Here is a 123797-nt window from a genome sequence, read left to right on the forward strand (position 1 = left end):
GCACACCAATTAACCTAATGTGCACCTACCACAATCGAAATGGTATGTCGATGTAGCACTTTAGGATCGAATCCACAGAGACCAACTCTTACACTTTATTTCTATTGGATCAATATTAAGCTAAACAATATGGGGGTTTTGATTGAGTAACGTGCAAAGAAAGTAAAATAATATAAATGAGAATTCAATTTAAAGAGAAGCCAGCCTAGGGTTACTTCATCGGGTGTCTAATACTTGTGAGCTAAACAATTATTCAAGTGCTAATAAGAACAGTCTAGAACTCGGATCACTCAAGTAGAACAGTCCACTGTCGTGGTACTGCTCCCTATGCTGATCGATCTCACCGTCTAACTGTCGTTGAGGTGAGAAGCGACAACAAGCAATAGAGATCAAGTCCGATAGGTTCACAGAACACCCTAATATCTACTTTCGCTGATTAGGGATGCAATGCTCATTCAAAACAGATCTAGCAACCTAAGCACTTTTGATGATCAGATTAAACCTATGATCTAACATTAAGCGGCCAGTTTAATGCAAGCAATAAGAACAGTTATGAATGAAGACAATCAGTGATTCACTTATCTATGTTTAGCTCACGAAATCAACACCCTAGAACCCTAGACAAGCTAGCCGACTACTCAGCCATGAACACAAGAAAAGACAAGCATCATACTGAATAATACTGCATAAAATAACAGAAACAAGAGATAGGGTTCAGGGGTTCTTCTCTATGGAGAGAGATAGCCTTCTCCCTTTACAAGCAAATCTCAATAATCTCAAAGTCTCCAATGGTTTCTTGTGTCTAGAATAGCGTAGAATATGTAGAAAAATAGAAAAAGAAGTTATATCAAAAGCCACAGGCGGCCAGAGAGAAAAAGAGGATAATTAGGGCAAATCCCGAGATGTTGTATTTTCCTTATTCGTCGGGAACAACCGCGGGATCACTCCGTCTGCTTGTTCCGCTTGATCGGGAACAGTCATCAGACTGTTCTGCGTGAAAATCACCAAACTGCACTGTTTTCTGCTTCTTTTGTTCCAGCAGGTCCATCTCCCATCCAGTGCAACTCCAGACCTGTAATGACTCGAAAAGGACTAGAAAGACTCGATAAAGACTTGAAAACCAATTAGAAAACATATATACAATGATGTATAAAACACCATATATCAATTCCCCCAGACTTAGATCCTTGTTTGTCCTCGAACAAGACCAAGTATCAAGAACAGGGAGAAAGGTTTGAAAGTGTGGGAACTCTCCTATTCTCAGCAACCATACCTTAACCACGAATCTCTGAACCATACAAGCAGTAAACTAGGACAACACACCCTTACCAGAACCCCACTGACTGCTGTTCGAAAATCGGCTCCATACTCTACATCTCAAACCTGAAAAAGCAACACTATCGAGACAGAACTCCCTACATTCATTTAAGAGCAGCGTGAGCTTCTCATCACAGGCACTATTCAGGGTAGACGGGCTAGGTGTGGAACAGGCTAATTTTATGGTGGAGCTAAAGAGTGTTTAGGGGCTACCAACTTTTCGTAGTGGATGCAGGATATCGCGCAAAATAGTCGTGAGAGGACGGCTCCATTGATGTCCACAGCCCCTTACTCGTTTTGCTATCTCAGGAGCGATTGTTCTTTTCGTTCGGGAACAATCATCAGACTGCTCCGCTCATCTGTCTGCTCCTCATCCCTTCATATTGATACCTACTCTTCTGCTCGACCTTCCCAATGGCTCATGTATCCTGAATTCTTCTCCTTCTCCATCACCATATGCTAAATAAAATGAAAGATAGATTTTTTTTTTTTTTTTTTTTTTTTTTTTTACAAGTACAAAAAGAGATGGTGAGGTGACGAAGAAGGAGGTAACATGTGATGTCAAGGATGCCACTGGTGGTTTTGATTCAAATCATTCTGGTTCTCCACCCATGTTCTTGAACAGCTCATTGGTTATGGAGTGGTTGCTCCCTTAATCTGCTTGTTCTCCTTCTGGCTGAATCTGCGCAGCAGTAACGAGTAAGAGGCTGCGTCGATCCTTTCCTCTCCGACCTTTTTGCACATATCTGCACATATAACACTGAAAAACAAATGCATGAAGGTGGAATAAAGGCTAAGGTTCAGGGTGGGAACTAGCTAAAGATGAGCTAGCCACTCAGGAACAACAAGATGGATAGAAAGAATAAGAAGTCCTGAGTGTAGTTCTCGTTTCCCTGATCTAGTGCCCATAACAAGAAGAATTTCAGTCCAGATTAGGTTCAAGTTATTTGGAGTTAAGTCTACCCAGTGTAACCTGATCGGCTGAGAACTTCTGGAGAATCAAGTGAGATATGTCAGGGTGTTCCGGGTCCACATGTGTGTCTTTCGCCACTGCTAAGGTCACTGAATAAGACAACTAAAGCACGAGGTGGTTAGTGATCAACACAGAATAAGGTCCTAATTCCCACAAAACTTTGACTGACTCGATCCTAAAAACTGACTCATGCTGACTCAAAAGATAAACAAAAGAAAGAAATGAGTTAGTAAACGACGAAGACCCTCCCCCGACTTACTTCACAACGTCTCGGTGTGAAAATAAATCAGAGAGAAGGTGAAAACAAGAATTTACAATTTTTTTGGTCGAGATACTTACCTGGAGCGGGTGCTCCGAAAAATTCTGGGTGTTCTGTCGCCAGATTTTCACCTGGACGGTTGTTCTTGGCTCCTGCAGAACAGGGAGCTCCGTTTCTGCAACCCAGAATTTTTCGAAGTATCTCGAATTTTTCTGCTTTTTGACCTGAAACTCAATAAACTAAAACGAAAATAAGCAAACAAAAACAAAACCAAGTTATATTTACACTTACCAGTGGGTTGCCTCCCACCAAGCGCTTGGTTAAAGTCACTAGCTTGACTTGGTGACAGGGATCAGTCGGGTTGAGCATGAGGGCTTGTTCCAAAACAAGCTCCACAATCTGACATGTTCAGCTTCAAAACTCTGCTCAACAACCCTTTCACAGCAGCTTCTCCTTTCTCTTTCAGCTCATCAGTGAGAATAACTCTGACTTTAGAGAAAGGTTTAGAGGTACCCTTGCACTTTACCTCATACTCAATGGATTTCTCATCACACCAGTGAGGTGTCAAAGTCATAGTAGGATCTCCTTTGACCCTTTTCTTATGAACTTTCTCTTTCACCTTAGCATTCCCACTGAGTGTATGGGTATCAGTGTGAGGATCTCCATCCTGGACTTCCTTGATCTCACTGTTTTTCTCAAGCTCCTTCCTTGGAACAACCTTCAGCTTTTCTCCACTGAACACTGAGATGCAAGAGGCGTGTAGTTTCTGAAATCTGGTGGGAACAGCCTGATAGAAGACATTCTTGTTGATGTGGGAGAAGGAGACTCTCTCATTAGGCATATCAACGATTGCTCCCACTGTAGCCATAAATGTCCTTCCTAAGATCAAAGGCATCTCATGATCCTTGTTCATCTCAACAACCTGAAATTCAGTATGGAGAACACAGTCCCCAACTTGGACAGGAAGGTTGCGAATGGTGCCATAAGGAACTGCTCTGGAAGAGTTTGCAAAAGTCAGAGTCACCTGAGAAGGCTCAACATCAGCAATGCCCAACTTGTCTACAATCGCCTTTGAGACAAGATTCACACAAGATCCAGAGTCACAAAGAGCTTCCTCAAATTCTTCTCCAGCAATGGAACATGGAAAAGCAAATTTTCCAGGGTCATCAACCTTAGGCAACACCTTCAGGTGTCTAGGTGGAATCGGATAGGGAACCTTAGGAACATAGACTCGCACTGGTGGAATATCAGTAGATCCGTCGGGGGCGGGAGCAGTCGCGGGAGCAGTCTCTCTAGAGCTAGCAGACTGCTCTGTTCTCTGTTCTGCGCCCAGAACAGTCTCAGCGAATAGTTGTTCCGCTTGTTTTTCCTCAGATTTCTCACGTCTCTGCTCGGTTGCATTACAGTGCTCAACCCTAGGATTCATCACACTTTTTCCACGAATGATCTCTTGCTGTTTTTTAACAGTTTCAGCAGTTTGAGCAAGCTGAACATCAATCTTCTTTATGTGGTTGCTCACAGTATCATATTTTGAATTCAGCTCGGTGAACATGCTGTCCATCCTGGTGTTGATGTCTATGGTAACCTGATTCAGTGCCTTGACCTGAAGTTGCTGGTTCTGGAGCATCTGCTGCATCATAATGTTCAGATTTTTCATATCATCTGGCGGACTGTTCCCTGCAGTTGGAGCACTCGCGGCTGGAACAGCTTGTTGATTGCTCTGCGGGATGGTGTTCTGATACCCAGATCCTTGTGCCTGGTTGTTCTGCAGTAGCTGATCGACCTTAGCTGTTAGCTCATCAATTTTCTGGGTGTGTACACTGTTCCCTTTCTTGGAGCGGTTGCTCTCCTGATTCTCATTGGCTGAGCTAGCTGCCATGTTCTCAATCAGCTTGAGCGCTCCATCAGTGGTCTGAGTCATGAAGTCTCCATTGCTCGAAGAGTTTAGAGCACCTTGGTATTTCCAGTCCACCCCATCATAGAAAATGCCAGGAGGTAATCATCATCAAATCCATGGTGAGGGCATTCTCTCTGGTAGTCATTGAAGCGCTCCCATGCGTCACAAAAAGGCTCATCATGGAGCTGTCTGAATGAAGTTGTCTTGTTCCTCAATGCAGCTGTTCTCGCCTTAGAGTAGAAATGGTTGAGGAACGCTGATCGGACTTGTTCCCATGAAGTGAGAGAGTCGGTAGGGAGGGAGTTCAACCACCGTGCAGCTTTTCCATCAAGAGAGAATGGGAATAGCATGCACTTGATGTAGTCTGGTGGCACACCATTCGCACGAGTAAAACTGCAGACTTTTTCGAAATTCTCAATATGCTCCATTGGAATTTCTGCAGAGAGACCAGAGAACACTTTTCTCTGCACCAGATCAATCAGAGCAGGCTTGATCTCGAAGTCCTGCCTGGTGCAGAGTGGAGGAACAATGGCAGAGCGCGTAGTAGGAATGTTCCGCGGAAGGTTTCTCTCCCCGATTGGAACAGTCTGCGCTGCTTGTTCGTGCCGCGCGAGAGCAGCCTGTTGAGCATATTGTTCTGCAACTGATTGCTGAGCTTGGATGGTCTGCTGCATCTGAAGCATCTGCTGTTGCATCAGTTGCATTGCTGCAGCGAGATCATCCTGATGACCGTGATCACCCATGGTGGTGTCAGTAGGCCTTGGCTGTTGTATGTTCTGATTTTCTAAACCTTGCGATCTCCTGCAACAAAGAGAAAAGAGCAAGTTAGAGGTCTTAGACTAAATAAATAACCGAAAAATAAAGGTAAAAAGATGGTCCCCGGCAACGGCGCCAAATTGATATTCGTGTTCACGCACACCAATTAACCTAATGTGCACACTACCACAATCGAATGGTATGTCGATGTAGCACTTTAGGATCGAATCCACAGTGACCAACTATTACACTTTATTTTTATGGGATCAATATCAAGCTAAAACAATATGGGGGTTTTGATTGAGGGTAATGTGCAAAGAAAGTAAAATAATATAAATGAGAATTCAATTTAAAGAGAAGCCAGCCTAGGGTTACTTCATCGGGTGCTAATACTTGTGAGCTAAACAATTATTCAAGTGCTAATAAGAACAGTCTAGAACTCGGATCACTCAAGTAGAACAGTCCACTGTCGTGGTACTGCTCCCTATGCTGATCGATCTCACCGTCTAACTGTCGTTGAGGTGAGAAGCGACAACAAGCAATAGAGATCAAGTCCGATAGGTTCACACAACACCCTAATATCTACTTTCGCTGATTAGGGATGCAATGCTCATTCAAAACAGATCTAGCAACCTAAGCACTTTTGATGATCAGATTAAACCTATGATCTAACATTAAGCGGCCAGTTTAATGCAAGCAATAAGAACAATTATGAATGAAGACAATCAATGGATTCACTTATCTATGTTTGGCTCACGAAATCAACACCCTAGAACCCTAGACAAGCTAGCCGACTACTCAGCCATGACACAAGAAAAGACAAGCATCAATACTGAATAATACTGCATAAAATAACAGAAACAAGAGATAGGGTTCAGGGGTTCTTCTCTATGGAGAGAGATAGCCTTCTCCCTTTACAAAGTAGCAAATCTCAATAATCTCAAAGTCTCCAATGGTTTCTTGTGTCTAGAATAGTGTAGAATAGTGTAGAAAAATAGAAAAAGAAGTTATATCAAAAGCCACAGGCGGCCAGAGAGAAAAAGAGGATAATTAGGGCAAATCCCGAGATGTTGTATTTTCCTTATTCGTCGGGAACAACCGCGGGATCACTCCGTCTGCTTGTTCCGCTTGATCGGGAACAGTCATCAGACTGTTCTGCGTGAAAATCACCAAACTGCACTGTTTTCTGCTTCTTTTGTTCCAGCAGGTCCATCTCCCATCCAGTGCAACTCCAGACCTGTAATGACTCGAAAAGGACTAGAAAGACTCGATAAAGACTTGAAAACCAATTAGAAAACATATATACAATGATGTATAAAACACCATATATCAATGGTCTCAAAATTATATGGAGAATGCTTGCAGGAGATTCATTATGGGGTAAGTGGGTTCGAGTTTATTTGTTGAAAAAGAGAAGCTTCTGGGAGATTAGAATTCACACTCAGATTGGTTCTTGGATTTGGAGGAAAATGCTTAAGCTGAGAGAAGTGGCTAAGCGATTTTACAAAAAGGAGGTTGGGAATGGGAGGCATATTTCTTTTTGGTATGATAACTGGTCAGATATGGGTGTGATGCATGATCTTTTGGGAGATAGAGGCCTAATAGATATGGGGATCAGGAAAGAAGCAACTCTAGCGGAAGCGGCTTGGAGTTTTAGACGAAGAAGAAGGCATCGTACGGAGGTTTTGAATGAGGTTGAGGAAAATTTAAATTCAGTAAGAGAGAAGCTGAGTGAAGGAAGTGATGATATGTGTTTGTGGAGAGGGATGTCAAGCTTTAAGTCAAGTTTCTCTACCAAGGAGACTTGGTTAAACTTGAGAACCAACACTATGCAGTTAAAGTGGCCGCGGGGAGTTTGGTACTCAATGGCGACCCCAAGGTTTGCTTTCATTGTATGGTTAGCTATGCAAAATAGACTCTCAACTATGGACAGGGTTGCAAGATGGAGTCAGGGAGTTGATGTCAAATGTGTGCTCTGTAATAATGATGTTGAGTCCCGTGATCACTTGTTTTTCAGATGCACATACTCTGCACAGCTTTGGTACTCCCTAGTTGGTGGTATTCTTGGTAGTGCATACACGGAGAATTGGGCGACAATTGTGAAGGAAGTTTCGGAAGGAAGCCTAAACAGGATACCATTGTTCTGTTTGAGGTATACGTTTCATGTCGCTACTTACTATATTTGGAGGGAGAGAAACAGTGTGAAACATGGAGAGAAGTTGATGCATATAAATATGCTAAAGAAGTTTGCAGACAAGTGTATGAGGAACAAGCTTAGTCTGGTCAGATTGAAGGGGAAGAAAGGCATGGAGGATGTTCTTTGTTATTGGTTCCAATCTAGAGTGTAGTTGAGTTTATCTTTTGTAATCTTGTTATTACAGTTTAATTCCTAAACTGGTCTGCACTCTGTTGTAAAAAGGCTTTTTTGAATAAATTTAAAATTCATTCAAAAAAAAAAAAAAAAAAGAGATCACACTCGTTAATCAGTCAAAAAATCATAGATTGAACAAACCCAGAAGAAACATATCGAATTCGAGTCTCACCATGGATAGGGATTAGAAAGAGAGAGGGAGGGGGACATGTAATACGCTGTTACAGTAAAAAGTAATGCCGAAATTCTCGAAGATGATAGCTTTCTCGAGATTGGACCCAGTAAACTAGCTTTTGTATTACCTTTATTTCTGATCCTGTCTCATCCGATCCTCTCTATCTCTCTGCGTCTGAGTACTGTATTGGTGGATTCGATAATAATTCTTCTGAGTCTCTCTTTCCGATCCTCTCTATCTCTCTGCGTCTGAGTACTGTATTGGTGGATTCGATAATAATTCTTCTGAGTCTCTCTTTCAGAGAGTAAGGGGATCGATCCCCTAGACTATATTTGAGAAGTGATTTTGCCACATGTCCTCTCTACAATCAGTTTCACAAAAATAATATGACATGGCTACTATAATTGATGACATGACTTCTGAAAAATATGACATGGATTATTTCATTTAATTTTGATTTATATGACATAGTCTAGAGGATAATATGACATGGCTACTACAATTGATGACATGACTTCTGAAAAATATGACATGGATTATTTCATTTAGTTTTGATTTATATTTTTGATAAACTTTTTATGATATGGTAATAACTCATACCTTACATTTAATATTGATATTTATATTTGGTAAACTTCTTTAAATATGGTAATATCACATACATCATCTATAAAATAAATATATTCATATATAACATTAAAATTTCGAAATTTTATTTTATTTTATTTTCTATAATTATACAATTTGTATTACTAAATCTTTAAAAAATTGCTACAATTTTTTTGAAAAATTTGATTTCTAATCGTAAAATCATTAGATACCTATATATGTACATATTTTATAATATTGTTAGTTCAATTTTTTTTAATTATACAATATATTTTTTAAATAAAAGAATCATTTTATCTTAATTTAATATTTAAATAAATAAAATCTATATTTAAATATCGGTAAAAAATAATAAAATCTATAATCTTTAATAAACCGTATTTTAAATATAAATTAAATTTTGAAAACAATTTTACTGCAGGAAAACACCTAGTATATTTATAAAAATCAATATTATCGAAAGGGGATCATTCTCATATTATACCCTTCATGAAATACTTATTTTTTCCAAAAATCGCCTTAATTTTATAAATGATTATTAAAATTCATTAATGGCATTTGATTTTTTTGATTTTGGGTCTCCAGATATATATATATTTAAATGGATCAATAAATAATTGACTTACACATACTTATAAATATGCTATTTAATATAAATATTTTAAGTTTAAATATTAGACATGTGTATTCTAAAACTAAATTAATTAGAAAACATAATGACATCATAATATTATTTTCTTAAATCTATGTATCATAAAATAAAAATTTCAATCTAAACATAAAAAATAAAAAATAAAATTATAATATGTTACTAATAAAAATAAACCAATACTGTCATATTAATAAGTTTTTTATATTATCATTTTTATTTGGATGACATAATAAAATATCATCAAAGTTTAAAGATCACAAGTTTATGTAATATTAAAAATATATGATTAATTTAATAAAGAAATTTAAAATACTATCAGATATTTTATGTTTACCGGATCATTGGTATCTATCTGATCACAGGTTAATTAAGAGTTTTCAATTTTTACCGAGTTCTATCGGATTTCTAATTAACAATTTTTTTATTAAATCTGAATCGAATTATATACAAGGTATGAGTTTACCGATTTAGCGGATCTGGGTCATTTATGAAAATACTTCTTGAAATTCAAACATTATTTTTAAAAAACTTTTAAATTATATGTTCTCTAATAAAAACTTATAAATTCATACAAACCACTCTTGACCAAATATTTGTTATATTTCTTTTTATTTTGAAGAGAAAAAAAGATAATAAAGACATAAAAACTCAGTTGTTATGATCTAAAACAAAAATACTGATAATTTTTAAATCATTTTAGGTCAATAAGTGAAATCAAATCCGTGCTTTTTAAGAGCGGATCAAAATCTAGTATGTTATTATTTATTGCATATCTAAATGTCAGTTTATGTGCAGACTTAGAAGTAAAAGTATAGTCGGATGATTTTTAGAATCATAACAGTATCTTTCATCCGTATCCTTAATTAAAATTTATTCTACGGTTATGTAGTGCAGTTTCTCTAGACAGTTACGAATGATCAATATTTTGATAGTAGAGAAATATACCTGTGTGTTGGAATCTTATCTTATGTTACCTTTTTTTTTTGTCTGTTACCTAAGAAACAAGAATCTGGTAGTAATAAATTAAGAAATGAATTCCTTCATTTCAGGTTGGCAATACGAATTGTGTGAACTAAGTCACACATCTGAACTTTTACGCTTTTGTCGGCCCTCTTGTCGCCGCAAATAAGTCTCAACCTGCAATGTTCTCTCCTCTCCTTACATAACTTCGTATTGGGTAACCAAAACAATAAACAATATATATAAAAGGTATATGTGTGTTCAGTCCAAATCCCTCTGATTCTCGTGTACATAAACATCAGTCCCAACTAAATCATCTAGAAAAAACCCTCTTTGAGAAAAATCATCCAAAACAATAAACAATATATATAAAAGGTATATGTGTGTTCAGTCCAAATCCCTCTGATTCTCGTGTACATAAACATCAGTCCCAACTAAATCATCTAGAAAAAACCCTCTTTGAGAAAAATCATCCAAAACAATGTACTCTTCATTGTCTGTGTCAAAACGCCTCCTTTTGATCCATGTCTTGGCCATACAACTTCTCCTTATAAGCAGTGAATTGTATTTAAACACGACCAATGCGTATCTCAACTACAAATGCTTGGATAGTCAAGGAAAATACAAGCGGGGAAGTAGGTACGAGGAAATTTTAATATCTAACACCAAAAGGTTCTATGTGGACAGTAGCCTTAGAAGAGCTTTCACCCTTTTCGGCTCTGATAAATTTTCCGCTATCCTCCAGTGCCGTGGAGATTCCTACGGGACCAAATGCCACGATTGCTTTGCCACTGCCCTCGCTGCGGTACTGTCACATCAATATTGTTGATTAGCTGTATAAATCGGCGCACAGCTTTTGACATTTTAGTATAAGACAAAAAGTTACTTATTATATGCTAATTAGTCTCGTATAATCTCGTTGTTGATTGTGGTGTGGATATCTAAAATGTATATTACAGCTTATTAGGAAATGTCCATGGTATAAGGGGAGGATAATATGGTATGACCAATGTCTTCTCACGTTTTCGTCCAATCATTCTACTGGAATGATCGATTACGACAATATCTTTTGTATGTCCAACGCGAAGAAGTTGGGAGATAAGCTCGGGTTTGCAAGTGTATGGAATACTCTCTTGGACAATCTTACGACTTTAGCTATCAGTCGAGTTAATTACACTGAGCCAACAGCATTGTACTCTGTGGGGGAGACACGGTTCAAGGGTGATACAATTTATGGAATGGTGCAGTGTACCAAAGACATAGGACCAGAAGCTTGTGAAGAGTGTTTGGTTTTTAATAGGTTGCATTTTCAAGATTGCCTGAATGATAAACGAGGAGCGAGATTTGTCGGTGGAAGCTGTACTTTTAGGTTTGAGTTTTATCCTTTTATTACCAAGCCGGTTCAAAATATTTAAAGACCTAAATATATATATTTTTTGTTTGATTTTTTCAATCATAAGCTTATGTAACATCAAGTGCTACTTTTTGAAAGAATAAAACAACAGGATAATGATAGGATAAGATAATTCTCTCCTATCTAATTGATTTATGCTTCAACAAATGTATTTTCTCCCATTTCTCTTATAGAGAGCATTCTATTTCTTATGATTTTTTCAAATGTCTTTTAAAAAAAATTCTCATAGCTTTTTTTAATCTATACTATTAAAAATGATGTACATTTTTGACATGCCTTGATTTCTTTTATTATTTACAAGTGTGTCATTATCATTTAATTATAATATTTTTATTTTAATATTTTCAATTGATATACCTATAATTTAGGAAACTATAGATGCTATACAAACTGACTTTGTGGAAAAAATTGATTAATAAAGTATTACAATCTACATTACCTAAATAAGTGATAAAATATGATTTTGTTGCTACTACGACATCCTGCCAAAAATAACTTAATGCATACAATACCATATGTCCAAAAATAATGGTTATATTAGATCACTATAAACATTATTCTTATCATTTTTAATCATATAAAAAACCAACCCTCGTTAATATAGCATTTCAAAAATTATAATGGACTCCATAAATTTCTTATTACCAATGTATATTATGAAGAGAAATTTCCATAAAATTATCCCAACTAAATTTCATTATTAAATACCCAAATTTTTTGTTATCCGGTTTAACAACTAAAGAATTATTTTGCTCAATTTAATACACCTACTTTTAAAACTTGTTTATTTTAATACTCATCTATGATAATTTTAATCAAAAATATTAACCAATGTTGGTCTTTTACATGTTAAAAGCGATAAAAACATTGTTAATAGTGATTTAGTATAATCAATAATTTGGATATACGATATTAAATGTATTAAGTTGATTACAAAAATAATAATTGTATTACCATAGATGCTATATACAACATGATTTTGTTGAGCGATCCTCCGGTCTTAGCCATTAATTAAGCAAGCTGGAAAATAATGGTAGGAGAATGAACAAATTATATGTTCATGTATCTTTAAGATTAAGTCGTCTTGGAAAGTTAAAATTCCGACAAAATCCAGTCAAATGCAAAACTAATCTATGACGATTTTATTTCAGTCGTCTAGGTTCTTTAGAGATTTTTTTCTAACCAAACAAAAGCGGACGACTTAAATTTCAGTTATCTCAGAAAACAGATTTTAAAGTCAATTGCAAAAATAAGCTATGTTTTGACCAGACGACTTCCAGTTAAGTCGTCTACATCCAGACAACTTACCTGTAAATCGTCTGGACGAACAGATCTGAAACAAATCTCGATTTCATAGTTTTAACCACTGAAATAACTTGTTTAGTACACATATGTCTTCTCCAAGCACCCATAATCTCAAACAAAAGTGATCCACCAAGAATCGTAAGAATCGTAAGCTTCAATGGGTCTTTGAACCATTAAAAATTTTAGAATCAAAAATTTGAGTTTTTTGGATGAATATGGAGAGAAATTGAAAAAGATGTTGTTTTAGTTCATAAGAATCGAGAAAGAAAAAGTGTAAATCGATTTTAGGTGCATTAAGAGCTTCAAATTGGTTGTTCATGGTGGTTGGTGTATTGAAGGTAATGGTAATCTTGTAAATATTTGAAGATGTTAGAGGCTGAGAGAATAAAAATGTTATTTTCAAAAAAAAAGTGATGGCATTTTCGTGAATAATATGAACTTGTGGGGTGGATAAGGCAAAAAAAATTCAATTAAATAGAAAGATTATTTTTGTGTTTGACTTTGAGTTGTGAGTCAAATTTGCAAAAAGCCCTACAATGTTACCTAAAAAGAGCAAGAAGCTGATAATAATAAAATTAATAAGGGGTTTTCACAAAATTGACTCAAAACTTAAAGTCAAACACAAAACTAACCAATGTTTTTTTAAAAAAATTTCATTTTGTTCTATTCATCTCACAAGTTCATATTATTCACGAAAATGTCATTAAATTTTATTTTTTATATTTTTTTTCAAAAATGGCATTTTTACTCTCTCAACCTCATTATCTTCAAGTATTTACAAGATTGTCATTGACTTCAATACCCCAACCACCATGAACAACCAATCTGAAAATTTAATGCACTTCAAATCGATTTACACTATTTCTTTCTCAATTCTTATGAACTAAAAACAACATCTCTTTCACTTTGTCTCCATATTCATCCAAAAAAACTCAAACTTTTGATTCTAAAATTTTATGGTTGATAGAGCCATTGAAGCTTACGAATCTTGGTGGGTTACTTTTGTTTGAGGTTCTGTGTGGTTGGAGAAGACTTCTGTGTGCTAAGGAAGTCATCTCACTGATTTAAGGTATGAAATTGAAAATCTTTTCAGATTTTTTCGCCTAGAAGAGCATAGTCCATGATTTTATTCCGAGATTCTGGTCAAACCTTGCTTATCTTGGGCGACTTTCGTGTAAGTCGTCTAAATGGACGACTTCCAAATAAGTCGTCTGGAGAAAAATAAATATTTTAGTTTTATTTCTCAATTGCAAATTAACCTGAGGCGACTTACAAATAAGTCGTCTCGGGTACTCTCGTGGTTTTTCTTTAACAAACAAAAGTGGACAACTTACGAGTAAGTCGTCTCTAAGAACACATTTAAAAGTCAATTGCAAAAATGACCTGACGGATGACTTACTTAGATGTCGTATGCGTCAATATTTAGTAAACTTTCATTTTTCTCCAAAACTATAAAGATGTTTTAACATTTTCTTATTAATTCATGTATATTTTAATCAATATTGGAGCTACTGAATGAAATTTATAACATAATTGGTGATATTTATGAGATTACCAACATTCATGTTTTCAAAGTTTCTAGCTGATCCGAGAAGACTTCTGTGAAAGTCTTCTACGCTAGTTTTTAAGTCTTCTACACTAGTTTTAAGTCTTCTATGCTAGTTTTTGAATAACTTGTATTTTTAAGAGTGTTAAGTAACTTCATGATATGTAAATTTGACTAAGTTTTTCAACACAAACTTGTAAAAAATGTGATATGCTTTGACTAGTTACTATTGTTTGTTTTCATCTCTTAAGTATTATTGTTATAGACACCAATAATGATTATTGTTATGAGTTGGAAGAAGGGTTAAAATGCTTCTTAAAATGTTGTATCAATATGAGGCTACCAACATTCTTGTTTATTAAGATGAGAAGAAGGTCATTGGAGTTTATTATTGCATATGGAAGATCCAAAGATAAGAGAAAAACTATCGAAGTCAATTATTTCATTGATTTGTAAATATGTAAACACATTGTTAGCACATATATTACATTTTGGAAAACATTATTACTGATTTAAAAAAAAAATTCACAACTAAGAGAGTACACATGCAAATCACAAAACAGACCACAAACAAAACTATTATAGATCATTCATCTACAAAGACAAGTTTAGACCCCACTTGATATGGAAAAAGATTTCGTCAGAAGACTTCCATGAAGTCCAGACAACTTCCTGGAAGTCGTCTAGCGCCTTATATTTTCGACGACTAACAGTTAAGTCGTTCCAGAAGTCTTCCAGATCTGAAAAACCTGCATATCTAGATCTGAAAAACCTGCACATCCAAATACGTTCAAATGACTTAAAAAGAAAAAAATGAAAGGAAGATTAGATATATATACTTTTATAGAACACACAACGTACATATCCAAGTGGAAGATGAGAACCATCTGATTAAAAACCTGCAAAAAAAAGATATTAGTGAGAAAGACATGAGAGAAAACTGAAAAATTCATATAAAATTTGGTGTTTTCAAGTCTAAGAGATTAGAGTGGTTTAGAGCATTTTAGTTTGGGAAAAAATGTAAGAACTTTATACAACAAGAAGTTACCAAATGAAGAAAAATCATACATAAAAATTTACCAAAACGCTCAGATCTGTTATGAAAGGGAGAGACATGGAGAAGACTCCGTCAGACGACTTTCTGGAAGTCATCTGGAAGACTTCCTAGAAGTCGTCTGGAGGATTTCCTGGAAGTCGTCTGGAAGATTCTCTGGAAGTCGTCTAGCGCATTATATTGCAGACGACTAACAGGTAAGTCATCCCAGAAGTCTTCCAGATATTAAAAAAAACTGTATATGCAAATTCAGATCTGAAAAACCTGCATACCCAAAAACGTTCAAATTGCTTAAAACAGAGAAAATGAGTGGGAGATTAGATACATCTACCTTTATAGAACACACAAAAATACATATCTAAAATTAATAGATCTACCTTTAAATGAGTGCAAGATGAGAACCATGTGATAAAAACCTGCAAAAACAAGATAAATTAGTGAGAAAGACATTAGACAAAAACAATAAATTGATATAAAGCTTGGTGTTTATAAGTTAAAAAAGATTAGAGAGAGATTGGAGAGTTTTAGAATGATGAACGTTACATTTTTGCTGCAGCTTTTTGAGAGGAGAAGAAATAACGTGTAAATTTTTTTTATATAGGGAGACAAAAAAATTCAATTAGGTTAAATATTTTCGATTCAGAAGACTATCAAGTAAGTCTTCTGAATAGAATACTTCCTAGATGACTTATTTGTAAATCATCCAGAAGACTTCAATATTTTTAGTGGGAAACTAAAATATTTTTAGGCGGAAATATTTGGATGACTTACATGTAAGTCGTCTGGTTTAAATTATTCACCAGACGACTTACAAGTTAGTCGTCTAGACCCTAAACATAACCCCTAAACTTAATTAACTAACAAAACACTTCATAAAATCAAATTAAACTTAAAAAGTGTTTACTATAGACAGAGATAAACACATATAGGTAAAAGTTTAATTTTCAAAAAAACATTCAACATTTCTAAAATCTAACCCTAAAAATATATACAATACTACAACATATATTGTCAAACCCTAAAATCAAAGATTATCATGATTAATTATTTTCACTCATCTATGTTGAAAACAATTCACTTTTATTGTATCTTAATTTATATCACTTATAACATATGTTAGTTACATGATTTCAATTATTCATTTATCAAAATATTTTTTACAAAATTTATAAATTACTTTTAAGATCAACTATACCAGACGACTTTCAAGTAAGTCGTCTAGACTTACTAGAAAGTCGTCTAACCAGAAGATTTACTGGAGTCATAAACGTAAAAACAAATTCAGTTTTTTTGTTTGTTCACAAAGAAATGATTGTAATTTCAATAGCATTTTGGATTATTTTTGCATTTGATTCAAGTTTGGATATACTTTTACATTTAAATTCAAATTGTGAGTCATATTTGGGAATCTTCCCAATTAATAAATGAATTCCTTCATTTCAGGTTGGGAACGTACGAATTGTGTGAACTAAGTCACACGTCTGAGCTTTTACATTTTTGTCGGCCCTCTAATCGCCGTAAATAAGTCTCAACCTTCAACTCTTCTATCTTCTCCTTACAAAGTGTATACATTGTTTTCCTTAAACTGAACTTTTCAAACAATTTTAGCAAAAAGGCACTCTAGAACAATAAACTATATATATAAACTGCATATATCTGTTCAAATATCCAAATCCTTCTGAGTCTCTTAGATAAACATCGATCCCAACGAATCATCTACTATAATAACCCACTTTGAGAAATATAATCCAAAATGATGTACTCTTCATCGTCTGTACTAAAACGCCTCATTTTGATCAATTTCTTGGCCATACAACTACTCCTTATAAGCGGTGAATTGCCCTTAAACACGACCAATGCGTATCTCAACCACAAATGCTTGGTTAGTCAAGGAAAATACAAGCCGGGAAGTGAATACGAGAGAGATGTAAATACTATGATCAAAATGTTCTACAGTGGCAGTTACAAAGGTTTCTACCTGTTAGGTTTTGGTGCTTTCTCCACTATCCTCCAGTGCCGCGCCGATTCCTACGGGACCAAGTGCCACGACTGCTTTGCCACCGCCCTCGCTGTGGTAATGTCTTATTGATTAGTTATAATTTTTTTTTTAAAATGTACATAAAGAGAAAAATAACAATTGATTATATCTTGATTGGTCTCTTGCAATCTCTTTATTGATTGTGGCGTCGATATTTAAAATGCATATTACAGCTTCGTAGGAAATGTCCGTGGTACAAGGGCATGATAATTTGGTTTGACCAATGTCTTCTCGCCTTTAGTTCTATAGATTCTCTTGGGAAGATCGATTACGACAATAACTTTTGTATGTCCAACGCGAAGAAGTTGGGAGGAGATAAGCTTGCTTTTTCTAGGACTTTGAATACTCTCATGGACAATCTGACGACTTTAGCCACCACCACTAAAAGTAAAGATAATTACACTATGTTCTCTGCGGGGGAGACGTGGTACAAGGGTGATAGGATGTATGGAATGGTACAGTGTACATATGACCTAACACCAAGAGCTTGTAAGGAGTGTTTGGTCATTAATGGCTTGCGTTTTAAAGATTGTTTGAGTGATAAACGAGGAGCAAGATTTGTGGGTGGGACCTGTACTTTTAGGTTTGAGTTTTACCCTTTTATTTCTGAGCCGGTCCGAAATATTTAATGAGCTAAATAAATGTTACACTTTTTGTATGAATTTTTTCAGTCAAAAATTTATGTAACATCACGTGCTACTCTTGTTTAATGTATGTTCAAAAAATAGAACAACAAAATAATGTTTGAGTAAATGAGTGCACACCTATTTTGTTGCTTTAGGCCGCTTCAACAATGTCTTCTCTTCTCTCCCGTTTCAACAATGTACTTTCACTGCTTTATCATCTTCTTTAAACATGGTGGCCAGAAGACATGAATAGAACTCAGCCACCAGCTGTTGACGTAACTAGCAAGCTCAGTCAATGTAGATCTCATCATCGCATTCTTAATGTGACTTGAGCATCTCCCCACTTATCATTCTCATCTAAAAATTCACAAGCCATTTAACAGTGACATTCCTGGTGAGGTATTGATCATACCTTTTTTTTACTGTAACAGATCCAAAGGCTGATTTACTGTAACTCAATTTTTTGGAGCGGCTAGATACAAAAGTTCTCGCTTAAGCTATTGGGACTGAGTCGCATCATCTGGCTGGAGAAAACAAGATTGTGTCGGATTATAGTCAGACTCAGTATGCTCGCTTGGAAAGAACTAATCCCAGTTTGCTGAAAACCCTCTTCTTTTGGATCTCTTTTCAATCGAGCCACATCATCACCTTTATCAGTTTTTTCTTTGTTTCTTTCAGAACCTTAATCATCCTCGTTCCCCCCGTGTCAGTAACTATCAGGTTCCACTGTTGGTGGAACGGATCATGAATATCTAAGATTTCGACTTGGTTAAATTGGTTCAGCCTCTATGACAACAAATGAGATGCCCGTTTTGGTTTAAATTGTACTAGATTTTGATCCGCGCTTCGAAAGCGCGGATATTATTTTTCATTTTTATAAAATATATTATTTGTTTGTAATTATTGAATTTATTTATTTTAATATTTATTTTTAATAAATTCAACACATAGAGTATCTCTGATAAACTATGTATTTCTCTAGTTTTGTTTTATTCGCTCTTTAATCAACATATTTATTTGGTTTATTGTTAAAATAAATGATTATAGACTTTGATCTCTGCACCTCCGCGGATGTATATTTTTAAAAATATGATGATATTTGTTTTTCATGTAATTATTAGGGTTTGGCAAAATGAATCTGATGAACAGAACTGATACCAATCTGTAAATATAGTACCAAATCTAAACATAAATTGATTAAATATTCGAATTATTCAAAATTTTGTTAGTTAGAGAACCGAATCGGATCCGAACCGAAATATTCGTGTACCTGAATTTATCTAAAAATAGATTTATATACTTATATATTAATTGTTTTTATATTTAACGTATATAAAACATCAAGAATGATAATTTTAAATTGGTTTAAAATACTTGAAAATATATATAGATAGTCAAAAACAAATATCTGAAATAGTTAAAGTATACTCAAATCACCAAAAATACTTAAAATAATTATTGATTCTGTATCCAAAATTTTAAATCAACCCAATTGATATGTTAAGCTTAGGTATTCTGACATCTGTTATTTAAATTTATAGGTAATACATTACTTTATTTATAGATTTTGAGAAATTTAAAATATATAGTGATTTAAAACTTTAAAAATAATTTAAATAGGTTATCCAAACCCAAACTAAACCCGTAAAGATCCGAATCAAACTCAAACAAAAATTTAGAAACATCTTAATAGGACTGAAATCTTTGACCTCGAAAACCCGAAACGCAAACCAATCAGAACCAAACCCGTATGGATGTCTGAAAACCCATCCTTAGTCATTATTATATATCATATAATTTCATCATATAATTAATCGTATTTTGTATGTACCATCATATAAGTAATTATATAATTAATAGTATTTAATACGTATCATCATATAAATAATTACATATATTATATTTTAAAAACTTAATATGAAATATAAAAACCATAATTTGAGTTGGTATTTCAAATTGGGCTTTGTATTGTATTTTTTTTATATATATTGACAATATTCTTTTATAATGGACTTAATGACTTAAGCCCATTAATTTTTCTGTTTAATACTACTATCTTTGTTTCCAAACAAAATTATTATTTTTAAAGACTACAATCCATATTTCCAAACACACCATTTTTTTTTAAAACTCTTATCCAAGTATCCAAACACACCGAAATTGTACTTCAGCTTTAATAAGATAGATATTCACACTCGATGCCCGCTTTAGGTTTGAATTATGTATTTATATATTAAAAAAAGTTTCTGGTTTTATATAAATGACCAGATAAATTAATTAAAATATTTTTATGCTGCCCTGAAAAAAATCGTTTCCATAAAGTCAATAATACAAATCGTCAACATCATTATTGTATGTCATCAATTTATCTAGGTCGGCACCGGACGTATCAAGAGATACATTCAGTCAAACTTTTGATTGTTCGTCGACCCACTCGTGGCCTCAATACCAAGCGTGAAGCGTCAACTCCCTTTTTCATCACCGCCACATTTTTATTTTATTCTAGAATCTGATGAGGCCAAATCAGCTAAATTGACTTTTGCTTTTTTGGTTGAAAAGAAACATCCATTCTCAAGCTTTGAATATGCCCAAATCCAAATCGTACAAAACTGAACACTTCAACACTTCTAATAATATTATTTAATAAATAACTTAAAGACCACCCAAAACCGACGATCATTCAGCAGCACTATATAATCCATCTGAACCTCAACATTTAATCCTACCCAGAAAAAAACGTATCAACATTCCTAAACAATGTCTTCATCCTTCTCGTTTAAACGCATCGTTTCACTCCTTCTATTGGCCTCAGCCATACAACTTCTATTTATACACAGCGTTTTGTCTCAAAGTCAGGACAATGCGTTCCTCTACCACAAGTGTTCTGACATTGAAGGGAATTTCACTTCGAGGAGTCCTTACGAGTCAAACCTCAACAGTCTCTTTCCTCGTCTCTCTTATAGTGTTCCATCAAACGGTTTTGGCGCTCTCTCGACTGGCAACAAACCTGACAACGTCAATGGTTTGGGCCTATGCAGAGGTGATGCCTCCCCTTCTGATTGCCGAACCTGTCTGGCAACCGCCATTCCTGAGGTAATCTTATACTTCATCCATTTCTAAATAAGTGTTAATTTGACAATTTTCAAGTATATTAAAAAATTTGTATAATTAACTAGTATATCTTTATTTAATGTATGATTAATTAAATAAAATAATTTAAACAAAAATCTATTGGTTATTCAAAATGGTAAAAGTTAAATTTAATATACAAAACTACATTAAGATTGTAAAATGACAATTATTTAAAAACAAAATAAAAAATCTAAACTGACATTTATTATGAAACAGAAAGAGTAATATTGTATTTAAATTTGGGAAATCGGCCAGAAAAACACTAAACTTTGCAGGAATTGCCAAAACAAACCTGGACATATTGGCTCACCAAAAAAACACCGAACTTTCTTTGACTTTTTCGGTTTATTAAGGACGTTACGATTGACTTTCCAGATTAGCACACCGTTAACAGGGTTAACAGATAATTACGACGTCGTTAATTTTGGGTGTTAAATCATACGACGTCGTTTTGTCTCTTTGTCTGATTAAAAAAAAATGACTGAAACGACGTAGTTTCATTTAGAAATGTTATTAAAAATATGTGCTTCCATTGGGTATCGAACCTGTGTGCTCGAGTTAAATGGAACGGGTTTTTGCCACTGAGCTAGTGGACTTTACAATAGATTGACAAACATCATTCCTTATATTGGCTTTAATCCTAGTTAAATGAATAAAAAAGAAACGTCGTTTTCTCCTCATAAACCCTAAATTCCCAAATCATAAAATCAGAAGCTCCATTGACGAACAGAGCTCGATTCTCTTCCATTTCTTCCTTAAGAAGCTCGATTCTCTTCCATTTCTTCGAGTGTCACACGATGAGTTTGTGTTGTGAGGATTCGTCTGTGAATACGATGGGTATTCGTGGTATCCCAGAGCAATGCGGATGTGGTCGAAGAACTGGGATTTACACATCAAAAACGAAGGAAAATCCAGGAAGAACTTTCTTTAGATGCCCAACGTTTCGAAATGTAAGTGGTTAATTGTTTGTGTTTCTGTAACCTTGTTGTGTTCTGAAATGTAAAGCTTCAATGTCTAGGTAGTGAGAAATTGTCTGAACATAGATTGTGTACATGATTTGTGTCCAGGATCACTTGTACAAATGGGTAGATGAAGCTGTCTACGAAGAGGTTCACGATGCATTGCCTAAAGTTGATTGCTTTGCATCGGATTTGAGGAAGCTCAAAATGGAGATCGACAACCTCAAAAATGTGGAGGAACAGCTGAAAGAAGATGTCAAGAAGGCTAGCAATCCAATCCCAGTTTGTATCATTCTCTATCCCTGTGGAGGAACAGCTGAAAGAAGATGTCAGCTGAAAGAAGATGACAACTCGTTTACCTTTTGTTTGTCAGACATTACAACAAAGCCTTTCCCAAGTTCCAATCCCAAATCCGCGGCCAAATGCTGCACAAACCAATCCCAGTTTGTATCATTCTCTATCTCCACTACAGCCCAAGCAATAGGGACAATCCTATTGTCTCCATCTCTTCCAACCGCAGCCAACAACTGTCCCTTGATGTCCCACTTCAGAAAAGCTCCGTCTAAGCCAATAACTGGCCTACAAGTCTTCTTCCATGATTCCTTTTGTGCTTGGAAACACATGTAGAGCCTGTAGAACCTCTGCTTGCTTCCAACTGTGGCTCCTGGTATGGTCTCAATGTCCATTGTGGATCCAGGATTGCTCCTGAAGATCTCTGCTTGGTAATCCCAGATTTTATCAAAATGCTCCTCATGGGTCTTCCTCCTTTCTCTCATCAATTTCGTCTTGGCCTTAATGCATGAGTTTTCTTTGACTTCCATCTTATACTCCCTCAAGATCTCCGCCTGTATCTCCTTTGTTGTGATCTTCGGATTCAGCCTTAACCGCTCAGCAAATAAACTTGCAATTGCTGACCTCTTAAGTATCTTCGAGTGCCCTGTCTTCTCACACCTATGGTCATTGACGTATGTCTTTACCATCAATTTCTGCTTCCTCCTATCATAAGAACAGTACACCATCCAAGGACATGGAGACTCGTCGTCTCTCATCTCAGCAGCACATTTTGCACCCATCTTCAAGCTACTGGATCGGTAGAATTTGATGTTGTATCTGGTTTTGAGGGTATACCTGAGACAAGTATGTTTGAAGTCCTCAGCATCTGAAAATACTTTGCCAAGCAGAAGTAGCTCCTCTGGATCAGTGTCTGCTCTGTAAGCTTCCGCAGGTATCATCTCCTCTTCATTCTCATCATCTGAAGACATCGGATCAGGGATTTTATCTTCATCCCAAGCATAATCATCCCCTTCATCTTCATCAACCTCACAGTCATCATTTCTTGCTTCCTCACCAAAATGAAGACCCAAATCTCCGCAGTTTTCTTCTTCGATGCCAGCAATACCATCATCTTCTTCTACATCAACCCTACCATCTTCTAATGCTAACCTACCATCTTCTAATGCTAGCGGTACATCATCACCTATATCTCCAAATTCCTCTTCTTCACTTCGAGGATTCAGCTCTTTTGTCTCCTTCTGTGGACATTCTTCTCTGTCATCAACATCATCAACATCATCATCTCTCGTCTTCGAGTTTCGAGTTGACCCACCAGTAACCTTCTGCTTCTTCATTTGTCTAGGAGACGGAGTAGAACCACCATATGGTGTCCCACGCCTTGTAACCTTCTCCGGAGATGCCACAGGCGACCCATATGGTGTCCCACGCCTCGTAACCTTCTCTGGAGATGCCACCATCGTCTTCGCTTCAACTCTTTTACTCTTCCTCGATCTCCCCGGCGATGACTGACTCACAGAGGCACCGTGTTTTCCACCTTCCTTCGCCGATTTCTTTGGTTCAGAGACACTCCCTTCACCCTTCTTCGACGGCTGAACCACTTCTTCACTCTCATTCTTCTTCGACTGAACCGCTTCTTCACTCCCGTACTCGAAGTTCCTCATCCCTCCAAAGATCGTTACCGTTTTTCCGTTCCTTGTGAACTTCGTCCTTGCCATCCACAAGAAATCCCCAAATCGATTTGGAATCTGAGAAATTAGGGTTACGCACTTACGCGTTTTGTTTTGTTTTAATTCAGTCATCCACATATTTTGAACAATAAAAATAAACATGTAGAGTAATCTTCCGAGAAGTCCACTAGCTTAGTGGCAAATAACCCCTTTCCAGAAATACGAGTGCCTGAGTTCGAAGCCCACAACCAACATCCTTTTAATTAAATTAAACGACATCGTTTTGAGATTTTGTCTTAACAAAGATTTTGATCAAAACGACGTCATTTCGTTAAACGGCAATAATTAACGGTGAGTTAACACTGTCTTAACTCTCTGTTAACGGTGTGTTAATCTGGAAAGTCAATCGTAATTTTTTTAATATACTGAAAAAGTCAATGATAGTTCAGTGTTTTTTTGGCCAGGCTCGAGTACAGGTTTGTTTTGGCAATTCTTGCAAAGTTCAGTGTTTTTTTGGCCGATTTCCCATTTAAATTTATATATATTAGGGGTGGGCGTTCGGGTATCCGTTCGGGTTCGGATCGGGTATTTCGGATTTTCGGGTATTTTGGTATAGGAGTGTAATACCCGTTCGGGTATTTCTTTAATTCGGGTCGGGTTCGGGTATTTTTAATTCGGGTTCGGGTATTTCGGATCGGGTTTTTGGATATTTAGATTTTGGAAAAAAATATTAAATTTTTCATTTCTCAAGTTTTTTTGTATTTAAAAAATATATATTTCACTTAACTGATTTTTTATTTTCTAATAATTGAATGATTAATAAATTTGAAGATAACATTTTACAAATAAAAAATAAAAAATTGATTATTATTTTTAAGTTTTGGATGTAACTTTTGTTAATGCATGAAATAAAAATCTTGACATGCATTTTAAGTGAGTAAAAATTCACATTTTTCTAATTATATGTAAATTATCTAATTTTGAACTATGTGCATAATAAAAATAAACATTTTGAATAAAATTTAAAAAGTAAACTAGGAATATAGACATAAGTTTACATATGTTCGGTTATCTTCGGATATCCATTCGGGTTCGGGTATTACCCGTTCGGGTTCGGATATCCAATCTCTCATAATTCAATACCCGTTCGGGTATTTTGCTACTTCGGTTCGGTTTCGGTTTGGGTTTTTTCGGTCGGGTTCGGGTACGGATTCGGGTATCGGGTAAAATGCCCACCCCTAATATATATGTTGTGGATCTCAGAAGCATATAGAAACACATATTTGGAGAGGTAATCATTTACGTACAAAAGAATCGTAGTTTAATAACAAATCTATCAATCTTAAAAATCTTTCCTTCAATTAAAACTTTTTTAACACTAAAAAGTTTTTTTAAAGAACTTTTACTACTCGATAAAGAAGGAGTAACATATACTATTAACTGAATTATAATCAATACTATTAATTCTTCAACATGTCCAATTGATATAGGGTTATGTCCAACAATTATTTTTCCACAATAAAAAAACCATATATTCTATAACTGAATCTAAATAAATATTTTGTAACCACCTTTTAACTCCATAATGGTCGGAGCTTATTAAAAAAAACCAAATATTTTATAACTGTTTTCTTTTAATTACTATATTCTAGGATCCATAACTGCAATATTTATGAAAATGTACAAATAAATTATTGATATATGTCGATTTAAATATGTATAATAATTACAGCACTTTTTTTGAAAATATATGCACATTTTGTTACGGAAAATATATGTTATTAATCAACAATAATACATTAATTAATCCAAATTAATAACCACCTTTATTCTTACTATTATGACTACTAATATTTAAAATCTAAGTTTATGCTTTATATTTACTAACCCTGACCTTTTAATAAAATAAATAATTAATATAATATTATTTACCATTGAAAAAGTTAATATAAAATAAAAATAATTAGATTTTTATTTCAATTCATGAAATACAAATTTATTTAACTAATATATCTACAAAATTAGGATTTTACCGATAAATAATAATTATCATGAAATTAAATAATTAAAAGATAATTAAATTTATCTCAATTTTTCGGGTCAACCATTACAAAATCACGGATAAATAAAAATTTGATGTATTTTTAATCGTATGGGATTTTTAAATAGAAATTTTATAATTTAATTCAAAATCTAAGCTGAATTCTATGTAGATCACTAGATTTACCACTGGTGCCGTGGATTCATATCATATATGAAAATATACTAAAACTATATCATAAATTAAATTTAGCAAAATTTGGATAAATATAATAAATTAATATTTTAATATATAGGTCCAATTTAATCAGATTCGAGGCCTATACTTATGGGATAGATTCTATATCGGTTTTTCGAGTACGAATATTTAATTGCGTGAATAATTCAAAATGCTAATAAATACCACAATATTCTGATTTTATTTAAACCTGATTATATATTTTATCATCAAAATTATTTTTATTAAAACGTTAAACCTATTATAATATTCACATATATAATGCTTTCTTTGTAACATTTAAATGTAAATAAATAGTCAGAAATATAAATTTATATTCAATAAATTTAATTTGTTTCGGTAAATAAATTTGCACTTTGAAAACGTGGATCAAAAATAATATTACTTTGTTATTTAAGAAAAATAAAAATTTATAGCTGTTAGAAATAAAGTACAATTAATATATGAAATGACTATGATAGAAGTGTTTATAGTTATGAAAAATCACAAATTCAATATAACTATCAAAATCTTTTACTGAACTTTTTAAAAAGTAATATTTACACAAATATGATCACAGAAAACACAAATATGATTTACAAAGAATACACAAACATGAAATTAAAATTTCTAAAAAAAATGTAATACAAAAATATACCCGCCCTTTGAAGGGCGGGTCAAAATCTAGTATATGTTAAATCTTATTAGCTTTGAATACGAGATAAAATACTCGCTCCGTTTCATATTATATGTCATTGTAAGAAAAAATTTTGTTGCAAAATAAGTGTCGTTTTAGTATTTCAACGCATAATTTATTAACTTTATTATCTAGTTTATTGTTTTATTGGTTGAAATATGAATAGATGTATTGGTAACGATGTTTTCATATAAAAAATATACAAATTAAATGATTTTTTAATCTGTGTGCACAAATCAAAGACACTTATTATAAAACAGTGGGAGTACGAATTTATTTTTGAAAATGTAAGACTTTCTTTTCAACAAAAAATAATAGACAAAGGTATTTTAAAGTTGGAATAGAAAGAGTAATCTACGATCGAATTTCTGTATATTTTCTGATGTTGGTGTTATTTAACAGCTACGTATGAGATGTCCGAATAACAAGGCAGGAATAATATGGTATGACAACTGTCTAGTCAAGTATTCATCGACCAATTTCTTCGGAAAGATTGATTACGAGAACAGGTTCTATCTGTACAACGTCAACAATGTGAGCAATCCAGCATCGTTCAACACACAGACCAAAGCTCTTTTAACTGAGCTGACGAAGAAAGCAACTGCTGGAGGCAACCAGAAGCTGTTTGCTACAGGGGAGAAGAGTCTCGGGGAGAAGAAGCTTTACGGATTAGTGCAGTGTACGAGGGACTTGAGGAGTGACAGTTGCAAGGCATGTTTGGATGGGATTATTGGGGAGCTTCCTAACTGCTGCGACGGTAAAGAAGGAGGGAGAGTTGTGGGCGGCAGTTGTAACTTTCGGTATGAAATTTACCCTTTTGTTAAGACAGCTTGATAGAGGTCCAAATTAAAAGTGGTCCAGAGGCAAACATGGTCCTAAATTATAATGGTGCATTGGGATAATGTATAGACATATATTGTGTGTTTGCTGTTTGAATAAAGTGATGAGTCAATAAAATTTAAGGTCCTCTTAGCGAGTTCTTTTGTAGTGGTTTGTTTGGTCCTTATCAATAATAAGCATGTGAAGTAACATATTTTTGGCTTATAGCTATTTTTATGTAATGATTGCAGCCTTCGATCCACAAAAGTCCATGGATTTTAGAAGTGGGTACATGCTGACATGTTCAATTTATTCAAACGGAAATATATTTGTTTATAGTTGGAAGTATGATTTGACATCCAACTTTATAATTATGCAGCGTAAGTCTTCATAAGAGATTCGTTGATTCTCACAGAATACCGTTGATTACAAGAATGGCCGAGAAACAAGCATGATGAACTTCAGTCGGAAAAAAACAAGCAAGATGAACTTGAAAAGCTCTGAATTATATTATAAAACGTGACTCTTTTACATCGTACTAGGTTCGTTTCCGCGCTACGCGCGGATTTTATATTTAGGTTATTTTTTTTTAAGTTGAATATGAACAATGTTATAGATTCTTGGATCATTTTGTTGCAAAAAACCTAAAAACTTTGTAGTACATGAGAAGTAGGATAAAATTTTGTTGTCCATTTGTTAGTGTTCTGTTGATGATCATAAATGGCAGTAAATTATAGTTATAACACTAAATTCATGTATATACGTACTAATCTGCACATAATGTTGTTGTAAATTTGGTGTTGGTCATTTTGAATATAGGATTGAGTGAAAAAAATTGTATTATTGATCAAAGGTGGTTACTGTTAGTGCAAAGATGACACCACAATTAAGTAATGCAGAAAGTAAACCAAGAGACAAAATAGATACAAGCAAACACCAATTGCTTTATTAGAAATCGCCTTGTAAACCCTATTACAAGCTATGCTTAATCAGCTTTACACGTCTAGTGTTACACCCTAACACACGCCACTGAACAATTCCTAATCTACCCAAACTTGTCTCTCCATCATCAGTACTTCAGCAACTGCTTCAGCACGACCCAAGAACACCGTAAGGGATTTTCACCCTTCCTCTATAACAATAGCCCTCAGTGTCTTATTGGAATACCCACGACTCCATAACTCTTTTATAATGATCTCTACGTTCCTGAAACCCTAGTCTCCAAGGCAACATGGATATATGGACAACTTCCATATTAATAAGTACACTTTCCTTTTCTTGGAATGTACTTATTACTCAAGGCATAAACTTGCTCTCCAAGTTTATCTCTTGCCTTTTCTCCACGGTATAAACTTGCTCCTCAAGTTTATCCCACGCCAGCTCAGCATCTCGCATCCACATGGCCTCCACCACTCCACATGCCTCCTGGTTCACTCTCTGACACACACTGCATCAGCAATTACTTCAACGACTACGTTAAGACATAAACCCTCAGTTTATTCTTCTCCATCTCAGCATATCCTTGCATCCACATGGTAACCCACCACTCCGCATGCCTTATGTAGTAATGACTAATGCCTCCAGCATCAGTGACTTCGTCGCCTAGTTAGTCACGGAAGACTATTGACATCTGCAAGCTCTTCTTGCATCTTCAATCTCCCCCTTTCAGCTTTGTGTGCCAATCAAGCACAAAACCCTTCTGGTTCAACAACCACGTTTCCTCACCTGGAAACCTCCACATTAGATATGCCTTTCTCCCCCACGAGACTTGCACTATCTTCATCTTCATACATAGATATGCTCTTCTCCCCCACGAGATATGCACCATCTACATCAGGACATCCATCACCATGCTCTTCTCCCCCACGAGGTATGCACTCCTTGGACCAGAACGTCACCACTTCTCCCCCTGCTTGATTGCATACTAAGCTAAAATACAGATGCTTAGATGTCAATACAAACATCACAGACACACCCGTCTGCTTCTTCACGAGTACTGCATCAGGCTCTGACGCATCCGCCGTACTACTTCTCGAACTACCTCTCGAACCACTCTTTGTCTTGGCTTTTTAGGCTTTTTCCCCTCTGCTGTAAATATGGTAGGCTCCTCCCACCCAGTCTTCACAGCTATCCACGCACGCTCCTTGATTCCTCAAACCAACAGCTTCATGTGGGCCTTCCAATGACCATACCACCGGCGATCATCCAACATGATTGTCTTCTGCATCAAACAATCGTGTACATCTTCACCTTCAGGATCACACCAGTAACTTAGGTGACCCGCTCTGATACCAATTGTTAGTGCAAAGATGACACCACAATTAAGTAATGCAGAAGGTAAACCAAGAGACAAAATAGATACAAGCAAACACCAATTGCTTTATTAGAAATCGCCTTGTAAACCCTATTACAAGCTATGCTTAATCAGCTTTACACGTCTAGTGTTACACCCTAACACACGCCACTGAACAATTCCTAATCTACCCAAACTTGTCTTTCCATCGTCAGTACTTCAGCAACTGCTTCAGCACGACCCAAGAACACCCTAAGGAATTTTCACCCTTCCTCTATAACAATAGCCCCCAGTGTCTTATTGGAATACCCACGACTCCATAGCTCTTTTATAGTGATCTCCACGTTCCTGAAACCCTAGTCTCCAAGGCAACATGGATATATGGACAACTTCCATATTAATAAGTACAATTTCCTTTTCTTGGAATGTACTTATTCCTCAAGGCATAAACTTGCTCCCCAAGTTTATCTCTTGCCTTTTCTCCACGGCATAAACTTGCTCCTCAAGTTTATCCCACGCCAGCTCAGCATCTCGCATCCACATGGTCTCCACCACTCCGCATGCCTCCTGGTTCACTCTCTGACACACACTGCATCAGCAACTACTTCAACGACTATGTCAAGACATAAACCCTCAGTTTATTCTTCTCCATCTCAGCATATCCTTGCATCCACATGGTAACCCACCACTCCGCATGCCTTATATAGTAACAACTAATGCTTCCAGTGTGTGTACATTTAAGATGAAAAACTAAACTTATACGATAAACAAAACCAATCTGATTTGGCTTAATAAAAATAAAAACAATTATACTTTAACACAAAAGGAACATATGTCACATATCCACAAAATAAGTAACTAGACTAATCAATTTTATTTATATCTAAAATCAAAGATAAAATAAAAAAACATATTATTTTATAGTAATGTTTATTTACTTTTATACATATAAATTACGAGATGCTTCAAACCATACCAATTTATTTCTTTTGTAAAACATATATGCATGAGATTTCTAAATATTATCGTTATATTTTTATTTATGTATTTTGAATTGATCAGTACTTAAGTTTATTTTTATATTTGATTTTCAAAATAATATATATATATATATATATATATATATATATATGTATATATATATTATTACTAAAATATATTTCCATATATAAGAAAAAAATAATCTTAATGAAAACCACAAATTATTCAAAATTTTAATCTATTAAGAACAAAAAATACTATGGTTGAATTCAAAGAATTTGATGGTATCTAAAAATACTAAAGTGATAATCACACTAATCATATATTACATAATCGAAATTACATGTCTAACTAAAAATACAATATTATTTATATAAATTATAAAATAATTGAAATTGAAATTAAACTATTAATAAATTATTATAATATATTTACTTTATAAATATTAATATCCGTGCATAAGCTCAGGAAAATCACTTAGTTATATAGTATAATTTTAACCACGACGGGAATACTTTCTTTTGAAGAAGTCATATGGGTTTTCTATACGTTTACTTTTTTTCTTATCGCGTAATTGACTATAATGTTTTAAAGCTTCATGTTAATTGTTAATTTCATGCATAAAGTATTAGGAGGAAAATAACAAAAAGAAGATAACAAAAAAGTCAAAACCTCTCTGACACGGTTCCCAATGCAAAACCAATGGCTCATTCCTGGTCGCGTTTCCGGCCTGAAACTGCCGTCTGCTGCGGCTGATGATCCCTCCCCTCCGCCTCCAGCCCCCCCTGATCCCCTGAACCCTCTTCTCCCTTTCGCCCACCAATATCCCTCCCCTAAACTCCCCCTCAACTACTCCCGCTGCCTCCACTGTCCCTGCTACTTCTCGTAAAGGGTCAAAGAAATCAATCAAAACTGCTGTTCTCCCTGAAAGTTCAGCTGGTAACCCTAAACCCTGCTCAACCACTACCATTGCAGCTCACTGTTGTGGTGGCTCAACTGATTCAAACCCTTGATCTGAGATTGTTACTGTTCCAATTTTTGGTTCACTTCAAAACCCTAGTGATTTCTTTGCTACCATCCCACCCAAGAACTCACCGCTACTTACCAACAAAGCTTCTGCTCCGCCACCAATTCTCCATCCCCCCCCTTCCTATCCCATCGCTAGTTAACCAACCCTCTCCGCAAATCCAGCCAATCCCACCTGTAATACCCCCTGTAATCCCTGCTACTGAAACCCAAACTAACAGCTCTGCTCCAGAGACTCTTGTTGAGAGATTGAGGCGTGCTGAAGATAAAATTCTCTCGCGTCTAGCACCTGTCACCATCTCTTCTACTGGAAGACCTAGAGTGCTTATCCCTGATTCAGTTTTTCAAACAGGAGCTGAGTTACATAAGGATTTTATTATTTGCTACTTTAATGGTAAATCCCCACCATTTAGTCAGATACAAAGTGTTTTCAATCACCTCTGGGGAAAAGGAAGACGATTGGAGATACATAATAATCCACTCAACAGATCAGTTCTGGTTAGGATACAGAGTGAATACCTCAGCAGAAGATCTTGGAGAAGAATATCTGGTACGTAGGGGACTCCATGTTCCACACGGCCCAGTGGTCCTCTGACCATTCGAAGAGCACTCCGCCTCTGAAAGCAATAAAAATTTGGGCTCACCTTACTGGCGTACCATTGGACCTGCGTCATACAAAAGGCTTGAGTCTAGTTGCTGGACTTATTGGTGATCCAAAAGAGACAGATGAATTCACAAGGAACCTAGTCAGCCTTACTTTGTCACATGTCAAAGTCGAGGTTGATTTAACCAAACCACTGCCTGAGGTTGTAGAATTTGAACGAGAAAGTGGAGAAGTTGTTGAAGTCTCTGTCCACTACCCTTGGGTGCCTCCCACTTGCTCACACTGCCATGAGCTGGGACACATCATCAGGAACTGCTTACTCTATACTCCCCCTGAGAAGGAACGGACAGCAACCGTAAAAAGACTGCAAAATCTCAGGTTAAGACAACAAAGAAGTATCAGCCGGTTACAAAAACAAACTCAAAGACTAATGAGGAGTTGAAAGACCCGCCTGTGGCTACTGCTACAAATGTCCAACTGGAATAAGATGTTCCCTCTACAGCAGGTTCTCTCCCTGATACTTCAAAGAAACTGCCTTCAGCACCTGTGATCTCTCCTGGTTCTGATGATGCTTCTGCTGTCTTACCTATGGAAATTTCTACAGACTTCAGTGTGTCTAACCTTCCCTCTTTTGGCCCTTTTTCCTCTCCTGATCCTCCCCCTAGACCCTCACTAAAAAGATCCCGCTCCTCCCCCATCCTTTCCCCTCCTCCTTCCTCAAATCCTAACCCCTTCATCTTACCAAAAGCCCCCTTAAAACTAGCCCTCCCCCCTCCTTTTGCTCCTGATGACCCCACTAAAAAAGCTTTTTCTAATTCTTTTGCGCTTCTGGATCCACCCATTCTTTCGGGTGATCCTCCTTCTTCTTTTTAATGAGTGTAAAACTCTTCTTTTGGAATATTCGGGGTATTAATGAACCGAACAAGCATAGACCATTTATTACTTGGCTTAACTCTCAGAAACCCCTTTTTGGAGCCATTCTTGAATCACATATAAAAGAACCCTCTTTAATTTCTATTTTCTCAAAACTTTGCCCTGGTTGGAAGCTCAGCTCAAATCACTCTTCAGATCACGATGGCAGGATCATCCTAGTGTGGCGAGATACTCTAAATGTTCAGATCATCTCTCAGTCAAGCCAATGCATTACTTGAAGAATCAACTTCCCTCACCAAGCCCCCATTATCTACTCAGCGATCTACGCTTTCAATGTAAGCTCTGATCGGGAAGCTCTATGGGCTGAACTCTTGTCTTTTCACCAGAGTCTCGATTTGGATAACTGCTGTTGGGTTATTGGTGGTGATCTGAACCAAATTCTCCACCCCTCTGATCACTCAGGATCTCATGTCACCACCCCTGACTCTCTGATGTATCAACTACAAGACTGTTTCCTCCAAATGGGTGTTTTTGATCTCCGTTACATTGGTCCTCAACACACTTGGACAAACAGTCAGCAAGATGCACCCATCTCTAAAAAACTCGATAGGCTTCTGGTGAATGCTACCACGCTTGCTACCTACCCAAACGCCCTAGCCACTTTCCTCCCACCCCTAATATCCGACCATGCTCCCTGTATCCTAGACCTAGCCTTCTCTCTGCCCCAAGCTGGTACCCATCCATATAAATTCCCTAACTACCTCATAAAACACCCTAACTTTCCTCAGCTTCTGCAAGACGCTTGGTTTCGAGCCGGAAACATGTGCCAAACGCTAGCTCAATTGTGTTGGAAACTGAAAGTGATAAAGAGAGATTTGAGAGAACTAAATAGAGAGAATTTTTCACAAATACAAGAGAGAGTGAGCGAGACTAACCGTTTGCTTCAATGTGCGCAGGTTGAGGCTTTACAGAATCCATCCCCTTCAACTTTCCAGGCTAAGAGAGACCTACATCAGAAATGGACATTCCTATTGGAGATCGAGGAGATTTACTTTAGACAGAAATCGAGAATAAATTGGTTGCGGGAGGGAGATCTAAACACTGCTTACTTCTATCGGATCTGCCAAGTCAGGGCAAGCTACAACTGCATAAGAGCTTTCCTCTCCTCTATGTTGGGCCCGAATATGGCCCGATAGCTGAATAATAAATAACAAGAAATGATAGCAGGCCACGACAGGCCCATCGCGAATTCAACCCTCGAAAGGAGCTAAGCTAGAGCCGGGGGCTGGGAGCTAAGGACTTTAACCAAAGAGGTCACGATGAAGAGGAAGCTCACGTCGTAACAAGAAGGAGCGCAGGACCCGGTCAAAGGGAAGCTGTTGCAGATCCCTCAATAAACGGAGAAGATCTCGGAGATCAGTTGAAGACAATCAAAAGAAGTCTAAGGCTATTTAAAGAGAAGGTCGAGGACTAAGGAGGGGATCTATTCGATCATTATTCACTTACACGATTATTCACATCATTTCTTAAACATTTTGTTATCTTTGTAATCATCAAGAGAAACATCTTTGTAATCACTCTTTTATCAAAATCATCAATACAAATCGAAGTTCATTCAACAAGTTATTACGGGATTCAGCCCGCATTATCTTTCCCTAACCTTTCCTAAACCTAAAACCTGATCTAAAATCCAGGTGGTGAGTTTAATCCCTCACACTCTACGGGAGCTCTTATAACTGACCCCATGGAGATGAGTGTGTTTGCGGTGACGCATTTTCAGTCTGTTCTTGGCCCTATTCACTATCAGCCACCAATTCTCTACACCCACCCTGACTGGTTTACTGACCTCATCGGCTTCACCTTTCCTGAAGATCATAGACTCAACATGATCTCGATCCCACAGGATGAAGAGATAAAAAAGATGTTCTTCAGATTAAATCCCAATAAAGCGCCTGGGCCAGATGGACTAACCTCCGCTTTCTTCAAGTCTTCTTGGGATACTATTGGAGTGGAAGTAATCACAGCAACAAAGCAGTTCTTCGCAACTAACTTCCTGCCTGCTAGCGCAAACTCAACTATACTCACTTTGGTCCTGAAGTTCCCTGGAGCAACAAAGATAACAGATTACCGACCAATATCCTGTCTAAACACAGTGTATAAAGTGGTTTCCAGGCTCCTAGTGCGCAGACTAAAGCCTATCCTATCTACTCTGATCTTGCCTAGCCAAACCGCATTTGTAAAGGACAGACTGCTAGTGGAGAATACAACTCTTGCGGGTGAATTGATCAATGGATACCATAGGAATAAGGGAACCAAGAAAATTACCATAAAGGTGGACATAGCAAAAGCTTTTGACACCCTCTCTTGGGAATTCTTGTTCTCCTGTCTTCAAGGTCTTCACCTCCCGTCTCAACTTATATCCAGATTGAGAGCCTGCATCTGTACGACAAGTTTTATGTTAGGGTACAATGGTACTGTCAATGGGTTCTTCAAAGGAAAAAGGGGTTTACGGCAGGGAGACCCTCTCTCTCCATACTTGTTTGTGATAGCGATGAACACTCTATCGCACATGCTAAACAAAGCTGCTTCACAAAACAAGATCAAGCTCCATGCTAAATGCGAATCACTGAAGCTCACGCACCTATCCTTTGCGGACGACCTCCTGATATTCATCAATGGGTCCATTGAGTCAGTACAGCAGGTCCTGCAAGTGTTAAAAGAATTCGAACTGAAATCAGGCCTGGCGGTGAGCATGCAAAAAACAAGCTTTTTTGCTTCCGGTCTATCAACTGAGGAGATCGAGACAATACAAGCATCAACGGGGATGGCTCTTGGACACCTACCATTCAGATACTTAGGAGTCCCTCTTGACTCCAAGAAGATCACGCTGGCGAACTGTGAACCTCTTATTCAGCAGGTAAAAGCAAAGTTTAACTCCTGGTCTGTCAAATCTCTCTCATTTGCTGCCAGGTTGTTGCTTATCAAAACGGTCGTTGTGGGGATTACGAACTTTTGGTGCTCGGCTTTCATCTTGCCAAAGGCGTGCATTGCAAGGATCAACTCTCTTTGCAGTATCTTCCTGTGGAAAGGCAACACGGAAGGACACAACTCAGCACGTGTATCATGCGAGACAGTGGTACTTACAAAAAGACAAGGAGGGCTCGGAGTAAAAGATTTGAAAACCTGGAATAAAGCCTGTTGTCTTCGCCTACTGTGGATGCTCTTCTTTCGACAAGATTCGGTTTGGGTCCTTTGGTTTAAAGAAGTCATCCTGAAGGGGTCTGTTCACAACTATTGGACCACCACCCCTAAGCAATCATATTTGTGGTTCACCAACAAACTTCTTAAGCTCAAAGACACCATATTTCCACTCCTGAAGCTTCGGCTGGAAAGCGGAAAAGCGGCGAGATTTTGGTTCGATAACTGGTCACCATTCGGTAGGCTCTACGACTATCTCAACGCCTCAGCAACTCGTCTGGGCATCCCACTCAAGGCTACTGTCTCCTCTCTCTATCGTAACGGAACTTGGAGACTTCCACCGGCAAGAACAGACCCTCAACTACAACTCCACTGCTTTCTCACCACTGTTCACCTCTCAACAAGTGAAGACTTTTATGAATGGGATATAGATGGCAGGGTATCAACTAAGTATAAAATGGGTGAACTATACACTTACCTCTCAGAAGAAAGACAGGATGTTCAATGGCATGGAGCTGTTTGGACTTCAAGAGGGATCCCGCGCCATAATTTCAACACATGGCTCATAGTTCTGGATAGGCTTCCGACTAGAGATCGTCTCACCAAATGGGGGCTTCAAGTGGACCAGCAATGCCTTCTCTGTAACTCCGCTCTCGAATCTCGCAACCATCTCTTCGGTGATTGTACATACTATCATCAACTCTGGTCTCTCTCGGCAAGAAGAATCTCGATCACTCCGCTCTCAGACTGGAATCAGACGATCCTGCAAATGTCGTCCCTCCCGCCACCAACCCCGACTCGTCTCCTCACCCTACTAGCTTGGCAGTCCACCTTATACTGGATTTGGGCGGAAAGGAATGCCCGATTGCATGCAAATACTTATCGCTCGATCGACTCTCTCTTCTCCTTGATTGATAAACAGGTGAGGAACAAGATACAGAGTTTCAGAGAATCGAACCCTGTTCGATCGTCACTGATGATGCCGCAGTGGATTGCTTAGGCTGACTCCGATGTCGTGATCGTTCAACTTCTCTGCTACGGTGTTTGCTGCTCTCTCCATCGCTTCCTAACTCTTCTACTGGGCTTCAACTAAGGAATCTTACTATGGGTTTTATTTGGGTTTTAAATGTGATTCAAATGGGCTGGGTTCTGAAACTATAGCTTTAAGCTTGTAAAACATCTTTGGTCTTATGCTGTTTAAATTTAAGAAAGCCTTTTTTCAAAAAAAAAGTATTAGGAGAATCTTATAAGATGCTGATTGGTTGTTGACTAAAAGATTTGAAACATCAACGGATAACTAGCGGAGGATATTGGTTACATGTGCTACGCTGAGTCACTGTGATGAACAGGTCAATGTGATAACTAAATATAATAACCACAAATTTTAAATAAATTTATCTTTCGAGAATTTGGACTTTCTGTGTTTAGTATTCACATAAAATAGTGGCGTCTAAAGATTTTTTTTTTGTCTTTCTAACATGTCTAAAGAATATTTTTGAACAAGTCTAAAGTTTTCTTTTAAACATGTCTAAAGATCTTTAATGAAGACTAGAAATTGATCCGCGCATCTGTGCGGATATTGGTTCGTACATTTTTATACATCGATATTTGTTTTTTATAATTAATGTTATATATTTTAGATGTATCATAATATAACTAACGATATTCAAAAGACATTGACTAAATCAGGTTATATGGCTATTTTGTTACAAATATCCGAACCCGTTTTAGATATATTGGTTATTTGGAATATTTAGATTCCTATACATCAGAACCGAATTCATCCAGATCCAGAATAACTCAACTCAAAATCCACACATAAGTTTATAATAATTTCAAAACAAAAAAACGATATCCAAAAAGGATAACATGTACCTAAATGGATTGATAATGTTCATGTCTAACTGATTTTATAAACTAGTAAAAAACTATTTCTATGTGTTTGGCTAAACTAAGTGAAATAGAAAAAGGTTTTATATCAAGTAAAATAATTATATGGAGTAAAAAATTAAGTGACAATAAATGTAGCACATTTTAATTATTTTGATTTAAGTTATTATTTTATTCACAAAAACATATCTTTGAATTATAGTTTTGGGTACGTAATTTTCCACCGATTGAAACTAAAATAAAAATATTTTAGTAAAATAAAGTAAACCAAATGTTTAATCATATGTAAAACCTAATTATTTAATATTTTTGATTTTATAATTGGCACAAAGTTAATATTGATTAAGTAATAACTAAAAATATGCATTCTTATTATTATAGTAATATAATTAATGATGTAAATTATTATTAAGGTAATTAATTAAATTGTTAAACTATGTAAAATATGAAAACACAATTAATAGATACTACTAAGTGAAATATGTATCCAATCAAATTTCATTAAGACTATTATTCAATTTTCCAATTAAACAGTCATATTATTGTGTTTTTCCTATTTAATAAAATAGATATATACACAAATAAAGGAGACAGAGTTCTTTAGTTTGTGCTAGTCAAATCAACGACAGAAGTAGATAATTAGGGTTGACTACTTATGTAATACTCCTGATGTTTCAATATAAAAGATATATAAGATTTTTCTACGATTAAGAAAATACAAATTTTGTAAGCTTAATTTTGATTACATAAAAGTGTTAAATAAAACTAGTTTACCTAATAAAAAGAAGATAGTCTTTTCTAGTTGATATTTATTTTAAACAAAACTTATATAAGATAGATAGAGTACATAAATAATTTGACTTGACAACTATATATGTAACAATCTGTCCTGCGGAACCACCTGCCCGTAGACTCAAGCTCAGGTTAATTGGTGACAGCTTGTCTTGTGGAATGCTGTTAAAGGGTGAGGTCGGGGGTTCGAACTTCACCAACAACCTAATTATGGAGTTAGTGAGAACTCATAATGAAAGGGTTGGGGTCGGTGCGCTGCAGCGCTGTGAGCCTGGGGTCCATGGACAAGTGTTCCACGGGACGGGTTGTTACAATATATTTACTAGTATTCTGGTCCATGCTATGCTATGCATGGATAAACTGATTGTAAAAATATTTACCAATTTGAACAAAAGGTAGTCATACCAAAAAGTGAATGTTCAAAACTGTATAATTATAATTTAATTTTGAGAAACTAAAGCATGCATTTTGATTTTCGAAGAAAAAAAAACAGTGTTTTAAATTTATCAGCAACTCATTAGATATGATGTTGAACTTAGGAAAATATATAACAACAATTTAGCAATGAACCAAAAGACCAAAAAGAAGTACATTAATTAAAAATCTATATAGAAGAGGAAATATATTAGAAAACTTGCAGATTTTTATAATGGATCAAAATATGTGAAACAATTAGATGAGAACATGTTTGTGCGATATGTGATTCGTTCCAGGGGCGGACGTATATCTAGACATACAGGGTCACGTGCCCCCGTATGATTTTAAATTTTTCTTCATTAATTACTACTAGGTGACCGACCCGCATCCTGTGCGGATATAAAAATATTGTATAATATCGATTGAGTTCAAATGTAGGAGAAGGTGGAACAAGTGTGAGTTTCAATGCTGAGACATAATTTGCGCAAATTTCCAAAATGCAGTAGGGGTGAAATTCGTTACTTTTTTAGTTCGATTGGTTTGTTTAGTTCGATTTTAATATTTTTTTTCAACTGAATTAAACCATATTTAGTCTGATTCGGTGTGGTTTATGTCTAGTTTAGTTTATATTCAGTTCGGTTTGTTTTTTTGATCGGTTTAATTAGGCTCTTTGTCGCTTAATTTTTTAAAATAAAAATTATGTTTTAAAACATAAATTATGTACACATAAACTATGTGAACTAAATTCAATATAAAACTGAAACAAAAACTAAAAAAGTCACAAAAAGTATATAAGAATAAAACAAATAAATGTTAACTAAAGTAAAAAAAAATCAACATCATTAGTATGTTTTTAATAAAAGTTAACTAATAAAAAAACAAATGTAAGAAAAATATACAGGAAATAGTGATGTATTAAAAAAATATGATAAAAATCTCATAGGTATCACAATCCCATAGAAACCTGAAAAGAAAATGTGATAAAAATTTTAAATATAATCCATAAGTAATATAAAATAAGAAGAACAATTATGAATTAAAAAAATCCCATAGAAACCTGCAAAAAATTGTCAAATTTTGTTAGCAATTGAACAATATAAAATAATTTAATAGATTTCAAAATTTTATTGAGACTTACCTTACTATTAAATTTGCATATCGCTATTGAAATAGACTGAAAATGGTTTGTAGTCAACTACAATTGGTCTTTCGTCGGTGTTATTTATCTGTTAATAGAAAAAACCAACAAATGTAAGAATTTATAAATTTTAAATTTTTTATCGAATAAAAATAGACTAATAAGTTAGTATTGACATCCCTTAGGTGTCTTATTTATATATACTCTACCTTCCTTTTTTCTTGTGTTATTAGGGGGATATTTTCATAATAAATGATGTTTAGAAATATATTTTCATAATAAATGATTTTTAGAAATATATTTTCATAATAAATAACGAAACAGTTCAAAGAAAAATATTAAAGTCATACTGTAATTAAATGATTTACAATAAATATATAATAAACTTGTGCAATTAAATCATATTCAAAATAAGGTAAGTTTTTAAAAACGAATTAACAAATTAGAAACATTAAGGTAAATTGCATTAAAACGATGTGATAAATATGATTAATTGCACAAGTAATCTGTGTTCAAAATAAGTTAGGCTATTAATAAACTAAAAACATTAAGGTAAATTACTTTTAAACTATCATTGATTCATCAATCAACTTGCGCAAGTAATCATGAATAAAGGAAGTTATTTTATGCGAATTAACTAATTAGAAATATCAAGGTAAATTCCTTTTTTAATATCCATATATATATATAATGAAGATAATAGTTTTGGGCTTTTCTAAATCTCAGATCACCAAACACATTTAATGCAATATCACATGTATATAGTGTGGTATTGCCTTAGTTGAATCTTGATAGTGAACTCACTGATTTCAATGAATTATAAGTGCACGGAAGTTGACGCTGACATATAACGTGCATTTTTAATGTGGGAGAAAGTGGGACAAGTGAGAGTTTCAATTCTGAGACAGAGTTTGCGTAAATCTTTTAGATGCAGTATGGTAGAGATAAAGAACGAGTTGCATAGCTGCTCTTCCGAAAACACCCTGTGCATGCATAAAAATATTCAAAATATAAGAAAATAAATAGTGTTCAGTTTTAGAAGTTACATATTGTATATTATGACTAAGTGAAATTGTGTTGTATAAATGATATAATTGTATATTTTAGGTGAAATATTATATTTATGTTTTTAATATACAATTTAAAATAGTGATATATTAAAAGAAAATATGATAAAAATTGAAATATAATATATACGTAATATAAAATAAGAAGTAAAATTCTCGGAAAAAAAATCCCATCGCAACCTGCAAAAAGTTATTTAGTTTTGTTAGCAATTGTACAATATCAAATAATTTAATAGATTTCTAAATTAATTTACTGCAACGAAAACAATATGAAATTTACATACCGGTATCGAAATAGTCTAAAAACTGGTTTGTAGTCAACCACAACCAGTCTTTTCATCTGTGTTATTTATCTGTTAATAGAAGAAACAAACAACTGTAAGAATTTATAAATTTAAAATTTTTATCGAATAAAAACAGACTAAAATTGCGGTTGTGTAAATTTCATTAAAATTTATAAAGTTATGAGTTTAAGACTTTGGGAGTATCTTTATATATAGTCGATCTTCCATGTGGGAGAGTTATTAGGGGCATATATTTCATAATAAATGAAGTTTGAGAAATATTTTTCGTAATAAATAATGAAATAGATTAAAGAAAGATATTAACATTATATTTTCATCAACTGGTTTGCATTTAATATATAAGAACTTGAAAAAGTAAAAACTATATTAAAATAAGGTAAGTCATTAAAAACGAATTAACAACTTAGAATCATTAAGGTAAATTCCATTTAAAAATGTAATAAATGTGATAGTAACTTGCGCAAGAACATTTAGGTAAACTATATTTAATGCAAATATCATTTGTACATCTGAGTACACTAATGTATAATACACAATATAATTGGTATATTCCAATATATTAATGTATAGTAGTAATTAAAGATTAATGAATAAGACTAATAAGGAAAGCTACTTAGATTTGCATATATATTGTGTTCAATTAAAAATAAATATTAATATTTTAAGATTAAATTTACATTTTAATGAATATTTTCAAAAGATCCATAACTGATTTATTTCTAATGTTATATAACTTATATATTTCTAGGTTAAGAAAGAACATTAATAATTTTTAAAAATATATTAAATATATAGTACAATAATACATATTGTAAAAACAAATATTGTATGTATTTTGGCTACTTAAAAATATATACAATATGTAGCTTTTCATTATTGGATTAAATTTTTTAATAATTATATTATATTATATTACTTGGTAGTAACATAATTTATCTCGCAAAGTGACTTCTCTTTTAATATATAGAGGGATTTCGTCAACTTTGCTACTTTGCTTGTTTTGCCAGCAATTTTATATAATATATCAATTCCAAATAACATCCAAATCATTTTGTCAACTGTTTATTTACTTTGCTTGTTTTGCAAGCTTTTTTCCTTATTACCTTAACAATTTAATTAACATATCTTCCCCAGAACACATAAATATTCGGTGTACATGATATCGATTCATAGTAGAAATATAATGTATAACATTTTTCCTCAAAAATGGAATAATAATTAAGACGAATAAATAATTCTAATATAAACATTTTAAAAAGGCCAAAGAAGTAATTAAAATATAATCGGATAAGTTCCTTAATAAAAAGAAAAATACGTCAAATTACTAAAAAATCTTATAGCAATCTTCAAATCTCAAATTTGGGTGTCCATGTTTTAGCTTTTGGATCCCAGACAAAACGCCTAACAGCACAACAATATGAATCTTAAATATACAATATACAGAAGAAAGACAGAGAATGGGGACTTGAGCAAGAATACAATTTACCTTTCTGCATTGCGCCAAGATACTGATGGAGCACTCTGATTCTGCTATTAAGCATCTTGATGGCACAGTGTATGCCAGTAAAGTAAATAGACGGTTAAAATGACTTGGATTCAAAATATATCTTTGGATATTTTTCAGAAAAAAATATCAGCAAGTTTAACCTTTGCTATCTTGTAAGAATAAGGATTGGCCCAAAAGTTTCCACGACAGTCCTTCAGTTAGAAAATTGTTGATGATCAAAGCTTGACCTTCTGTCAAAATATTTTGGTATTTCTTGATTGAGTCTTCTTCAACTTGAAGATGAATCCTTATTCCCTATAGACACATAAATTATTATAATTAAAATGTTTTTCTTTTTCTTTGAAAAAAGAATTTCGATTAAAATACAGAAGAAATCAAATACGAATTTTGGCACATAAGAATGGAAAAGTTTGTAATAAACATAAAGTTAAGTAATTCTAGATCGAAGAAGATCCACACTTGAATCCTAATAGAGAAGAAACAGAAAAACACTAAAAATAAACTTGCAAAGCTATTAAATACAATACACTATCTTTTTCGATTATGAACAAACCTCTTCATCGACAACACCATTTCAAAGGTATTTCCAGGAGCACTTTTGTAGGCCGTCCTAAGTGCAGATTTATTTTCGTAGGCCTTCCAAAATATAAGAATCTGCACTTTAACTTTTGTTTTTCATCAGCTTTTGAAAAAAAAAATTTAAGCTATAATCAACATTACAAAAAAAAACTTTATATTTCTTAAGGACGAATAAAATGCATGCATTGCACAATGCTGTGGTAACTATCATTATATATACCAGAGTTTGAGAAAATCACGTGATGCTTACGTAAGGTTGTTATGAGTATTAAATACAGAAATATACTTACGTGACATGTACTCCATGAGTTGTATTTCATTGTAAATAAAATATTCTTAATAATAATTTCATTCATTTTTTAGTCAAAACCCAATAATAATTTTATTCCTTTTATTGTTAATCATTAATGACTTCAATATTAATACTCAACAATAAAATTAATTTTTTCATGAGTTTAAATATATATATATTTGCGTGACAAGCAATCTAAATGTACAAAAATATCACCTACATAGTTTTGAGAAAGTATCACTTATAAACTTGCCGTTTTTAATAGTATATATTTTAATGGCATATATATTTTGTCATTAATTATTTACATTCAACTTTATAAATGTTGATTTGTGTGACAAGCAATCTAAATGTAGAAACATCACATACATAGTTTTGAGAAAGTATCTTAATGGCATATATATTTTAATGGAATATATATTTTGATGTAAAAACATCACATATTTACGAACTTGCCGTTTTCAATAGTATCTTAATGGCATATTATTTTGTCATTAATTATTTACATTAAATATCACATACGTAGTTTTGAGAAAGTATCACTTACAAGCAAAATTCGTGTAAAATATATTTAAGATAAATATTTCAGTATATTTCAAATTTAAAGGATAGTTACGAATAATAATTATACTTACACCAAAGGTAAGTATTTACTGTTACTTTCCTTCTAAGTGTTCTAGATGATTTAATAAAGAAATATAATTTATTAATCCTTCAATTCTTAAATAGCTTTTATGTAGTATTTTTTTAAAAAAATTATATATTTTAGAAAAATATATTTTCTGTTTGTGACCTGCGATAATGTATTCAAATATTTTAAAAATGAATGTGGAATTTTGGTGGCTAATTTATTAGTAAACATATATTATTTACATAGTTTTGAGAAAGTATCTTAATGGCATATATATTTTAATGGAATATATATTTTGATGTAAAAACATCACATACTTACGAACTTACCATTTTCAATAGTATCTTAATGACATATTATTTTGTCATTAATTATTTACATTAAATATCACATACGTAGTTTTGAGAAAGTATCACTTACAAGCAAAATTCGTGTAAATATATTTAAGATAAATATTTCAGTATATTTCAAATTTAAAGGATAGTTACTAATAATAATTATACTTACACCAAAGGTAAGTATTTACTGTTACTTTCCTTCTAAGTGTTCTCGATGATTTAATAAAGAAATATAATTTATTAATCCTTCAATTCTTAAATAGCTTTTATGTAGTATTTTTAAAATTTGTTATATATTTTAGAAAAATATATTTTCTGTTTGTGACCTGCGATAATGTATTCAAATATTTTAAAAATGAATGTGGAATTTTGGTGGCTAATTTATTAGTAAACATATATTATTTAGTAATACTTAAATTCTGAAATAGCCTTTATGTAGTATTTAGTTAAATTTTAACACATTTTAGTATAAAATGTATGTGTGTGTTTTTCTAACAATAATTATATAAAGGATAAAAAAAAATTACCTACAAAAAATCATATACAATTTAGATTTGTGAAAATATATTATCGCAGGTTGAAAACCAAAATTATATTTTATACTCAATTTATACTAAAGTTCTAAGAGTTAGTATATATATTTTATACAAATGTTCTAAAGAGTTAATATTATATATATATATATATATATATATATATATATATATGTACTATTCTATCGTTGAGAGTGTTTGGAAGCCTAGATTAAGTGGTTCTAGGCTAACTCTTCCCTGCCGATTTAAATAAATCAAAAAGAAATTAGCAAAAATTCAACCAATAAGATTAAGAGAATTAATCCTAGAAGCTCTCTATGAGTGCCACCTAAGCAGAAATCACTAAAGTGACTTCTCTTTTAATGTATAGGGGATTATGAAAGGCCTCAAACTTGGATAACTATATATGTATGTGTGCTCCCATTTTCATTACTTTCCTTCATCTGCCCCTGATTCGTTAGACTTTTGATACGGAGTTCAAACTGGCTCTAACTGAAAATTTTCTCAGATTTGAAAGAAAATTAAATATTATAAATGTATATAAATGCTTATAAAATAGAACATTAAAAGTATATAAATGTTATTTACATCAAAATCATGCGAAAAAAATTAGATCTTCAACTGAATAAATTTTTTAAAATATTCTTCAAAACATTTAGCAAAGAAAATAAGTGGAATAAATTATTGTATCCTTTTAGCATTGACTACCGATTGGTTGGATTGTAGTTGTAGAAAATTTACTATAGAATTTAGACATAGAATTTTTGAAGTAAATGTATGTAATATAGCTGTAGAATTAAATAAAATAAATGATGAAAAGGAAATATATTCCTACAGCCATATTTTAAAAGGGAAATAGTTTCCTTCAGCCATTTTGTTTTAGAAAATAAGCCTACAACCATTTTTATTTTATTGATTTTAGCTTTAAAAACTAGTTAAAACACAATTGGTAATTTAATTAGTTGTAGATAGAAATTAATTTAAAGTTACTAATTACAACCCAATCAATCACCCCCTAAATATAACATTTGGCTGAACATTAAATAAAAGGAATGGCGGGCATTTTATCTCCATTAATGGTAGTAGACTTGCTTCGGTAATTTTTTGTGATTTTTTTAATCCAGCGATTGTTTACAACTCCAGTCTCCAGTAATCAGTTTATATCTAAAAGAAAGAAAAGTTGAAAACGTGGGAGATCAAAAAAATAGTGGGGTTGGTTTTTTGCCAAAAAAAATCTGAAGAAAATCTTATAAAAAATTAATTTTATTTAAAAATTAAATGAATAATGGTTTTATTTGAAATATTAAATGACACATATCATTCAGAGAATTGCTAATTTACTTCTGTTTTATAGTATAAAAGATTTTTTAAAATATAAAAGAATAAGAAAAAAAAATTTAAGAAAAAAAATCTTGTGAAAGAATGAAGATGATCGTGGGTGTAGGATACAATTTCCATTTGTATTATTTTTTTAAAATAATTTTTTCTTTGTTTTGTAAATATTAATGATGTAGCAGAATTTGATTGGAGAACTGACTTGTCCTTTAGTATATAAGGAATGTTCGATAATGAGGTTGATGTCACTCCACCAATCGGAATCATAGTTACCACTTATCTGTCAACAAAGTGAGTGATTTTCTAATCAAATGTGATACTTTTAACCAAGTTATAATAATACACAGATGACAAAAAAACCATCAAGTTATAATATTCATTACTGAATTTAAACTTATTCCGTTCACCATAAGTATGTACGCTTTCATTTTTTTTTTTTTTCGTCGACTTTTACAGACTCAAACAGACTCTGTAAACCAAAACGGTAGCTCTGCATCCATGTGCACAACAAAGGTCGTTTGTTTCCTAACATTACGTGCTAAGCCATCGGCCTTCTGATTTTGTGTGCGGGGTACATGAATGATCTCCAAGCTGTGAAATGATTCTCTCAACGTCTTTATATCTTCTAAAAAGGTAGCAAATGCCGGCCATTCCTCTGGTTCAAAAACCATCTTTACCAGTTGCAAGTAGTCTGTTGCAAACGTGACCCTAAACTGACGCAAATTCTTCATACTTTCCATTGCCCATATTAGCGCTTCTATCTCCGCGTATAGAGAAGAGAGGGAAGCTCTTACATTTCGTGCTCCCATTAGTCCTGTAAAACCTTCTAGTGTTCTATACCATCCCTGCCCAGAGTAGACAGTATGTACGCTTTCATAGTTTATATAATCTGAAATTAGTTTGGGTTATACTGATTTTAATGTCTTAATCGTCCCCCAAATTACAGGTACTCACTTCATTTAATTGTCTGTGCAATTTGTTGTAGATTTTGGTTTAAAAAATTTGAACAAAATTAATAATTTAATAATAATAATCATTTCTTCTAAATATAAAAAAATATTCACTATTTTCACTAAAAACAAACATACAAAGAGAGTTATACAAAATTGCAATTTAATTTTCAATTTTATAAAATATTTTGAAACTAATATTTAGACATACTACAATATGTTTTTTTGAACACAAATACTACAATATTTTATTATATAATTATTTAGAATTATAAATAAAACAAATTAATATCATATAATAAATGAATTTTTTTTCAAAAACATTGTGCACACGTATTTCTATGGTTGTGTATTTTGTCTAAAAGTAATTTCTATAAAATTATTTAAAATAGTTAGTTTTAAATAAAATTTTCTGTTGATTTTTTCTAAACTTCTTTTAATTTCTAGATACATTTTTCATTTTGTATAAAACGATATTTTCTAAAATTAATAGAAATATTTTAAAAATGGAAAAGTAACCTTATTTTCTGAAAAAAGTTAACAAAAGTGGTTTTGATTTTTCTTTAGAAAATAACAAATTTTTCAAAAACCAGTTTCCTTATATTGTAGGGAAGTTTTTTTTTTTTTCAAAACCGAATTTTCAACGAACTATATTTGTTTAGTTGAAGTATCTTTTAATTAGGGTTTAGCATTGGGATATTCGGGAATTGGTTTCTTTTGGATCCAGATCATTTGGGTCTTAGATAAATCTATATAGGTACTTATAAATTTTCAATTTTGTTTTGGATTAGTTCTTTTTTGTTCTGGATTATTTTGATTCTAAAAATATTATACAAATGAACATCCATTTATTTTCAGGTATCATCTTATTCGGGTTCAGATAGATTCTTTATATAAAGCCCATCAAGTTTTACCAGAAAAGTATCATATTTATATGAAACTTTATAAAATACCAATAAAATATTATTAGTAGAAATTAAATATTTTAAAAATCTAAAGTTGATATTTAAAGTTTCATATTATTTGACAATGTCAAAAAAATTACAAAAAAAAGTCATTACAACTAAAACTTAAATAAAAATATAGAAAATAGAATACATAGACTCATGATCTTGGATATTCATGTATTTAGATTGGTATGGATCGATTTTTATTGCTCGAATGTTGGATATACATGTTTTAAACTTTATAAGTTTTTGGGAAAATAGTTTTTAAATATAGTAGATAGGGAAAAAAGGAAAAAGGGCAAATCAATATAATTGGGTTTTCTATATGTTTACTTTTTTCTTGTAGAGTAACAAATTGACTCATAAAAAAAAAACAAAAAAAACAAATTGACTCATAATGTTTTAATTTGTCATGTAAATTATAATTTCATAAAATAAAAGAGAATCCTATGAGATGCTGTTGGTTTGTTGACTAAAAGATTTCAAACATCAACGGATCGCTAGCAGAAGATATTGGTCACATGTGTTATGCTGAGTTAACTTATAGTGCTCTTCTTCTTTCTTTCTTTTTTGTGTGTGTTAAGTGTCCAGATTATTTGGTTGTTTTCTCCTAATCCTTTGTTTGTGCGTAAGTGGCGACCACCACTACTGGCCCAATCGTATGCAAAATATCTTTAGTCAGATAAGATAAGATAAAATAAATTATCTTAAAACTATCTGTCAAGACTATATGTTGTAGTATTCACATAAGATAAATGGTCTAAAAGAAAATACACTAAGATTTAGAATTTCTTAGTGTATCTAGAATTTCTTTGCTCAAAAAAATACACTAAGATTTAGAATTTCTTTGCTCAAAAAAAAAAAGATTTAGAATTTCTCACTAAGGTATACTAAAATAAAGTAGAAATTAAAGGTTTCTTTAGTCAGGAATTACTGATCAAATCAACGACAGTTTCCGATAGTTGTTTGACAGCTATATAATTATGTTCCATGATAAGGCTGCCGACACTCCACGAATCGGGAGCATAGTGATCGGTAAACGGAGAGAGTGATTTTCTTATCAAATACTATAGATAGATTCCGATAGTTGTTTGCCGACTATATAATTATGTTCCATGATAAGGCTGCTGACACAAACCTTCGCTTTTCTCAGGCCATGCCCAATGAGAAAATGCAGAGAACTTGTATCTCATTTTACATACCGCAAGAACCTGTTTTGATACTATAAATATACTTGGCACTCTCTTATTTGTCATCTTCTAAGGAAAACATTTATGTTTAATAACACAATTTATTCATTTTTTGATTAAAAACACACACACTTTCTTTATTCATACATAAAATAGTAATATTATATAGTTAAGAACCTCTTTGGATTTCTTATCCAGTGGGGTTGCCCTCACAATCCTATGTTTGTGCTTATGACTATTACTAATGATTTTTCATTTTGAAAGAAACATAGATAATTTATATATTCTAATAATGTATTATTGTGAAGGAAAAATGAATTTGTTTATAGTTTTTATCAATATCTTGAAAGAATATTACTCATAAATCATTTTACGCTTTTTATTTATAATTATACTTTTATATAAAAGTTTCAGTATTTGTGTGTTTAAACTTCAAAATGTTATTAACACTTTAGTAATACAACTATAGTTTTAATAAATCATTATATTTTTTTATGAAACTAAAATAATTTATATAATAAAATTTAGTTCAAATAAAATTCTATCTGGATAAAATATGTAAGTCTTATAAAATAATATTTTTTGAATTAATAATAAGTAAGATTAATGATATGATATACCTAAAATATTTTCTGAGTAAAAATTGAGAGAAACTATTAGAGAAAAATAAAAATTTGTTTTGAATTTATCTCATTTTGATAGAGAAAATAAAGATAATTGTTACTTTATGCTGAGAAACAACTTTCACTTACATAGAGAATTGATCAAACTAGATTAACAGTAGAACCAATAGTACCGTCTATTTAAGGATTTTACGGATGGATCATAGAAAAACCAGAAAATCTATTTGGGACAAAGGTGATATAGTACACTGCAAGATTTTGATGGTTCAATGCGAGCGAGGGAATACGAAAGAGAGTCAGTCGCCACTTCATTCGGAAATCGAAACTCTCATTAGGACAATAGATATATGAGGAACCTACACAGTTTACTGTTATATTTGCAATGAATTATTTTTAGTTGGTGAAAATAGTTTTAGAAATAGAAAAATGATCAGTTTTTGCAAGTTATTTGGAAGATATGAGAGATCTTGAAGAGAAATTTTGTTGTGAGCAAACGCGAATTAACTTAGAAGAAAGCAAAAAAGCAAAATAAATTGAGGTAAATACCCGTTTAGTGTTTCTTATTATTGTGTGAATAAATAATCTTACAAACTCTTACACCCGTATTTATAACAGCCTCAGAAAATCTGATTTCCTTTTCCCTATAGGAATACATACTTATATGGAAAAAAAAATTCCTAAACCGAAAAGGCATACTGTATTACTGGTGCACAGATATTTAAGACACACAGATGCAACAAATTTCAATAGCTCAAAGCTCATTCATATACCATACAATGCAAATAAGCAATGGTCGTTTGTTGTTTATATAGATTCGAAGCTATCAATTTGGTTTGCACAATCTATATGAATATGTTTAAGTTGCAGAGAAAAAATAATAAAAAGTAAAATAAAAATAACCATTAGAGATAATATAATCCACCCACAACCATCATCTCCGGAATGGGTCCTTTTTATTCTACGGGGTTCATCTCTAGCGCCTACTTATTCTACGAAAAAAGTCAAAGGTGGCTCTTTTGTGAGTTCAGTTTTAATAATTTTGTTTCTTTAGCAGTTCAAGCTATCTTTCGTTTATCAAAGAGTTTTGCCGCTGAAAAGAAAATTTGTTTTTTCGCCGATTTACATCTTTCTTTTTTAACTTTCTGGTTTTGGAGATATTACATTTTTCTCCAATCTTGTATTTTATATTTTATCCACTGATGTTTTAATATTATCAATTCAGAGATGACAAAAAGGTGAAGTTCAAGAATATGAGAGCTATTGTTTGGAAATGCACTGCTTTAATTCATCCCCTCCTAGAGCAAAACTCTACTAAAAGACTATTATTCCCTCAAACCCTGCATTGTGTCGTTAGCAATTTTATTTAAACAAGAGCAACATAATAATGCTCAACCCAAATGATTCTGTAAGAAGATTTGGGGTCATGCTATAGTCCTGGTGAATTAGTGAGGCAGAAGGTGTCCAGCATCTCTCACATTTGTTAAGTTTTTAGATATATTCAGGGGAAAGTTAAAAGTTGTGAATGAACCCATTTAGTAAAAGCCCATGATAAAATAATCTTTATGACATGTAAGTGGCCCATTTTAAACATTAATAAGTTGGATGGTATTTTTTTTTGTCAACAAACTTTCACTCATTTGAAAGACCCACTGAGCCTTTTACAAGGTTTCAGATTACATCGAAAGGGATCATTAAGAGAAAGCATAATTAAAGCCCAATAAAAGAACAATACAATATAGATGTTGCTTCGATTAAAAAAAAAAGTTGGTTCACCTTTTTTTTTGTCATCACCATTCACCAGTAACACCTTACAAAGCAGTTTATAGACCAAAATCAATTTCCAATATAATAAAATTGTCAATGTCGAAGTAGGTTTCATTTCTTCAAATCCTAAAAATAAAATTTGTAGAATAATTATTCAAATAATTCCTATCTAAGTAGTTAATATTCTGTTTAAAACACATAAACCAAAAGAAACTACAATTATTCACATCTATATATAGAATTTAGCTCTCTCATATTCTGTTCATTCTCATATTAGATGTGTTTTCCTGTATGTTCTTTCATATTTTGGCATGTTCTTTTTATATATGCAAATTTGCCGACAAAAAATATGAAAATTAAAAATATCTATGAACGTAATATAACAAATTCGTAAATGATAGAGTATGAAATAGTAATACATTTTTGAACAGTTATTTTTAACAACAGCAACAGTAATATATTATTAGTCGACAAAAAAAATTATTAATAAATTATGGAGACACAGAAAAAAATAAAGTAAAGCAAGAATGCGATACAGTCCGGAAAATTATTAGAATTTTGTAAAACTGAAATGGTCAAAGACTCAAAGTTAGTCAGACAAATTTCATGGGATTCTTAACCCATCGACCCACCCCTTGACTACACACATCTCAATGATTTCAATGTAAAACAACGAAATCTAAAACAAAAAGTAGTAATTATATAAATTACCATTGCACTGGAAATTTAAGACAATGATACTCGAAAACTTTAGTTAACTTAAAATTCTTTTCTTTTTAGTAAGAAGTTAACACAAACAAATATGATTACTTACCCCAAAACAAAATTAATATTTCTGTTCTGTCATAGAATCATACGATAAAGATGGTTTGACAACTCACTCTCCATAAGATAAATGGAGTTAGAAGTTAGTATGAAAATGAAGTGTTTAAACATTCAATCTGATATCTGTTTCTATATGAATCATGTAAATCAGAAAAGAGTTTCACCTTGATTTAAAGATTAAAGAAAGAAAGAAAAAAAACGAATCAAGATCAAGAACTGAAAAGTGAGAGAAAGATAGCGAATTTACAAAGGTGTGGTCTACTTAGTCGTTCACCAGCTTCGCATGCACAGGAGCGGGGGTGTTGACGACGGAGCTCGGCGGATTTAACGGCGGTGATGCCGATTTTACCGCTGGAGGTGGCGGCGCGATTGATATCTGCGATGCAGGTGGTGGCGGTGCGGTGGTTGTATCTGAATCCGGCGGAGGAGGTTGTAATTGCGGCGGAGAATTCAAATTAGACGGAGGCGGAGGAGAACTCGGGTTTACAATCGGCGCCGGCGGAGTTGGGGTGATTGGAACAGATGGGTTTGGTGATGATGATGATGATGATGATGATGAGTCGGGTGGGGCGGGTGGGGAAGATCCGAGTACAGGCGGGTTCGGGTTAGGATTAGGAAAAGGAGTTATGAAAGGGGAAGAGGAATCGGAGGGAGATGAGCAATAGTCGCCGGAGCAGTGGTGTGAGTGACGACGGTGGATACCGAAGCCTACGACGAGACCAATGACGACAACAACAGTGACGATGAAAATGAAAATCTTGGTTGCTTTTCCAACATAGCAGAGCATTGTCTGAGATTTGAATATTCAGAACAAAGATTCTGCGACTTACTGCTGCTGTTTTGTTTTGGTGTTTTGTTTAGTGAGTGAGAGGATTACATACGAGATTGGATTCGGATCTCTTTCTCTTCTCTATTTTTTCACAGCGTTTTCTATTTTAAGTTTGCTTTTAAAAAATCTTTGCTTTTAAGTTTTTTTTTTTTTAGTTTACTTCGGACCTTCGGTCGAATCGACAGGTAAAATGAAACATGCGCTGGTGGGAATCAACGCTAAGCTAGGATTGGCCACGTGAAAGCCAACATTGGCACGTAAATTATTAAATTCGTTTGCTTATATAACCAATATTGAATAAAGAAACTGACAACACTACGGAACATAAATATCCTTACCTATTATGGAAATGGTGTTCGTTGTCAGGGCCGACCCAGAAGGCAAGCCACCCAAGCAACAGATTTTTTTTTTTTAACGTCTGTATCGATTATTATCAATTAGTTATGCTATTACAATTATTCCCACCCAAAAGGTGTTTGATGAAATGTCTGAGACAACTCTCCTAAGCTTTTAGTGTACTTTGCCAAAGACATTTGTTGTTAAAGATGCTAAGATAGCTATTAGACTTGTTCTTAATGATTGCTTTCATATTATTCAACCAAAGACATTTGATGTTTGAGATGTGTTAGCAAATAAGCATTCATCTAGACATAGAGCTTGCTTAGAATTGTGTTTAGGCTTAAGGTTGATAGTTTGATTGATCATTTGCATTTCTTAGTTCGAAACTTGATCACCCAAGGTCAAATTCCCTACACCCATGAGTTCTCTTTTCCATTAGTTAAGAAAGTATAATTCTTTTATTGCATTCAATCATTAGTAGTAATTTAAAATCATTCAAATATTTGGTTGCACTTAGATTAAATAGGCACTTGCATTCTCATTGCTTTAAATCCTTTAGAATTGGTTCGACAACTTACTACCACTATACTATCATTTGACTTAGGAGCCTCAAACTCCTAGCATCAAATTGGCGCCGTTGCCAAATTTCTGAGTAGATTTAAACATTGAGATTTAGTAGCTTGTTTGAGACTAAGTCATTTTTATTTTCGCTGGTTACTGATTCTTTTTCTTCACCTACTTTTGATTTACAGGTGTATGCACTTGAGGAGCAAGGATCCAACAAACCTAGTTCCAAGAGCAGAAGACATCAGAACTTTAGAGAGAGAGTGTGCTAGAAAGGGAAGACAAGAAGAGCAGCTAGCTCACACACAGGGGTTGAACATTGACATGGCTGACCCACAACCACCAGGTCGCCCTATTGGTGCTTATGACCGCCCGACCAACAACGGTCAACTATTAGGAATCAGAGCACCAGCTGTGGCAGCAAACAACTTTGAGATCAGGTCAGGGTTGCTGAACCAGATTGAGAACAACAAGTTTCATGGCCTGGCTGCAGAAAACCCATTCGACCACTTGGACAGCTTTGATAGATAATGTGGCCTATCCAAAACCAATGGTGTATCAGAGGATGCTTTCAAGCTCAAGCTTTTCCCTTTCTCTTTGGGGGACAAGGCACGTCAGTGGGAGAAGTCTCTGCTAAGCAGCTCCATCACCACTTGGGATGACTGCAAGAATGCTTTCTTAGAAAAGTTCTTCTCTACTTCTAAGACAGCTGACTACAGGAATGAGATATCTGGTTTCAAACAGAAGAACTTGGAAGGATTCAGTGAAGCATGGGAGAGGTTCAATGGCTACCTAGCTCAGTGTCCACACCATGGTTTCAACAAGGGAAGTTTGCTCAGTACATTCTATAGAGGTGCTCTCCCTGAGTACAGAGCTAGATTGGATACTGCAAGCAATGGGAACTTCTTGGACAGAACTGAGAGAGAAGCAGCGCAGCTGGTTGACAACATGGTTAAGAGTGATGCAGTCTACAGTGGAGATCATGACAGAGCCAATAGGACAGATGACAAGCAAACAAGAAGGGAGTTGAAAGCTCTACAGGATAAGATTGACATCCTCATTGCTAATAAAGCTACTCAAGAGCAGGTTCACTTTGTTGGTAACCCACAGCAAGAGACACCACCTACTGTTAATGAAGTTGAAAGTTTGGAAGGCCAAGAGGAACTGTGCTTCATTAATAGCAATGGTAGCTGGTACAAAAAGGAGCCCAACTTTTAGTACAACAACTACCAGCAGAAATCCTATCCCAACAACCAACAGAGTGGTTATTAGCCTAGAAACAACCAGCAAGGCAGCTATCAGTCTCAACAAAACCCTTCAATTGGTTCCTCTGCTCCTCAAGAGAGCAACAATGATGCCTTACTGAAGCAAATCTTAGAGTCTCAGACTAGAAGTGAGAAGAATGTAGGTTATGAGTTGAAGAACCTTCACTCCAAGATTGATGGGAGCTACACTGATCTGAACAACAAATTCTCACACCTTGCTTCTACAGTCAAGACTTTAGAGAATCAGTTTGCTTCTATGGCTTCCACCTCCAAGCAGCCAATGGGAACTCTACCAGGGAAACCAGACCAGAATCCCACAAAGTACTGCAATGTTACCCTCTCTACTACTTTTTCAGAGATTGAGCTGAATGAGCACAAGAAAGAGGTAGATGAGATTGAAAAATTGGTGTTTGGAACTGATATTGGACAGGTTGAGCAACAGATTGTGACAACAAGTGGGGCAAAGATTGTGGAGAAAGTATACAAGCTGGTTGCAGCTAAGGTTGTGAAGAGAGATGGACACAAGGTTGAGATGGTCATGCAGGAGGACACCACTGAGGTTGAGCAGTCACCTTATGATAAACTCCCATTTCCACAGAGGGTCCTCACCAAAGCTCAGAAGAAGGTCATCTCCAAGTTCAGGAAAGATCTTAGTGATGTTGGGGTAAAGCTTCCAGAGATCTCGGGTATGCGAGAGGCTCGTGTACAAATGATGCTCATCAAGGACATTCTAACTCACAAAGATAAGGTAGCAGAGTTTCTGGACTTCTCTACTCTGCAACTTGACCCACAAGTCCCACCAAAGTCTCTCTCTAAACAAGAGCACCAGGGGATGTTTACCTTGTCTTGCTCCCTTGGTAAGCTCACTTTTGATGATGCTCTTGTTGATTCTGGTGCAAGTGTGAATGTGATCTCTATAGAGATGGTAAAGACTCTAGGGATTGAGAGCATGGAGCCAACCAGATCTTTACTACAGTTTGGGGATTCTTCTTCTACAACCTCAATTGGTCTCATCAAGGATTTTCCTATGAAGATTGGAGCATGCACCATCCCTGTTGACCTCACTGTCCTAAAGATGGCAACTGCAAAGAGGTTCCCACTCATCCTTGGCACTCCATTTCTCACAACTGTAGGAGCTTGCATAGACTTTGATAACAAGAAGGTCACACTCCTCAAAGTGAACAAAGCTGTCTCATATCCTCTCCAGCCCCTAGAGATGAAGTCTGTGTATTGTGGAACAATCACTTGTGAAGCATCATCCATTGAGAAACCAAAGGCTGAAGTGCTGTATGTTGAGAAAGAAACTCTTGCTGGAGAGTCCTCTACAGAGATGTGTGATGAGCACTTGGAAAGTGCTAAAAAGGAGGAGGTGAGTAGAGCTGCAAAGGCTACTCATGTCAAGAAGAAGATGATGAAAGAACCTCACCCTCCACCTCTTGATACACTGCCACACACTCTCACTCTTCACCCAATGAAGCTTAAGGATGGAGCTATTGAGTACAAGATCAGATGTAAAGGAAAGACTACATCATTCTCAAGTGCAAGGGCCATCATCACTCATGAGCTCCAAGATGATCCAATCAAGCTTCAAGAACTCCTCTCTCAGGTCCTGAAAATCACTCTTAATAGTGGGAAGGACCCCCCTTCTCCACTCTCCATTTGAGGTACCACTCCACTACCTTACCCTTGTATATACCAGTTTTTCTCCGCATTTTAGTTTTCTTTTGGGTTTCTCTCTCTCACTCACACAGAGACTGTGTGATTCAAGTGTGGGAGAGGTACCAAGTATTTGATCATGTTTGCTTTGATGATTTTGAGTCTCATACATTACATTTTACATTCTTATTTTGCATAGAAAAACCAAAAAAAAATTTGAAAACACACAAAAAGAATCATTTAGTTGCATCATTTGCATTTTTAGGATTGAGTCTAGAAGCATATAGGTTGCATTCATGCATTAGAGGGATTTCAACCTTGTAAAGAGCTCATGCTAAGTACTGAATTTGTTGACCTTTGTAATCATGACAAGTAGCTTGAGCACCCTTTGGAAAGCTTGTAAACTTCGCGCCTTGAATGCTCCTCTTGAAACTCATTTGACTGTTGATACTCTCTATTTGAAGCAAGCTCCTGTTTTAATGTCTCTTGCATATGGTCCCTTGTGTACTCAGTCATGGATATACACACTTGAGTTGTCCCATCCTTTTTACCAATCTTCATGACAAACTCAAGTGGTACTCCACTCCCAAAACCCATACCTCCTTTTTAAACCATCATTATTTGTTGAGTGAGGCCTCTTTGGAAAGTTTTACATGTGCATAATGTTGAGAGTATTGGGAACGACAATGCTTAGTCTTCATTCCTGCTAGATTAGCCACTCTATTGTCTAGCTATAGGAAAGGGGTGAGTGTTGTGATTGTGATTTGGGAATATGAAAGGTTTGACTCTTTGTGCTTAAATGATTAGTCTTTTTGGGATAAGTGGAGAAGTATCTAGCTCTTATTGTGAAAAGTCTTGGCCCCCAAATATTAAAAAAAAAAAAAAAAAAAAAGAATGAAAAAGGGGGCTAGCAAAGTTGTTAGGAGCTAAGATTTGTTTTAAAATTGTGAAAAATCTTTTATTGATTTCAAAAAGAAAGAGTCTGATGTGAAGAATGTTCTTGGGATCTTTTGGTGAGAGATGTGAGTTGGGTTTGACATTGAGGAATAATTGAATATCTTGTGTGTTTGGGAAAGGGTAGAACAATGGAGATTGAGCATTGTATGCATGAGTTGATCCCTTTCTTAGATATATTATGTGTAATGTCAAAGCTACTTTGTTTTGAGAGTAAACCACCTTAAAAGATCATTTTGAACCTCTGATTTCACTTGCATTAAAGCTTTTATCTTACCAAACCAAATGACTTGGACCAGTTGACCATGTGTGAGATGTCTATTGAGTTGCTTCATAAATGTTAGAGAGATGTGGATTTGTGGTTTGTGGATGCATGATTAATGAGTGTAGAGATCAAAGGAGCTGGGATAGGCTTAGAGAAGTTAGAGATGGATGAAATCTTTGCTCTTGCTATTTGGTATGATTATGCAAGGTTGTTAGGTTGAGAACTAAGAAGAGTTTCTTTTGGTTATGAGTCCCCATCTTCAAACCTTTTCTCCTTGGTTCTTGAAAGTTTACTTGTGGACAAGTAAAGGACTAGTGTGGGGGAGTTGATATCTTGCATATTTGCATTGTTTTAGCTATTCATTCATAAGCATTTGCATCATATAGATTAGGATTTAGACATGTTTAGGTTGCATTTGGCATACATATGTCTCTATCAGGTATTGGAACACCACATGGAGTTCTTGGAGACATTTGGAAGCAATGTGATCAAAAAGGGGGTGAAAGATGAGCATGGATGGAGGCCTTAGAGAAATCTTCTGTTGCTAAGATTTTGTGGAGACACAGGAAATTGAGTTAGCTTTCTAATGGAAGTGGTTTCAAGTCATTTGGAGATGTAATGGAGAAGTTACGATCAATTTACTAGAGGCATATCCATCCTGGTCGAGAACCGCAGAGTGACCTTCCGGAGCGACCCCCTAAGGTAGCTCCCAACCAGAGCGACCAACCAGAGCGACCCACCTAAGTCGCTCGCGTTTTCATCGCCCGGAGACACAAAAATGGAGGCTGGAGCGACCTCTCAGAGCGACCCCCCAAGGTCGCTCCCAACCCCAGAGCGACCTCCTGGAGTGACCCTCTGAGGTCGCTCCGCGTTATCTGCTGCACGATTTTATTATTTTTCAAGGACCTTTTTGCAATTGTTGTGCACGTTTTTGCACTTGGAAAACCTAATGTTTAAGTACTATGTAGCCACCATTTGGCAATCTATCTTTTATCTATTGGAAGAACACAAAACTCTCAAGAAAAGTTCATCTCTTTTGGATTTTGATTTGTTATGTTCTTGTGTTTCTGTTGATTTCTTATCTATTTCTCTACATGATTAATCTGAAATCCACCATGGGTTTAAGAGGAATCATGGAGATTAGTGAGTAATCACCTTTTGAATTCATGGGTTAGGGAGATTAAGGGTGATTAGGCTAGTTCTAGGATGTTTTAGTGTAGATCATTCTTGTTCCTTGCTAGTAGAGTATTCATAATGCATCTTTTGAGTTAGCTACTTAAAAGTTGATCATTAGGCTTTTCCCACCCAAAAGGTGTTTGATGAAATGTCTGAGACAACTCTCCTAAGCTTTTAGTGTATTTTGCCAAAGACATTTGTTGTTAAAGATGCTAAGATAGCTATTAGCCTTGTTCTTAATGATTGCTTTCATATTATTCAACCAAAGACATTTGATGTTTGAGATGTGTTAGCAAATAAGCATTCATCTAGACATAGAGCTTGCTTAGAATTGTGTTTAGGCTTAAGGTTGATAGTTTGATTGATCATTTGCATTTCTTAGTTCGAAATTTGATCACCCAAGATCAAATTCCCTACACCCATGAGTTCTCTTTTCCATTAGTTAAGAAAGTATAATTCTTTTATTGCATTCAATCATTAGTAGTAATTTAAAATCATTCAAAACTTTAGTTGCACTTAGATTAAATAGGCACTTGCATTCTCATTGCTTTAAATCCCTTAGAATTGGTTCGACAATTTACTACCACTATACTATCATTTGACTTAGGAGCCTCAAACTCCTAGCATCAGCTTCCACCCAAGCAACGGATTAGGGCATTCAAATTGGTGGGGCATATTTAAAAAAAATATATTTAGTTGTATCTATAAATAAATAAATTCTGTAGGTTTTCTTATTAAAATATAATTTACTAAGAATTTTTAGTTAGAATAAAATTTGTTAAAGATGTAGTTCTAGTTTTTCTTGAATTCAGATTTTGAACAATTCCAAAAATATGAATTAGTTTTTGGATTTTTGTTTAATTTTTAAAAAGTTAATAGATGCAAGCGAAGATATTTTGAAGGCATCATATTTGAATCTGGAAATTTCTCTAAGGAATGTTATGCTTTGATATATAATTGGTGATGATTTGTTTAAAGAACTAAAGATTCTTCGATAATCAATATCCTAAAAAATTCGAAACACATAAATTGTTTATCGCATATTTTTGACCATTTCGGTGTAGTCACAGCTGAAATTGTTTTTTGAAATTGCTGCTAACAAAGATTTATTTGCGGTTTTCCATATAAACAGAAAAATTAAATGGGTTAGCTATATTATCAATTGAAATGGTTATGGTTTAAAGATTTGATTATATGATTCTAATGGATGATTTTGTAGAAAAAGTTGTAAGTAAAATTATATTTCTAACAATAAATATATATAATATCAATTTTTATAAACATATTGTAGGTTTTGATTTTTTAAAAAATATTTACGCTATTTTTCCCTGTTTTATGATATTGATAAATCTGTAGAATGGCATAATTTTAAATTTTGATTGGGACAATATCAAAAGTTAGTCCGGTACTGTTCGTTGTCTACACCGACAAAAAAATGTCTTTCATCATTTTTACGAAAGAATTTTAACGATATAATGAACACCCCCGGAGTTGACAAAAGAAAAAAAAAAAGAACACCCGGAATGAAAATTCATATGTGGATTGCACCTCCAATCAAAGATTACTCTAAGCCTTCCCATAAATCTGTGAAATCCCAAAATTAATCAAATAATTAACGATATAACTATTTTTTTATTTAAACACCCATCAAAGTTTTACCAAATTTTGAAATCCAAAATATTAAAATGAGAAGAATATAATAGTTGATAAGCTTGCATAAAATGTTCAGAATCAACTTTCTGTTATGATATAGCTAAAATAAAAATTCGATTTGTACAAAAATTTTAAATAGAAATAACTAAGACTAGTTGTGATAATATAGGGGTCAGAGTCGTAGAAGGAGATTTGTATAATCTCTATCTCTATAATATTATTTGAGAAGTAAGTTTTCTATGTGTCGTTCTCACATTAACTTTCACGATGGTTGATTACATTGATACTCTTAATGAGTTTAAAATATTACATTTAAATACTATTTTTAAGTTTCTTTTTTAAAAAATTCCATATAACATATATATTAAAAAGGAAACATTTATAAATTTTTAAAAAATCAAATTTAAAACGAAAATATATTTATATATAATATGATTTCATTAAAAAGGAAATTTCACAAGATAGTAATATTCTATTTTAAAAATATTTTAAATAACATAAATATACTTTTGAAGTAATAAAATACTTTCTTTATCTCTATTGTTTCGTAGATGAAAACTATATATATATATATGTGTGTGTGATTCCATAAATACAAATTTCAGAAATATAATATTAAAATTAGAAAAAGAAATATTATTTGTTTTAAAACATAATTTTAAACAATAAAAAATACATATTTTCAAAGTAATAGAAATATTTTTATATATATCTAATTTCTTAGATGATTACATAAAATAATTAAGTAACATAAACTAATCAACTTTATATCTAAAGTAATAGATTATATTAAAATTAAAGAAGACAACAACCAACTTAAATGCAAATAAGAAAATTAATCAAAATTTTAATATATTTAGGATAAAAAATATTATAGTTGAATTCAGATAAATAAATGCAATCCAATATACTTAAATGATAACTAAGTAGACTAGATATAACATATCTAAAATCATATGTATAATTAAAGTAGTGTAATATTATGAATATAAATTATGCATAAAATTATAAATTAATTTAAAATATAGTATATAGCAATCAACTATTATAGTATATTTATTTTATAAATATTTATACCTAGTTTGTAAATATTTCCTCTATAAATAGCAGCGCAATTGTACCAAGCTTCCGAATACGCTTGTTGGGATAATCTAGGACTAGAGAAAATTAGTTACAAGGGAGCATATCGTTTCGCGGCCCATGAACCCACTTAAAGTACGCTAATTTTTTTCTTAATCACACTAGGAACAAACAAACAAGCAAATTTCTATTAAAAAAAGGAACTCCTTTTCCTAGTTGTAACGCGATTAATCTTTTTCACTTAATATAAAACGAACAATGATGGATCATAAAATTTGCCTTCCTGTTATATCTACTCTTTCTCTGCATATCTCTCTCATAAGCTGCAACAGAATGTTGAAAACAGAGAAGTCATGCGTCGCTTCAGATTCTACCATTACTACCAAGTTTGGAGTTCGTCCTCCTTCTACCTATTCCATGAAGATCCAAAGCCTCTCTCAACTCAAAACTCTCTTCTCTGGTACTGACGGATACAAGTCCCGTACCTTCTCTTCCGGCAAATACAACTGGTAATTTAGTCTTGGTAATTTGATGATATAATACAAATATCTTCTTAGAAAAGTAACTTTTTATGATGTAAACTAAATTTTTCATACTTGTTCTGATATCAGGAGATTGGTTATATATCCAAACGGAAACGAGAAAGACAACGGGACAAGGTTTATTTCAGTGTATGTTGAATTAGATAGTACAGCTCTAGAGTCCACGGTCTTGGCATATCTCACCTTCTTCGTCTACAACAAGAAAGAAAACAAATACTTTACTATTCAAGGTTCTTACCTCCATACCAATTCTCTCTCTCTCTCTCTCTCTCTCTCTCTCTCTCTCTCTCTCTCTCTCTCTATATATATATATATATATATATATATATAATATATAATATATATGTATTTAATTGTGTATATGTCTATTGATGAATTATATATGTATAACATCCAGATACTGAAGGGAAGCAGTTCAATGCATTAAGACCGGTGTGGGGGTTTCCGCGAGTACTTCTGCTTGATACATTCAGTGATCCTAAAAACGGATATGTCTTTGATGGAGATCAGTGTGAGTTTGGTGTTGATGTGATGGTTCCACTTACCAATTGGGAAGTTGTCTCCTTTACTCAGAAACCCTCCAATCCAAAGTTCTATTTGACGATCGAAAAATTCTCTAAGTTGAAAGAGCACTGCTACGTATCAAGCAAGTTCTTAATAGAAGGAAGGAATTGGTGAGTAATGACAAGTAGGTTTATGTAACACATTGCTTTATGTTTTAACAATGTATAATGTTTTTGTATAGGGTGATTAAGCTGTATCCTAAAGGCTACAACGCTACATGTTCCACATGGTTGTCCCTCTTTTTGCATTTAGCCGAGGGTGAAATAATGAAGACAGGTGAGGAGATTTATATGCAGTGTGATGTGCGAATTCTCGACCCGTTTGGATGTAACCACGTGACTCGGAAGCGTAAGTTAACGTTCTTTTTACCTAGTTACCTGTTAATACTATTATATGCTCTGTGATATTATATTCATCAGAGATTACATTTTTTTCTCTTATTGCAGTTAATGATAATATCTCGAACAAAGGTCGGGGTTGCCTTGAACTTATGTCGTTGGCTAAACTTGCGAATGCTTATTTGGACAAACAAGACTCTTTGAAAGCAGAGATCGAATTTGATGTTGTTTCTACCACCAAATACTCATGAAGATTTACAACACACCATTTAGTTATCATTATCAGTCTTTTTTTTTTAATTTACTTATGTTTTGTTTATTCAGATTCTAGTTTTTTTATATCTATTGTTTTAAAGAAAATATTACTGTCCCTATTTAGCTTTGTTTTTCTTCTCTTTTAAATATCATCAAAAGTACCTTTTTGTGGAGTAGTGCATTCCGGAGTGGTCGATTATCTTTGCGATCGATAAGATGATTCTAATAGTAATAGATATACTATGTGGAAGCACTTTACCCTAATGGTTAAGGCCTAAATGCTTCTACACACAGGTCTGGGGTTCGACTCCCAGGCTATGCAATTTATTGCATATTTTTTCAAATTCAGGTTTCAAGTCCCGGAAAGAGCGCGATTTATTAAAACAACTATGCAGATTATGGAAGTAAGGATTACATGCAACTATACATCTGGTCAGGTGTCTATGTAATGTTCCTAATAATACCAAAATCTAGGGTTTTTTCGGGGCGTATTGTTTCTCGGCCCATGAAACCAATTAAGGTAGGCTAGGGTTTAACTTGGTTTGCTGAAGAAACAAAGTCGGACACTTTGAAACAAACAAACACGCTAGGGTTCATCTTTCTTTCACTTAATATACAACGAATATCGAATAACGATTGATTATAATTTATAAACTTTGTCTTTTGTTATCATTGACTCACTCTCTTTCTCTCTGATAAGCTGCAACATAATGTTGAAAACCGAAAAGTCATGCGACGTATCAGATTCTACCATTACTAGCAAGTTTGGAGATCGTCCTCCTTATACCTATTCCACGAAGATTCAAAACCTCTCTCAACTCAAGACTTCCTTGTCTGGTTCTGATGTATACAAGTCCCGTACTTTCTCCTCAGGCAATACAACTGGTACGTAATTTAGTAAACTAATTGGGTATAATTTAAACATTTTTCTTCTCTTTAAAATAATTTTAAAAAAAGTTTCTTCTCATTAAAGTAACCTAGTTTTTTTGTGTAATATCAGGAGACTGGTTATATATCCAAAAGGGAACGAGAAGGACAACGGGGCAGGATTTATTTCACTGTATGTGGAAATAGATAGCAAAACACTAGAGTCCACTATCTTGGCATACCTCACCTTCTTCGTCTACAATAAGAAAGATAATAAATATCTAATCTATTAAAACTGAAGTACAAATCTAATCTATTAAAACTGAAGTACAAATTAAAACTGAAGTACAAATAGTACTTAACCCTAAATTTTTCACAAAAATTACAAATAAATGCCACTGAATTAAAACATATCCATTTTATATCTTAACTTACCAGGCCTAAAAATCTAACATGCATAAAACCAAATCAATCTAAAATCACGTGTTGGGTTATATAAAATGATACAGTTCAATTTGGTCTGCATAAATCAAAACAGATCATTTCAAAATTATTCTTCGGTTAAATTTTATCTCCAGAATCAAAACCAATATATACATAGTTTGGTTCACTACTTAAAAAGCAAAATGTGAAAATAATTAAGCATGGAATTACGAACTCCTCAGTTAAATTTGGTCTGCATAAATCAAAACAAGTGGATATTCTATTTTATTAAGCATGGAATTACGAATTCGTCGTTATGTGTTGCAATCCATAATTCGGTCACATTTTTGGTCTGCAGAATTAAACCCAAAACTGTTTCAATAGATTAGATATCTTCGACCAAATGGTGATCTGCAATTTTTTTTATCATTAGATATTACCGGTGCACTAAATCAAAACAAATTAAACTTCCTCGCTTACTAGGCTACTAGCATTGATAACATTCCTAAAAAGTTTCATATTATTACGCAATCATCTACAAATAGAACTAACACAATCTATATTTGAACTTGCAAATCAAGTTTGTCTTATCTTAGAAATAAGAATATTTTGTTTTCAAATACATATTAATTATTTCGAGTACGTATATTAATTATTTCCAATACATATATTCTCATTCAATACACCGAAAATCAAAATGGTAAAAATATCCTATTAAACCTAGGCTATCGAAAACCAACTCTGTATATATATACCTCCTCACTATTGTTTGAAACGTACGATATTTTACACAGAAAATTCCAAACATGTCTAAAATGAAAACTTCTGATCTTATCACAAAACTCCGACCTTAAAAAAACAATTGACGAGTTCAGGTCAAATACTTATATTCATGGAAGCAAAACAAACTTTTTGGAGGAGATAGCATTGAGTTGGTTTTTTTTTGTCTTTGAGTTGGTTTTAGCCAACCCAGTGGTAATGTTTCTTCATCACGTTTGCTTAGATTACATATCTTTCTTATACTAATGTCTACTATAAAAAGTATGACATTTAATTATTACATTTCTTTCACATTTTAAGTAGCTATGTGTGTTCTTAAAAAAAAACTTTTGGCTGCGTGTTTTCTAATGAATTACCAATTTTGCTTTTTGCAGGTTTGAAATACCCACTTCTAAGCTCTCGTGGAACAAAGCCTGGTGATTCAAATTCTTCTTTTTTTCTTGGAATATTATCTCAATTTACATGAACATTTTTTTTACCGAACGTTATTTAAAATATATAAATTTTGTTTGATGTTTTGAATCAACATGTGGGTTCTCTTTGGTTATCTTAAGCTACTAACACAAACATAAAACCAAAGATCCATCACTAAGTCAAGTAACAATCAAACATATACCTAAATTGACAATCAATCATATGAAACAAAAATTAGAGTTTCACCATTATACAGTTAATATATATAATAAATTATATATATATTGGTTTAATAGATTAAAGTACATATGCATACATATAAACAAACAACTAAAAGAATTGTATATTTTAAGCAATAAATTACACCATATAAACAATTAAAATGTTTTGTGTAAACATGTCAACATGTAATATGGAAAATTTTATATATCTATAAAATTACAATTTATATAATTTAATCATTTTTAAAACAAAATAATACCCGCACGGGTGTGCGGGTCTAAAATCTAGTTTTACTATTCAAGGTGCTTACATCCCCCAATCTCTCTCTCTCTCTATATATATATATATAAAAATAAAGTTGTAAGTGTTATTGATGGATTATATATGTAACATCCAGATGTTGAAGGGAAGCAGTTCAATGCATTAAGATCAGTGCATGGGTTTACACAAGTACTGCCCCTTGATTACATTCAATGATTCGAAAAACGGTTATGTTTTTGATGAGATCAGTGTGAGTTTGGTGTTGATGTGATGGTACCACTTACCAATTGGGAAGTCGTCTCATTTACTCAGAAACCCTCCAATCCAAAGTTCTCTTGGACGGTCAACAAATTCTCTAAGTTGAAAGAGCATCGCTACGTATCAGACAAGTTCTTGATGGGAGGAAAGAACTGGTGAGTAATGATCAGTAGGTTTATATAACAATTTTGTGCCTAGAGTAACATGTATCACCATCAGATTGTCGGGCCTTGTCGTCAAATTATTATGGTTTTGTAGGGCCTTGTCGTTGTATCCCAAGGGCGTGATTACATCAGATTGCAAATCGATATCCATCTATCTTAAGTTAGCCGATAAAGAAACATTGAAGGAAGGTGAGCAGATCTACACCAAAGCGGATTTGCGAACTATCGACCCATTTGGATGCAATCACAAGAAAAGGCAGAGTAAGTCGCACATTAGTTACGCATTTGGATATGCGCAATCACGTACGTGACTGGATAAGAGTAGTTATTAATGATTTACATTCGGTTTAATTGCAGTTAACAGTGGGCAGGAGAGATCACACTTACTCAAAGGTTTGGGTTGGGTTGAATTTGTGTTTATGGCTGAACTTGAAAAGGCTTACTTGGATAAAGAGGGCTCACTGAAATTGGAGATCGAATTTGAAGCTATTTTTGCCACCACATACTCTCCATGAAGATCTAAAACACACACCATTTAGCTCTTTCATTAAATCAGTTATTTACTAATCTATGTTTTTTTAGGAAAAAAAAATCAGATTCTCATCTTGATTGTGTAGAATAATATTTTTAATTCTCTATAGTTTTGGCTTTTCTTTAGTATCATCAAGAAGACGTACGTCTTATATTGAGCTGCGCAGGTTTCGGTTTAATGTGGTTATTGGTTTTTAATTTTATTATTGTTGGTTCAAATCAGAACCGTCCCAATCAATGACAGCTGGACAAATTAACTTTTTTTTGTTTTCTTCACACTAAACCATTCATTGATTTAACTCCATGGTTAACTCCATGGTTAGTAACATGGACAAATTAACAAATCACAATTTAAATACATACTTATATGATATCCACTTTCTCTCCCCCATTGCTTCACTAGTATTTTCTCACTTCCTTCAAACTCTCTCTCTCTCTAGAAACCGTAATCTCTTCAGACGATGGCTGTTCCGGTTGTCGATCTCCTCAACAACTCCGATTCATCATCCGACGAAGACTTCAGCGAAGACTCCGAAAACTCTTATTCATCGGAGGACGAATCCATGGAAGACGAACCGTCCGAGTCGGAAATCACCACTGCAACAGGTTACTCATATCACTGATCTCTCGTTAATATTCTCAGCTTAATCCTCTCTCTCTGATTTCGTCTGCTGTTAACAGAAACCGAGACGAAGGAGGAGGAGGAGGAAGAAGAGGAGTTTTGGATAAAGTATCCTTATTTGAAGAGTTTTCTGAGCACCATTGTTGCTCAAGGTTTGATTCCAGAGTACTATGTTTACGAGAGAGCCAAGCTTATCGGGGAAGAGAAGGCCAAAGAGCTGAACGAAAGAGGCGAGGCTTTGTTTCTCAAGGAACTTGAAGCTTGCAAGGACAAGTGCGAGCTCGTTGCCTCTGCCATCATCGCTATGAAGTCCGTTAAATGATTTTTTTTTGTTTCTTGAAATCGTTGGGAACTTTTGTTTATGATATTGTGGATTGCTTTTGTACTCACTCAAAGTGGCTTATGATAAAATCGTTTTCTTTTAGTGTTCAAACTCCATTAAAACGCTATGTAGATTTTCTATTATCATTTAGCAAAAAATAAATAAACAGAGGATGAAGGGAAGAACATAGGATCAAACTCCATTAAAATGCTATTGTAGCTTTACTGTTACCATCATTTAGCAAAAGAAAAAAAAAAAACAGAGGAAGTAGGTTATCGCTTTTTCAGAAGTTTCTGGTGGATTCAGCCATCATCTGGAGGGAGAGAAGCTGTTCATAGGAGAAGACACAAACACCTTGCGTGTAGAGCACGTTTCGCGAGCCAGGAGAGTTGGCAATCACTTGAAGAAGCTGTTGTCTCGTCAGAGATTTGAGCAGACTGTTGCCTTCCCCTACTTCTTCTTCTTCTTCTTCTTCGGGTTTGGCTGGGTAGACGGAGTCGAGAGGCATCCAACGGAGAGAAGCGATCTGAGAGTGGAGAAAGGTGATGTACTTGTGCGTTTCCTCGAGAATCGCAGCCAAGCTCATCTTCTTCTCCCACGGCATGATCTTCTCCAAGGATCTGATTCTGTCCGACACCTTCCTCGCACCGTGAACAGGAGGCTGAGACGCTACAGATTTAGCGTTGTTGTTGACATGACGCTGACTGTTGTGTCTAGCCACTGAGGGGGGAGCGAGAGAGAGAGAGGGCGGCTCTTCCACGGATTTGAGATCTGGCAAGTGGAGAAACGGCGTGGCGGCTACGACGTCGTGGGAGAAGAGGTTCGACTCGGTGAGGTAGTCGCGAGTGAGGAGCGACAGAGACGAGTCTTGGTGAGTGTCGGAGAAGGTGATGAAGCCGCCGCCGTGAGGAGTGAAATCGGACTGAGGAAACGGAGGTAAGGATTCAATGTCGTCGTCGTAAGGATGATAATACTCCATGGGAGGAGGAGCGTACACTTGTGGAAGCGGCGGTAACTCGGAGAGCGCGTCGAATTCGTAACCGGACTCCATTGTCAGAGAGAAACAGAGGATGAAAAGGAAGATGACAACGTTGCTTGTGTTGATTGGGTGGATATTATACAAGAAAAAAGAGGAAAAGGAAATACTGACACGTGGATTTTATTGATTGGGTGGGGGAGAGAAGGCGGCGACGCGAGGAACGATGACGATTCTGTTATACGGACCCTCTGAGGTTATTGTCGACTGTTTGTTTATTTCTCTCTCTACCCAGGCAGTTTCATGCTTTGTACTGATTCAATCTCGACCGTTGGATTATCTCGTCGTTCAGATGCTTTGTAAAGGATATTTTGTTGGGTAGTGAAACATATTCTGATATACGGAGTGAGTTTGTTTGCTGCAATTGGGGGGCGTATTTGCTTTACACGTGTTCATCTACAAGCGTGACTGCCAAACTCTCTTTTTGCATCACTCTACTCGTGTGATAAGAGGTGCAACGAAATTGATCCAAAGCCATAAAATAAATTTCCCAAAAAGAGTTACTTATCCCGAAAAGGGCACCTGCTTAATGAAAGAGAAGGTTACCTTATGGAATGATTGTTTCTTGCTAACCACTGTAATGGTATATCCCTATCTACTGAATAGTGGACTAGATCGAGCATGCTCGCTGTCAAATCCTCTTGGGGATTTTCTTAAAGTCACTTTGTTCCTATACAACGCCTTTTGAGGTTACAAATATATGTTTTCTTTAATTTCTGAAATAAAATTCCAGACCACTTCATTAAATTTGTTAGAGTTCTGAATCTGATCACTCTCTTATATATGACTTTTTTGCATGGTAAAACTTTCTAGAATGTAAATATATAAGTGTCATGCCTTAAACAAATGTTAGACCAATCCAGCTTCTGATTATAAAAATAATAGTTTGGGAACTTGGGAGAGTTTGTCGAACTTAAGGGGATAAGAAGGAGGATGTTCTCTTCAGTTCTTCAGTCTTTTAGTGTCTGTTGCGCACGAGCCCACTCGTGCACCCAAATACGAATTCACCTTCAAATACTTTTTTGCAACTTTGAGTTTGAATCCTAGAGACAGCTAGAAGGTTGTGTTATTGAGAAAAGAGCAGATTATGGGCGTGAATTGTAATCACACTTAACATGTTGGGTCTCAGGGCCAAGGCCCAGGTCGATTATGGGCTTACAGAACTTTTTGGTAAACAACAAATTATGTGAAATCATCTAGAGAAATTGCCAAAAATACCACTTTCATGATACCACTTTTTATATATACACTAATCAATTTTACCATTAAAAATTTAATAGGTAAAATACCATCATAACCCTAACTAATTTAACCTAAAGATATCTTCTTCTCCCTCTTTGACGAGTTCTCCGGTGCTGAGGAGTTCTCCGGCGAAATCGTGGTGAGTTTTACGGCGAGATCCGACGATGATGACGAGCTTAAACGAACAAGACAATCTCTATGACAAACGCTAACGGAGTCACCGGGTAATTGATGGTGATCGTTATCACTCTCTTCGCCGGACTCCATCACTTTCTATTATCCAGGTAGGCGTACTCTCTTTACGGGTAATCCTTGCCCAGTCAGCAGCAAAAGGATCTCTCTATCTATGTATCTCTGTATTATCTCTAAACCTATAGATGTTTATGAACCCTAATTAATCTTATCTACGTGTCAGAGTTCGTGGATTCTCCTTGATTCCTCTCCTCTATCGATCCAATTCCAACGCAATTGGAGCTCACAACGTTTCACTATCTCACAAGGTTCTCTGGTGGGAACCAAACGGATGGGTGTGACGTTTATGATATCGAGGACTGGTAGAAAGTTCCGGCCGAAGGTTTCGACTGAATCTGCTTCTTCTCCAGACTCTCCAGAATAGCTGAATCCGAAATCAATCGTTCCGCCAGCTAAATCAAAAGGTAAATGTATGTAAATCTGATTCTGGTTTTGGAAGTTGAGATCATCGTGAAGAAAAAAATCTGATTTTTTTTGAGGAATTGTGTGTTTTTTTTAGTTTCAGGCCATTGTTGGTGATGCTGCTTCTGGGTTCTCGGAGTCGTCTTTGTTTCATGTGTCTCCAGGTTAAGCTTCTTGACAGAGTCGTATGCTTTTTGCTGCACTCGAGCTATGTTTAAATTTGGGTGCTTTATTTGCAGATCATGAAGTTTCCTTTGTATTGAGTCTCTATCCGAATGGGTACTCCATTGGAAAACCCTCTGAGGTATCTATATACTCAGTAATATTATATAGTATGAGTTTGTTATCTTGTAGTTTCTCGTATTTGATTTTCTTATTTTTTGAGAACCAGGCTGTGCAGCAGACATCGTTTAGAGATGCTCCAAAGGTCTTGCATCCGTATGATAGAGCAGCAGAGGGTCTACTTTCGGTAAATATTTGTTCTTTTTATATATATAATTGGTGAATGATTACAAAGTACTTAGAAACTGAGTTTTGAGTTTGTATAGAGACACACTAGATCTTCTAACTGATTTCTTTTATAAACATTTATAAAGGGTTTATAAATTTTATTAACTTCTTTATAAGCCATCTTACAAATAATTAATAAACATTTATAAATGATTTACAAACTTTATAAATGATTTATAAACTTTGAACTGTTTGTTTATAAACTTTACAAAAGATTTATAAACTCTTATTAACCCTTATTGATTATTTACATATTCATTGGCTTTGTTGATTTTGATAGAACATTAGTTTGTTATGTGATCCATTGAGGTCTCTTTTAGGTGAAATAGCATCTGTTGAATCTGTGTCTGACCTTTAGAAGCTTATGTATGTTGCTGTTAAAAACAACGTGCATTTCTTTATGAATTCTTTATTTGGATGCAATCAGAAAGATGTATTGCCATGACTTGGATATTCTATTTATAATGCTAAAAGGTGGATGCTTTTCCAATGACCATGATTTTTGGGATGTGCTCTGTACTCCAGTAGTTTGTGAGTTTCTACAGGTTTCTCTGTGTTTTTTTCCGTAGTCTAATTCTGTTTCTGTTTGACGTGTGCAGCCGATGAAAACTTGCATCTTTACGGACTTCCAAACGGGTCATGGGAGGTCGATCTCCCTGTCGACGAGGTCCCTCCTGAGCTTCCTGAACCAGCTCTTGACATCAACTTCGCAAGGGATGGTATGGCAGAGAAAAACTGGGTTTCTCTGATTGCAGTTCACTCTGACTCTTGGCTCATCTCTGCTGCCTTTTACATTGCTTCATCCATTCTCCAAGTGCCTGAGCTTGTTTCATCTTTTCAGGTGTGTAAATGAAGCTTTCTCTTTGTCTTCTTGATTCAAAGATTGTTTAATTTTAACAGTTTATGTTGTGTGTTTGCAGCGGAGGCTTTGTAACTTTGTGGAGAAGTAAAAGCCATGAAAATGTTTGATCTGATCATCTGGTGTATCTTTATAAAGACATATAAATCTCTTGTAATTATTATTTATAAACTCTTATAAATGATATATTTGTTATACCAATTATGAACTTTTATAAAGCGATTTATAAAATAGTTATATAAAGCTCTTATAAACCCTTATAAGATGATATAAATCATTACAAAATTGATAAATGGTTTTATAAACCTTTATAAATAGTTATATAAATATTTAAATGGTTTTTTAGAAACCTTTATGTTTTTTTATAAACCTTATATAAACTCTTCAAACCCCATTAAAACCTTATATAAACCCTTAAAAATCTTATATAAATTACTTATAAACTTATTTAAATTATTTTGCAAACTCTTATAAATTATTTTACAAACTCTTGTAAATTGTTTTTATAAGTCTTTTTAAATTATTATAAACTCTTATAAATGATTAAGAGACTTTCTTGAAATCCAGATTTATATTTTATAAAGGTGTAAAAAAAATTGGAACAAATTGAACTTTTAGCAAATAACTGTATGATTAATGTTGTAGAGAGAAATTCAAACACAATACTGAATTGAACAACATTTAGAACATATTCCTTTTTTTTTAACACATTTAGAACATATTCCTATAAATTATTTTTATAAATATTTTATAAACTCTTATAAATTATTTACATACCTTTATAAATCCTAAAAAAAAAATTTATTAACTCTTATAACTTGTTTTTTTGTCAACAACTCTTATAACTTGTTTAATAAGCCTTTCTAAAGGGTTATAGACTCTTATAAATGATTTAAGTGATTCATAAACCAATAAACCTTATAAATTGTATACATGCCTCTTATATATAATTTATAAATTTACATAGCGTTTTTATAAACACTTATAAATGATTTATAGACTTTATTAATTGTTTTATAAACATTTATAAATGGATTAGAGACTCTTACAAATAATTTATAAGCCCCACACTTTGATACACAAGATTAAATTCATAAAAATAAAGAACACGTGCAGGCTGCATGCTTTATAAAGAGATAATGATATGTGGCAGATTCTAAGGCATATGCAGACAGGAAGCAAGGTTCCACCGCTTCAGAAATTTTACATACCTTTATAAATTGCTTTATAATCCTTTATAATGGTGTATAAACTTTATAAATTCTTTTTATAAATCCTTATAAATGATTTACATACTCTTATAAACCCTTATATATTATTATACAAACCATTTTAAATTGTTTTATAAGGCTTTCTAAATGGTTATAGGCTCTTTTAATTGATTTATAAACCTATGCAACTCTTATAATACCCCTTATCAATTGAATATAAGTTTTCATAAAGTTTTTTATAAACCCTTATTTATAGTATCCATACCCCTTATAAATTATTTATAAACTTTTATAATTTTTTTATAAACATTTATAAATGGTTTATAGATTTTATAACCATTTTCATATGTCTTTATTAATGGTTTATATACTCTTACAAATAATTTTACATACCTTACAAATAATGGTTTGTATAATTTACATACTCTTATAAACCCTTATAAGTTATTATACAAACCATTATAAATTGTTTTATAAGGCTTTCTAAATGGTTATAGACTCTTTTAGTTGATTTATAAATTGAATATAAGCTTTCATAAGTATACCTTCCTGAGATTGGTTGTGTTACTGTCAGTTACTCCATCGACACTGAAGTCGAGCTTGGTAACACTTCTTCTGGAAGGTATACTGAGAAGTTAAACTCAACATGGCTGAGAAATAAGAGGAACCGGAAGCTGTTGAAGTCTTGGCGATTCAAGTTCAAATTCAAGTCATTAGGGTACAATCTCTTGGCTATGGAAATCTCTGAGAGTGTTATAAGATATGTACGCAGCCAGTCTGATGTGGCGCACTCAGGCCCTTCATGGTTACAAGCCACATACAACTCGAAGCCTCTGGTTCCTCGTAACCCGCTTGGCTCACAAAGAGGATCAGAAGCCCCAATACTTTATGAATATTTACTTCTAAAGTTTTGTAAAGACTTATAAACTCTTATAAACGATTTATAAACTCTTGAAAAAGATTTATTAACTCTTATAAATTGTGTTATGAAAATATTAAACTCTTATAATTTTTTTATAAACCTTTCTATACAGATTCATAAACTTTTTTAAATATATTTATAAAATCTTATAAATGATTTATAAGTTCTTATAAATGGTTTTATAAACCCTTATAAGAGGTCTTATAAACCCTTATAAGAGGTCTTATAAACCCTTATAAGAGGTTTCTAACATGCAAGATAATATAGATCAGCTAGAGCCCAAGTTTAAATTTCATCCCATATATCAAAGTCAAGGTCTCTCAATAGAGTGTTGTAGTTAAACAAATCAACTGAATATTAATACAGAAACACAAAATCCTATTTTAATGTAACAAACACTTCCACGAGCTCCCTCCTCCTCCTCCGGGAGGACTCTTCTTGAATCTACTACCTTTCACTGCATTTGGAGTCAACAGATTGTGGTCTGGTGGAGAGTAGAGCTTAGAGTATCTCCCCCTTCTCGAGTCACCACCACCACCACGGAACGCAGGGCGTGATGGAGTGCTTATGTAAGAGGATGATCATTGACATAACATGTTCATGGAAATGCAACAAATGGGGATAGGTAGTAAACAGAACTACTCCATGTACAAAAACGAAAACTGCTTTCTTGGAGCAGAAAAAGAAGAAAACTTTGGTCGGATCAAGAGCTAATGACGCCACTGATGAGCCAATATCAAATGATTAACATCCACCACAACAATAGGTGTTACTACTTCAGAAATGGTAGACACATATAAAAACTTACATAACGGTTGAACTTCTCAACAGCAGTCTCAGCTTCTTCCACGGTACTCATTGTCACAAATCCGAACCCACGACTCTGGTCCGTCTCCTTATTGTAGATTACCTTCAACCACAAGAATCCAAAGAACACTTTAGGACAGATACAAATTCAATCCACACAATCCTGATCACTTCGATAGTAATCTCAAGCAATAGATAGATTCAAACACTTAAAAGCCACGAACTTTACTTTATCTCTCAACCAATTAAACAATGCACAATGTACACAAACGCATCAATCAAACAAGCATCAGAAGAAGGAAGCAGCAAAGTCATACTCACCTCAGCGATTTCAACAGTACCGGCTTGCTCAAAGAGCGTAGCCAAGGCTTGACTGTCAGCGTCCTAAGACAAGTTCCCGACGAAGAGCTTCGCTTCCTCCGGTGGCTCCTGAAAGTCACCTCCTTCGCTCACCAAATTTCTTCTGGTCAACGTCACCACTGAGAAGCTTCATTTAGCCACCACCACAGTCAAGCTTTTGATCGTGCTTGACTGAGAACTGGAAGACTAAGGTTTTGTCACTGGATTCGTCGATTTTGTCACTCCCGTCGGAGTCGTCGATTTCATCGTCGGAGTCGTCGATTTTGTCGCCGTGTGAGAGAGATGCCGGAACTCGACGGGAGGAGGAGAAGATGAATCGCGTCGAGAGAAAGAGAAACAGTTGGGAAAGGATAAGATATGGGGTACCATTGTAATTTGCTCATTAATAAAAAGTGTATTTGTAAAAATGTCTCTAGGGTGGTGGTAAAATTGAAAAGTGGTACCAAACAAAGTGTAGTTGTGAAATTTCCCCAATCATCTATCTATGAATAAGAAAACGAGGTTGTATTTTGGATAGGAAACAGTGTAAAGCTGAAGGAAGATGAAGCACTCACAGAAAGGTCGAAGCAATTCACTGTAAAACGTTGGTATTGACATTCACATTTGAAAAAAAAGTGTCCTCTAAATAGATTTTGTCATATTTGAAAACAGAATGCAAAACCTTTGACAATAAAAGTATAAAGAAGTATCAGACCTTCTGTTCAAAAAAGAAAAGAAGTATCAAACGTTCTTAAAACTAAGTAAACGACAAATGGAATGTTTTGTTACTAATTTGAATAGTGTGCACTTATACTATGCATAAGAAAGTATATGTTCAAAACTTTATGCAATTATGTTAGCAATGATCCTCCGTACGTTTCAGTATAAACTTGAACACAAAAAGCAGGAATCCCTCCAAAACAATTTCAAGCAAAAAGTAGGAGATAAAATGACATGACCCCCATATGGTCCAAATCTCCAAAAGTACCCAATGGACCGACGTGGCCACATTGCCCGAACGATATTTAGCTGTTAGCCTGTTAATGCAAGGATTCACCTGTTTAACTTGATAGCAAAATTGTCAGTTTTCGTTATATGCATCAGCAGTCTTGTAAAGATAAACACAGACCATCCACCTATCATCTACTAATCAATATTTTAGATGCGTTAGATGATCAATACTATTGGGCCTTAGAATAGGTCAGAACCGCTACTATCTGTTAATAGTTAAATACCTTATTATATGAGGGGTAAAAGCATCTCAGTGAGCTCACGTGATCCCCGTTCCATGGCTTTTTTGTCCACCACGTTAGGGAGCTTTGGTGCATCAGCAGTTGAACACCTCACCACACACACAGTCACACTTTTGTTTATTTCTCTTTTCTGTTAAAAACACATCACACTTTATCTCTTCTGTTATAGCAGTGCCCTTTTTATTAAACAACTATATTTTCTTGTTATTTTTCTCGACCATCGAACGTAATAATACATCACTTGTAGTTTTCGAAATTGATATTATTTCTTCTTTGTCAACAATTGATACTATTTCTATATATCTATTAATCTATGATAGTTGATATTACATATATATCACAGTTACATGCATAATCATAAAAAAAAATTATTTATGATTATGTATTTTTCATAAATTTCATATTGGGTTGTATCCTTTTCGTGTATAGTCCATTATATAAAAGATCGTGATCTATATGGAATCTTTTTAGGCATTGAATAGTCTTATATCTCATAGATAAGATAAGAGCATCTATAAAGATCAAATCTCTTCATTAGTGGACTATCTTTCGTATAAAAATAGTAATCTTGCATGAAAACATTTTTTGTCTTGTACTTGTTGAAACCTTAGATTTAAAATTATTTTGTCATATTGAAACAGTATTTTTACTGTATTAGTAAAAAAGAAAAACATTTACATGATTTAATCTTTCGCTAAATTAATAACATTTATTACAAGGTTAAGGTCGTAACTTCTTGGTTACAAAGAGAAATTGTTTTATTTTAACGACTCGTGCTAGTTAAGTTTGGTCTACGGTCCACGAGATGCAACTATCCAGAATAATTAGTAAACTTAATTAGCATGATGAGAAAAAGAGAGGAACATGGCCTAGAAAGCTTCACCCATTTGGCTTATAGTAATCATAATTACCTGGAAAATAAATGATTAATTACTGATTGATCAGCTGATCAAAAGGGTAAATGTGTTGTCATAACCCTTACCAATAAAGTAACAATATATCTATACGAAACTACTTTTATATTACTGTAACAAAATATCATCTCTTTTTAATTGTTTTTTAGTAAGAATGTCACGGATAATAGGTCCTCTCTCTCTCTCTCTCTCTCTCTCTCTCTCTCTCTCTCTCTCTCTCTCTCTCTCTCTCTCTCTTTTCTCATTTGTTTCTTTGCATATTAATATCACACACAATATACAGTAAAGAGTAGAGTGACGTTTGTTTGGACACGCCTTTGTTGCTTGGTCCCTTTATCTTTCTCTAAAATTTCCATCTCTCCCATGAACATATGAAAAAACACCAAACCCACCACTAGTTAGTTGTTGGTGCTTCACCAATTGACTTGACAGACATAAAAGAAGAGAAAGTCTTTACTTATAGATCTGACAATCAGAAAACCAACAAAAGTTTCTTGCTCCTTTGCTCTTTGTCTTCTTTCTCTTCTCAGCATAACTCCACATCTTCTCTCTCTTTTACCACAATCTCTTTTCTCTTTTCCTTTTGGGCAAAAATCAAGAAACAGAGAGAGAGAGAGAGAATCTTGTTATCTAGGTGGGTTCTTGTTTTTGGGTGTTACCTTACTTTCTTTCTCTTTTTTAGCTATGGAATCTTGCTCTGTTCTTGAAGTAGACATCAACGGAGAAGAAACTATCTTTCTCAATAAGGTAATAACTCTTACTCTTTCAAGACTCCACACAGCTAAAACTAGGCTGAAAATCCAAACTTTTAACCATTTCTCAATGTTTAATTTCACTTTTTTCATCTGGGTCTTTCCAAATTTTCTTATAGTCCTTTGTTTTCATACCTTGGATGTTAATTTTGTAATAAATAGTCATTTGGGTTCCAATTTCTTCATAAAAACTGTAATTTTAATTTATTTATATTATTTCCTCTGATAAGTTTTTTTGGTTATATGATAATGTTACGGCTCACGTATGGTCTGTGACCCTGCTACATTCAGCATTTAATGTTCTATCACAGAATTACCTTAAAATGAGGGCACAAAAGCTTCTTTTTCTCTTCTTGTTAAAACAAATAACTAATTCAGAACCTGTAACTGATTGTGTCTTGTAAGAGTGATGAAGCAGATGTCTCAGTCACCATTTATTGCATGTTTTGTTCTATACCTTTCCTTTGACTTTCTCTGCAAACAAACAAAATCTTGCCCATTAATAGGAAAGATAACTCTTTTAATAAGAGGTTAAGAAGTTGCTCTCTCCTTTGCAATTTGCTTGGACACTATTCACTTCCCTTTTGTTCTCACTTAGCTGTGACACAGAGACCATTGTGTAGTTAGATATTCAATTTCCTTTATTGTCTTGTAATAAGTGTTCATCATTGTATATTGCCTTTATTCCTTCATAAAAACGGTAACATGGCATTAAAGTTTAAACTTTTTTTCATGTGGGGGTCTTTCAAGATTCACTCAATGACTTTTTTGAGTTTGGTTATTGTTGATTTCAGCAAATCATATGCAAATATTCTGGAACACTGAGGAAACTGCTTGGGAAGTCTACATGTTCTTCCAGTGGTAACCTCAAGGTGATCTTCAATGACTTCCCTGGTGGAGCCGAAAGTTTTGAGCTTTTATCAAGATTCTGCTACAACAACTGTGAATGGACTGTGATGCCTTCAAATGTAGTGTTCTTGCATTGTGCTGCTAAGTTCATGGAAGTCAATAAAGTCTTGGTACAAACTGAGAAGTGTATGGAGGAGATTCGGTATTGGGCTTGGCCAGAGGTTCTTCTTGGTTTGAAACAGTGTCAAGTTCTTGAATCCTCTGAGGCTGAGTCTTTAGCCGTTAAGTTGATGGATGCGCTGGTGGAGAAACTGTGTTTAGCCATTGAAGCGAGTCCCTCTAGTGCTGCTTGCTCGCCTTCACCAGATAGCAGCTTGTTTCGGTTCTCTTGTGACAGTAAAAGCACGGAGAGTTTCAAGAACAGCTCTTCTCGGATAACATGGTGGTTCGATGAGGTTCTTGTTCTAAGTCCCTGTTTGGTTAAAACGTTCTTGAAGCTGATGGTGCTGAGGAAGTTCGATAACGTTACCATCACTAGGTTCTTGTTCTATTACCAGAAGGTCAAGTTCTGTTCTGCCTCATCAAATGAGAAAAGAGAGATTCTTGAAACGACCATTGATACTCTCTACGTGTTGGACCGAAGCTGTGTTCCTTACAAGAGTCTTTTCGGTGTTTTGAGGCTTGCTCTTGGGTTAAACATAAACAAAAGTGGTATGAACAAACTTGAGGTTATGATTGGTCAGCAACTGGAACAAGCAACACTTGACAATCTTCTTGTTCCATCTCCAGTGAAGTCTAGTCACTTGTACTATGTGAATCTTGTTCTTAGATTCGCAAAAGCTTTTCTTGACGGAGGAAAAAAAGGATCACAGGTGAAGAAAGTGGCGAGGTTGATTGATCAGTACATTGCTGAAGTAGCACCTGATCCTTGCTTGAAACCTTCAAAGTTTCTGTCTCTCCTCACACTCGTTCCAGACTCAGCTAGAGAGTCTCATGAAGATATCTACCGTGCCATTGATATGTATCTCGAGGTACGTTTCAAGAATCATCTTAAAACTTGAACATGTAATAATGAAAGTCTTACAAAAACTTCTTTGGCTCGTTCAGGCTCATGCAGGATTAACCAATGGTGAAAGACTCAGCTTGATAAGAGCTTTGAGTTACGAGAAGCTTTCAGTCCAATCAAGAGCACATATGTCGCGTAACACCAAGTTTCAGGAGACTGAGACATTAGATGATGAGCAGCAACATGAACAGAAGCAGCTCATACTGCGAGTGGAGAAGGTTGAGACTTCAGGAGAGAATGAGAAGTTGAAAGAGCATATAGAAGGGATACAGTGGAGAGTAATGGAGTTGGAGAGAGCGTGTTTGAAAATGCAGACTCAGATGGAAGTTATCAAGAAGAGAACCAAGAGCAATAGCAGAGGAAGTAACAGGTCTCTTCCAAAGCTCTGTTCTTGATTAGTGTTGAGAACTGAAGCTGTAGCGTTTTAGCTTACTACAACTGATATTTGTACATATAAGAGTGATAAAGAGAGACCATAAGAAGTCGGATTGTAATCACAATTTGTTTCTTATGTTTTCAAAGTATTTTATAGTATTTTCTTTATCTTATTTTTGCTTGCAGTCATAAAAAAGTTGTAAGAAAAAGTTAATATAAGATCATTTTAATGAAGAGATCTTTGTGTCTTCATGATACAAACTTGAATGTTGTAAGTTTTTTTTGTGAAAAGAGATACCAAGAATGTAGACAAGAAACAAGAACTGTGAGTATATAATGTTCTTCCTTTAATGCCACTCTTTTGTAGTTTCAAGATTCTGAAAAAAATAAAAAAATAAACAGATCTTTTGGACGAAAACAAAACTTGATTTTAACAGCTGAGACCGAGGAGAGTCATTGCCGTTACGTGTAAAACTCTTCACGACAAGAATAATGCTTCATGTTCAAGTAATGAATTGAATTAAACTCAGAATATGTATATGAATTTAAAAAAAAAACTAACTTTATGCTTTGAACATCTATGCATATGCGTAAAGATCTCTCTATGTTTCTACTCTTTCTTCCACACAATGCAAGATCTCAATTACGAAATAAAAATTGTAACTCAAAGTACCTTCAGATCAAATTCTCATGAAATTCCAGTTTCATCCCCACATCAAACTAAAACCGAAAGTTTTAAAACAGAGAACTAACAAGATAGCTAAAAGGAGATGAGACAACAGGGACATAGTTTCTGTGCTCAGGATGATTCAGCAGCAGGTTGAGTCACACCGTGCTTCAGCAACAGCTTGGTGAGCGAGTCAGGAGAGTGAACATGGTACTTAACACTCCCCGATGGAGTCAAAAACACCTCAGCAAGCTCAAGCTTCTCGGACGTCAAACTCGTGCTGTCCATAGTCTTGCTCAAAACCTTCAACGCAAGCTCTACCGCCTCTTCTCTGGTCGCATCCTCCTTGTAGTCCTGTTTCAGAATAGACTGAGCAGCCTGATTGTTAGCCCCAACGGCTGCAGCTTTCCAACCACCATAGTTCCCACTCGGGTCACTCATATACAACTGAAACCCATGGTTCTTATCCCACCCCGCAAAGAGAAACGACACTCCAAAAGGACGAAGACCACCGAACTGCGTGTACCCTTGTTTGGTATCGCAGAGAGACTGAACAAGCTGCTCCACGGGCATGGGCTCTTGGTACATGAAGGTGTAGCGCTGGGCTTGGACACGAGCCGTGTTGATGAGTATGTTAGCATCGGACATGATACCGGCGACGGCGCAGGCGACGTGGTCGTCGATCTTGTACATTTTCTCGGAGGAGGTGGAGGTTTGGAGAAGCTTGGAGGTGACTTTCTTCTCGCCGATCAAGACGACGCCGTCTTTGGATAAGATACCGATGGCGGAACCGGCGTTTCCGATGGCCTCCATGGCGTACTCGACTTGGTAGAGACGGCCTTCCGGGGAGAAGATCGTGGTGCGGCTATCGTATCTCCGAGACATGTTTTAAGAGCTACCTACACCCAATACAAAGAAAAGGATTTGTCTTTTTTAGTTGATAAATAGATTAAAAGATCAACTGATCAAACTCTCTTCTTACAAAGACTGAGCTAAAGCAAAGATTTATACACAGAGATAGATTGTCATAAAAGAAACATGATTGCTCATTATAACTGCTACATCTGAACTCAGTTTAACAATTAGGGTTTGGAGGCCCAATTAAATCCAGAATAGAAGCTAAGGCTCTAATGTAGAAAAAGGAGAATTAATCTCTCTGTTGCTTTTGAGATGGAGAAACGAAATCAATCACGATTGTGAAAATTCACTAACAAAACCTTTAGCTAGTATGTATACAATAATCACTTGATGATGATGCCTCTATGTAAGATAGTTACATCAACCAGATTCGCAATCTAGCTAGGGTTTATCGAAATTAGTAACTGCGCTAATCCAGCACGAGAAACGAAAATAATGCGATTCAGAAACCAAACGATCGAGAGAAAAAACAAACTTTACCCGAAAGGAAGGACTTTGATTTTGATATCTTCTTGGCTGAGAAATTTTCTCGACAGTCGACCCCAAGATGTTGTGTGTGAACTTGTTGGACAAGACAGAAGAGAGAGAGAGAGAGAGAGAGAGAGAGAAAAGAACTTTCTGGATCGGGCCTTTGATTTTCCAAACATGTACCTATCGTAAAACTAAGCCCAATAGAAGATCATATCAACTACCAACCGTTTGTATTCTTCTTCTTTCTTGACATCATTCTTTTTTTCTGCTAAAATCCATCATTTTATTCTTTTCTTTTTATATAACTCAAGTTTCAAATATCTCTAGAGTCACAACTAATATGTTAAAACTCGAAATAATTGATGTAAAAAGAAAACTCCAGTTAAAACAACTTAGGAAACACATGGCACTTAGAGCATGATTAATGGGAGGAGACCCATTTGGAATTATTAGATCATTTCTAATGTATTTTTCTATTTTCACATCTAAAATAGAAGAACTTTATAATAGATGTGAGATATATTTCAATGTATTTTTTAAAAATAACAATTTTTATATATAAAGTAAAATAAAAGAATGTTATTTCTTACTATAAAAAATAGATCTCTTTTATAGAAGAAGAAATAAGAGGCGCTTACAAAAATAGACGCTTTGTGAATTTGTTTCTCGGTAATACATTTTATGGAATTGGCATACACTGTCGAGACAGCTGTCCTTTTTTTGCCAGAGATACCCTTACCTAGAGTAACGAGACACTTTGCTTTTTAAGTAGTGGTTACTTCCTTTGTAACTAGTTCACCAATCAGAAAATCATTTTCAAGTTCAAATTTAGTGTGGATACATTATCATGGACATCATATACATTGACTATAGTACATCTTACATCTGGTGAATCAGAAACAAAATCACTTAAGCAAATTAAAGAGCATTGCTAGGAAAATACTTACACAATCATATGAAAAAATTGATGGGAAAAATCAAAACCGTGCTGATTTGTTTCATTCGAACCGTCACAACACTTTCCGTGAAGTGTCCAGATCGTTTAGATCTGAAACATACATATTCTCACCAATCACCTTCTCCCAAAGATTTGGCTTTCAAAATCTGGAAAACCACAGCCACAACACCCACTATCCACGAAGAGATAAAAGACTTAGATCTAGTGCAGCTACCTCACGTCTTCAACCTTTATATTCACATCCACCATCACAGCATCCACCACCACAGCATCCATCAACACAGCATCCACATCCACCACCACCTTCATCACCTCACGTTTTCCATCTCCGTATCCACATCCACCACCACATCATTCACCACCACTACAAGAAAATACCTCTATTGCAACATAAAACTTGTAACATCCATTTTTGTTATTAATTTGTTATGATTATTGCAATATTTTTGCAATAATAAATATTTGTTACAGTTTCATTACAAATTTATTACAAAATAACGACTATAACAGATGTTGCATATTTTCGTTACTAAATTGCAACCTATTGCAATATAAAAAAATAACTTGCAAATTTTCGCAAGAAACTTTCAATACTTTTGAATTATTGCTAATTTGCAAAAAAAAATATAAAAAATATGTGGCAAAAAATGTGACTGATTATATTTTTTTATTATATGTTCTTTAATAGAAAAGGTTAAAAAAAATTCGTATGTTAAGTACAAAGATATGGATCGAACAGAACTGCTCGTGTGAAGAAAGATCTAATCTTGGTAGTACCCACCTGACTTTATCTCTATTATTACTCGAGGATGATTAATATAATCAACACAGAGTAGATTAAAAACTTAAAAATTGTGAATCTAAATCTAAACCATTTACTGTGACCATTTCAATTTGCTAATATTTATATTAACATTTCCCAACATGGTAGTGATTCTCGTGTTTGACAAATTAACACAAACCGGACGCGTTTGGTCAAAAACCAATTAATCTGTTGCAAACCGGGTTTCTTTTGGGTTTGAAAACACGTATTTGGACAAAGAAAAAATGGCTTCTCGCTGTGATCTGCGTCTTGTCTCTCTTCTTTCCTGTCGCTCACTCTAAGACGTTGAAGCGAGATGGTAACTCTGCTTTTCCCATTCAATTTCTGGTTTATAACTCTTTAACACATTTAGAAATTCTCTTCCTTTTTTAGTTGGGTTTCATTTCTGATCTTAAGCTGAGCTGAATTTTGCAGATTCATGTGTAGAAACAATGATTAGATCTGTACCAATCTCAGTCGATTTCTATCTTAGTGCATGTGTTGGATCTTGTGTACAGTGAAAGCTTTGAATGAAATCAAAGCCTCTTTGGGGTGGAGAGTGGTGTATTCATGGGTGGGTGACGATCCTTGTGGAGATGGAGACCTTCCTCCTTGGTCTGGTGTCACCTGTTCTATTCAAGGTGACTATAGGGTTGTCGCTGAATTGTAAGTTCCAAATTTTCTCTTACTTTATATGTCCTCTTCTCCTCTGTATATCATAGTGATTCGCTTCACTGAGTTATTTTGATCTTTCTGATTTGCAGAGAAGTTTACGCGTTCGATCGTTGGACCCTATACGGAGGCGATCTTCATAGCCACAACAGATGGAGCTCCGGCGATCGCCGTTCATGTTGGATGCTGCTCTCCGACTCCCCCTGGTCTTCGGTCTGCAGCATAGAAGCTGAACCGACAACACGTCTGAGCTTTGGCGATGGGTTCTTCTTTTCTTTCTCCTCGGGATTCTACTCTTCAGATGAGGACGACAGGCATGTACAGAGGTAACTTTTCTCATTGTTATGTGTTGATATGGTTATTTGTTCTGTTTTGTTGCTGTAGTGATCTATCATCTACTGCTTATGAACTTAACATCAGCTACTGCCTACTACTTTAGTTTTATAACGTTATTCTAGTTATGAATCGGATCTAAAGTTATTCTAGTTTCAAATTAAAAGTTCTGTATTTTTATTTTTCATTTGAAATTTTATCAAATGGTTCCGCGGCAGAAGTTTGCAACTACTAGAATATTTTACTTTTTAGTCAAATGTTGTTCCCCCCTTACATTCCATTTACCGCCTAACTTTAGTTTGTTTAGAGAATATTATGCTAGAAAGATATGGATATATCCAATATCTAGAGGTTTAGATTTTATTGTTTTCATTTATATATACAGCTTATACGGTGAAGTAAGTAATTCAGTAAACTTCTGTAAGTAGTTCTTTGAAAGCAACTCATCTCCAGATAGCAAATGAGGGTGAAAATCAAGGAGCAGCCCAACCTCTGAATGTCTTAGGTGTTCTTAATCCTTCCAAATGAATGGATCATTGTGGTAAAAAGAAACATATACATTTTATATATGAACATCACGTTAAAATTTTAGTTGCGTTATATTTTTATTTTGTTTGTATGTTCAAGTGTGATTCCCTAATCACTAATGAGATAAGAACAATCATCTGATCTGATTTTCCTGGCCCGTATCAAATTGGTCAACTACGCCGCAACATGTAAAAAATCGATGGTGGTTCACATTTAAGGTAGGTCACAGAAACTTTACATATACAAAAGGAGAAAACCGTGAGAATATATTTCTTGTTTTATGTTTGCTATGACTACAGAAACTCTTATGCCTAGTTTGCTTAGTGAAGTTTCACTCAATGGTAAAATGCCTTTTACCATTGAAAGCCATTTAGAAAATGATGAGCTCAAGAAAAAGGTACAAGACATATATGAAGAAATCAAAGAAAGGCTGAGCAAGTTTGAAGGCTTGGAGAAGATGATTGTGCTCCTTTGTTCAGCCATTCTATCCATGGTGGCAACGACCAAGTTGCTGCTTTGTTTTTTTCTAACGTTTATTAGTTTTTTTTCTATTTTTAAATGATTGCTCATTTTTCTCGAATAATGAATGCGTTGTTGAATTTTCTTAACAGTTTTGTTTATTAAATAAAATTGATCATTTGACTTTTTTATTATAATATATATATATATATATATATATATATAACGTAAAAATAAAACAACAGATCTAATATTGCTTATAACAGGATACTAAAACAATTATTCTATGCAACAAAGTCAATATCTACTAATTTTATTAAATATTAATTGTTAATAATATTAGTCACCGCCAAAATTTTTTGCACCAGATTATTATTTAAAATTAATTATAGGAAAAATATGCAACAGCATTTGCTATATCTTTTATATAGCAAATTTTGTAACAATTTTGTATTTGCAACGTATGCAATATATATATATATATATATATATATATATTGCATTAATATTACTAAATTTTAAAAAGGGTGCAAATTTGCAAAGTTGTTTACTACATATTTTATGTAACAATAACTTGCAACTATTTATGGTTACAAATATGTGGTTAATATACAACAAAATTGCTATAAACAATTGTTGCAGTAATATGACATATATAGCAACATTTTAATTTGTTGCTAATTTTGCTATGTATATGCAACAAACATGAATTTGCAACATTCAAATAGCAACCACGGCATTTGCCACCGTCTCTTCCTCCTCACGTCTTCCACCTTTGTATCCACATCCACTGCCACAACATCCATAACCACAGTATCCACCACCACTTTTTCTTCCTCACGTTTTCCACCTTCGTTTCCATATCGACCACCATTTCCTTCTCTTCACGTCTTCCACCTCCGTATCCACATCCACCACCACAGCCACCACAACCACATCATCCGCCGCCACCAGAACAGAAGAGAGAAACGGATATTCCATGTCGGAAATTTGGAGTGAACCACAATGTCGACCGATTCCGATAGCTTTGACTCCGCAAGTGAGATTCTTCAAACTGGTGGTTTTGAATAATGGAAGACTGTAAGATGCTCTTGAAACCAATACCAAAATCAAAATCCAACCTTCCATATCGGAGATTGCTTTGAAATCAAGCGGCGGAAGAGAACGTAATAAGAGTTTGATGGATGTGAAATTTGTTTGTGAATCAACGGAGGGGAAAAAGAACAAGTATTGATATTGAAGAACAGAGAACGGGATTCCAATATTGAGAAACAGAGATTCACCACCACCTCCTCTTCCTCACGTCTTCAACCCATGTATCCACATCCACCACCACAACATCCACAACCACGGCATTCACCACCCTCTCCTCCTCCTCACGTCTTTCACCTTTGTATCCACATCCACTGCCACAACATCCATAACCACAGTATCCACCACCACTTCTTCTTCCTCACGTTTTCCACCTCCGTTTCCACATCCACCACCATTTCCTTCTCTTCATGTCTTCCACCTCCGTATCCACATCCACCATCACAGCCATCACAACCACATCATCCGCCGCCACCAGAACAGAAGAGAGAAACGGATATTCCATGTCGGAAATTTGGAGTGAACCACAATGTCGACTGATTCCGATAGCTTTGACTCCGCAAGTGAGATTCTCCAAACTGGTGGTTTTGAATAATGGAAGACTGTAAGATGCTCTTGAAACCAAAACCAAAATCAAAATCCAACCTTCCATGTCGGAAATTGCTTTGAAATCAAGCGGCGGAAGAGAACGTAATAAGAGTTTGATGGATGTGAAGTTTGTTTGTGAATCAACGGAGGGGAAAAAGAACAAGTATCAATATTGAAGAACAGAGAACGGGATTCCAATATTGAGAAACAGAGATTGAGATGCCGATGTCGGGATACAAAGATCGAGAACCGGAGATGAATAAACAGGAATCAAGAAGATGTTGAATGTGAGAAAGGGGGTTAGGGTTCAATTTTGCTTTTAGATTTCTGGATCTTGAAGATGTCGGGAAAGAAATAAATTAGGGTTCATTAATAAATTTCGAATGGATACGGAAAAAGATAAGGTTATGAAGTTATTAGAAATGTTTTATTTATTTTGAAAAATATAAAAAAAATATTTTGGTTTGGCTAGTTAGAAAGTCTAACAAGAGACACTTCTCTCTTAGCTAGAGGATATCTTGGTAAATTTGCAAGCATAAAGTGTATCATAGAGGCAATGTGTCTCTTAGAGAAATTACAAACTGAAATTGTGTCTCCCAGCGTAAAAGTGGTTTAGAGCAATTTCACTTCTAAATGCTATTATAAAGGTGAAAATATCAATAGGTTGGAGATGTTTTTAGAGCATGATTTGACACTTTTCGGCTAAGAAACATCTCTTATTTATGAGACATTTCTTAGTATTTTTTTAGTTAAACTATGTGTTTCCCTGCACTATGTGCAATAATAAATTTTTTTAAATTTAAAATATATTTAAAATAATATTTTATTATTGTTATAGGTTTTATTATTTTTACCAATATTATAATATAAATTTTGATTATAGTTAAGAAAAATAAAATTTTGTTAATTTTAAATTATACTTAAGAGTAGATATGTATATATTATATATAACTAGATATGAGCCCGTTGCGTTGCAACGGTTTCGTTTTATGTTTTAATTTAATAGAAAACATAAAAAAATAATCATTTTATTATAGTTTTATGATTGATTTGCATATGTTGTGTGAGATTTATTTTATAACTAAAAATAATTTTCATACATAAGTTCAAGTTAAAATTTGTATTTTATAATAATGGTACATAGATGAATTGTTATCAACTTTCTACTTGGATTAGAAAAAACATTATACTTAAAATTTTGAATTGAACCAAACCTAAAATAAAAAAAATTGAATGAAAAATAAGAAAAATTGAAAGTCGAATAACGCCAATCAAGTAAATGATAACATTATACATTTTCTTATGTATAATCTAATGTTTTATTAAATAAGTTTTTAAAATTTTATTTTGCTAGAATTTTTTTAAAAAAAGGAAAAATGTTCTATTTTATAAATATTCTTTTTATTTACAATAAAAATAATATTAAATACTCCTTTACATTTTTGATTAGGATTTTAGAAATAGAAAACTACTGTTATATAACCTTATACAATTATCTTGTCTTTAGAATTTTAGAAATAAATAAATTGCTATAAAATAATTATTTCTAGTTACTAATAAATAATTTTAAAGTTACTATTTTACAATATCTATCAATACTAATTTTACACTTCTTTTTTAAATTAATAATTTTTAGTATCATGTTCACCATCAATAACTTAATAAATTTAGATAGTACCTTGTTCGAAAGTCGGAAACAGAATCAAAATCATTGTTCAAATAGAATTTTGTTCGAGATGATGCCAACAAATAAATTGCATCTTCATATGTCTTCACCAAAACACTTGTCATGATAAGAACAATATTTTTACTTTCCACAGCACAATATTTATCTTCAGATAATTTTGCTTGTTCAGCCCATAGTGTTGCTAATTCTGCTTGTTCATATTTATCTTGGGTTATGATCTTTTTAATTAGGGTTTGAATTCAGTAAAATTAACATTAAACACTCTTTGACTTTAAAAAAAAAGGAATATTAGCATTTAATATTTCTTTACAGTTTTTTTTATTTCTTTCATAGTTATCTTTACTTTTTATTTACTTTTATTTTTTTAAATCGTTTTTATATGTAAATATTCTTTTTTGGGTTATGCGCTTCTTAATTAGGATTTGAATACAACAAAATTAGCATTAAAAAGTCTTTTACATTTTTCTTTTCTATATAATTATATATGTTTTGGTTTATGACCTTTTTTAACTAAAATTTGAATAAAAGAAAATTAGCATTAAACAGCCTTTTACATTTTCTTTTATTCAAATCCTAATTTAAAAGGTCATAACCAAAAAAATTGTCATTTAAAAATGATTTTAAAAACAATTATTATTAAAAACTCACCTAATATGAGAATGAACAGGATATGAAAGAGCTAAATCCTATATATAGATGTGAATACTTGTAGTTCCCTTTGGTTAATTTAGATAGGAAAGTTGATTATTTAATAATTATTCTACAAATCTTTTTTGTTTAGGATTTGAAGAAAGAAAAAACTACTTTTAAGCACTCTTTTACAATATACTTATGTTTAGGATTTTAGAAAAGAATAATTACTATCAAATAATATTTTACAATAATCTTTTATTTAGGATTTTAGAAAAGAAAAATTAGTATTAAGGGAATTACTTTATAAATATTTTGCTTAGAACTTTTAAAAGGAAAAATTTCTAAGAATTAATATTAATTTTTTAAAAATAGATTTTATTATCTTACCTTATATGTTTTATTAATCATGAGATATTTTAAAACCTTTCAAAATTTTCAATAAGAAATTACTGTCAAATAATCTTTTATAGTTGTCTTTTCTTTAGGATTTTAAAAAAGGAAAATTAGTATTAAATAAATAATTCTTATATAATTTTGTATAGGATTTTTTAAAAGAAAAATTCTATAAAAATACTATTAAATTATTTTAAATTACCTTCTTACAATTAAATAAGTTTTTAAAATTCGTTTTTATTATCTTACTATATACTTTTAATCATCATATATTTCAACACAAGTCACAATTACAAAACTAAAATTACTATAAAATATTCTGTTTAAGATTTTAAAATGGAAAATTACTATTAAATAGTATTTATAAGTATACTTTTTATTTCTTTCAGAGTTATCTTTACTTTTTATTTACTTTTACTTTTTAAATGTAAATATATTTTTTTGGATTATGAGCTTCTTAATTAGGATTTGAATACAGGAAAATTAGCATTAAAAAGTCTTTTAAATTTTTATTTTCTATATAATAATATTTTTTGGTTTATGAACTTTTTAACTAAGATTTGAATAAAAGAAAATTAGCATTAATCAGTCTTTTACATTTTTGGTTTAATAATAATTGTTTTTAAATCGTTTATAGCTGTCAAATAATCATTTATAGTTGTCTTTTCTTTAGGATTTTAAAAAAGGAAAATTATTATTAAATAAATTATTCTTATATAATTTTTGTATAGGATTATTAAAAAGAAAAATTCTATAAAAATACTATTAAATTATTTTAAATTACCTTCTTACAATTAAATAAGTTTTTAAAATTCGTTTTTATTATCTTACTATATACTTTTAATCATCATATATTTCAACACATGTCACAATTACAAAACTAAAAGTACTATAAAATATTCTGTTTAAGATTTTAAAAGGGAAAATTACTATTAAATAGTTTTTATATGTATACTTTTTATTTCTTTCATAGTTTAAATGCCAATTTTTTTTTGTTATGACCTTTTAAATTAGGATTTGAATAAAGGAAAATTAGCATTTTTAAACAGTCTTTTAAATATTTTTGGTTTAATATTTTAAAAAGATAAGATTAATTTTTTATTTACTTATATATATTGTAACACATATCACAATCTTAAAGTTATAATTGCCACATGTCGTGATCATGTTAATTAGTAACTTTGAAGAACCAAGCTTTATATAATAAGATAAACTTAGATAGATTTTCTCTATTTTTAGATAAAATATATTAAATTAATTTATATAAAATTTTATAATTGTCAAAAGTACAAATAAACAATTTTTTTGAATTTTATATACATAAAAGAAGCTAATAATATTACGGTTAAAAAGTTTATAATTAAAAAAATTTTTAAAATTTTTGGGGGAATTTCATAAATACCATTTTGATGGTACCACAATTCAACTATACCACTAATGAAATTATCTTTTCAAAATTACCACATTCATTAATGTGTAAAAGACAAAACTGACCTTACCTTATTTTCAATCCATCATCGCCTTCTTCTCTCCCGTCGTGATTCTTCTTCTCTCTCTGTCGTGATCCTTCTTTTCTCTCCGTCGAGATCCATAGTCTATCTCTCCGTCGGATCCATCGTCTCTCTCTCCGAGATCCATCGTCTCTCTTTCCGTTGGATCCATCGTCTCTCTCTCCGTCGAGATCCATCTCTCTCTCTGTCGAGAATCATCATCAAAACCTCTTGCATCAGATCATCTTTGATGACTCACAGGTTTGAAGAGATTCTAGAATCCGTTTTTTTCATTGGAATCTATCTCGGTTTAAGGATTACGATTTGTTGAAACATTGAGATTCATAATGTTCATCAATCTGAAAAGGGTAAATAGTTGATTGGAGATGAGTGTGCAATGTGATTGTGTGTTTTGAGATTTTAGGAATTGAGTTTACGAGTTAATTAAAGACTCTGGGTATTGAGACTTTAGTACCAAAATCATTTATAAGGATTTATAAAACCTGACAACTTTGTATGGGAATCTACAAATCGCCTGGAAAAAGAAATGATCTTAAGCTATCTGGTTGCTTTGTGATTACTCATGTTCTAATAGATGTGAAGGTTTTTTCCGGTTCCTTAGTGGGTGTTTTGGTTTCCTGCTTCATCAATCTTACGGTAATGATTTCAAGTAATGTTTGTTTTAAAATAGACAACTCCAAGAGCTGGATGGGGTAAAAGAGAAGTGAAAATCCAGAATCAAAAGCGGATCACATGTATCGGATGGGTCTTATGGTGCTTATCTCTTCATATATCCCCGGTGTAAACAGAGAAAAGTAAGGTTTCTTTGTTGCTTCCCTATCTATCTTCAAGTTTATAGTTTCTGAAAGAAAAAATGATTAATTTCAACTCTCTATGCTGTCTTTCTTTCAGGTTCATGAAAATGGCAATTGTTCATGACATTGCAGAAGGTTAGTACTTTCACTTATAGATATAATATAATCCCCTTTTTTCATTAAAAGATATCAAATTCGATCATTGTTGTTGAGCAGGCATTGTAGGAGACATTGCACCTTCTTGTGGGGTCTTTAAAGAAGAGAAAAATCAAAGAGAAAGTGAAGCAACACATGTGCAAGATCTTGGGTGGGGGAGAAATAGGTTGGGCTCTCTTCTCTCATCCTGAAACTACGTTTAAGATATTGTGCTTGTTTGCATAACGCTTCTAATTTTTATGAATGCATATTGTGATTGCAGCTGAAGAAATAGCTGATCTATGAAGAGAACATGAAGCAAACGCGTCACCAGAAGCCAAAGTTGTTAAAGATTTCGATAAGCTTGAGTTGATACTACAAGCCTTGGAATATGAACAAGGATCTAATGGTCGGATCAGGCGTTTCTTTTTCTAGGAAAAGGTTACGCATCTGAGGATGGGAGAATGTCATTGCGTCCTGGCTTGTTGATTGTTTTTCTCACAAGGAGAGAGAAGTGACGAACGCGTTGGAAGGGGCGGGGACTTACCCGACGGAAGCCAAAGTTGCTCATGAGGTGGCGCATATGTCTCAGACTAATATGTATAGGCCTGGGATTGATGTCACGCAGGCTGATTTGGTTCCTCAGTCGAAAGTGTGTGACATTTATAAGAGAATTAAAAACACTTATAAACTAATTTATAAGCTCTCATAAGAGTTTAGAAATCTATTTGTAAAATAAAATTCAAGTTTCATTAGACTAAATAAAGTTTTCGAGAGTTTTATAAACCTTTCTAAATTATTTTGAAACCTTTATACGATAAATGATTTATAAGGCTTTATAAATAATTGATAAGTCTTATTAAATGACTTATAAGTTTTATAGGCTCTTATAAATAAATGGTAAGACTGTTATCGGTGAGCTTGGAAGCCACATCATAGCTTCTCTCCACAGCAAAGTCTATAACCATTTAGAAAGGCTTATAAGACAATTTATAAGGTTTGTAAATAATTTATAAGAGTTTATAAATCATTTATAAAGTTCCTAAAAGTTCTTATAAACTTTAGAAACCATTTATAACGGCTTATTAATCATTTCTAAAGAGTCTATAAACATTTTATAAAGGGTTTGTAAACAATTTGTTTCTTCGTGCCTCTATAAAGTCCCTAAATCATTCGTAAGAATCTATAACCATTTAGAAAGGCTTATAAAACAACTTATAAGAGTTTGTAACATAACTTATAAGGATTTAAAAGAATATGTAAATCAATAAGAGTTTATAAGAGTTTATAAATCTTTTGTAAAATTTATAGAAAACACAGTTTATAAGGTTTGTAAATCCGTTTATAAATGTTTATAAATTATTTGTAAGAGTATATAAAACATTTATAAAGACTTATAAAGAGGTCTGTAAAGTCTATAAACCATTTATGAATGTTTATAAAATAAATCAGTTAGAAGATCTTTAAATCATTTATAAGAGTCTATAACCATCTAAAAAGACTTATTGGACAATTCATAAGGTTTATAAAGGTATGTAAATAATTTATAAGGGTTTATAAAACATTTATAAAGTTCATAAAAACTTTTATAAAGTTTACAAACCATTTATAACGGCTTATTAATCATTTATAAAGAGTCTATAAACATTTTATAAAGGGTTAATAAAATCATTTATATGGATTAAAAAGCATATTAAAACATTACTGATCATAACTCCCCTTTATTTATAAGAGTTAATCAATTTATAGGAGTTTATACAAAACTTTGGGTTTATAAATCAATTTATAAGAGTTTATAAATTAATTTGTAAGATTTTATATAATTATTTTAAGAGTTTATAAAAAATCAGAAGGGTGTACAAAACCATTCAATTGCTTAAGAAAATTTAAAAGCATCATGGATATATGTGTAATCGTAAGAGTTTATAAGTCATTTTAAATGATTTATAACATTTTTACAAAGAATTTATAAGTGTTTATAAGAGTGATAAATCTTTAATAAATGATTTACAAAGGTTTATGGACCATTTTCAGAATTTATAAACCTTTTATAAATCATTTAAGGGTTAACTTCAAATAACAGCTTCTGATTCATACTTCCTTTTCAAAGCCTCTAGTGCTATGTAATAATAAGCATCACCCATTATATCCTTGAACACATCTCCTGGCTTGTAGAAATCGGAGAGACCAAAGTCAATGGTTTTGAGAGGAGAGTTCTCATCTTCGTTCAGCAACAGAAAGTTCTCAGGCTTCAAATCCCTGTGAATAGCCCCATGCCATGACAAGTAAGCACAATCTGAACAATGTTTCTCAAGGAGACAGTTCCGAGGTAAGGTCCGTGAGAGAGTGCAGGTCCATCAGATAGCAAATACACACCTGTTCATTTACAAAAAAGGAAGAACTTTACGTTGAGATTCAATAAGTGGTAAAAAGACAGAAAAGGAAAACATACAGATGACGAGGAAAGAACTGAGGAGGGAGACGAGAGGAATATCAGTGAGAGCTCTTGAAGCTGTAACGGCTGAGATGGTCGTTGAAGGTGTAGCAGGTCAAATAAGTAAAGCTGGAAAGCAAAAAAGTGGGAACGAAGACGTCGACGATGGAAACAAGGACAGACAAGGAGGAGACTAGGAGGGAAACCAACATGGCTACCATGAAAAACACGTCTTCAAGCATCTTCCCAATTTCTCCACAATTTTCCCCATTTCTTCCTTCCCCTGACCCCCACTATCCTAATCTATCCTCTAATTATTCGATTCCCAATGCGAGTCAAAATTGGAGATCGATTAAGACCGAACAAAATCAGATCCTTTGATTTTATGTTGGTGTTGAGACCCTAGCGAGAAGAAACCACCAGCAATCCACCAAGTTCGAAGGATATTGTGAGGATGGTGACAACTTGGCCATCTGCCGGCGGCGGGGAATTTTTCTGTCAAATTATAAAAAAAAAAAGGAAATCAAAAAGCCATTACGCTACTATGATTCTGAAAGGAAGGATCAAAGCTTTTAAAGGGAATCTCAGAATCGCAGAGGAACGACGAGAGAGAGAGAAAGAAATGGAGATTAGAGAAAAGGGAAAAGACACTCCTTTTCGTCGGAGAGTCGCAGGAGCATCATCGATCTTGTAATTGTTCATCGGAGCATCGTCGATCTCGTCGCCGGAACGTCTTTGATATCGTCGGAATTGGTTACCGGAGAGAAGTCGTCGAACACCGGAGAGAAGATCTTTAATATTAACAATGAGATTTGGAGAGGAGAAGAGAAGAAAATATATTGTGTATGTAAGGGTATAGTAGTCTTTCTACTCTTTAAAATTTAATGGTAAAGTTGGTTAGTGTATTTTTGAAAAGTGGTATCATAAAAGTGGTATAATTGGCAATTTCCCAAAATTTTTTGAAAATTTCTTTTGGTAATTAAATTGTATAATTATAAATAATATTTAGAAATTTGTAAAATACTCTTATATTATTTATTGTCTATATTTGAATATATTCATTTAAATGATAATGTATAATTTATTACCATATTATAAAAAGTTTACCAAGTATTGTAGTTGTTCATGTCACATTTATGTCACTTTTCTAATATGTCATGTCACATTTATTTGGTGAAAGTGAATGTGGAGAGGACATGTGTTAAAATCACTTGACAAATAATGTATAGGGAAAGTTAAGAACCAAATCTTATATTACGCTAAAAACTCCATATCCTAAGAAGTCATATTAATCATTGTCTTATGTATTCACTCTTAAAAAACGAAAAAACTAAACTAAATCATATAGAAATAATAAAATATATAAGTAAAAGTTTACCACACAAACTGTTATTGGGCGATGGGATGGCAATTGTCTTAGAGCATCTCTCCAATGTATTACTTTATTTTCTACTCTAAAGTGGAGTAACTTTAAAATGGAGTTGTGTTTTGCTCCAATGTATTACTCAATTTTCTACTCCAAAATAAAATATTTCTAATATATTATGTTTTATAAATCAGTAGTATCACCTTTCAGTTATACTATTTGCAAAATAGTCTATTTTCAGTTTCTAACATTTCTATTAAATACAATATCAATCACAATTTAAAAATTATTATATAAATAAAATTATTCGACAAGATTTAAAAAGCAAACATTTATTAAGTAATTATCTTTGTTGTAAATTTTATTTTATGTTACTTTTTGTATGGTGCTTATCTTTTATTTTTATATGTATGATCTTTTATGTTTTATATTACATATATTTTGTTGCATAAAATAGTTCAGATGGCTATTTATATAATTAATAAATATTAATAGTAAATTTTATAATATATATATTTAGTAAAATAATATTAATATACTTATTTATAATAATAATTTATTAAAAATGAAAATATTTAAATGTTGAGGACCATTTTATAAATAGAAAAAAATAATTCCATTTTGGAGTAATGAGTTGGTTTATTCCATATTTCAAGTAATCATGTTTATTACTCCATTTTAGTGTGGGTTTTAGAATGAAGTTGGAGATGATTTTACTGTAAAACGGAGTTTAGAGTGGATTTTGGAGTGTGGTTGGAAATGCTCTCTTTTTAATTCCCATCTGAGAGTGTTGACTTCATGAGTTTGGTTTCATATTGGCATTTTGGGATTCTATTTCGAAACTTTTTCTTTGTGTTTTTTCTTTTCTTTTCCGTCTCGGCGAAGAGTTGCAAAATGATTTACGATGTATTAGGTGTTAAAGAATTTATCTCTCAACACGTTGTTTTCATCTCCAACATAGAATCTATGTCTATAATCGATAACAAGACAATCATCATGTTTGCATTTCATTCCTATTTAAGTGGTAAGAAACTTATCTGATTTGCTCTGAAAACAATTGTTATAAAAACCACCATGGATGATAGAGGTCTCAATAACCAAGATTAGAAGAACATTTTTTTATGTGTGGTGATGTTTTTAGAATCGCTGAAAATTGATAAAATTGGTAGGTGTAAATCTTGCACCACAAGATTCTCAAAAGACTTTCTTATTCAACAAGAATGTACAAAGCCATGTATATATACAAACAGACTCGAGAATAAAATAGAAAACAACCTAGACCGTCATTGTATACTTCCTAAACAGATATGGAACTATGACAACAGAATTGGAAATTAACATATTCCCTAATACTCCCCCTCAAGTTGGAGTGTGGAGGTTCGTAACACCCAACTTGGACAGTAGGAACTCAAACTGAGGTTTGCCAAGCGCCTTAGTCATAATGTCTGCAAGCTGTTCTTTAGTACGCACATGCCGAGTAGAAATGAGACCAGCTTTAACAGCATCTCGAACACAATGACAATCACGTTCAATATGTTTTGTTCTTTCATGGAACACAGGGTTTGCAGCAATGTGAATCGCAGCCTGGTTATCACAAAAGAAAGGCACTGGTTTGATAACAGACACACCAATATCCTTGACTAAAGGAACAATCCACTTCATCTCTTTAGTTGCGTGAGCCATAGCTCGATACTCTGCCTCAGCAGATGAGAGCGAGACTGTATCCTGCTTCTTTGTTTTCCAGTCGATCGGAGACCCACCGAGTAATACAACATACGAACTTAAAGACCGACGAGACTCTGGACACGAACTCCAATCTGCATCACAGTATATAGACAGCTCGAGATTGTCACTGGAACTCAAAAGAATACCTTGGCCCGGAGACCCTTTAAGAAACCTTACAACCCTCAACGCTGCACTTAAATGATCTTCACGAGGGGACTTCATAAACTGCGAGAGTAAATGAATAGAGTAACACAATTCTGGTCTTGTGATAGACAAATACACCAGACGACCAACGAGACGTCGGTAAGCTTTTGGATCAGCAAGCAGAGGCGAGTTCTCAGAGTTGAGCTTGTGATTCTGCTCAACTGGAGTGCCTGCAGGCTTAGCACCCAGAAGACCAGCATCCGCTACAATGTCCAACACGTACTTCCGTTGAGACAGAAAAATACCTTCTCCAGAACGAGCTACCTCTATGCCCAAGAAATACTTCAACTTCCCTAAGTCTTTCATACGAAAATGCTTGCTCAAGAACTCTTTGAACTTGTTTTGTTGATCAATACTATTACTCGCAATGACTAAATCATCCACATATACGAGCACGCGAACTTCAATGGTGCCTTTAGAGTAGGTAAACAATGAATAGTCAGAGTAGGACTGGACAAACCCAAATTTCTCGAGGGCTGATGACAACTTGGTGAACCAACATCGCGGCGCTTGACGCAGACCGTAAATTGCTTTACGCAGCCGACACACTTTAGAAGGATCAGAGTGAGAGAAACCAGGTGGCATACGCATGTACACTTCTTCTTGAAGTTCTCCATGTAAAAATGCATTATGGACGTCCATTTGATGAAGCTCCCAATTCTTAGCTGCAGCAACACGCAAGAGTCCTCTAACTGTAGCCATTTTAACCACCGGAGCAAACGTTTCATCAAAATCTTCACCTTCTACTTGTTTGTTCCCACACGCAACTAGACGAGACTTGTGACGTTCAATAGTTCCATCCGCATTATATTTATCTTTGTAAATCCATTGACATGCGATGGCTGTTTTCCCAGACGGAAGGTTGGTGACATCCCAAGTTCCTTGATCCTCATGAGCATCAATTTCTAGTTTCATCGAATCACGCCAAACTTTGTGTTTAACAGCGTCACTATATCGCTTTGGTTCAACTCCCACGGCAACAGCTGCTAAGAACGCTTGATGCGAAGGTGAGAAAGCATGATCAGATATATAATCAGCTAGGGGATACAATGTGTTACCTGGAACGTTTGCCGAGGACTGAGACGAAGCGCAGAGAGGAACAAGATGGGTGTCTTCACTGAGACGAGCACTATAGTTGACGTAATCCTTGAGTTTTACTGAAGGGTGGCGAACACGTTGTCCTCGTCCTAATAGGATTGGATCAACTGGAGACGGTTCAAGGACACTTTCTGAAACCGGGAGGATACTAAGCACAGGTTCTCGTACAGCCTGTGTATCAGTAGGAGAAGCTGTTGTTGTCTCAGACCGTATTACATGTGAAACCTCGTCGTTCTCTGTCTGAATTTCTACATTTGTAGAACCCGAACCATCAGTTGCAGTAGCACTCCCCCTTACTGGTGACACTGGAATTGACTCAACCAACCAGTCAGAATCCGCATAATCTGTAGGTATAGGCAGTGGTGATTGCATAGAGACTGCCTCAGACGTGTGAGCCAAGGGAAACTCATCTTCATAGAAAACGACATCGCGAGAAATTAAGAATTCTTTCTTGTCGATATCATACACTCTCCACCCTTTCTGACCAAACGGATACCCCACAAAGACGCACTTACGACTACGGGAGCCAAACTTGTCCCTGTCTCGAGCTCTCAAATGTGTGTAACACAAGCTACCAAACACTCTAAGATGATTGTACTGCGGCTCTTCTCCATATAAAACTTGATACGGTGAGGAACCTTTTAGTACTTTCGTCGGAGTACGATTAATTAGATGAGTTGCTGTCATCACAGCTTCACCCCAGAATTTAGTCGGTAAGCCTCCTTGAAATAACAGAGCACGAGCGACATTGAGTATGTGACGATGCTTCCTTTCCACTCTACCATTTTGTTGTGGTGTGCCAACACATGAAGTTTGATGCATTACTCCATTCTCACGAAAGAACCGTGACAAACACATAAATTCAGTACCATTGTCCGATCTCACCATCTTAACTTCTTTACCAAACTGCTTTTCTGTCATTTTACAGAAATTTTGTAACACTGCTCGAACCTCTGACTTCTCACGCATAAGATACGTCCAGACAGCACGCGAATGATCATCAACTATGGTTAAGAAGTAAACTGAACCACAAGAAGCACGAGTCCGATATGGTCCCCAAACATCGCAGTGAATTAAGGCAAAACACTCATTTGATTTATTAATACTATCATAAAAAACTTCTCTAGTTTGCTTAGCCCTAAAACAAGTGTCACACGGACTTAGGGTAGCAAGTTTATTAGACGAAAACATAGGTAAAACTGATAAAACAGAAGAAGACGGATGTCCAAGTCTCTGGTGCCAACGCAGTTGATCAGCTGAAGTAGTGACAGAAGATGACATACGATGAACTCTAGCAGCCATAACGTCCGTGAAGTAATACACCCCATCTCGTTCCTTACCGGCTCCAATCAGGGTCCTCGTAAAACGGTCCTGTAACAAACAAATTGTATCAGTTAGTACAGCAAAACAATGTGTCTGCTTTAACAATTTGGACACCGAGATCAAAGAACAATTTAGATTCGGCACAAATAAAACATGATCAAGAGTAATCTGATCAGTCAAGGGAAACTGTCCCGTATGTGTTGCGTATGTCTTATTGCCATCTGCAAATCCAATTGGACAAGGGACAATACTACGAGTGTTAATGAGAAACGAGATGTCTCCAGTCATGTGATGTGATGCTCCGGTATCGAGTATCAAATCACCAAGCTGACTCTTACCAGACAACTTATCGGAAGAGGAGGTGGCTTTCTCGTTGATCATCTGTGTAAGAGTCTTCCACTGTTCTTGCGTCAGTTCAGGAAAGGACGAGGCATTGGAAGTTGTCGCATGAGCTCTTGCTCCATTGTTTCTAGAACGATCAAAACCTCCACGGCCACGTCCACCGCGAGAAGTACCTCTGTTTCCTCCTCCACCTCTGTTTGCAGAGCGCTCTTCCCACCAATCCGGAAACCCGATCAGCTGCCAACACGTGGCTTTCTCATGACCACTACGCCCACAATTAGTACACTGAGCACCACGTTCACGCCTACCAGACTCTGTGCGTGGTGTTACTTGATCAACTACGGACTCCTTCTTTGTCATAAAACCTACTGCGTTTTGTTGCGATTCTCTTTCTTTCACTGAGTTAAGACGTTGCTCTTCTCTAATCAACTTGGCGTAAACCTCACCAATGTCAAGAGTAGAGTCGGCTGAAATAATGCTTTGACACAGACCTCCATAGCGGGTTTGATCTAACCCCATTACAAACTGATGAACCTTTTCTTCTTCTCTGTCTTTTTCGAACTCTGCAACTGCAGAACACGTACACGACGGAAGTGGCTTGTACATGTCAAGCTCCTCCCAAATCTTTGACAAACGACCATAGTACTCAATAACTGACAAGCCATCTTGACGACAAACCGCCATCTGTTCCTTCAAGTGATGAACACGAACCTTGTTCCCAACCGAAAAACGCTTCCGGAGGTTCTCCCACAACTTGTGCGCGTCTTGAACAAAAGTGACAGTTGATCGAACTCGTGATTCAATCGATGTACGAATCCAACCAACTATCATAGAGTTAACGGAAAGCCAGAGCTCATGATTCGGATCACTCGCAAGTGGCTTCGGTATGGTACCTTCAATGAACCCTAACTTCCGTTTTGCTCGAAGAGCATTAGTCATCTCACTTGACCATTCATTATAGTTCTCTCCAGTTAACGTCACCGACGTAATCATTGCTCCTGGATTATCCGAAGCATGGAGAGAGTACGGAGTAGAAGCATCAACTCCCTTCTCAGTCGAAGTTGAGGTTTTAGACAGTACTGAATCTTCGCCACCGTCACCCATCTTCGATTTCTTGGAACCCGAACTTCGAATTCACAGCCACGAACCAACTCCAAAGGTTTTGAACTTCGAAACCTTGAGAGAACAAGACACGAGCGAAAAAAAAAAAAAAAAAAAAATTTAGGTCTCAAGAACTTTCCGCTCTGATACCATGTAAATCTTGCACCACAAGATTCTCAAAAGACTTTCTTATTCAACAAGAATGTACAAAGCCATGTATATATACAAACAGACTCGAGAATAAAATAGAAAACAACCTAGACCGTCATTGTATACTTCCTAAACAGATATGGAACTATGACAACAGAATTGGAAATTAACATATTCCCTAATAGTAGGTTCAATATTTTTTTATTTCGAAAGACTCAATATATTTGTTTTTTTTTAATCGATGTATATCTATAGAATGACTCATAAGTTCATAACTTACAAACTACATGTTTTGTTTGTTTACAAGTACATTCCGTTTTCTTTTTTTTTCCAATTTTATTGATTTGAAAAATCCTATCAAAGAGATCATGCATCCACAATACATCAACAACTAGGATAAGATTCGCGTCTTGCGCGGGATGAATTTGTTAATTTTATTATGTTTTGGAGAATAAAATAATAGTTTGTTTTTATTTGGATTAGGGTGTTCAATCCGAATATCAGGTTGGATTCGTTCGGTTCGTTTTTTCGGTATTTCGGTTTATAAAATATAACTAATATTCTAAATCCATTTACTTTGGTTTATATACCGTCAGTTTGCATTTTATTCGGTTTTATACCAAAAAAAATATTTAGTTTGAGATCATATTATATATTATACGAATTTTGGAGTCATATTGTCAAAAAGTTATTTATTAAAAATATTATATATTTAAATAAAAGAATAAAAACAAAAAAATGCTTCTATCATCTAATAAAATTATCAAATCTAAAATTAATATCAAAGTTCTAAATTAAAAAAAAATAGAAGCATGAAAGAAAAGTTTTATTATTCTTCCAAATTTAGTGTTCATCAAATTAATATACCTTCGATTGAACACAACTCTATTTGTTTAAAGATAAAAAAAAAGTTGCAAAGAATTTCAACTAATTCTTATCCATAAAATTTTGTAATATTTACTTCAATTTAGTTACTGTTAGAATAAAGCAAAAAGATCAAAAAATAAAGACTAAGAAAATAAGAAACCTCAGTTGTAGTAAATTGTTACTTAATTATAGTTCAAGTGATTTAATATATAGGGGATATGTTGGACTGAACATTTGTAATTGTAATTGTGGACCAAAATCTATTTTGAATTTATGGTGAGCATGATCGGTTTTGGCTTAAATTTTTATCACTCTGTTTATATGTATATAAACTGTAATGTGGCCAATAAGTCGTTTTTATTCCAAAAACAGGTTCTACAATTTTTTTAATATTTAGCTTTCACATCATTGAAAACCATTTTAATGATTTTAGAACCAACATCGTATTATTTCCAAAATCGAATTACTTTGACTTTAGTTTTCCACATAGTTTTGAAAGGTTTCAATTGGACAGCCAATCTTGTTGTTTTAAATCGTTAGTATTTATATATATATTATTTAATTTGAATATTTATTAAATAAAAGTTCATATTAATAAAATTTTATGATCATTTGTATCTTATTATAACAAAACAAATTAAGTTAAATAATCACAAAAATTTTCAGACGTTTTAAAAAAATTCTAATAATTTATAGACGTTTTGAAAAATTCAAATTTCTAATAATTTATTGACGTTTTGAAAAATTCAAAATATAGCAGATAAGAAAAAGTCTAAATGTTTTTATTATATAATTAATGTGATTATTTAATATATTTTAATAATATAAAATTAAAGAAAAAAACTAAGATACAAAAATTGTTATCAAATATTTATTATTCATAATCATTAATTTTCATATATCCGTTAATCATATTAGGTAATTTCATAACTTTTATTTAAGGAAAATTATTTAGTTTGAATATTTATTTAATAAAAATTCATATTAATACAATTTTATTATCATTTGTATCTTATTATAACAAAACAAATTAAGCTATTGATCATAAAATTTTCAAAGTGGGCTCTTCCAATTTCTAATAATTTATAAACGTTTTCAAAAATTCAAAATATAACATATAAGAAAAAATCTAAATGTTTTTATTATATAGTTAATGTGATTGTTTAATATCTTTAATATTATAAAATAAATAAAAAAGAACTAAGATACTTATCAAATATTTATTATTCATAATAATTAATTTTCATATATACGTTAATCATATTAGGTAATTTAGTAACTTTTGTTTAAGGAAAGTGCGAGATTTTGTCTTTGTACATTGATTATCAATTCGATAGTTAGTTTAATAAAAAGTGTAATATAAGTTAAGATGGACCAATATTGTTTTTCTAAGAATAGTATATTTTATATAGTTATTTACTAAATAAGACTTCATAATCATATGGTTCTATGATCAGCCCTTATATAATAAGTTTATAATTTATAAATGTTCTTGAAAATTCATTTAAAGTTTTAATATTAAAATATTTATGTAATCTTATATGGTATATATTTAATCTATATATATATTTTCTATTATTAAATGATATTTTTACTCATATGATTTTAAAATCATGTGTATCTTTTTATAACAAAATTTTTAAACCATTGATCATTAGTTTTAACATAATAATTTTAATATTTTTAGTCATTTATTGGCGTTTTTTAAATTCAATATATAAATATACCAAAAAATCCAAATTTAAAATTCGTAGCTAATTTAATTGTTTAATTTATTTTAATAATATAAAATTAAACAAAAAATGATGGAGAATATATAATTTGTTATCAAAATTTTATTGTTAGAATCATCAATTGTTAAATATATTTTTTTTTTTGGTCAAACAACTTTCATTGAAACTTAAAAGAGTTTAACTCCATCAATGGAGGATACAATAAGGCTACAAGAAACCAAACAAACCAAATCATAGACCAATACACTGGACAAGCAATTGAGAAAGCTTAAACAAGTACTCAAATAAAAGCTTAAAGATAAAGGTGATATCACAAGTTCAACCACCGTTGTCTCCGAAAGTGGACAGTCAAACAAGAAGACTTCTTCAACTTGACATTCCTGTTCGAAACAATAAAGGGGAGGGATGAAAACCTCCATGGTCAAAGAGGTCAGACAGTTGACACCATCTAAACGAGAGACGATAAACACCTTCGCTTCTGCTTCATACAGAACCATCTTCAAACAATGCTCCCTATAACAATTTCACTAATAACAAGTGATAGATGTGGGAGGACAAAACACTCCTTAAAGGAGAAATAAAGGCAATTACTGCCCAAACAAACCAGATTTGCTGGAAGGATACATAATTTAAGAACTTTCACTCCAAGCTGCCACAAGAAGAGAGAATGCCTTATCATTGCAAAAGCCATTAGAGCAAAGGTGGAAGTAAGCCTGCATACTGCAGTAAATGGACAACACCTGCATACTGCAGTAAAGGACCACTCATAGACCACAAAAGTGCCAACAGAGGCAGCATAACGAAATGCAACCGAAACAGTCGGAACTAACACAGAAAAGCTCGGATCCAACGAAACTAGTTCATATGAAATCATCGAACATAGATCTGGATCTGAGAACTTATGGGGAAAAGTAACTGCGACCCATAGATCGTACAACTGAAGGAAACCCGTGAAAAAATAATGTATCAGGCGGAGGGTCAGGAGGAACCGGCGGATCTGGAGGATTTAACGGGAGAGCAACCTTCAAACTCGAATCTGGTGGGTCTGAGGGAGGGCGTGGAAGGGAAGCTGGACCTGCTACAAGCGGCACCATGGAAGGAGAGGAAGGAAGGAAGGAAAGAGGAAGAAGCTTCTCGTTGATACGCGTGAGGCGAAATCAACGGCGGCGAAAGGGTGGTGAAACCCTAATCGCCTTTGATATCCCCTTTTTTGAGAGCGTTTTTTTTTTCCGGGGGACGCAATCCAATTGTTAAACATATATATATATATATATATATATATATATATATATTAGTCATATTTAGGGTAATTCCGTAAGTTTTATTTAAGGAAAGAAAATAAATAAATCAAATTAGACCATTTACTTTTTAAATTTCAATGTAATCATGATATGTAGGATTTATTAACATCCTAATTAAATGACACATGGACATGAGGATTTTTCTAATTATTACAAAAGTGAAATTATTATTTTTCAAATGTTATTCCTTTAATACATAGGGGATAATAGGCCTGCGATTTTTGTCCGAACCGGATGGGCCGAACCGGACCGAACCGGTTTTTTCGGTTTTCGGTTCGGTTCGGTTTTCAATTCGGTTCAATTCGGTATGGGTTTGAAAATTAATTCGGTTATCGGTTCGGTTCGGTTCGGTTTTCGATTTTTAAAAATAAAAATAAAAATTGTAAAAACCGAAAATAACCGAAAATAACCGATAATAACCGAAAATAACCGAAAAACCGAACCGAAAATAACCGAATAACCCAAAAATAACCGAAACTATCCGAAATAACCGACTTTAACCGAAAATACCCGAATATTTTGGAAAAACTATACCAAAATTAACCGAAATTTTTTAAAATCGGTTATTTTCGGAAATAAATTTGAAAACCGAAAAAAACCGATAACCGAACCGAACCGAACCGAAATTTCATTCGGTTTTTTTCGGAATTTTTTTTTAAAACTTTGGTTAACCGAAAACCGACGGTTCGGTTCGGTTCGGTTTCGGAAACCCGAAGTCGCAGGGCTAGGGGATATGAATTGGTTAGCAAGGATTGTCACTAAAGTATTGAACGATCTGCAGCCCTTTTAAAAAAAAGTATTGAACGATCTACCTATATTAGAAAATAACGAATAGCAATCAATTTACATATTGACCAGAATATTTCCCATTAATATTTTGAAAGTTATCTCTTTGCATTGACTACGGAATTAACATGTTGACAAAACTCAGTTTAAGTTTCCTAAAAATGAGTTTTTTGTATAGTACTATATGAATGTATGTATATATTTTGGGTTTAAATCCAAATCCAGAAATCAAACACGTTACTAATTATGCTAAAATATGAATGTCAAAATCAAACATGTTACAAAAATGAAATATATATGACATAATATAACTTAAAACACGTAAATAATTATGCTAAATTTTATAAACACCAATACTTGATTTTGTTGTTTTAGACATACCATCTTAATTATAAACGGGCCAATCTTCATTTTTATTTCTTGAAGTAAATTTAGAACTTGTCTGTGAACAAAAAAAAAACTTAGAGCTTGTCTTATCCCTTATATATTGAGAACATGACATCATATGTACTAAATTTATATTGCATTGAAGATAATCAATGTGGGAGCATAAAATCAGGTGTGAATAAGCACACGCTGGTTATAATAAAACCATACAGTATGCATGTCGTTATGTATCGTTGCCTTTTGTGTATAATGTCCTACCAATGGCATAATTAGTAATTATTCTAGATGTAAGAGGGTAAATTTAAAAAGAGCTGGAGGAGTGCTGTCAAGCTGACACATCAGCAAATGACATACATGTAAATATAGTACATATTTAAAGTTATTTTTAAAATTTGATTTTCTATTAATAAGTAAGGGATGAGAAAAATCTAAACACATGTTCACAATTACATAACCAAACATTATGATACTAAAACCTTATTATAAAATCCAAATATGTATTCACAATTACATAACCAAACATTGTGATACTAAAACCTTATTATAAAATCCAGATATACGTTTTACATTTACGAGGAAGAAATAATAGATTTAAAAGATGCTAAAGATACTGAAACCTTATTCACCAACATACTTAAGAACTTGTTTCTTTATTCCAGAATCACTTTCCAATTAATGAGATTGTTGTTCTTTGCCATCGTCTGTTTGTTTGGATGAGATTCCATGGTCTATATAATTATTAGTGATATCCAACTTCTTTTTTTGACTGAAGGCAATGAAATCCAAACTTCTTCTCTTGCAATGAGTCTTCAGTTACATATACTGTTCGTTTTTAATAAAAAGTTACATATACTGTTATTTTCTGTATTATATGCAGAGTTATTAACTGTACATTTGCAATACATTGAGTTCATTATGTATCTCCTATATATTATTTCTGAAGCATTTTTTAAATGACAACCTTTAGAAGCATACTTACGTGTGTCACGTTGACAGGTCTCTTCAGCCCTTCTATTTTAATACGACGGTCCAATTAAGATTTTTTTTTTGAATTATACAGAGGTACTCTGACCCCACAGAAATGGTCCAGACTAGTCACGTATTGCCACAAGTCAATACTTTAGTATATAACCATAAGCATTTATTAGTCTTTGATAATTTAATGTAGGCTAACTCTTTAATGGACCATTCCATATATTAAAGTTTCATTTACTAAATGGAAACGTAAAATAAACAAAGGTATTATCCCAGTTAACTTAAAAACATGCAGTCCGATAATAATCAGTTAAATTGTACCAGGTAACTAATTATACCGGCTTATTTTCTCTACCACTCGAAATTTTTGTGGTTTAAATTTTTGTTAGAGCAAATATAAAAATGTTAATAAAACTATTTAATAATAAATATTTGTATTGAAATAAATTATATTCATATCTCAATATCATTCAAATTTAGTTATATACCATACAAAATAAATAAAATAATTATTTTGATTTACTTACCAAAAAGATATTGTAACTAAATAAGAGTTATTATTTTGATTTATGTGATTATTCTAATTCCATATATGTTAAGTAAGAAATAATTGTTTACTTTAGCAAGTTTTAAATATTACTCCCTCTGTATCAGTTTAACTGGTGTTTAAAGATTTTAATTTTGTTTCAAAATAATTGATGTTCTCACAATTTTAGGTGAAATTTAATGTCATTTGAAATTTTTGACCAATTATAAATACTGTATCTTTTTATTGGTTGAATTAGTTTTATTTAATGTAATTTTATGTAACCAAACAAATCGCATAAAAGTTTGTATTTTTTAATCTTTGTGCAAAAACCTTAAACACCTTCACTTTTAATTCTATCCTCTTAAAAATATATGCTAATCTGGCTCCACTTTTGTTATATGCTAATCCGGCTCCACTTTTAATTCTATCCTCCTAAAAATTGTAAAGGATAAGTCTTCACGTTATAATTATCAAAAGAAAGGTTAAAGGAAAAAAAAACCTTAAACACCTTTAAAATGATGCATAAGGAGTATTAATTAATATTTTTAAAAATCTTACAAGATGAAATAGTAACCTTTTTAGTCAAGTCCATCGTGGGTCTAGAATATTTTTTAATGATTAACTAAATGGATCACATACATAATAAAATGTGGTTTTTGTTTAAAAATTGTTGAATACCCAAAATAAATATGAATCATTATCACTTTCATTTAAATTTTTGTTACAATAAAAATATAGGATTGAGCAAAATCTAAATCCAATATGAAAAGTAGTACTGAACTTTAACCAAATTAGTTAGATATCCAAACGGGATCAAAAGTTTGATATTTAGAGAACCATAACTGAATCTGACCCAAACCAAAATATTTCGGTGTCCAAGTATATTAGAACCAGATTTGTATAATTAAATATATTAACTATTTTAAATTTAATATTTTAAAGAAAAAAAAATATAGGATATTTTTAAGTTGTCCAAAATATTTGGAAATATATACAAATAAAGTACATGTTTAAAATATCTAAATGATACTCAAAACACCAAAAATACTTATAAATTTTTATTGATTTTCTTTCCAAATATTTAAGCCAAACAAGTTTTTATGTTGAGTTTAAGTATATTGGCATATATTATTAAAATTTATATGTTATATATTATTTTTATTTTTAGATTTTTAGAAATTAAAAGTATATAGAACTTTAGTTTTTTTAAAAAATTAAATGGGTTATTAGAACATAAACCGAACCTTCAAAGGTCCGAACCGAACCGAACCGAATCCGCAAAGATCATAATCAAACCGAACCAAATGATACCCGAATACCCATCTTTAATCAAATGTAAAAAAAAATTATCAACAACAAAATGAATATTTTTTATAATATTTAAATACATCATAATAAAAAAACCTCACTCAGCACAAGGTATGGGTCTATCATCTAGTTATTATTTCATTATCTCTGAGAGTAATATTAGACGCGGAAGAAAAGAAACTCTACAATTTACAAACTTTACTTTCCTCTAATTATTGATCCACAGATCAAATGTTGCATTGTAATCATCTGTCATCGAGACATATTTGTGAGAGCTCTCTTAGCTATCAATTTTTGGAGAAAGTATGATATATTTGTTAACATATATATATATACTTGTATATAACTATATCTATACACATATGTGCTTCAGTGCAATGTGCATGGCTATAAAACCCACATTTCTTCTACTCCACAAGTGACTACGTACACGTATGTATATAAGAAAAAAAAACAAAATATTAAGCGTACACAGATACTGAGATGCAAACTTGTTTTTGTCGAAAGATAATTATACCGTTTCACAGTTTTTTCTTCTTAAAATTAAATCAACAAAACCCAAACATACCCATTTATTGTACATTATTAAAACAAGTGATTAGAGGTCCCACACACGAAAACTAACCTCCCATTGCCCAAAGAGATTATCAAACAACAAATTCTTGAAAGAAAGAAAGAAAAAAACACACGATAGAGAGACACTTCATTCATCAAGAGGGACATTTAAAGCCAGGTGGTGGATTCTTTCCACAGTCGATAAGAAGCTCAAGAGCAATGGGGATAATAAGGTCGAGGTTGAGAAGTTTGGCTTTAATGGTGGTACATAGACAAACGGCTGCGTCTAAGTCAACTAAGCCTCCCAAAACCGGACAACACTCTTTCTTGGCGTTACTTCCACCAAGCCCGATGTGAATCAAACCTCCAAGAACGTCCACACAAGCGCCTAGCTTCAATGTGTCGATAGGGCAAGTTTCTGGTTTAGGTGGAGTTGGTGTTGGTGGTGTTGGTGGTGTTACGACAGGAGGGGTTGGCGTCGGTGGCGTTACTACCGGTGGTGTTGGTGTTGGTGGTGTTACGACAGGAGGGGTTGGTGTCGGTGGCGTGACGACCGGTGGTGTTGGTGTTGGTGGTGTTACGACAGGAGGGGTTGGTGTCGGTGGCGTGACGACCGGTGGTGTTGGTGGTGTTACGACAGGAGGGGTTGGTGTTGGTGGCGTTACCACCGGTGGAGTTAGGGTTGGCGGTGTTGGTGTTGGTGGCGTTACAACAGGTGGTGTTGGTGTTGGGGTTGGCGGTGGGCACACTGTTGGTGGCTTGTGGGTAGGTGGTTTAACGGTGGGTGGCTTGGTGGGCGGTTTTGGGGTAGAGGGTGGTGGTTTGACGGTGGGTGGTTTGGTGGGCGGCTTAGGGGTGGATGGAGGCGGTTTAACGGAGGGTGGTTTGGTGGGCGGTTTAGGGGTGGTGGGTGGTTTGGTGGGCGGCTTAGGGGTAGATGGAGGTGGTTTAACGGTGGGTGGTTTGGTGGGCGGTTTAGGGGTGGAGGGTGGTGGCTTAACGGTGGGTGGTTTAGTGGGCGGTTTAGGGATCGGATGAGGTTTGGTAGGGGGCTTAGGGTGTGGATGTGGTCTAACGGTGGGGGGTTTGGTGGGAGGTTTAGGGTGGGGGTGTGGTTTAACGGTAGGGGGTTTAGGCGGTTTTACTGCCGGTGGTTTTGGTGGTTTGACTGCTGGTGGTTTAGGCGGTTTGACGGGATGTTTAGGCGGTTTGTGGGGGCTCGGTGATGGTTTAGGAGGGCTGCATTCACAAGCGAAGGAGACAGCAAGGAAGGCTAGGAGAAGGAGGATAAGAAGAGAGAGGTTTTGTGTGCGAGACCCCATTTCTTAGAATGAGGGTTTGGGTTGTGTAAACGACTTAGTAAGTAGGTATATGGTAGTGTGCAACCTTTTATAGAAAAAAATATACGCCGATATTTATTTATATGTAGTGTAAGCACAAAGCTGTGATTAGATGATTGGAATATTAGATTTTATTAAGCACGTAGTTCGTCACTTAGTTCCAAAACGAAAATAAAAGGGTTTGTCATACTTACCTAAATTGCCGTATCTTTGTAGTCGGAGATTCTTATCTTTTCAGGGAAATCTAGGAACATCGTTCGCTATTTACTTTGATATAAGTAAAATGCTAAAGAATTTTCGCTTTGTGCTCATCACATGGTTGCGTGCCATACGAACCTATCGATCAAATAATGATTAATTACAAAAGATAAGTCTTAGAAGGTGTGAAGAACCCAGTATTAGACACATAGTTGTCCCACATCGGTAGTTGGAAGGGATCCTTAGTAGTATATAAGGTGGATGGGCCACTCCTCTTATCACCAATTGGTTTTAAGTGTGAAGCCCATCTAGCTTAACATGGTATCAGAGCCCGATCCACGCAGTCCAACCCGATCCACATCGGTCTGGCCCAAAGTTGGCCCATCGATCCTTGCCCGAGCATTCCGAGATTGACGCTCAAAGAGCCATCATCTCGAGGGGGCGTATTAGACACATAGTTGTCCCACATCGGTAGTTGGAAGGGATCCTTAGTAGTATATAAGGTGGTGGATGGGCCACTCCTCTTATCACCAATTGGTTTTAAGTGTGAAGCCCATCTAGCTTAACACCCAGAGTCTCAGACACTGCACTTCGTAAAGTTTCTGCAAAATCTCTATCCTTATCTCTGGTTTTGTTACTATTCATTTCTTTGTTTTTCTTCTTTTTTATATACGAATATACCTTTAACCTTTGTTAACCTCAATTTTAATATAACTATGAATTAGCTAGTTACTGGATCTGTTCCACGATTCGGTTAATTTTTAAAAGCTTGGACATGCTCAGCCAATATATACCGTAACATGAAAATGTATAGAAAAACAAGAAACATGAAAATGAACATGTATAGAAAAACAAAAACAAAAACATGAAAATGCTTAGAAAAACAAAACCATCACGGTAGCACTCAGCAACATAAACTAGCATAATCATCGTCTTATTGTTAGAATCGGGTTAATTATGGGCTTCCAACTTAAAATCAATTGGTCATTAGTAGATTGACCATAACCCTTTATATAGTAGTAGATTAATTCTTATATTTCCGATGTGGGATGTTTCTCATCAGTACCCTCCCTCATGCTCAGACATCTAGGTCTGAAGCGTGGACAATATGGGAATAACATCCACAGAAGGCCCAACATCGGTATAGTAGTAGTAGTTGTAGTATAGGTCAAAGGATCTTATCGCTCTGATACCATGTTAGATTCGGGTTTAGTTATGGGCTTCCAACTTAAAACCAATTGGCAATTAGTGGATTGGAGCCCATAATTAATTCGAATCTAACATGGTATCAGAGCGATAAGATCTTTTGACCTAATTTACTACAACTACTACTACACCAATGTTGGGCCCTCTGTGGATGTTATTCCCACATTGTCCACGCTTCAGACCTAGATGTCTGAGCGTGAGGGAAGGTATTGATGAGAAACATCCCACATCGAAAATATAAGAATTATTCTACTACTATATAAAGGGTTAGGGACAATCCACTAATTGCCAATTGGTTTTAAGTTGGAAGCCCATAATTAACCCGATTCTAACATGGTATCAGAGCGATAAGATCCTTTGACCTAATTTACTACAACTACTACTACACCAATGTTGGGCCCTCTGTGGATGTTATTCCCACATTGTCCACGCTTCAGACCTAGATGTCTGAGCGTGAAGGAGGATATTGATGAGAAACATCCCACATCGAAAATATAAGAATTATTCTACTACTATATAAAGGGTTAGGGCCAATCCACTAATTGCCAATTAATTTTAAGTTGGAAGCCCATAATTAACCCGATTCTAACACTTATATTTATTTTTCCGGAAGTATCAGTAATGTATAACGATAGAAGGATCTCCAATCCATTGTCACTGATTTTCAATACTGGTAATGTTCCTAAGAAATTTCCATAGTTTTTATTGGATTTGGTCAAATATTAACTTCTTGAAACATGCCAATAATGCCTTTTAAGAATCATCTCTTATGTCTTGCACCTTATTTTAACTAAACCATCAAGTTCCTGTACGTATTAACGGCAATTGTACCGACATTGTCATAAACCTTCGTTAAATTATTGGCATAAAAATGTTTAGAAGAAACAGGGTTTTGTAGTGTAATGCCCAGTGGGTAGACAATTTATGAAGGGGTTTTGTCATTACTACTTGACTTACGAGATACCTCCCATTCTCTATATAGTTACAAGATATAATAAAAAAACATCGTTCTCACTCTTTTTTTTTCTTGTTCCTTCCTTGTTAGGTCCACTTTTTTTTGAGAGAGGATCTCTTGAGTGCTGGTTTATGTATTTGCCCATACAAACAGGAAAAAGGGAATCAGTTCTTGGGATATACACTATTCAAATACATATATACATATATAGGTTGATAAATCTTGAACAAACTTCCAACTTATTGGGGTTTCCTACCAAAACTAGTCTCTTGGGTTCAATGTTATAGTTACAAAGCACACTGATTATCTTCACCATGCTTCTGTGAATTTATTCAAATTTATTTCTTGGGTTGACAAAAAGAAGAAAAAAAAGTTCAAATCTATTTCTTGTAATATTTTAGTCCCACGCGTCTGAAAGATATCGCGTATTTAGAGTGATTGAGTGATTATGTCCGTGACTGATGATTCTCTTTATAGTTTTTTCATATTACATATTAATGTAAAAATAATGTAGTACAATAATAGTAATACTAGCATGGTGCGTATATTTACAATAGGATTCCAAATATAATGTAAATAGGTCAGCATCTACTAATTCTGGCTAGTATAATCGATAATTCATAGGATTCAATTTTTTGATAATTAATAATTCAAATGATACTAAAGCTGTAAATGCATATACATTCTGAAAAGAACATAAATCTATAATTTTAAGGTAACTTTTGTTTTGGTTCCAAGTGATAGACTGAATCTGATAGTAAAATATTCAAAATTTAAATGCCATATAAAACCATTAATGAACCATTTCTTTTACCTTATTTACTTCGACATATATATTAACATTGTCGAAAATTATAATCTAACTAGTTTCCAAAATTAGTTTTCAAAATAGTCTTCAAAATTATTAGAGATACTTACCACAGTTGGTATGATAAAACAATGAAATTTAGAAGTAATTATTTGCCCTGACGATTTATTGACGGGGAAGAAACCTTTTTTTTCATTTTTCAAAAAAAAAAAGAAACTTTTTTTGTCACTTTGACAGTGAAGAAACTAGATGATGTTTAAAAGGTGGCGGGTAGAATTTGGCGGGTAGTGTCACAGTGTAACCCGTGAAGTCTGTCACTTTTAGGATTTTATTTTCTTTATAACAAAAACAAAAGGGAAATAAGTAGTGTGTCTGTGTGTGCGACATGAATGAATCTCATGCATGCATGTGACTCCGCCATAATAATAAAAGTAAAAATAACTAGTGAGTACTCAATTCTCATGAGCAAAGCTGATCATTTTATCTGTCAAATTTGATTAGTTATTCGTTGTGATTTAATCCAAAATTTTGGATATCCGTAAGCTTTCGAACCAAAGCAAATATTAAAATTTAATATCCGTTAAAATCGAAGCAAATCACAAATATTTAAATTTCGGGAAATGAATATCCGATCTGATCCTTCAATATATAAATACATGTATATCTTGATTATATTAATGTCAAAACCCAATCAAAGTTGAACCGGTTAAAAACTCATATTGAACCGTTAAAAACCCGGGAACCGGTGATCCAACGAACCGGTTAAACCATGGTTCGTATAGAAAACAAAATTTTTGTTAATGAAATAATCAGTTTTTTTCAAAATAAAAAATAGGGTTTGTGACAAATTACAACTCAAGGTATTTCTGTTTTTGACATTTTTAAAAAAAAGTTTGTGACGTTTCACGAGATATTTTATATTTTTCAAGGTCTTGTCTTTTTGGGTGAAATTAATAATTGAAAACTTATGTTTGTATCTTTAATGTTCTCTCCAAAACTTTTGTAGTGTACTAAGCAATAGAAGAGAATGATCAAGAAATTCTACTTCCATCAAATTCAAACATAGAAAATCAACAACCGTCACAATATGTATATAATTCTTTTTAAAGATGATAACAATTTATAGTGATAAAAATCTGTAAAGTAAACTTTAAATGTATTTTTCTATTGATTTAAATTTGAACTATTAGATTGTTTTATTACTTTTATTACATTTCAATTTGCTATTTTCTAAATTTATTTGTTAAGATATGCATATTATATACAAAAATATTATTAAATTCAGTTTAGTACATCAAACCCGGTCGAATCCAATCGAACCAGGTCAAACCACATTGATCCGTGATCCAAAATATTTCCGGTTCGCTCGTCGATCCGGTTTTAAAAACACTGACTAAAAGCATTTCCAGCACGGCACAGAACATGGAATCTAGTCTCCTGGTAAATAATCATCTGATCCTTTTTTTTAAAAAAGTTATCTGATCTTTTCATAAGAGATCTTTATTATTTGGTTCTGTTGTTCTACGACTTAACAGAATGTAAATCAATTAAGTGATATCCATTTTCAGGACCGTTTCAAATTATTTATAGATTTTGTTCAAAAAAATAATAATATATTTAGTTATGTAATAAAAATTTCGTGTTATATAAAAGAATATACGAAAGAAGTCATGGCTTCTGTTATGTCTCGAATTATTTATAGACCTTAGAGATTCATGTTTCATTTATTTCATATTAATATTTTCTTACTTGCATAACTACTTACCTACAATAATGGGTTTAGGATAATTTCATTTAAATGTTAACAACCCATTGTTTTATAATTATGATCAACTTCGAAAATTTTAAATCACAATATACTATGCATTAATATATTTATATTAAATTAACTTTTATAAAATAAAAAAATTAAACTATATCTTATTTTTGTTTAAAATATTAAACTAAATTAATATTTATATTAATCATAATCACTCATGTTAAAATATAAATATTATATTAAACTAAATATGATTAAATTATATTAAATTGATAATGTAATTTTTATTTTCATAAATATTAAAAATCTTATTTATTAAATTCATTTTTTAACTTGTATTATCTTTTAAATATTTACTTTAATGATTTTTTTCTTTGGGTTTGTATATAAATATTTTCTCTAATTTTGTAATTAGTAATGAAATTAATGTTATTATAAATTTATATGTATTATATATGTATATATATATATATACTCAGTTATTTTTTATAAAATGAAAAAAATATATCATATTTTACTATTTTATATTAATATCTATCATCTTAAAATAAAATCATTGTATTAAACTAAATATGAAAACATTATTTTAAATTGATAAGTTAATATATTTTATTTTCATAAATATTAAAAATATATGCTAAAAATATAATATGTTGGTAGAACGGGTTAACATTAGTAAATTATATAATTCATGTATAAAAATTAACTTATCTTAGTATTTTATGTATATATATATATATATATATATTTATTTATTTAAATGAATTTACATAAAAATATTGATAAAGAAAATATAGCGCTTTAAATTACGCATCAGGATTATAATAAATTGAATACAAAATAATTTTAAAACATATATAATAAGAAGCAACATATATATGTGATGATTTAAAATAATTAATTAACTTACAATATGAAAACTATAAAATTATTTATTTAAAATAATTATATAAATATTAAATATATACTAATTATGTAAATCAAATATTTATATATATAAACATGAAAATTAATATCCGCACGGTTGTGCGGATCCAAATCTAGTAATTTTTTAAATAATGAATCTGAATTTCAGACCAGTAACTAATCTAATGAACTTCAATAATTACCAAAAACGAAAGATGTAAGAAGGAGGCAAGATATAGACTACATTTATATTTAAGCCCGCACTGGTTGCAGAGTCATCGCTAAAATATTTGAGGGTGCGGTTCTTTCGGTAGCTTGTGGCGAACAAATTAATGTTCATTTCATTTATGCTTTTTTCAGTTGTCATTTAAAGCATTTCCAACCATAACATCAAATCTTATATATTAAAACAGAAGTCACAACTTCAATTCATGTTTGATATTTTGAAAAATAGATTTTCATTAGAAATCAGTTATCATTCATTCATTATTAATAATATAGTTTAATAATATATCACTCATAATATATCCACCGACTCCTACAAAACTGGATTGGTTAACAAACCGATATTTAATTCTTTATTATTATTTGATTCCTTATTAAATATAATCCTATTATTCTAATTCTGAACATTTAATATTTTTAGCTTACCATCAATCAAAATATTTATGTATATAAAATAAAAATTAACATCCGCACGGTTGTGCGGGTCGAAATCTAGTTTGATTTTAAAATTACACCAAATTTGGTGTTTTGGTGTCAAAACTATTTTTTATCTCCAACCATGACACCAAATATTACATCAAAGTAATATTATATATTATATATTATTTTATGTTTTATGTTTTTAATATTTTTTATATTTTATTATTTGAAACTGATAAATAATTGTTTTATCATACTTTGATATTATGTTTATTATTTTTTGTAATTATATATTAATTAATGTTATTTATATTTATATTTTTTGGGTGTAACAATATCATACATGTATTCACTTTACATAAAAACTATATTAAAAATTAAAAAACATTAATTATGAAAAGCACATAACAAAATATATTTATTTTAATAAAATTTGTATTATTTAGTATACAGGTTTAACTATATTATAAAATAAAATAAAATATTTTAAAGTTTGGTGAATTTAATAGTATTAAATATAACATAAATAAATTATAATCTGTATTTTAAAATTAAAATAAATTATATAATTATTTAGTGATTTCTTATTTCGAAATAAAACGAAATATAAAAGCAATGGTATTTTATTTTTTATAACATAAAAATTATAATAACCTAGTGATTTCTTACTTGAAATAAATAAAAAATATTTAGTTATTAAAAACAATAAAAAATAAGTAATACAATATATTTATATTTAGTTACAAATTTGAACTGATTAATAATAATAACTGAAACAAATTTGAACTAATTAATAATAATAATTGAGTTATTCTATTCAATGAAATATAATAAAATACATATATAAAATATTTAGAGTGTGATTGAATAGCACAAATAGCAATAATGTTTATGGGTGAAAAACATTTACTCCACTTTCTGCTGAATTTTTACCAATCAGGTGAAATAAGATTTAATATTTTTTTAATAATCTTACGCTGGCCACTATTCAACAAAAGGGAAATGAACTACTTTTTTTCTCTCCTGGTTTTTGAAGAGTAACCAAATGAACGCTGGTTTCCACTTTTTATTTTTTTTAATATTATTTTATTTACTCCACTCTTTCCCACTCATTTACTCTATTTCAGTTACTCCCACTTACGCTGTTAATTCCCAATCAAACCCTTGGTGTGAAGAATAGTGTTACACCAAATTTGATGTAACACTATTTATTGTACATCAAATTTAGTGGAATGATATTATTTTTAGTGTTTCATCAAAAATGAAATTACACCAAATTTGATGTTTTAGTGTTTTATTGGAGTTGGCCTTACTCCGTTAGCATTCTGTTCTATATCTTGACTCATTTTCTTTCATTTCTTGGTTCTTTCATTTCATTTATTTGTTTTATCTAATTTTTGTCAAAATTTAAAATAAAGTAAATACTTAACATTTACCCAAAAAAATTTATCGACAAGATATTAGTTTTACAGAATTATCCCATTTTATGTCTGAACGGTTGAACAGGTTATTGTTAAAATCAGTTTGATTTTTCTTATTCAAGTTTGAAGCTACAAAAATGGATTCACAATTAATTTAGGGGGATGTATTCAATTTAGCATTTGATGTGATTTGATTTTTAATGGAGTTTTAGATGATTTTAATAAGTTGCAGAGATTTAGGTGATTTTTGTTAAACTATTCTAGAATATCACCTAAAACAATGAGATTTGAGTTTTATTTTTTTTAACTAAGAAACTCCACCCAAACACCCTAAAATCACCTCAAAACATTAAAATCCCACAACTTAAAATATTTTCAATAACAGTGGATTTCAGAGTACTTTACGAAATGTCAAGTTCAATAACAGTGGATTTTAAATGAGTTTTTAAAATTCATGTTTGAATAACAGTGGATTTGTCATTTTAATACAAATCACCTGAAACTCTAAGTTGAATACACCCCCCTTAATTTGACTGTAAGTTGTTAGGCTCCAGACCCCGGATTGAAACAATACGGTATGGGGTGAATAAATGCATGCCAGAAATTGTGTAAAATTACAACCTTAATAAGATATTTAAATGATTCTTCTTAAATTTTTCTTTGTTAAAATTTAGAGACGGTTTTTATTAGGGGTGGGCACAGAGCGTGTATCCGGAGTTTTAAGGA

At 33.5% G+C, this 123797-nt stretch overlaps 13 protein-coding genes, 1 long non-coding RNA gene, 2 other non-coding genes and 2 pseudogenes across 19 annotated transcripts; 11 read left to right on the forward strand and 7 right to left on the reverse strand.

The window, feature by feature from the left end:
• Positions 1-1846: 1846 nt before the first annotated feature.
• LOC130512774 (uncharacterized) lies at positions 1847-8053 on the reverse strand. The gene is made up of 3 exons (XM_057011083.1): positions 7876-8053; positions 2630-5247; positions 1847-2392 (listed from the first exon to the last, which is right to left on the reverse strand). Exon 2 carries the CDS (start codon positions 4468-4470, stop codon positions 2902-2904), a length of 1569 nt encoding a protein of 522 aa, XP_056867063.1. The 5' UTR covers positions 4471-5247; positions 7876-8053; the 3' UTR covers positions 1847-2392; positions 2630-2901.
• LOC130495314 (small nucleolar RNA R71) lies at positions 4558-4664 on the forward strand. Its single transcript, XR_008934586.1, has one exon. It is a non-coding gene; the product is annotated as a small nucleolar RNA R71 (small nucleolar RNA).
• On the forward strand, positions 6672-7550 carry LOC108832079 (uncharacterized). The gene has a single exon (XM_018605563.1). The coding sequence runs from the start codon at positions 6672-6674 to the stop codon at positions 7548-7550; it is 879 nt and encodes a 292-aa protein (XP_018461065.1).
• Positions 8054-10328: 2275 nt separating the features above from the next.
• LOC108832080 (putative cysteine-rich repeat secretory protein 17) lies at positions 10329-11526 on the forward strand. Its single transcript, XM_018605564.2, has 2 exons — positions 10329-10774; positions 10929-11526. Exons 1-2 carry the CDS (start codon positions 10451-10453, stop codon positions 11382-11384), a joined length of 780 nt encoding a protein of 259 aa, XP_018461066.1. The 5' UTR covers positions 10329-10450; the 3' UTR covers positions 11385-11526.
• Positions 11527-16903: 5377 nt separating this feature from the next.
• Positions 16904-18075, forward strand: LOC108832081 (putative cysteine-rich repeat secretory protein 17). Its single transcript, XM_018605566.2, has 2 exons — positions 16904-17362; positions 17500-18075. The coding sequence occupies exons 1-2, from the start codon at positions 17042-17044 to the stop codon at positions 17953-17955; spliced, it is 777 nt and encodes a 258-aa protein (XP_018461068.2). The 5' UTR covers positions 16904-17041; the 3' UTR covers positions 17956-18075.
• A 2634-nt stretch (positions 18076-20709) lies between these two features.
• Positions 20710-21072, forward strand: LOC108832078 (cysteine-rich repeat secretory protein 38-like). Its single transcript, XM_056985639.1, has one exon. The coding sequence runs from the start codon at positions 20710-20712 to the stop codon at positions 21070-21072; it is 363 nt and encodes a 120-aa protein (XP_056841619.1).
• A 6294-nt stretch (positions 21073-27366) lies between these two features.
• LOC108857526 (cysteine-rich repeat secretory protein 38) lies at positions 27367-27792 on the forward strand. Its single transcript, XM_018631520.2, has one exon. The coding sequence runs from the start codon at positions 27367-27369 to the stop codon at positions 27790-27792; it is 426 nt and encodes a 141-aa protein (XP_018487022.2).
• Positions 27793-53970: 26178 nt separating this feature from the next.
• On the reverse strand, positions 53971-54868 carry LOC108859619 (proline-rich receptor-like protein kinase PERK8). Its single transcript, XM_018633529.2, has one exon. It carries the CDS (start codon positions 54660-54662, stop codon positions 54138-54140), a length of 525 nt encoding a protein of 174 aa, XP_018489031.1. The 5' UTR covers positions 54663-54868; the 3' UTR covers positions 53971-54137.
• Positions 54869-56317: 1449 nt separating this feature from the next.
• Positions 56318-56425, reverse strand: LOC130495279 (small nucleolar RNA R71). Its single transcript, XR_008934551.1, has one exon. It is a non-coding gene; the product is annotated as a small nucleolar RNA R71 (small nucleolar RNA).
• A 7526-nt stretch (positions 56426-63951) lies between these two features.
• Positions 63952-65454, forward strand: LOC108834287 (uncharacterized). The gene is made up of 5 exons (XM_057010898.1): positions 63952-64165; positions 64268-64428; positions 64596-64872; positions 64944-65110; positions 65209-65454. Exons 1-5 carry the CDS (start codon positions 63990-63992, stop codon positions 65349-65351), a joined length of 924 nt encoding a protein of 307 aa, XP_056866878.1. The 5' UTR covers positions 63952-63989; the 3' UTR covers positions 65352-65454.
• Positions 65455-66065: 611 nt separating this feature from the next.
• Positions 66066-69259, forward strand: LOC108834285 (uncharacterized; annotated as a pseudogene).
• A 394-nt stretch (positions 69260-69653) lies between these two features.
• On the forward strand, positions 69654-70321 carry LOC108834288 (uncharacterized). Its single transcript, XM_018607631.2, has 2 exons — positions 69654-69881; positions 69957-70321. The coding sequence occupies exons 1-2, from the start codon at positions 69737-69739 to the stop codon at positions 70217-70219; spliced, it is 408 nt and encodes a 135-aa protein (XP_018463133.1). The 5' UTR covers positions 69654-69736; the 3' UTR covers positions 70220-70321.
• Positions 70322-70396: 75 nt separating this feature from the next.
• On the reverse strand, positions 70397-71502 carry LOC108860190 (transcription factor bHLH117). The gene has a single exon (XM_018634094.2). The coding sequence runs from the start codon at positions 71268-71270 to the stop codon at positions 70503-70505; it is 768 nt and encodes a 255-aa protein (XP_018489596.1). The 5' UTR covers positions 71271-71502; the 3' UTR covers positions 70397-70502.
• An 8741-nt stretch (positions 71503-80243) lies between these two features.
• LOC108856662 (BTB/POZ domain-containing protein At3g22104) lies at positions 80244-83275 on the forward strand. Of its 2 annotated transcripts, none has more exons than XM_018630515.2 (3): positions 80244-80713; positions 81513-82598; positions 82675-83275. In XM_018630515.2, the coding sequence occupies exons 1-3, from the start codon at positions 80651-80653 to the stop codon at positions 83026-83028; spliced, it is 1503 nt and encodes a 500-aa protein (XP_018486017.1). In that variant the 5' UTR covers positions 80244-80650; the 3' UTR covers positions 83029-83275. The 2 variants fall into 2 exon arrangements, with proteins under 2 accessions (XP_018486017.1, XP_018486018.1); XM_018630516.2 differs by lacking the exon at positions 80244-80713 and adding an exon at positions 80780-81418.
• A 376-nt stretch (positions 83276-83651) lies between these two features.
• Positions 83652-85234, reverse strand: LOC108856407 (proteasome subunit alpha type-4-A). Of its 3 annotated transcripts, none has more exons than XM_018630192.2 (2): positions 85074-85234; positions 83652-84574 (listed from the first exon to the last, which is right to left on the reverse strand). In XM_018630192.2, exon 2 carries the CDS (start codon positions 84558-84560, stop codon positions 83808-83810), a length of 753 nt encoding a protein of 250 aa, XP_018485694.1. In that variant the 5' UTR covers positions 84561-84574; positions 85074-85234; the 3' UTR covers positions 83652-83807. The 3 variants fall into 3 exon arrangements, with proteins under 3 accessions (XP_018485694.1, XP_018485696.1, XP_056867323.1); XM_018630194.2 differs by having other exon boundaries at positions 83652-84570; positions 85074-85233; XM_057011343.1 differs by having other exon boundaries at positions 85069-85178.
• Positions 85235-95215: 9981 nt separating this feature from the next.
• LOC130494834 (uncharacterized) lies at positions 95216-96409 on the forward strand (annotated as a pseudogene).
• Positions 96410-97579: 1170 nt separating this feature from the next.
• Positions 97580-98911, reverse strand: LOC130512561 (uncharacterized). Its single transcript, XR_008946110.1, has 2 exons — positions 98102-98911; positions 97580-98025 (listed from the first exon to the last, which is right to left on the reverse strand). It is a non-coding gene; the product is annotated as an uncharacterized LOC130512561 (long non-coding RNA).
• Positions 98912-113757: 14846 nt separating this feature from the next.
• On the reverse strand, positions 113758-115211 carry LOC108862874 (36.4 kDa proline-rich protein). The gene has a single exon (XM_018637136.2). The coding sequence runs from the start codon at positions 115153-115155 to the stop codon at positions 113989-113991; it is 1167 nt and encodes a 388-aa protein (XP_018492638.2). The 5' UTR covers positions 115156-115211; the 3' UTR covers positions 113758-113988.
• Positions 115212-123797: the final 8586 nt, after the last annotated feature.

This window comes from Raphanus sativus, chromosome 5 (genome assembly GCF_000801105.2).
Source record: "Raphanus sativus cultivar WK10039 chromosome 5, ASM80110v3, whole genome shotgun sequence".
In the NCBI taxonomy this organism is placed as follows: Eukaryota; Viridiplantae; Streptophyta; class Magnoliopsida; order Brassicales; family Brassicaceae; genus Raphanus; species Raphanus sativus.

Excerpts from the sequence above, each read along its gene's own strand:
- LOC130512774 (XM_057011083.1), bottom strand. The coding sequence starts at position 4,470 with ATGACTCAGACCACTGATGGAGCGCTCAAGCTGATTGAGAACATGGCA.
- LOC108832079 (XM_018605563.1), top strand. The coding sequence starts at position 6,672 with ATGCTTAAGCTGAGAGAAGTGGCTAAGCGATTTTACAAAAAGGAGGTT.
- LOC108832080 (XM_018605564.2), top strand. The coding sequence starts at position 10,451 with ATGTACTCTTCATTGTCTGTGTCAAAACGCCTCCTTTTGATCCATGTC. Across the intron at positions 10,775-10,928 it reads TTGCCACTGCCCTCGCTGCG|CTTATTAGGAAATGTCCATG; the intron begins GTACTGTCACAT and ends TGTATATTACAG.
- LOC108832081 (XM_018605566.2), top strand. The coding sequence starts at position 17,042 with ATGATGTACTCTTCATCGTCTGTACTAAAACGCCTCATTTTGATCAAT. Across the intron at positions 17,363-17,499 it reads TTGCCACCGCCCTCGCTGTG|CTTCGTAGGAAATGTCCGTG; the intron begins GTAATGTCTTAT and ends TGCATATTACAG.
- LOC108832078 (XM_056985639.1), top strand. The coding sequence starts at position 20,710 with ATGTCTTCATCCTTCTCGTTTAAACGCATCGTTTCACTCCTTCTATTG.
- LOC108857526 (XM_018631520.2), top strand. The coding sequence starts at position 27,367 with ATGAGATGTCCGAATAACAAGGCAGGAATAATATGGTATGACAACTGT.
- LOC108859619 (XM_018633529.2), bottom strand. The coding sequence starts at position 54,662 with ATGCTCTGCTATGTTGGAAAAGCAACCAAGATTTTCATTTTCATCGTC.
- LOC108834287 (XM_057010898.1), top strand. The coding sequence starts at position 63,990 with ATGTTGAAAACAGAGAAGTCATGCGTCGCTTCAGATTCTACCATTACT. Across the intron at positions 64,429-64,595 it reads CAAATACTTTACTATTCAAG|ATACTGAAGGGAAGCAGTTC; the intron begins GTTCTTACCTCC and ends TATAACATCCAG. Across the intron at positions 64,873-64,943 it reads TTAATAGAAGGAAGGAATTG|GGTGATTAAGCTGTATCCTA; the intron begins GTGAGTAATGAC and ends GTTTTTGTATAG.
- LOC108834288 (XM_018607631.2), top strand. The coding sequence starts at position 69,737 with ATGGCTGTTCCGGTTGTCGATCTCCTCAACAACTCCGATTCATCATCC. Across the intron at positions 69,882-69,956 it reads GGAAATCACCACTGCAACAG|AAACCGAGACGAAGGAGGAG; the intron begins GTTACTCATATC and ends TGCTGTTAACAG.
- LOC108860190 (XM_018634094.2), bottom strand. The coding sequence starts at position 71,270 with ATGGAGTCCGGTTACGAATTCGACGCGCTCTCCGAGTTACCGCCGCTT.
- LOC108856662 (XM_018630515.2), top strand. The coding sequence starts at position 80,651 with ATGGAATCTTGCTCTGTTCTTGAAGTAGACATCAACGGAGAAGAAACT. Across the intron at positions 80,714-81,512 it reads AAACTATCTTTCTCAATAAG|CAAATCATATGCAAATATTC; the intron begins GTAATAACTCTT and ends TGTTGATTTCAG. Across the intron at positions 82,599-82,674 it reads CCATTGATATGTATCTCGAG|GCTCATGCAGGATTAACCAA; the intron begins GTACGTTTCAAG and ends TGGCTCGTTCAG.
- LOC108856407 (XM_018630192.2), bottom strand. The coding sequence starts at position 84,560 with ATGTCTCGGAGATACGATAGCCGCACCACGATCTTCTCCCCGGAAGGC.
- LOC108862874 (XM_018637136.2), bottom strand. The coding sequence starts at position 115,155 with ATGGGGTCTCGCACACAAAACCTCTCTCTTCTTATCCTCCTTCTCCTA.